Consider the following 108,383-nt stretch of genomic DNA (forward strand, 5'->3'; position numbering starts at 1 on the left):
GGCTAATAAAGTGTGGCAGAATAATACACGTAGCCTATATTTATGCTCCTTCCTGTTTAATTTAATATGCGTTTTAAGTCGTTGTGTCAATTTCAGTTATCGGTTCATGGGATTGTTCTTTATTTACTGCCGTTACATAGCCTATTATAATATGCCTATTTATTTACTCATTAGCCTAGTTAATTTGTCTCTGTATGTGTTTGAGAGGAACCTTTTTGGTTTTAGATACACTGTATTCATACGACTGTCCTTGGCGTTTAAGAGTTACGCATCTATTCAGGAAAATTATACAATTTTGACGTTACCGCCCAAACGTTCAACCTTGATTGACAGCACCGCGCCCAATTGAAACAGGCTTTAACAGGAAGCATCCCTCAACTCTTCCAGCAGTAGACTACGGATAACACCGCCCACTGTCACGAGAGGTTCCTGTTCATTCAAAGGTGAGAAACATGCTGGTGTGTCAGTTAGTCACAAACAGTGTAGTAACACTATTTTCTCGTCGATGCATATATTTCTATATAGATTTCAAAGGGATCAGTGGTTTTATGCTTCATGTTTATTTTTAACTACCTTTGGACGTAATACAATGCTAAAAATAGGGCTGCGGCCCGGTTTACGTAGGTGAGCGATAGCCTACGCAAACTGTGCTACCATTTATACACATGATCTAATTTCTGCGAGATTAACCCAGTGTATTGCATTTTATGTGAAGTGGACTGCAGCGGTCAGTCTGGGTGGCCTACACAGTGGTGCGAAGTCTTCAGCAGACGTCATGTAAAAGCTAAAATAGTTTTCTAGCCTAACATAAAACGAGTTTGCCGGCTTGTCCTGTCACCTCCAAGACTCCCCTGATAAGATCCTTAAATGATCTAAAATACGTGGTTGCTTTGATTATTCTTAACATCATTTGGCGCATATCGCTTAACAGCAGTGAAAAATGAGTGACGTTGAGAAGAAAAACCTATTCATCACTGACAGATCATATGCCTCGCTTTACAGAGATGAATAAACTTGTGTCAAGGACTCTGCGTCAAAGAAAGATTCATTCATCACTGCACCTTTGGAAACGGTTCAGTACGCATTTGAATTTACCCATCTTAACGCTATTCACCAAGGTAAAAAAAAAAAAATCAAACGCTTTTGTCGACATCTAACAATAGTAGTAGGATCCATGTGATTCCACATGCATCCCAAATTGTATGGTCAGATGCCCGGTAAACGTTATGGGTAAATGCTGCAAGGTGTGAAATGTCACAGTCTGGTTTTTGCTGTAATGGCATGACAGTGGTGATGACCTCTGCATGTTTGTAGGATCCATGTCCCTTGTGTGATGAAGCAAAGGAAGTACTTGAACCGTATAAACACAGGGTAAGCAACTGAATGTAGCTTCATTTAATAATTATTCCAGTTATTCAAATGTTTGAGCCTTTCAGTCCTCTAGTTTACAGAACATTTATTGCACACGTGTTTACTGATTCAATCCACTGATCAACATGTGATTTATATACTTGTCCTTGTTCTCTATGCCCTTGTAAAGTTTATTTTACAGGAGGTTGATATCACTCTGCCGGAGAACAGCGTTTGGTACAACAGATACAAATATGACATTCCCGTGTTTCATTTGAATGGACAGTTTTTGATGATGCATCGCGTGAACACAACCATACTTGAAAAACGACTGGCAACCATAGAGAAGACAACTGTCAAATAAAAACATCAAATTGCATTGTTTAAATTTATTTGTCGCTCTGTTCTTTCAATGTAAAAATGTTTCTTCCAAGTCAAATGTATTTCACAGCTTTGGACACGATGCCACGATGGTGTTAATTTCGCATTAAATAATGGAGTTTAGGAGGACCTAGGCTAAAGGTGGACAGCAGCCACTAGATTGCGCAGTCTGCTCGTCTTTGGTATGTCATTATGGTCTGAGTCGCTGTCACTTGTAGAGACCCTCCCATTGGTGGCAAGTTTTGTTATTTTCATCGTCTGATTGGTCAGGACGGACTGTTACACGAATTGTCTAACTGGCTAGCTGTGGTATGCACTCAACAGCTGACTAGAAGTTGGCGTATGTCTTGGGTAGTGTAGGCTACTATATCGTCCAAACTGCAAAGCATATTCGTGAAAGGCAGATCAAGACCTATAGTGTAATAGAAGGACGGCGCAACGTAAAGATCTGTTTCAGACGGTAAGCAATAATTGTTTTTAAGGTAATGACTACAAGGAGATGTTCGATATGTTATTAAAATAAATACTGATTCGATTGGGCGGTAAGAAGGGTGGAAATGCACTCGTTCACGGTGCTTAATGAACTGAGTAGACCAGTTGTAGGGTATTTTAAATGACAGCAACCCAGTGAGAGTCACCGTAACGTTTCGAGAGTTTGTGAGTCAGAATTGTTTTGAAAAGCGGTGCATTAAGGGGGTATTTTAATTGTAAGGGGTTAAACCTGCGAGATTATCATACTGGCAGATGGTTTAGTTTCTCATTTTATGGTCGTGCAGCTCTCAGTATTATTTAGTCATGTTAAATTTAGATATAAATTTAACATGATATAATAGAGGGAAAAAATGATTACACTGATGAACATTTATCAAATCATTTCTGGTTCTCATTTAAGTGGAGACATTTAGACGAATCGTGGCTGGATTTAACTCGCCTATCCAGTGATAATTTGAGAATATTAGGGAAGTGCTTGCTGGTCGCATGTGTTTCAAGAGCTTCATGAGTCAGTGCATTTCTCTTGCAGTTGCTCTTATTCTCAGCTGCCTCTTCTCTTTCCCAGCTCACACATTTGGTGCTCCTTTTAATTCTCTCTCTCCTTCTCATTGGTGTGCCACTATGTTCATAATAGGGCTAATAGTGTAATATGGTGTTGGATATCTATCTTCATTTCTCATGCACAGTGATAATATTCCACTTGTGATCATCAAGAGAAATGTTTCATACACAGTAAATGTCCAGATTAAAATGTGGCTTCATCAGAAGGGAAGTTGTGATGAAGCAATGCATGTATTTCAGGGAAATCACACCCATCCGTGTTTGCCAAAACACCAAAAAGAACAGTAGCTTTGTCTGTCACTGCCATGCTCTGTACCAGGACTATAGCTCTATTGATTTTTACATCCATTCTGACTTTCTGGCCCATATTTATCACCCTGGTATTTTTTTTTTATTTGAGACTGTTATTACTGAGGCAGTCTGGTGGCATTTCTTGGTTTAGGCTCCAAAGTCTATGGCTAATCTTCATACAAAAGCACTCAACCAGTCGGCCCCATACTAAGTTGCTTGTTGCTTTTGTGTTGTGTCTGCGTATGTCAAAATGATCTGAACCTTAACCGTAACTGTTTAGCCTCAAGGCATCGAATATGTAAATCACGCTATCATTCAAGTCCTCTCAGTGCTATGATCTGTATTATGTATTGTAAAGTCAGTAGTTTCGTAACAAAGAACAGAGAAAACATCATCTTTCTTTGTGGGCTTTGTTGGGTTCATCTGAGGGTCTCAGTCCAGAACTAGTTTGAGGAGTGAGAACTGGGCACTAACTTGTCTTAGCATTACAATACAACACAGGTTCACTTTTTCAATGATAAAAATTATCTCTTTTGAACAATGATTTGTCCCCCATTACTGAGAACAGAATGTTCTGTGAAGCACTATCTTCTTCAAGGTTAAATTACATAACTCGGGTGAAATATAGTTATTTGGAATTTGCGGTATCTGCAAAAAAAATCTTCATTGTACAATGTGAGGCTGATTCTCTCTTTCTCCAATGACTCAGTGTAATTATCTGAGTTCATGAATTCATATCAGTGAGAGGCAGTTCAAAATGGGAATAGCAGAGGTGTATAAAGTATTTACAATGTTTGTATTTATTTTTGACTTGGAAACTGAAATGCTTTGACAAAGACGTCTTTTTCTTCAGGGCAATATGCCACATCAGTAATATCTTTTTTATTTCTCTTTTGAGAAAAAAACTCCTGGGCCCTGTTTCAGAAAGTGGGTTTAGTGAAAACTCAAAGTAAGTACTAAATGTCCTAACAGAAGAGCCGTATGGCTTTGTTTTGCTAGGAGAATGAACCCATAAGGCTCTTCTATTAGGAGGTTTACAGCGTACTCTGAGTTAACTAAGTTTTCACTAAACCCGCTTTCTGAAACAGAGCCCTGAAGTATGGTTGGAGATTTACTATTAAGTTCAGTGTTTTACTGACTTGGACTTTTGAGCAGAAGGCCCTCAAGTGACTTCACTGATAATTGACAATGCTGATTTTTAACAATATGTAAGCCTTTATCTATTTTCACAAAGTTAAAAGGCTCAATAAGATAGACTGACATTCCCCAAAGACATGTTTGGTAAACAAATATGACGCATTGTTTGTGTGTGTGTGTGTGTGTGTGTGTGTGTGTTTTTGAGGGCAGGGGGCGGGGTTGGCAGGGGGGATTTATCCTCTGCCTATGAGCTTAGTTTAAAGGATACTAACATATTGTTGGGCTGTCGGTCAGCAGTCATGATAATCCATCTGTGGTTTTTCATAATAATGTAGGATGAGTTGATAAATTACTGGGATGAGCAACGTCGTGGTAATGATGTTACTGTCTACTTAGTATCTGACTTCTCACATGTCAGTTAAGAAATGAGTGACCACTGAGCCTAAAGCTTTCTTTTTTCTTTTTTTTTTTTTTTTGAGTGACGTGTTAGTCTTCTCAGACACCCAGTAAATGTTTACTGTAATTCCCTTCATATTCCTCCCATCTACTGTACAACATCATGTGTCCGGTGACTTAATGCGTAGGGATTATCTACCAAAAACCCCTCCATCTCAGCCGTGGGCTACATGTCACAGAAAATATGACACATTGTGATACATGGACAGGGCTCTTAAAAAACTCTGACCTCATTTGCTGCTCTACACACAGGCATTGTCACTAGTTCTAGTTCTTTGTCTGATCTATCCAAAAGGGGCCACCTAGGCTTATATATCATAATCGGAGAAAAAATAATAGAGATACTCAATTTTTGCTTGTTTATCTTTTGGGCTCAACCATCCACTCAGTGCGCTACAATCATTGAGTCTCCAGATTTAGATATGCATGATTGGTCAATCAGTTGCCATGACAGTCGTGCTGTTACACTGTATATTACAATATGCTGTACATTAATAATTTAGGGGATGACTGAGTGTTTGACACTGCTTGCATTTGCAGGCTACTAATTTGCACAAAACATTGTAATACAGTTACACAGATGCAAGTCTTCACCCAGACATATTGTTTCTGCTCTTTTTAGAGTACCCATAGGTTTATTGACAGAAATCCCTAAGGTATTATGATGGCAGACCTGTTTGTATGTGATTGGACCTTCGCACAGTTTTAGATTCAAATGATACGAGCACTGGTTACTCAAAACACAGACAACCTCTAATGATTAAAAACATGCAGATAGGATTATTACATCCATAGCCAGTGTCAAAGTAAAGAAAATGGAGGGTTTAGGAACAAAAGGCAGAAATGTACTGCTCTGATCTGATTAGTGCCCTCAGGGCAAGATGAAGCTTCCTCTGTGGCACACTGTAGCCCTGGCATTGTACCCAGCCTGGTGGTGGACACTCCCCTTGGCACATCAATTATTATTCCCCTTTGTACACTCTTCTATTCGTGGTTATTTATATCTGTGTAATTGCTGCAGATTAACAATACCAGAACAGATAGGGAGGCTTCCTTTCATCTTAGCAATGTCAGATCTGTCGTCTTGCTTGCCATAAAGTATGAATATTTGCAAAAATGCCTGATCTCTGGAAGACTGTGTGTCTTTATGTGCGTATATGTGTAGTACCAAGCGGAAGAGCCACGGGCTAACACAGCCACTTTTGGAAACAATAATAGAGCTAACTGGTGTGTGTGTGTGTTTGTGTTTGTGTGTGTGTGAGTGTGTGTGTGAGAGAGAGAGAGAGAGAGAGAGATCTTTTGTTTTTTATAATAATAACAGAGATGATGTGAAGATATTTCAGCTGGCCTACAGGGACTAAGTCAGTCTGACTGTTTGGGTTTTGATGTCAAACAGGCTAATGGTAGTGTGTACATTTAATTTTGGTGTATTTTGGACGTATTGTTTGGCTTCAGAGAAGGAATCACCTTTTTATGTAAATCATATGGCTTTAAATTCATCATTTCAGTCATGATAAGGCTTATCTTGTTGTCCAAAACTAGCAAGATGGCTTTATTTCACAGTCACATGTGAGACACTGACAAATGGGGAGAAATGTAATAAATAAAATTTTAATATAATTTTAAATGTGCAAAAATATTCTCTGCATTTATATTGTTTGCTTTCCCTTTAAACAATTTTAATTTACCATAGGACAAAAAGGCATTTTAAAGAATGCTACTTTTACTCCTGACTCAGCCTTGCAAATGAATTGGAAATGTGTGCATTTTAAATGGTAGTTGTTGGTGACACCATGGGATCATGGCCTGTTACCCCCCTGGCATTAATTTTGAAATTATCTTCCCAAAATAAAAATGTATTGTCTTTCTTTCTTCCTCTCTCTCTTTCTTCCTTCCTTCCCTCTTTCTCTCTTTCTTCCTTCCCTCTTTCTCTCTTTCTTCCTTCCTTCCTTCCTTCCTTCTTTCTCTCTTTCTTTCTCTCTTTCTTTCTTTCTTAAAAGTCAGAGAGTCTTTATGACAGATTTAGAGGGCCAAGTGCTAGTTTTCAGTGTGTTCAGTACAATCTGGATGAAGTTTATGTAAGTGAACATATGAACAGATTTGATGATGATACTGTAAAAAAAACCCCTCAAAATATTACACTTGTGAAGAAACACATTTCAGAATCAAACAAAAGAAAATATCTTCTCAGAAAATTGTCCCATTAACACTACATTCAAAAACTAGATTGTAGGACTAGCTGACACACAATTGTGTTTACCCTCAATTTTCAGCCTAGATTAATGTTTTCACGAAACTGAATACATATAGCTTTATTAATATAAAAAAAACTGCTGAATAAAAGAACTAGAGCACAGTTTTCATATGAAACATGGGGTCAGCATCACATGAGTTTCTCTACTGATGAGACTATGTGCATAAAATGACAAAAGAAAAAGATGAACTGAAACAGGAAGATGTGTATAGTGATTAAAAATGAGTGCATATCCTCAGAACCATTAAGTTGCATAATGATTGTCAGTTGGTGTAAATGAGACCATTGTGGTGTAACAGGTCATTGTAAGTATTCCATTTGAGGTTCACAGGGTACAGGGCCTGACTTTTCAATTTCAAATCAAATTTGTCAGTTGCTAACTTGGGTGTCTACATTAGTATTTGGCTTTGAGCTCAAGTTTGTACTTATTTCACAAAGAACCTAAAGTATCTTTGTTTGCTTTAGGTTTTTGTGAGGTCATATCTTAGGATTTACTCAAAGCCATATGATATAAAATGACTTATTTTATTGGTTACATCACCTATCATTTGGAGAAACTAATTCTTTTGAACAAATAAAAGAGGAGTTTTAAATAAGACTGGTATACTTCCAGATATTAGCTTTCCTATTAGGAGAATCTAAAGAAAACAGTGTTTCTCATAAAGAAGATATAGAACAGCACTTTATTTATTTATTTGTTTGTTTATTTATGTATGTATGTATGTTGGAAATAGTGGACTTGTACACACAGAAAGTGCTTGTCATGTCAGTATGACTCATGTATATTATACAAGACTCATATATTACTTCACAAGAGGAAAATGGCTTGCTAGAGCCACTGTCTGCCATAGTTAGTCAGTCAGTGACTCACCCAGTTAGTATCTGCCTGGCAATGAAGAAGTTCTCACGCCTAAGAGGTTGGTTTTTTTTTTGGAGTTGCTTTGGAGATACATTCTACAGGTCACATAGTACATTAGAAAAATCAAGCTCACTTCTTCGTGGGAAATGGAATAGTCTGCCTTTTTTGGGGGTGGGGGGTGTCTGCAGGAATGAGAGTTGGGTCAGAGAAATTGGATGTGGTCGGTGAGGTTGTGGACAAGGCCTGTGGCAGAGAGGGGGTGCTGCTATTTTTACGCCCCTCCAGTCTTTTTCCCACACTGCTGAAGAGCTGGGAATGCACAAGGGAAACCTCAGGCTCAACAAAACAGAAAATTTGGCATAAAAGGCCTTCCTTCTACCCTCTGATGTTCCTTGTCCACATTAATGAGGGACATGTGTCTTGATCTCTGGAATTCCAGTACATGGTGCCCAGTAATGTGCAAATATAAGACATACACATAACAAACACAAAAAGATGGACAGACATGGATGTGGGACTACACATTGCTGCTACCGCATTTCTACATGTGCATATTGCTATGAACATATATGTATGTTTTCTGGGGCCATAAACATTAGTGTTTTGGGTTCTGATGTGTAATATATGTGTATAATGCCTCTAGCAACTGATAAATAATGAGGAGTGATTATAGTTGAATTCGGTTGTTGGAGTCAAACTTCCCTACCGTCTTTATCTTATGAGTATCAGTGACAGAGAGACCAAAACTGATTTGAGACGTCATTATTGAAATCAAACAAACCAGCCACTTAGGAATGGGCAGAAAGACAAAGGATTATAGAACAGGACATTTCATGGCTCAGTGTATAAATGTTTGTGGGTTTGTGCGAAATGCACACAAATAGAGACATAAAGATAGAGTAATGGCCATTTCCTAATAGGTTCCAATATTACCAGTTCCAGTCAGTATGTATCTCTCTCTTCCTTTCTTAATCTGTAAACTGGCAGAAACTTAAAAATTTACAATTGATGCTGGACAAGAGCTATGCTCTAGTCTGTACCACGGCTGGCTTCACGTTAGCAACCTCAGTCACTTCATAGCCTCAGTATCTTACTTGTATACCTTTAAAGTTTTAGTCCTGGTCATCTCTGTACTTTGTACTTGCTTCGGTAATAAGAGAAAGGGTGGAGTTTTAGGAGTGTGATTCTGATTAAAGAAGAATGCTAGACTGATTAGGACAGTCTGGCCATTTTTCCCCACTGGAGTTCCCGGCTGTGACAGGCATGCAGCCCTTGCATCCCGACAACTTGTCATCCCCCTCCATGCAAAATGCATTCTGCACGTACACTGTTTCAACAGGGTCTGTATTGGATAACTGCAGCACCCACAGACTACACAGAGGTGGACCAGACCCAGGTCTTTACAAAATGCTTTACTAAAACTGAAGTAGTGGACATGGCAACTCCTGAAATGAGAATCCATTTATTTTCCAAACAAATAGTTCTCTTTTTGGCCCCCACATCTTTGATCCTTTTACATCAATCAAAGGATTGGCCAATGGCATCCACAGCAGTTTAGGCCCAGCGACACTTAATTTTTACACTTTTGTCACAATTGTGCTACACCTCTACCAAGTTTCACCCCGACTATTTCAGTCTTAACAAATACAACAGATACCTTCTTGATGCAATTTAACAGAGCATGACCACAGGAAAGCAGGAACAAATAAATAGATAAGTTTTTAGTAGTTCTACCCAACAACCACAAGCAGCAACATGGAAGAGCTCATAATTCAGTACTATATAACAGATGAGAGTATGCATCTTACACCATTTACAGTTTTTTTGACCAGAAAGTAATTGGAATTAACTGACCATCCTTTGACCAGTTGGCTGTACTAATTGCTCTTACAGTTAACAGTTTCATTGACAATACCTGGTAGCAATTGTGTCCATGAGGCCACTATTCCTTTCTCTGCTAAGCCGCTTAGCTGACAACTCATTCGATGATTTAACCTGGTTTTAAAATTCCATTTTGATGCTCGTCAATTTGATATTGATCCAGCATCCATCATGGCTTGAAAACACAAGTCATCTCCCAGAGGAACATGCCTATACAGACACATATTTGCCTAATTAAAGTAAATGGTTTGATAATACAGCTACTCTGATCTTTTCAAATGTTAACTGTCTGCATTCACACTGCCCCCCCATGAAGCACTTTTGACAGCCTAAGGTAGGACGCCTCCATGTTAGACAGGAGGAACAGCCAGGTACTACTGCACAGTTTTGTTTTCAGTGCATGAGGTGACACTTAGTTTAGACTCTCTTTTGGTGTATGGTCTAATAATTTTTACAAAGATAGCCAGGCAAGTTAGCAAAGATGCAATTATAGACATATCTTACATATCTTAGCTGTGTAGGGATGGGATGATCATGATGGAAGTTTTCAATAATGGAAATCTGTCAGAGTGACAGAGACGTGAACATAATGATACCTTAACTTATTTATTTATTTATTTTTTAAGAGACAGTCACTTTCAGATGAGGAATTATGGCTACACATCGCCAGAGTTGAAGTCGGTAAATTGGTGCATGGATTTGACACTAAGTACCCTTTGTGTGTGTGTGTGTGTCAGACGGAGATAGGCTCTGCAAGTGTGGGGCCTCCCTTCTACTCCCACCTTGTCTATCACATCCCATCTTATCTGAATACAGCAGTGTTTCTTTCCTGCGTCACTCTCTCTCTTCTTCTCTTGTCTCTTGTTTCCCTCAGATGGACTGAGTGACTCTCAGGAGCTAGCTCCGACCTGATTGGAATCAAAGAGAAAGGAAATTCTCATAAGAAATAAACACTGTTGACGTTACAATTTGATCCTCAGCACTGTAGTAGTATTCAAAATATAATCATTCAGTTATCATGTGAGATGCCGCAAAATATATGGATTTCAATAAAATGAAATCCCCCCCATAAACCTCTGGGTTAAATAGTCATATCCTTATAAATTGTGACTGTAAGGCAAGCAAAGACTGGGAATCCAAAGGCATAACTAAATTATCAGACCTCTTTGTTGAGGGCAGCATAATATCAGTTTCCTGGCTTAAGGATAAAATAATACTAATAGTCCAAAATATATATGCAATCATGAAACCACAGTATTCTGACTAGCGCTGGTTCGACATGGTTTTTTGACGTGGGAGAAAGACATAGGGAACATGTGAAATCAATTTGTTTTTAAGAATGTTTTGGGTTTATACATAAATTCATCAGTAAAGAATAAATTCATTTGTTCGATTTAAGTTTTTGTGTCAAATGCGTGTTCACCCCAGGAATCTGTTAGTGTTAGTCAAAGTTAATTTTCAACTGAAGTTACTGACTAAGCAGTCCCTCCACATGTCGAAGATAAATACATAACGGTTATTGATAGTGCTTCGAGGAATATTGTTGACATAAAAGGTGAAATATGGTTTAAATTCTGTTGTGCTATTATAATGCTGGAAAGGATGTCTTATAAGAGACTGTGATAAAGAAGCTCAAGACATACGCAAAATAACGCATGAGAACAATGACAGTTATTGTCTCTTTCTTTTCATTTTTTATCTTTTTTTTTATGAAATTAACATAAAATTAAATACATAGAGAGAAGTGTTGAAGTATGGTCTGATTTTTTTTTTCATGATAGCACCTATTTAGACTATCTGTAATGTGTATTTATTTCTAACACGATTTCCCCTTTCTTTTTCCACCTTTTTCCAAAATGACTATGACCAATGAGGTTGTATACCTGAATATTTTGAAAAATTGATCTTATTGTTTTATTTATCTAATTTACTTTTTTTTCCTTTTCTTTCCTTTTTTTTTTTTTTTTACTCCCCAGGCTATAACATTTAACTTTCTCAACGAACCATTTTTGTGCCTTTTTTTTTATCACTATAACATTTTCAAATCATGTGATGTAGCTGAGCTGGAAAATCTGTCTGTGTATGTGTGTGTGTGTGTGTGTGTGTGTGTGTGTGTGTGTGCATGCATTTGTGTGTATGAGTGGGTGTGTGTAACACACCATAAATAGCCTACTCTGTCTAGTCAGAAACTGACTCACACAGCATCGGTCATGAATTTAACAGATCATACGAGGGCTGAGTTAACAGAACATTCCTGTTGACTGGACCTTCAACTGTCAGTGCTAATGGCTGAAACAAACAGAATGACACTTTTTGTGGCTGAAATACAGATCTCATCTTCATATAGTTGCTGCGTTTCCTACAGACTAGGGAGCAATTGTTGCTCTCAGGTCTGTAGTGCTTATCATTGCTCTTCTTACCACTCCGCTATCTAATCAATTCTGGACTTGTTTACCAGTAGAAGTGCATGTATGTGTTTGGTCCATGTCTTAAGAGGCCCTTTGTATTTGTGCTATTAAAAATACTGGCCATGAGAAATAATAACATTGAAGACAGAACAGTCAGGAGAGCTTGCTGCTTTGATTTTCCTCAGAGATTGTCTATAATGTAAGTGCAGCTGTATAGTTCTCTTTGTGGCTTGAGTGATCTCTGTTCTTCTGACGAAGTTTCTCTTCTCTTCTCTTCTCTTCTCTTCTCTTCTCTTCTCTTCTCTTCTCTTCTCTCCTCTCCTCTTCTCTTCTCTCCACTGAGCAAATCTTCATATTTGGGTTTTCCCCACAGAAAGTGGCCAATACTGACCACTGGACAGGTATATTTGTGGATTATTGTGTCAGGATGGCTCCACTAGCCTTGGCTTGTCTCTCAATGACAGCTCTTTCCTGCCCATCCCACACTCCAGCTTCCCTTTTGTACCTCCGTTGTTATTTTTACCCACACATGAGCAACTCCATCCGTCTGGTACATTGTGTAAGCCTATAGGCACTGTAAATTATTGAAAAGCGTCTTAACACTGGCTCTCTTGTCTGAGATAGTGCTGTGGACTAACAAATAAGTGTTGTTAACCCACATCTGTACCAATGATGTAAAGAATAGTGAAGCTTAGGACAAGGCCACAGGCTTCCATAGCCCACTGTGGATACACAATAATGTGTCTCACTTACATTATGGTCTCATTGCCCTCACTGTGAAATATTAGTTAATGGAAATTCCATTCACAGTGAATGAAAGAATGAATGAATGAATTGCTTGTCTTTTGTCCAAAACAGAAAACAAACTTTGTGTTACATGATGAATTTGTTTGCTTTTCATGTAGTATTTTTGAATGGGTTTTAATGTTTAGTGCATGTTTACTGAGCAAATCAGTCATTGGCTGAGGACTATGGCTATTGCACAAGCTCATCCAGAATGGACAAAAGGCCAACCCTGATCTACTAAATTAACTGAAATTTTTGCTTACATGAGGAAAAGATATCACAGGAAACTTGTCCTCAGAATTGCTGTCACAGGGTTTTAAACTCCAGGGATTTGTGCCATGTTGCCAGTGTGAGATAGTTCTACTCCAGATTTTGCCTTATATATCAGACTATGCTGAACATTTATGTACTGTTGAGTAGTGGGTGCTGGTTGTCTGTAAAATAGAAACTAGAATATGTGAACAGGGATGTGGCCGTGCGTGTTGAAACGGGTTTTATGTCCTATGACCTGTTTCACTACAGGAAATGAGACACATTATGAAACACATTTGTCGAACCTTTATACAGCTGACATTATTAGATGTAGTGTAGTTGCAAAAAAGAGAAAACTACAAGAATGTGACCACAACCAAATTTCACCAATGCTTTTTTCAGTGTTTCTATACTTGCTTTGAGTTTTTATCTGCTTTCTCACAGTCTGCCCGTGTATCTGTTTTCTTCCAGATGGGAAACGCTCTGTAAGCACACCGGGCATCAACCGTCTGCTGCCATGACAACAAGCCACTGCAACCAGTTGCCCGAGGTGTTGTCGGACCATTCAGGATCCACCCCCTTGGGAAGCTCCAGTGGAAGTGAGTCTGTTCCAATGGGGAGCCTGGACTGCTCTGATCCCGCCCTACCAGGAAAAGCAATGGACTCTGATTTAAATCCAGCCAATGGAGAACCACGGTACTATGTGCAGGTGCCAGCCAAGGATGGACAGCTTCTGTCCAATGTAACATTCACCAAACAGAGGTATAAGATTGAAGGGGAGTAGGCATTAAAAAATACTGCATTTTTGGCTCAATATTTTTTTTACGTCTTAAACAAAGCTAGTTTTCTCTTGTTGTGAGAATTCCATCGCTGTTGTTATTATCATTGCCTCACAAGATTTCAATTTTATCAATTTAACAGAGGCTTATTGTGTTTTCTGAAAATGTCCAGAGTTTACTGGGGTCATCCCTTTGTTAATTGTGCTTTGACTGATAGTTGAAAGCCACTGGCTTATAGGGGAATTGTGTACAGCCCTTCCAGCGAAACACCACTTTTTTTAGATCTGTAAGGTTGGCTCCAGACAGCTCCATAACCCGTGGCCATGCAGTGCAAGTCTGTGGAATGACTCAAGAGGCACAACAAGCAGGCTGTTTGGGAGGGACAGAGTAAAGGCTAAATTTAGTGCTTTGATTAGCCTGCATGACAGCATGCTTTGTGATGTACAGCACCACTCTGTGTGTCCCAAGTCTAGGCCACGGAGGCCCAGCCCACCCCTTCTCTCTGCGCCCTACCACACAAAAGAGGGCTTTAGCACGGACAGCTGCCACAGCTGCACTTAAACGGAGAATGTCATGATCATTGCAGCGCCCAGGCCTGACCCATAATCCATCTGAACTGAGCTATTTTTTTGTGCTGTGCTACTGTGAAGTTGTTGGCCATCAGTTTCATTAGGAGCTGTTCTGTTTTTTGTTTTGTTTTGTTTTGTTTTTAGCTGTATAACAAAGAGTATAAAAGTAAATTGTTATATAGCAACTGAAAACTGGAAACTGAAATAGAAACTGAAAACTAAAAATAGCAGCTCAAAATATATATAGTAGCTATCTTTTCAATGTAAATTTTCAATGTAACGTACACTACAAATTTGGACCAAATCTTCAGAAGAGGATTTTATCAAAAGAGCCTGTTTTGTCATATGATAGCCAAAGATTGTCGTAGTTGAGTAGTGAAACTACTCAAACCATAGATATATTTGCAGGGTTTTTGTTTTTCCCTCCAAACCAGCAAATATCTGGTTCTTGGTGTCGGTTCATACCAAGCTTTTTTCAAGTGAAGGACATCCATAGGGAAGGCTTCAAGTGAATAGTCCGGTTTTTGAAGCTTTCCTCTGGAGGCACCCAGCTTCATAGAGTCCAGTGTTCTCTTGGTGCATTCAAATCTTTCTAGTTATGGTTCATTAGATTTGTGGACTTTGATTAGCATATGAACAGGAGCCAGTCATAACACGCTTTGTTCAGTTCAGAGCTGGAAAAGTCTTTTGAAAATGCTATATTGAACGTTGAATTATTGTGTATAGTGAATTCTTGTACATAGTGTAGAGTCAATATAGTGAATTTAATTTGATACTAGAAGAGTTAAGATGTTCTAGACGCCCCGACAGAATGCAGATACATTTTGAAAGTTACCATGTCACATAGGATGCTCTTACATTTATCTCTTATTTTTCTCGTGTCAATTGTCATTTGTTTTTCATGTCAACCAAACATGATGTAATATTCCAGAGTAGGTCTGTAATGCTTTGTTTTGTGATTCAGTTAAGGATGTAATATTCCAGAGTAGGTCTGTAATGCTTTGTTTTGTGATTCAGTTAAGGATTCAGTTTCAAGTTGTTATGAACCATCAGATCAGGTCCAGTGTTGTTTACCACTGTCATAATATTGTTTTCTCACTGTCTTAGTTATTGTTTGTCAGTGTTGCTGACATTTAGGGTAAATTCCTAAAGAGCTTGTTGTTTATCAAGGGAAGCAGGATTAACAACTGAACATCAGCTTTTTTAAGAGGATTAAGCACCATATAGAAAATGAATAAATCGGAGACATCTATCCATATAGTAAATGAAAACCCAGATCTTTTCTCCGTATGTTGCCGGATTATAATGCATTCAGAACAGTAAGAGACTTGATGACAGAGACCAAACCACATCAGCATTTCTGCCCTGATTACTCACATTATAATGTGTTCTTCCTCTGAAGCTGGTTCTTCGATTCAGAGAGCCTATATCGGGAGTCGATCTTTAAATAGGATCAGAAGGCACTCCTGGAGCAGTTAATGGGCAATGGAAAATAGTGATTTTGTCAGTTACAGTAATATCAGACCACATATGGAAATAGTAAGGTTGTATATTTCCATGCAAAATATGGTGGTTTGGAACCAGCCTAAACGTATGAATGTGCCACTGATATGTGGTTCCTCATAAAATTTTAACTTTTTTTTTTTTTCCCTCTGCGATGTGCCCATCCTGTTATCCATATTCACTTGTCTAACGTTTACCCGTGCATCTAAATTCACATAGCATGCAATTCATCACGCATCCTCTTTCAGTCAGTGACTCATTCAGAGATCTGCAACTGTCTCAGTTCAAGGTTTTACTGTATCGGTTCAGTTTGGAGGTTGGCTTAGGCTTTTCTCATAACCAAAGAACTGTTCAGAAGAACATGAGCCTTTCAGTGATAAAACCCAAACAATCTTGTTTTCTTCATCTCTATCCACTTCTCTGTCTCTCTAGCCCTCTGGTAGAACGGCCCATATGTAGAATCTGTCATGATGGAGGGGGTCAGGAGGAGCTGTTGTCCCCATGTGAGTGCACAGGGACACTGGGTACAATCCACCGCAGCTGCTTGGAGCACTGGCTCTCGGCCTCCAGCACCAGCTACTGTGAGCTCTGCCACTTCCAGTTCAGCGTTCAGCGCAAGGCACGGCCCCTCCTGGAGGTACAGTCACCACACATTGATTCTTAATGTGTGGAGCTCAGTTATATCTTCATACCCTTGTACTGTTCACACGTGCCCAGTGACTTCATTCCTGCCTCCAGAAAGTTATAGGCAGGGAATGCTGACTGTATTAGGATGTGTCACAGATTTATAAATCATGCTTTTTACAAGACATAGTGCTGCACTTTCTCTGTGTGTGTGTGTGTGTGTGTGTGTGTGTGCATGACAGAGAGAGAGAGAGAGAGAGAGAGAGAGAGAGAGAGATCAAGTATTTGAAAAGTCGTTTACGATCAGCAGTGACGGGAAAATTTGCTCTCATGCACAGATGGAATGTGAAGGCTATGTGTGTGGAGAGAGCACGTGATTGCCATGAAGCATAAGACTGTACGCAGGAGGGACACATGAAAAAATGACTGCTATCACCCATGTTTATGGGTCCAGCTACCTCATGTGCTTACAGTGTGTCAGATCGTCCAAACTAAATTTTATGGAGACAAATTCTGCTCTTTGATAAAACATTGCTTTGTTGCCTTGACAAGTAACTTTCTTGCATTAAAAGTAATTAGATTTTGAAATATATGAAATGAGCTGTGATGCCTTAAGTTTCTTATTTTCAGTAGCTGTTGGCTTGTATACTTACCGAAACTTACCGACTCACTTGAACCCACCCTCTGGTTTGCTAAAGCTGTTTACCTTGGTTTTTATGCCTCTGCCCCAGTTGAGCCATGTCATTTAAATTTACGATATGTACACCTGATGATTTAAACGGTGGAGTGAGAAATGCAGAAGAAAAGGGGTGTTGAGGAGTTAAATTCATCATGAACAGTACATAGTTATTTTCTGTGGCACTTCTATGTGTCACGTTACCTAGATGCAGATGCAATGAGTCAGAGTACAGTTTCTCTTGCACTTCTGTGCTGTCATCAGTGCCTGTCCGCATGGCAATTGCGTCCTTGTAGTAATGGGCGACAAACTTTAGCATTTAGGACAAGCGCGTTACTTGGTAATGACATTCAAGAGGAGCGCAGCTTCTTGTAGTTTTTGTATAGGAGAAGATGTGTTAATCAACTTAGTCAACGGCCTCAAATAGAGGAACAAGACATTTTTGTGCTACAGGTCGCATACAGGGCAACAGAGTTTAACAACCCTAGATGTTAGCTTTTAGTCAAAACTACACAGTCAAGATCTTACTGAGAGGTCTTGAAGCGGGCAACATCTCTGGTAGAATGCTAATTTGATTCAGGCCGAGACCAGGCGGGCTTCAACACTCCCAACCTGGAGTCACATAATGCACTTATGAACTGTATTCCAATACATCAGCAATCAATATTAAATGTGATTGCCAGCATTCGGCACTACTCTCCTTCTGTTCTCATCCTGTAAACCTATTTCCAACATAATAATGCAAGACACAGAAAAATCATGGAACACATTCCACAAAGAGTTTCACTCTAAGAGGCCTCTAATTGGCACTTGGTGTATTTCCACTACATCACCATTAATCTTGGTGAAGTTTCTCTCTCCATTAATGTTTTGCTTCTTTTTTTTTTTTTGCCCTTGTTCCAGAAAGACAGATATATATCTCTGCAATCCTTAATGTAAATAAATCCATCAAATTCCTTAGGGGACTACGATAATTTCCACTGCTGCTACATCAGTAAACATGTCCTCTCCCCCCTCCCTCTCTGTTCTCCCTGCGTAGTGGGTGCGCAATCCTGGTCTGCGTCGAGAGAAGAGAACTCTCTTCGGAGACATGGTGTGCTTTCTCCTCATCACGCCATTGGCCACCATCTCAGGTTGGCTGTGTTTGCGAGGAGCTGTCGACCACCTTCAGTTCTCCAGCCGACTAGAAGCAGTGGGCTTGATCGCCCTCACGGTGGCTTTATTCACTATTTACCTCTTCTGGACACTGGTGAGTAAAGGCATCCGCCTACCCGCTAATCCTGGAGTAAGAGCTGGAATGTTTACAATGACCCATACATTTTTCATAAGAGCCTTAAACGACACAAAGCATAATTTAAGCCTAAATTCAATAAGACAGAATGATGACATATACTGTAGATCCTAGTCTTGCCCTACATGGTTTAAGGAACTATCAGGAAAAACTTAAAACAACAAAAATGATGTAATGTAACACTTCGGCCAGTCTCCACTGGGCTTTGATGTAATATGATATAAAACCACTTATTAATGCTACAACAAACCAATTTCAAGTCCATTTGAGCATAGGAGTAAAATCTCTGTATGCCACACAGGTGTCTCTCAGGTATCACTGCCGGCTCTATAATGAATGGCGACAGACCAATCAGAGGGTGGTGCTCCTGCTTCCTAAGTCACACAGTGAATCATTGACCAACCCATCCCTGCCAGGGCTTCCACGCGTGAAACGACCCTCCAAAGAGACCATAGTCTGATCACGTGACCTCTCTTTGGTTTATGTAAACTCCAGAGGAATGAAGTTAAAGGGATGGCGCGGCATGGACGACTGCACTGAGGACAAAGAGTGTCTGGGTTACTGGACCATAGTGAGGGGTCCAGTTCTACTTGTGCAGAGCCTCACTAAAGCAGATGGGATGCGTGTTGACTCTAAAATGACTACTGAGAAACTGGAGCTACTGATTGTGTTTATAGAGCTTAAAGAGTTACCACATATGAACTGGGACCTTGACTCTGATGATGCTAGCTTCCAGCTAACGTTTGTTGTAGCGCATATACTTCGCAACAGACACTTCTGATTCTGTTGTGGGAAAGACTTTCTTTGTCTCGGACACTGCAGTTTACTAAGACAGGGATTCAAGGAATGTGTGAATTTTAACCTAGAATAGTGCTTTGGGTTCTTGCTTTTTATTTTTTTCCCAATTTATGATTGTCCCACAGTACATTGCCAAGTCTTTTAGAAGTAATTTATGCAATTCAGTGTGTGGCATCTGTGTAAAAAGTTCACCAGTCTGCTTAATGTACCTGGGAGCCGTCTTCAATGTTGAAGAGTAAACTTAAACATTGGATAGGTCTATTGTTCATGCACATCACAAGTGTGAGAAATCTCAGAGGATTCTCTTAGCTGAACGGGCCCAGCTAAGTAAAACATGATGTGATGTGTTTTACATTCGCCTTGTGAACATTTTACTTCTCAGTGACAGTTGGACATTTTTGAAGATTGTGGTGGACCATGTTTTATGTAAATATGTTTTCAGTGAGGACACCTCTGTTGTTATTGGTTTTTTGTTTTTTTTTTAGTTGTAAATGAATTAACTTGCATTCTTTTTTCGCTGACATTTCCTGTGTTTGTTTATTGTTTTTTTTAATAAGTTATTGTGTGCATCAGTGGAACACTTCTTGTGGATGACATTCAGCTGTGTTATGAGCATGTGTTCTGCTGTATTGAGGATGTTTAGCTGTAATGCTAATCCCACTTATTATTGCAAATGCTTTGGTTTTGGCACTTCTGCCCAATCTTTTAAAAAAAAATTATGTCAGAATAGAATTTTACTCAGTACAGCAGCGAACACGCTGGTTCTCCAGTTTTCTCCTCGTAGAAGTTTTTAGTAACCCTCTAATTTTTTCAGTAAAAAATGTAAAGTAGATCAGCAAAATGACAGAAGACCACTAAACATGATTAGCTCGGTTCCCTATGTTCCCTCCTCAAATGCACAGAGTGGATTCATAAAATGTAGTGGTGGCAGATCTGACAGAAACAAGAACTTAAATTTGGAGAATTTCCCAAAATATTTCATCATAGCCCGCTGCATTTTAAAAGGCAAAGCTAACACACAGTGCTATTTAGGTTTTACAAAGAAAGGTTTCAACACTACATTGTCATTCAGATATAAAAATACTCCTGGAAAATTAGCATTAAAAATGTGATTTAAAAGGGGGATGTCAGTAGCAATAGAATTTCCCTTCTAACCCAGACTTGAGCCCATTGACAGGTTCTCCACATCGTCAGAGCTGATGTATTAAACCTTATTAAAAAGGTCTTCAGGTGTCTGAGTATTTAAAGGTCACACTGCATATGCCACAAGTGTAGCTACAAATGCATCCAATAGCTTTGTGCACAACAGGGTGCTGCAAGAAGCCATAGTAAATGACTCCTGCTGATCTCCACTCAGTGAGAGGCCTTCTTCTGAAATAAATTGCCTTAAATTTAGTAAGTGCCTCTTGCAGCGGTGGTGTGGGGTAATCAGTAATGAGTTATGTGACAGGCCTTCATATGCAGCATGGCCTATTTCCAATTGTGCTTGTGATGGGAATGATCTGTGAAGCACTTATGTTAACACTGCCATATTTGTGGGGCTGGTGGGGTTTTTTTTTTGACAGTGTCATTAAACTTTCAGCAACTTCACTGTTCTTTTCCCCCAGTGTCCTCTTCATGATCCAGCCCTTATAAATTGAGTCAGTAATTAAGACAACATCTGAGCATAACTTTATCCTCCATGGCACATACGGTTACTAAGTTGCTGTAGTTTGCTCCAAAATTGTCATGTTTGTGCCAGACTGCTGCAGTCTGTTAGATATGCTAAGTCCATAAGTGAAACAATGACAAACATATTGGAGAGGGGGAAAAAAACACATTTCTCAAAGAGAGATTGAATAGAAAATACAACAAAACATTACTTTATTTTGTCCTTTTGTTAAAATGCAAGGATTACAGCGAATCAAAAATATGCATGCAAGTGACACCATGACAATTAACCCAAAGTCCTAATAAAGGTTATGATCAAATAAAATGTGTGTAGAACTATCAACTGTTAAAACTACAGACAAAAAGAATCACACACACACACACAAAAGAAAAAAACATCTTGAGAAAAATCAAATCATAGATCAGTCCCAGTTTAACACACTGTTTCCCTGTATTGTGGATCCAGAGCACTGTCCAACACTAATACTCAAAATTCAGCTTAGAGGTTTGATTATTGGTGGATGACTTCTGTCAGGTGTGTTCAAGCCTGGCCACCCTAAAAACTGCAATCTGCTAGCTGTCTAGGCACGAGAACAGGGAAAGAGTGGTCTAAAGAGACATGTGTCCACACCATCACTGAAATGAGTTGTATGGTTACATGTGTCCTGGGCTGAATTTAGTTATACAAAAAGAAATAAGAGAATACTTTAAGAAAATATGAATATGATAAAAACAAACAGAAGTATCAGTGACTGGCTGGTTGTATACAGTACTGCCGTTCACCAAGAGCTTACATTATCTCCGGAGTTGTACCAACTCACCCCTGTCAATCAATCATATTTGTAGGGAAATCAGTTTCTTTCCACAGCTACTGGTTTGCTCACTGGCTCCTGACTCATCTATAACTAGAGAGGCTTTCTTTTCAGCAGAAGACATGCTGAAAGTTACAATGAATGTGTTAAGACAGTGGCAAGGAGGAGGCAGAGTGTTTTTGATTCACATGGTAGTATTCATTCAGTATGGCATTTCATTTAGTTGTAAACAATCTTCTCCTGTTTCTCATATTGCCTGAGGAAGGACTCTTGTGCATGTGCCTGATAAAGTCTTGGGAAAAATAGTGTCATTTTCTAGCTTCAGCAGGTATGAGCTTTAAATATGCCACGCTGACACCTAGTGGTGCTTTCCAAACTACTGCACAAGCTACTACAAAAACAGGCAGTATTTGGATCACCACTTTGTGAAACAGGATGTGTCAAATTTGGAACTTTAACTGGTTTCTGTCTCACAATCTTTAAAAAGATAAACATTCCACTAAAAGAAACAACCGGTCCCACTGATGACTACTCTAAACAAGAAAACAAAAAAAACTGTATAATTTTCAAAAAAGATGTCTACTTTTCAAAATATGCTATCTTTCAAAAATGAAGATACACGTGTAATATAAAATAATAATAAACATTATTATAAAGTCAGAGCACCAAGAGGAGTGCACAGTTCTGCAAGCTGCCTCACTGTCACAGAAATTTTAATTACACTACCAAAAAAAACCCCCCCCTTTGTTAAAAACAATTTGGTTGGTACAAAACTAGCTGTGATGAGACATCTGCATTCACATAAAAATTCAAGAAGAAAAAAGAAAGAAAGAAAAGAAAAAGTACCAGGAACATTTAAAAACTGCCATAAAGTGAAATTAAGACAGAGAGAATGAAAGAGGTTGCAGTTTGTAGAACACTACAGATTAAAAAAAAAAAAAAAAGAGAGAGAGTCATGTGCTGACAGTAGGTGTGGCAGCTGAGACTGGCTGTTGTGAAGGGCGGGACTGAGAGAACTGCTGTAGTGTTACAGGTCACATGATGGAGCAGCCTCTCTTTGCGGCTCGTGGGTCACCCTGAAAACATAGCATGAAGATACATTATCAACAAATTATATGGCCGGATTCCATATCCTTACACTGATGTTATACTTGTGAGACAAACTACTGGTTTCGCAGTTTGACATTTCAACTTTGCTTCAAACGCTTAGAAAACGTTACATAATCAATACAGTATATTGTCAGGACTGACAGCTGACATTAGACAAACTGAGGCATCTTGTTTTCACATAGAGAAAGGTAACGTCATGGGTCAGAATTTTCAACATCAGGCAGGTATCACGAGCAAGCAAGGCTAGTGTGCTGTTTGAATAATAAGACATAAAAACTACTAACCTGCTGATGAAAGAGGTCCTCCTCAATGACTTCAACTCCCTCATCCTCCTCCTCCTCCTCCTCATCTTCTCCCTGCTCTTCCTCTGTGACTGTTTTAAAGACTGTGCTCCTAACAGCCACTTCCTGTGAGGGACGAAAATGATACCACTGAGAAGCCTGCAACAAGCTAAATCTGTCCCCTGGTGGTAGGTACCAGAACTACACTTCAGTCTGCACAACTACATAGCTGAGGCTTCTCTTTGAACCTTGTACAAAATATTCCACACTGCTCCAACAGAACAACAGGTTAGGTGAGCAAGAGGTGTGTGCGTGTGCGTGTGCGCGTCTAACCTCGCTCTGTGGGTTTGTGAGGACCACCTTCACATTCTCTCCAGTGCCCCAAGAGCTCTGGTTTTTCCAGATGAGGTCAGTGGGGGGGCTGGAGCTCACACCAGCGTTAGATGCCCACAGCTAAATAGAGCAACACAGACATAGGTTAAAGGAAGCACTTAAGACACAATACAGTTCACCAGAGCAATGTGAGTGGGAGAGTGCGTTTTTGTATGACTTACAGTGACTTTCTGTCCAGCCTTCAGGACATATTTGGGGGTAAACTTGTAAGTGGCAGAGGTGTCGCCAATGGTCCTGGTCAACTCAAAACCTCCCATTGGCTGATCCTAAGTATACAAAGAAAGACACACAAAGATTCAGCACTTTATAGACAGAATTCCAAAAATTACATTCATGTAACAAAATACATAAACCAGATTAATGACAAGTTGTTTTGAACATGATACACTGAATTCCTGCTCTTATGTTCTTACTGGATGATAACCCATGCATTTTTAACTTTTACTGGATTGGAAGGACATCCTAGTCACTTGACAACTTGGAAAACTGCAGTTCTACGTTCCAATACTCATAGCTGAGGATTAGAAAGTGCAACTGCTATGGCTAAGCTGTAGATGTTGACATGCTAGGTGCAAGTCACTGCTAAAATAGGAGTGACATCAAACACAGTCTCCTCATTGTGTGTAAATGATGACTAAAACCAAAAGCACCGGTGATGAAAGACCTGAAAAGCTGTCTCACTAACAAAAACAATGTTAATCGGTGCTTATATAACAAATAATCAAACCTTTCACCTTTATTAATTGCATCAGATGATTTTGCTACATTTTTAGTTGTTCTCCTGATAATAGCTTCCATTTGATGGTTATGACAGCAGCATGTGTTTCTAACCTGTTCAGAGGTGTTATGCAGGCGGATGAATTTGCCGTCGACGTCCACCTCGTCGATACACACGTTTCCAGTGGCGGAGGCAGAGTGGGAGATACTGACACTGCTGCTAGCCTCTGATTCCTCGACATCCACACGCTTCCTCTTCCCACGCGTGGTTCTAACGCTGCGACTGGATGATGCCCGCGACACGGTCACACGAGAGGAAGGACTAGGGGACAGTTTCAGTCTGAAACAGGCAGAGAACAAGCTGTCAAACCACAGGTTCCTGTTGGTTTCTGTGTAACTGATGGCACTTGTCAGGTTGGAGGTCATACTATGAAATGAATAATTTTCAACTAAATGTTGATCATAGCATGAAATAACAGTTCGGTATCAAAACACAGAGCGTCTGAATGCAGCACGTCACTCCAAGATGCTTATTATACATCTGGAAGTTGGCATGACTAGTCTATTCAAAATTGTAATTCCAGAGACCCACCACTTTAAACAATGGCTTGCTAAACAAAGTGCTCCATGAAGTCAGAGGGTGAGTGAGGGGGGGGTTATGCCATCGTTCTAATGAACAAACTTCCCTTTCCTAAAGGCTCAGTGAGGTGCTACAGTACTGAAGTGTCTGCACTGAGTGTGAATTCCTGTGTGAATGTGTCCGAAAACTACGCAACTATTCACGAGTCTCTGCTAGTTTGTGAGTAGGAATGTACAGCTGTGTGAGTGTACGTGTATAGAAGCCCCAGTTTGTCTGACCTCTCCTCTTCTCCCTCCAGTAGTTTTCGGTAGGCGTTGATCTCCATGTCCAGGGCCAGTTTGACGTCCAGGAGCTGCTCATACTCGTCCAGCTGCTGCTGCATTTTGGCTCTGACCTCAGAGATCTCCCTCTCCTTATCAGCCAGTATCCTGCGACTGGTGTCCCTCTCCTGAGCCAGGGTGGCCTCAAGTTCACTGATCCGGTCCTGCCAGCTACGAGCCTAAACACATGCACATGCATACACAGAGGGAGAGAGAGAAGTTGCCACAAGTTAGATGTTTTTTTTTCTCCTGCTACACAAGAACAGCAGTTTCTTTGTGGTTTCTTAATGTGAGCTGAATGACAGCTCTGTTGCTGTATTTTCCATGCTGCTTCCACAATGATGCTTAAATGTCTAAAATTGAACACTTGAAGAAAATAACAATTTCACCTTGGGGTGCCCTTCTCCACATAAATCATTTATGATGAATCTCTCAAATACCATGGTCAGAAACTGATATAAGGAACTCAAACAAGAACTTCCCTAAAAAGTTTCCTCAGCTCTGAAGATGTGTTTCAAATGCTTTGGGTCAAAGTTTTCTTTGACTCTCAAGTCTATCTGTTGAATTTTAAAAGTGAAAAAGAAATCTTGCGGAAAATACATTTCTTTTAGCACTTAAGCAGCAACTTGATGTATTACTATATCTGAATAGGACTACTTAACACAAGTTTAGGTAATACGACACACTGAAATGCAGGGCTGGTGAGAGACAAACTGACTGTCTACTATCCAACACTACATCAAGTCCACATTAGGGGCTGTCCCGAATAGTCAACAGTTAGGCCCAATCTGAGCTGACAGCTCTGACTGAGGTTGCTGGACATGAATAATCTCACCTCTTTCTGTAGGCTGGCCAGCTGAGCTGACAGACTCTCCACCCGCAGAGCTGACTCCCTCAGCTCCTCACGAGCCATGCTGGCTGAGGAACTGTTCATCTCTGATGACAGGCGCACGTTCTCCAGCTAAAACACACAAAACCTTACCCTGAGTGTCTGGTGTGTTATGTGGTAGAGTACAGTGATGTTTAAAGTGCAGTGTGTGTACCACTTGAGCAAAGAGGAAATGAAAGACTGAAAGAGGGGAGAGAGGGCTTCTGGTAAAGTCTTACAGGAAGTGCAACCCAGCCAATACATAAACACACAAAACACATACAGAATGACATGACAGATAATGATGCAGAGATATGAAGACTTAACATGGTTGTGCATGTTAAGATGCACAGACCGACACAACCAGTCTGATGGTAAAGTGTAATTGTCTGACCAACTAGGATGATTTCAATATACTATTCTCAACAGCGAGATGATGATTCTGAGGATTCAGGACTGGATGCTTTTGTGCTTTCAGGAGCTCTGACATAAAATTTTGAATGTTAGCCAGTGAAACATCAAATCACCCTAACATTAAAAATTTGAAAGATCGTCAAGATGTTCAAGAATTATTTGAAACATTTTAACATTTCTACACCCGTTATGATAAAAATCCATGCATGCTGGTTAATCAGCCAACTCCAGTAAATTCAGTTCCACTCAGTCTTCAGTTCTGTTCATCAAAATGACTTTCCAAACACTCTGGGTTTCTGAGTCACTGCTGATGACAGAGCTGTCAGCCATGGGTTCTGCCTCACCTTGGCCATGTACGTCTGCTCCATCTCCTCCTTATAGAGTTTGACTTGCTCTTCATGCTGCTGTCTCATCTCAGCCAGTGCCAGAGCCAGTTTGGACTCATATTCAACCTGTTTGCCCGAGTCGATCTCCACCAGCCTGGTCTCATGTCTGCGCCGCGTATCCTTGATCTCCTGTTGGCCAGAACAGGAGGCAAAAGTAAACACCTGGCACAAAGAAGCACACACTCTTATCGCGTAATTTATTAGATGGACTAACAAAAGTGCAGGTGCTTTGTTAAACCCATTGCGTTGATGTGAGACGGTGTGTAGGCGTCAACAATTGGTCAACAGAACTGTAGGCGGGGGTCAGAAACTGGATGGGACTGACTGCACTGAACATGTTTTTGCCATAAATATCAAAAAGAGGGAGAACGTGCTTGCTGAAAGCAAAGTAAAAAAAAAAGCAAAAAAAAAAAAGCATAAACTACCTTTAAATAGGTTCATGTATTTAGTTATTTAGTTGGTATTCACATCTCAGGTCATGCACACTGTGAAATGAACAATTTTTCACAGATTATAAAACAAAACAATAACACTACACATGTAGCTTGTATCGTACGCCTGTATAAGGTGTAAATAAATAGTATTACATTCTGCAATTTAATCAGAGCAACCTGCGTCTACTTGGTTCAAAAAATCCCAACAACACATTTCAAACATGTTGTTAGTACACTCTGTTTTGCCAAATACAAGCCAAAATAAACGTTATTCAGTTTGGATGGTATTTAAAAAGAGAGACCCATAAAATCAAGGCAAGAAAAGAATGCTCTAGAAAACCCTTATATCCCAAGGAACTCATCAACACTTTTTCAAATTGCTATGTCAGAATAGCGTCTGCTCTGGCCTAGGTCAAAATACATGTTGAATTGCTCCTCTCACTGTTGGAACTTCATTTAAATAAGTCAAGTGGCACTGAAGGGTCATTCAGACACAGCTCCTCAGAACAGCAAGAGTCAAGAGACTGAATGAGAATCAATGGACCTGTTAACTGTACAGTCTATGGCAAAGGCTTATGTATGTGGCCCAGTTTTGTTTATCTTGCTGACAGACACTGATAAATATGATTTAGGGAAAAAAAACAATGACTGACGTTCCCTAGGTGAATTGAGTGGGTGTTATTCTCCTTCAAGCTCTGGTTCATTTTTACCGGAAGATGCCAGAGATTCCAAAGATAACAAAGACTACAGTAGTTCATTCAGTTTAGTTAAACAATAACCTTACGTTTATAATGTATTTCCTCAAGCTCAGTGTTTAGTTGGTCTTAACAGACACGAAACATCCTTCTTCCAGAGGAAGATGAGACCTTTGGACTTACCTCCTCAAACATGTTCCTGCGGAACGCCAGCTCCTCCGTCAGGCTCTGGCAGCGGTTCTCCAGGTCCACCCTTAGGAGCGACTCATCTCCCAACTGTTTCTTGGCAGAAGCCAGACCAGCTTCCAGCTGAGGAACACAGAGACTCAGTTACAGTCTCACTTACAATGCCATTGATACCTGGGTCTTTGTTCAATTAGTTCTGACTGTGAACAGCATCAAAGACCACATTAAATATTATTCCAGTGTTTCTCTCATTCTGTATTAGAGAGTGTCCAGTGTCAGATGTTCCTGAGAGAACTGTGGCTATACCATGAGCTAAACTTTATTTTACCAAATATTCCTATTCACACTTGGTCAAGGTCACAACAGAGGTTAAAGAAGTCATCTCACACTCCCTCAATCCACATGATAACGGCAGATCTCGCACGTCAAAATGAAAATACAACATCAGGCCCCTCCAATTTTGTCTCAAAAAACAATTAATTACGCATGGTTTTGAGAATTCATCAATCTTAAAAAGTTATCACTGTTGCCATGGCAAAGATGTGCACAAGCATGTGCGTGTGTGTTGGGTGGGGGCGCGGCAGACGGCATAAATGCGTCAATTTCAAGGAGAATCCCGGCAAGTGTTTAGTAAAGTTAGTCTATTAATTACTCATACAGACCTAATAACTTCTCTCTATGGTAACAATCCCAACAGTGTTATGCTGTGCAGCAGACAAAGAACAAATAGAAATACAATACCAACAGGAATAGGCGATTAACATAGTGATTCAGCTCATAAATTCCTCCGGCTCATAATGTTCAAATTAGAAACGTTCAAAAAAAAAAAAAAAAGTAAGATAGGGCATATTGCTTCTGGAAAACGAAAACAGAAACAAAAGGAAACAGACAAGAGACTGGTCCATCCCCTGACTGCATCCCTGTGAAGAGACACCTCTGGGCTCACACACTGCATAATGGAGGGCATTCCCAGAGTCACCTCTGACTCCTCTCAACATAAGACTTAACACAAATTTTCAGCTCAACAAGAAGCTCTACGTTTTGTACAGACTTGCAAAACAAACTGCATAGACATCTAATCCCCACAAGTGTGCACCAGCACAGAGATCCATCACATACTGAAAAAAGATACATCATAACTTAAAGGCCATTTGACAGCAGCAGTACGCTAAACTTAACACACAACCATGTGTGTATGATCTAAAATTAAACAGATACAAATCTCCATCTAGACTATGAAAGCTTACCATTACTTGAATCCATTTAAACTCTATAATAGCATAGCCTTACTATAAGTGTTTTAAATCCTTCCATGTTATAGAAATTTCTTTTTTTTTTTAGTGTAAATTATGATTCCTTTTCGTCATACGTATCCTGTTATGCAAGTTAGCCTTCAAGAAAAGGTAATGCCAGCTTTTGGAAAGTTTAGATTGGTTAAGAGTTGTGATGTATCTGCCCTCGGAAGAGATTTTAAAAATTCAACTTAACCTGGTCTAGAGCAGGTAAGGCTTGGAGCAGAAACTGCAATAGCAGCTCACCCATTTAAAAGGGAAACCTTCATGACATGAGTAGGTCAGTGGAGGTCTAACATTTACTGACATCTAAGTTCATTATGCTCTTGTAAACTTAGAGTTTACATATTTTAACTGTAAGGTTGTGAAATAATGAACATATTGAACTAATACGCAGCCAAATATACAATATTTCCTTTGTTGATATGGCACACTGGTTTCATTAGTTGTGAGCAATACAACGTATACTGCCCCCTGCTGGTCGTACACAAAATGTTGAAGAAAAGAAAATCTCACAAAAGGATAAAACTACTACTGCATGTCTCTGCATCTCAAAACTATAATACAGAGTAATTGTGTGTGTGTGTGTGTGTGTGTGTGTCTTTGTGTTTTTGCCTCTACCTCCTGGATCTGTGCCTGTAGGTCAGCCAGTGTAGCCTCCAGTCCTTTCTTCTCTGACACGGCAGTGGCCAGCAGGGCTTCTTTAGTGTTCAGCAGAGCCTCCAAGTCCCTCACCCGGGCTTGAGCTCCAGCCAAGTCTGCATCCTTCTTAGCATAGCTAGACATACAAGAACAAGGTTCAGTATTAGACTCTGAAGACATCAGTGTGTCTAAGCACGTCCGAGGGTGAGGGTGTGTGTGTATGTGGACAAAGGGCAGTAAAAGAACACTGGGATGTGTTTTCATTTGAAGTCTGTGGACTGATAAGTCTGACATTTCAATTGACTACATGCTAAGTAGTATTTGACTGAGTCTCAAGCAACAGGAGAGGCCTTCAAGTCAAACGGGGGTGAACAGTTTGGCTGCAGAGCATCTGATCAATGAAAACAAGAAAAGGTGTTAACCACTTAAAAGATGATTGGATCAAGATAAACACATCAGCCCACTCACATTAAACAATGATATCAATCAAACTCTCCTTTTTGGACAGCTAAGGGTGAGGTAACCATCGTATGACACACAATCTTCTGATGAAACCTTGATTACATAAGTCACTGAGACTCACAGTCTGGCTAGCATGAAATGTGTGCATGCCAAGAGAGTTAAAACAAAAACAAAAACATGCTTTTCTTGTTCTTGTAGCTACTCATTTACTTTAGGAAAATTCTGGAAATTATTTTATCTCCATTAGGAACAAACTCTCTGACCTATTCAAATTCTTACTTTGGGATCTTGGACAGAGGGTGGCATGGTGCTTCTGCTAATCTTCATATTCACACGGTCTTTAAATAGTCTTGTGTATGATGCCTTACTTTCCCATGAAACAGAAGGAAATGCTTACTAACGACCAAGATAGAGTGTCAGAAACCTCAGTGTGTCTATTCTATAGTGTATATCAGACATTTTAGCTTTAAACCCATAATATGAGTAATGTTAAAAGTTCAAATCTCAATCCACAACCCTCTGCTGATTGGTGGGGAGACACTGATGAGAAATGTAGTTCCAGTCATGTACAAATCCATCTGCAGAATGCATAGCACATGTATGAAAGGAAAGGAGCCAGAGAGCACAGCCTCCAGTGGGGAAGGAGTCTCTCCTATACCTCATCAGTTCCTCAGAAAATCTCTCCAGTTATACATGCTCTAGCACTACTAACCAATTCACCAATCAATATCAAAGGAACCAAATTTTGAGCCCTGGCATGACAGTTAACATCCATGTCCAGTATCAAATGTTTTCCAACCTTAAAACCAGCTCACAACTTTTATTTCAAATCCTGCATGCACATCTACATCACTCCATCCTGTATGCTAGCATGAAATATAACCAATCACTGGACCTGGCTGACTAAATTAACTTTTACCCCTCCAGTGAGCCCCTAGGACCATAAAAATGAAACCACTACTGGGACCAATGTTTGCCTAAACAAACATTATCATTTACAATGTTTCCCAGTGACAATGAGTAAGCTACAATGGAACTTAGTGCAATGAGGTGTGTGTTTTTTCAGCCATGAATCCTTGTGTGTGCAGTATGTAGTGAGAACGATGTAGAAAATACCACAGCGCATGACTGAGCAGTCAGGGGGACAAGATTCTCAGACACGGGAACCTCCTCTGGCGCCCTAATGATTTTTAACTTACACAAACAGCTTATGATAGACTGACAAAGCCTTTGAAATACTTAACTCTGCATGATACTACACCTACACCATTAATGACCAACCAGGAAAATCTACTTAGTTCTCAAAAGACCAATAACAAGCTTATGATTGGTTTGATGTAGAAATACGCATTGATCTGCTTGTTGGTACTCAATTTACCTTTGAGCAGTTTAGTGCAATGCCTAGGTAGAGCACAGAATGTATGGAATGTGGGTGGAATGTCTGGTATTTTACACTAAGCTGTAAGGAACCACAGGCAGCACAGGAAAGGTGAGGGCTCTGGTGCTTTCAAGTTCTCTTTACAATCAGGCTTCTGTCCTGATCAGGGTTGTGTCCTTAACATCACTGTTTCATTTTCTTTTGCTCTTAGTTTAAACTGTACATCAGCGCTCAACTCAAGCCAACTGTTTTTGCTCATCCAATTCACAGACCAAATGAACTGTAAAATGAATACTTGAGGCATTGTATCCCCCCAAAGTCTGGGAAAGAGCAGCTGGCCAAGTTAAGGAAACCACACACACACACACGCGCACACAGCTGGCTTGCCACTCTATCCAGACAAACCCCATAATGTATAGTCAACTGACTGACCAACTTTTGAAAAAACAACAACAAAAAAAAACACTAAACCTCAGCACCTGCTCTGCAGACAGAGAGGAAAAAGCTCAACAAATCAGTAGCAGTTACTCTGAGGGGATGGAGCTAATCCTTTTTTTGTCTCTTTCAATGAGCATACAAGCAAGATCGCTAGACAGGGTAAATACACTAGTCAAACACTGAACATTAACAAATGTGTTTCACTGGGCCAAGAAAAAGTTCTCCATGTGGACTAGATTACAAAAACAACAAACAAACAAAAAAAAAAAACATGTTTAGCCAAATAACAAACCAAATGACTTCACTGAGGTTCAGTAAAAGCCATTCAGTTATATTAGTGCCAATGTCTCCAGTGACAGTTTTGCAGGTATTCAATCTACTGAACAGAGGAACTGTGTCTTATGTAGGATATGAAATCTGTTCAATCTACAACCCCTTTCTCAAGACGTGAATAATATTTTAACAGATCACCAGCACACATGCAGGAGTGCAACGTAGACCACTGCACACATGCTGAGGCGGTAGTTACAAATAAAGACCGTCTGTCTGACTTTATCTCCAAAAACAGGTGGGAGGCCCCTGGCCACACTGCTTCAGTCAATCAAATGACGTGGTACTCACCAGCTTACATTCACTCACTGTAGAGCAGGCCACCATGCTATGACATAATGTTTGAAGATGTTTACAAACTTTTGCAGGTTTACTTCATGAGGGCATAAAGAGATCTGTGGTTTTGGTCTAATGGTTGCACTTTGGTGAGGGGGTTGGGGCCACAAGGAGGTCTTTCTATCACAGCAATACTTCAGAGACAGGGAGCCTTCCAAAAATACTGGGTAATAAATAAATAAATAAATAAATAAATAAATCAATCTGTGTTTAATGGGAAAAAAAAACAAAAAAAAACTAAAAGTTTTTGAACTTCTAGATAAACTGTCCATACTGCTAAACCATAGTGTATTTTACTATAAACAGGCCTGAGTGTACATGGAAAAAATATTAACCAACTCTCAATTTTACCATAACCACCACAATACACCTACTATCTCTCAAAAACTAAAACGATCTTTCCACACGATGCTGGAACACAAAGCTTGTAAATGTGCACCACTAATGGCTGCCTACAGTTAACCAAATTAAAAGAGACCACAGCCTGGGCACTGACTGATTACAAGGCATTCCTCTCCAATAAAGCACTTATAAAACAGAACCCTGAGGAACCGTCTCACAACAACTTTAACTGTACTACTACACATCCTAAGCAACTCAGGCCAACTTTTACATCACTACTACAAACAGCCCTCATGTGCCTAGGGCAAATCCACTCATGAATGAAACATGACTTTAGCGATTGTAAGGTCTGGCTCTCAGTGTACTGACACTAGCAGGAGTTCCACCTCTGAGGTTTTTTTTTCCTACATGATACATCCCATTTCCTGAAAGAACAAGAATAGGCCTATTCATTTTCTTGTAGCCATCTTACAGTCAGTATTCAGCGACACGTGCTTCTAGGCTTGGCAGCGTCACCGATACTACAGGATTACTTATACCATTTGAGTAAAGAATCAGAATGGGGGGGAAAAAAATGCAAGAAAACATTTGAAAACAGACACAGGTGCCCAGCTGTGACAAGCACAATGAAAGTTTTCAAAACATTATTCAAATCCAGCCCAGACAGCAGAAGCTATAAAACGCACAGAAAAAAAGAGCTGTCCAATTTTACAGCTGACCAGCATGCAAATTTTCAGTATGTTCCAGTCACATGGAGATCATATACAACATATAACCAAACATGAAAAAAGGGCACTGACTAAACACTCCTGATGAGCGAGGCAGTAAATAATCACTTGTTTTTCTGTAGTTTAAAATACATCTGTATTACAGTCTGTCTACATCACCAAATTGAAGTACCAGAGCTCCCCAACCATCTAAGATCTCAACTCCTGCAGAAGAGTTCGAAGGAGGTCTATCTAGTACCGTTCAGTGACATTAGACAGAAATGGCATCAACCTCTCCTTGGCTTGTTACTGTGCACACAAGTGACAGTACTTAAAGACCAGAAAAACTCCAGGCTCTGGTGAGAAAGTAGCCATTCATGTTATCAGTTGAGGACACACTCCCTTTAAATTTGCCTCAGGGTCCAAAATAAAGCTTGTGCTGCAAGGAAAAACGGTCGCTTGCTTACGACTACACCCTCTTCAGTTAAAACTTCTAGTGAAATACTGGCTTTCTTTTCTAAGTTTAAATGTGTAAAATTCAAAGTTTATACGTTTAAAGTCAAAGCAGAAGTTCGCGACAGTTTTTGAACCGCCAGAGTCTGGGCAGGAAGCTAGAAAAGGAAAGGCAGAGCCCAAATCCAAACATGCACTGACTTACACAGTCTACATCACCAGTGAGGAATGAAAAATTCTAAACTGGGCGTACGATATGGCCGATTCATGAAATGCATTCAAGTAACCTTGAAAAAAATCAAGTACTCTTGGTGTAATTTGATTTATGTCCAGATAAAGAACTCGTTATCAATACAATTAACAAGAATACATATAAAGGTGTGCATGCCAACAAATTATAATTAACCTATCCCTCTCCATCTCTGCACAACAATCTAGAAAAGTTTACAATAATATGCGCCGTCCAAGTCGTGGCGCATTACAATGTATATAGGAGTGGTTGTGATATAGTTGGGTTTTTTTTTAATTGAAATCTACAACTGTAAATGTTCATATATTTTCAAAATACTGTCTTTGCAAACGCTTGGAATGATAAATCTTCGGTTTGGGTGTTTTGAAAGTAAACTACACTGAGACTGTTTCCATTCAAACGGCCAGGAACTAAGGTACTTGCCCCTCCCCCACACTATCAAAGGTGTGGCACTTGGAAAAAGTCAGAACTTCACCCATGCGCGTAATTTTATATTTAATAAACATAAAACTACAGACAAGCACTCAAACAATGTTACAGCAATATATTACAGGAACACAACAACTTGTTTCGATTAAAAATGTTTGTGAGCTACACTACGGTACAACAACTAAAGTTCATTATGGAAAAGCTATCCCGCATAGTAGAGTGAAACCATGGCAGTCACTTTCAGAGAGACGCTCCTTGATGTTGCCGACATTTGATACTATTCGCTAGCCATTAGTAACAAATTTACGAAGGCAGAAACACAAACATCGCGGTTTTTTAATGTCAGAGCAGCTGATATCTCCATTACTCCATATCTGGTGACGAAATCACATGCCAAGAGAAAAAAATAAGCTACTTACGTTTGGAGTAGCTGCTCATGCTCGGGTTTGATCTTGCCCAATTCGATCTGCAGCCTGGCGCGTTCTTTGGCAGTGTCATCTAGAGACCTTCTGGCGTCAGCGAGCTCCGTTTCATACAGTGATTTCAAACCTGTGAGCTCCCGGCTCCTGACTTCTTCCTTCTCGGAAATCTGGAGTTGAAGGACGCTGTTTTCGGACTCGAGACTCCGAACTTTGTCAATATAAACGGCTAAACGATCATTCAGGTTTTTCAACTCTTCCTTCTCTTGCAACCTGGATATCCTCGTGGGGCTCAATGGAGTGCTACCGGCCGTGGCGCGAGTGGTTATTCTTTGCCCGACCGGGGTTGAAGTTGCGGTCGCCATACTAGAAAAAGAATTCCGAATAAATCTGTATAATCTTGCCTCTAGAAAATAAAGAAACCTCCAGAATTCAAGGGCTTAATTTCTTAAAATGTATCTCTATATTATGAATAAATACGACAGTATGCAATTGATTGGCTGTAAGAAATGTGTTATATATAGCTCTCAAGCAATAGGCTATCACAGCGTGCAGTTTTTTTCCTTAACAAAATATTTAAAAATCGCACTTTCTTAAAAATTAGCCTACATCAAAGCGACTAATTGAGAGGTGGAAACTAGTGTAACAAAAAAAGACGGGAAACCGCAAACCTCATGAAACTGCCTCACTTTGTGTTCCAACCGAATGAAAGAATGGGTTTGACTAATATGGCCGCTCATGAGTATGCAACAGCAACGTCACTACAACAAACCAATGGCAAACTACAACGACACGAGACGTTTGCAACCAAGCGTTCGAGACAAAATTCAAAATAGATGGAATGCGTTTTGTGTAGCGCCAAAACAGCTGCATGTGTTATTTGACTTAATAGGAAATGTTACAATATTTTCTTGCATACAAAATAGGCTAATGCAACCACACACTACAGTTACTTCAGTTTTTTGGACAATGTATCTTCTATAATACACTTATTTGATTTATCAAATGCAATTTCCGACCATCTTTTTGGACGCAAAATCAACGGTTCCCAACAAGTGTTTGTTAACCCCACACAGGCTGTTTGAGGTCACAGCATAACACTGCGACGACGCTGGTAACGTAACTAGGATCACATGCCAGATGGTTAACCTGGCCAGGCGAGGGGCTTGGCCTCGGCAAGATGTGTGATATATTAACGATAAGAATCAGATTAAAATACCTCCTTGTGCTCTTGCTGTAAATCATTACATTTACTTATATAGCTTATAACACAATGACTAAACTAGTTCATTTTTTTCAGGTTATGATCTTGTGTATCGCTCAGACTGAAGAATAATGAGGTAAACTCTACAGCGCTATATGAGAACCCACCCCAAACCAAACGAAGTATATCAAACTACAGTGAAATTGGCAAAATCAGGTATTTAATTTTACGAGATGTCTTTCTTGGTACGGGAGGGAGAGATAACAGTGTGCTCTCCAACGAGCGTTTCAAACAGAGAAAGAAAAGTGTGTTTTCATAATAACTGGAAGGGGCGTATTCTTTTGAAAAGTAAAACCACAAGACGTTTGCCTTTTCCGAAAATACAGTCGGTCGGCCATCTGTGACTTACAAAAATGTTCAACACCAATAACATCGTAACTTGGGAGAGGAATATTTACACACTGCTGTCCTTTGGTATGTACCATTCAGGAATTATTGTGCCTGTTATGGCATAGACATAACTTGGTGCAACAGAACCCAGTACCTGCCTGTTAGCCCCGATGGCCTCATTCCTCTTAGGCCTGCTAATGATTAAAGCAGTCTTTAGTGTCCTGGCTTCATCCCTCATTTGGATCTTTCTCTGAATAGAACAACATCAGCTGCATTGAGGACTGTGTACAGAGGGAGTACATTAAATGATAAACAGCTTTTGCTAAATGTAGCTGCTGAATTTGCCCCAAGGCCACATAGCAATCACATACCTGTGTAATGAAAGGGTAGTGTGAAATGGTGGGGTGTACATGCAGTCCCAATCTGTTTAAAGGGAAGTTGTGCCTTCTCTTCTAAAACCAGTGTTCTCCCCCAAAATAAATCATTGCTCAGGCTCTAGTAATTCTCTCTCAGTCAAAAATGCTCAACAGAAGGAAAACTGCAGGCCATTTGGAATGCTGGGTGTTTGTGATTCATATTGCTGTGTTTCAATATGTTCTGTTGTATTGTGTTGAGGCATCACTCAACACAATACAACAGAACATATTGAAACACAGCACAAATTTCCATACTGTACAGTAAACTGTATGTGTATACTGACCACTGGCATTCCATGTTCTGAAAACTAGAGAAGTATGATTAATGTAATTTTGTAACAAGGTTTTACTGTGAAATTCAGGAAGCATATTGTAAAAAGCACTTAAACATGTACTTCAATTAATTCATTGTAATTTGTTACTTTATAATATTATACTCTTAACTAACTCAGTATGCCACCCAGCTCTTGGTACAGGCCATGGTTATCTCTCGGCTCGACTATAATGCCGTTCTAGTGGGTCTCCCAGTATGTACAATGAAATCCCTACAGATGGTCCAGAACACGGTCTGGTTTTCAATCAACCTAAAATGACCTCCACTGGCTACCCATGGCTGCCCAAATCAAATTAAAGTCACTAATGCTTGCTTACAGAGTGACTTCTGAGTCTGCACCCATGCACCTGAACTCACTAGTACGGGCTTATGCTCTTTCTCGCCCACTGTGTTCCTCCAAGGATCATCACCTGGCGTGGCCAACCCTACACACAAGGCAATCTCAGTCCAGACTGTTTTCGTCTATGGTTTCCCAATGGTGGAACAAGATACCAACTGCCATCAGAGCAGGGGTGTCCCTCTCTATTTTCAGGAACCTTGAGGACTCACCTCTTCCAAGAGCACCTTCTCTCCTAACACCCTAACGTGCCTTACTTGCTCCTACTGTGTTCTTCTTTACCTATTCTCCTGCTCTTTGTCTTGAAAGAAAACTCACACTTATTGCTTGCACTTTGCCCTACTGAACAGATGTAATACTTAGTGCTTACTCATAGGTCTCCTACTACACTGTAGCTTGAATTGTTTCCCCACTTGTAAGTCGCTTTGGATAAAAGCGTCGGCTAAATAAATGTAACATAAATAAATGTAATTTAACTCCAAATATTATTAAGACTTTGAAGACAAAGTATAATTATTCCCAGAATGTATTTTTAATCCATTATGGAGTGAAAAGTACAATACATCTTAAGGAAAAGACAATAATACCCACTTAATTCTGAACATATTTTAAAGGGAAATGGAGGTACATGCTTTGTTTCTGAAAAGTGTGGGTGGTTTGTTTATTACACCTCTGAAATGTATGTCAAAGATTCAAATAACCACTAATATGTAAAGTCATTGCACCTTGACACTGATTATAAGGTCACTGACTGGTTGGTCAACTCAGTAGTATTCTGTCTAGATATATCTTCCATTCACTAAGACTCTAAAGGTTGTCTAGTAAAATGCTCCGCCTGTTATGTAGTTATGTAATAATGCTCTTTAGGCTTTGTAGGCCATCTTTAATAATGCCTTTTTGACTGAGCTTGTCTTAAAGAAATGCAAACCACTGAGACTTCCCAGTGCATGTCCACAGAAATCGGTTTTGTTTGTTTGTTCCAGAAGAAGTCTACCACAATGATGAAAAAGCCATTTTGAAAGAAAAGAACATACAGCTGTAATTATGGTCAGTGTAAGAATGCCCAGCAATGAATCCTAGTAAGATGTTTGCTTGAAATGTTTTACACTCCATAATAATTAATGAATAAATAAACAAATACATAAATAGGGTATATTTAAAATAAATCCATTCCCAAGAGCTACTGTGCTACACGGACCTTTTATTGGATTCAATCATCCATTCTGTCTTCCACAGCCCTCCAATGAATGAGGCTTGAGAGGTGCTTGTGTTGCACAACTCCGCAGCTATTTGTTTTTTTCAGCCAGTCATTTATGAGGTAAACAAAACAACAATGTTAAATCATGCATTGCCCATCCCCTTAATGCAGATTGTAAAATCGAATGTGATTTACATAAATAATGCCCATTTGGATAGGGACCAACTACAAAACTTAAGGGTTTTTTTTTTTAACCGGTCTCTGTGTTTTTACTGTATTATGATTTTGCTATTTTGATTGTACAGCACTTTGGTCAACTGCTGTTGTTTTTAAATGTGCTTTATAAATAAACTTGACTTGACTAGTTAATGATCAGGGCGTAACTACATTTCCCACAATTCCTATAAAAGAACCTGCTATTGTCTGATGCTGTCAGATATAGAAGTATGATGATATGGATTAAAAGACCTGAAGATGGCTGTAGATACTAAAAAGAAATATATGAGTGTATGCATCCACCAAAACGAAACTGTGGTTGTTATGATAACGGCGTTTGTAATGTTAACCAGAATGACAAATATGACAAATGTAAATGAAAAAATGACAATGATCCAGCACGAAAATATATTTGTATGTAATGGAACAACCAGTGTGGTGTTAATTCTGGCGTTTCTCTGTTATGTCTTCTTCTGTAACACTAACCGCCTCGATGTTTGAAACGTCCGCTTTTTCTCCGCTAGACAGAGTGCAATAACTGTGCGCAGAATCTATTTTCATTCACAAATCTGGCTGCACTCCCATCCTCTTACTACAGAGAATTGTTTGAAATGTGAGTTCGCCACGAGGACATTTCAAACATTCCATTTGTTCCCTGAGCAGAAATACCGTCAAGCAGCAAATTTGCTGTGGCAAATTTATTCTGCAGTAAGGATGAAACCTTTCAAGGGATAGGTTACTAATTATCGTTAAGCAGTACAATAAACCATGAAAACAATAACAAAAATGCTTTCTGATTTTTCCCGTTTGTTACGCTCCGGGTTTCGGTTAAAGAAATGGTTTTTTTATTTGCCATTCTTTCAGACAAACATATAAATAGCACACATGAACAGACTCTTTTATGTGAGTGCACGTTCTGGAATGCACAGAACTCGGTGGAAGGAAACGAATGTTACCATACATTTTTTAATTCTCTTTGATTGTGACAATTGGAGCTGTAGTAGGTCCACATTCAAATGTATCTCTCACGTCTCAGTGTTGTGTTTTGTGCCTGTCTTTCATTGTCTTACCTTGTCAATTAAATAGCCCCTGCTTTTGAGCAGACATCGATTATTAGCTCAAATATCTGTACTTTCTGTATAAGTACTGTAGGGTCCCCATTCTATGTTATAATATCATACCTTACTACTAGTTCAGTGGGGTTCTACAGAAGTCTAAACATGGCCTCTTCGTCAGATCAAGCAACACTAAAACTGCAAACAAAATGAAGTAAATATTGATAGTTGAGCACACCTTTTAAGCCTGAGTGTTCCAGGATAATGCATTAAATCAGAGTCGAAACACAAGCGTCTGTGTACACATACTTACTCAATGGCACCCTTCTGTGTACTCTCAGGGGTATGATGTCCCCAAGACTTTAAGGATCAAGGATTATCTCGTAGACATTAAAAGACATAAACCATATGATTCAGAACCTCAGACGAACAGACCTAATGCGACCAGTGTGGCCATTCATCTGCAGTTAGCGTCTGCTTACCCTAATAAGTAATCCACCTTTGCTAACGAAACAGAGAAGCTCTACGTCGAATTCACCCACCCACACCCACACACACACACACACAAACACACACACACACCTCAAAGCGTTTTTAACACAAGGTACATGAAATGCGAAAAACATTTCTTGCCACATGTACAGTAAATTCAAATCCATACCGTCACTTTTTCCTCCCACTGTGCTCCACTTTTCACTATATTCGTACATCTACAAAAATACTGTACATCTCCCACTCGGATGTACTCTTGGACAGATTTGTGCTAAAGGTGCATTTTAAGGTATTGCCTAAAAACGTCTTATATGAGAACCGATGTGTCCCCCTGCTGGCTAATGCGGAATCCAACAGGCCTCCCAGTTCCATCACGAATTCCGTCTGGCAAGAAACAGCAGGCAACTGAGCACCATGGTAAAATCAGAAAAAGGCTCATTCTTTGTGCCCATGGGGTCTTAAAGTGGGTTTGAAGTGTGGAAAGTGAAGAAAATTACAGACATTATTATAAGGAAAGAATAGCCACTTCGTCTCTCGAATTTACATGTAGTCTATAAATAAAAAGGAGAGCAGCCCACTTGGTACTTGAATGTCTAAATAAGGAGAGTCGATAGTTCACTCAGTTTTATATATGACCAAGGCCCTGACTGACGTAAATTTGAACAATTCAAATGATTTTCGTGACAGAAATATGTTCAACTGTTTCTTTCGTTTTGATGACAAATATGTCCTTTTATGGTAATTCCCGTTTTCCTCTCAGAGGATGTCCATTGGACAGACTTTAACAGCAGCTCTCCGTGGGGTGTGACGCCTAGATCGTTAATAGCCGCCTACATACAGAAAGGTTTGGTTAGTGGCAGATAAAGCGGCCACAAATCAGAAATGTTAGTTTAAAGAAAGCAATCGAAGCGAGTAACGAGTAAGTCGCAGACAAGTCAGGTGCACCACGGGACAGGAGTAAAATGGATGGGGACACCTGTGATGACAAGTGAGTTTGATTTTCGTTCAAAAATCGTTGTCTTTTTTCTAAAAAGGCGAAAGAGAGTAATCAATTGCAGTTTATTAATTATTTGCAGTTTGGTGATTCGAATTTTATTAAACTTTTTATTTTTTCCTCTCCTCAGGTTCTCATGTTTGAATGAAAACGATGAGGATACTGAACTTGATGACTGGTTACCGAAAGATGCTGACCTTATAAAGAAAATGGTCTCTCAGATAGAATATTACCTCTCTGATGAGAACTTGGCCAAAGATGCATTCCTCTTAAAGCATGTTAGGAGGAATAAGATGGGCTATGTGAATATTAAATTGCTCACATCCTTTAAAAAGGTAATTCACCCTGTCTCTTGCTTTTTAATGTTCAGTGTTGATGTCCTTCAAGACTTAAAATTAATTTCTTTTTTGTTTTTCTATTCATTTCTTTATTTACTGTTTTCTGTGTTATTTAATGGAAATATTAGACAGGGACATTTAATAAACAGGGTTTATGATGCTTTACCAATTAACATACCATTTATATAGTACCAAAGGTCAATAATGTTCTCTGTTTAGATGAAACACTTGACGAAAGACTGGAGAGTCACAGCCTATGCTCTGCGTCATTCGACAAAACTTGAGGTTAATGAAGAGGGCAACAAAGTGCGTCGAATTGACCCTGTGCCAGAGTCTGTTCTCTCCCAGGTGCCGAGCAGACTCCTGCTGATCTGGAACATCTCAGGGCTCCCCCTCAAAGAAAACATTCCCACCCAGGGCAGGAGCAGTATGGAGATGGCCATTTGTCTTATGGAGCCGTACGGCTCCATCACCACGGTACGTGTCAATCGACCAGGGAGGGAACTGCCTCCAGAGATCCAGAAGTACACCTACAGGTACCCCGAGCTTTTCACCCAGGAGAGTGTTCTGGTGGAGTTTGAGGATCTTGAAGGGGCTGGACGTGCCTATCACCACTTATCTCAGTCTGAGGGCAATCTAAAGGTGGTGTTGGTGGGAAAAACGTCCAAGAAGAAGGTGAGTGTGGAGGGTGGTGTGGGGTGTGCTGAGGAGAGGAGCGGAGGGAAAGGGGTTGCTATCCTGAACAGGCGGATGGAACAGCTTCAGTCTCGGGGAGAGGACTCCTCAGCCTATAGCTCCTCTGAGTCTGAGTTTGCCTGCTCTTCTCCGCTGCACATCCCTCGCTTCTCCTCGGGTCAGATATGCAGTAGCCCCTGGGGCAGCCCACGCTCCAGCCCCAGGTCCAGTCCCAGAGTGCGCCACGTTTCCCTGCCGGCCCCTCGTGTGTCACCGCTCCTAGCCTCTGCAATGTGGGGGAGCCCAGACACCAGCCCTGAGCTGGGACGACGGAACCATGAAGCCTCACCGAACAACAGCACTGCTTCTGTGAGCCCCTGGGTACAGAGGGGCAAACTGTCTACCATCCAAGCTCCAGCCCAGGATGAGAACCCCAGACAGGGTCGGATGGGGACGAAGAGGGTCCTGAACGGAGACACCCTGCCAGCTGGAGTCCTTCGTCTTCCATACGGCCCTGATGGGAGCAGGGGTTTTCATGCCACAGTAATCGGAAGGAGACTTCACCATTCTCTCAAAATATGAGCAATAATATAGTTCTTGCCCTGGTGTAGGCTGACTGTTCAACAGCTTCATTTGCCAAACGCTGAATCATGCTGAAGAGAACATTGCGTGGTTGTCATCGCTTCTTGGCAATGTTTCAGAACAAATCATATTTTTGTGTATTTTTGGTGTCTGTATGTATTTACCACAGTTTTCATAACGTTTTTATCAAAATCAAATATGCTTTGTATTTGCAGCTATGCCAGCGTGAAAAGAAACGTTGTGGAAGTAGACTTCAAAGATAGTAAAGATTTAGATTTGCAGGCATCACCATCTGCAATATGACATGTAAACTTATCGGATAGTTTCATGTGATCTGCAGCACCAGGTGTTCATTTACATCCCCATTACTTGAAGCAAGGAGTATTCTGTGCTGATTACAAATGTTATGTAAACTAGCCTCACCAGTCTTCTCTCCTCACAATGATGGTTTCTATTGCCTCAAGTGTTAAGATGACCTACGCTTTCTAACACAGTATGAATGGTTGTCTCAGTGATGTCTCCCGATTTGGACAAGTTTTTTTGCGTGTTTATGCAGTCGTCTCCATGACAACATGTAAAAGCTACCGCAGAGCCCTTGAGCACGAAGAGTCCCTGAACTAGAAATGAAGAGGATGTGCCTCAGCCAAAACGCTGCGGAGAGCTGAATAGCAGTTATGATACTATACTCTACCTGGAGCCCATCCCAGGCTATACAGAAAAGAGCCATTCTTCATAAGGAAACAGTAGTCTTTATTTAGATGTTATACAATAGGCCTCTGAGTGCACTATTCATCATTTAATACAAAGATGTTCTTCTGAAAAAAAAAAAAAAAGTCGTGTCAGAATGAGGGAAGGCCTTCAGAGCTAAAATTGGATCTGGATTATGTGAATTATATGAAATACTGATGAATTATTAGACTACACAATGACATTTTGGTCTTTTCTAAGGCTTGAATGTGTCAGCCTTTTGTTACTTCACAAAATATAAAATCATGACTGTGCTGTGAGTGGCACAGTGGGTCTGAGATGAGCACATGCATTGTACTCACATGTCTGATTGATCTGTCTCTCTCTCTCTCTCTGGCACTAAGGTTCTGACTGTAAAAAAGGTGAACCACTGAATATGTTTCAGAACAATAAAGTTTTATCCTATAATGTCAGATTCTCAAAAAAGCAGCCACAAAGATATGGCATATGAGTCACTGGCATCAGAATGACACTTCGTAGTTCATGGGGTGTACAGTTGCTTAAATGCTTCCTTGCTTCTTTCATACAAGTCACACGTCACACTCTGAAGATGGGAACCTAATAATAATAATACAAGCCTATTTAGAGCCCAATATCACTATGTATAGTCTCATAGGGCTTTACATATCCATAACAAAGTCGAATCAAAATTAGATTATCCATAAATTAGAGAAAATAGATAAGTCTTTGAAGAGAGTTTGCCTCCGTGATTTCTGTAGGTAGAATATTCCAGAGGAAGGAAGAGCAGTAGGAGAAGGCTCAGTTGTTAGCGGACTTCTTTTTAACTCTCGGAACAACTAATAGTCCAGAATCTTGAGAGCGCAGGGTACAAGGGGGATTACAGGGTGTAATTAAGTAAGATAGGTAGGTCAGTTGCAAGCCCAAGTAGAATTTTATATGTCAATAAAAGGACCTTAAAATCTGCCCTTGCATGAATTGGGAGCCAATGAAGGGAAGCCAGGACAGGTGTAATGTGGTAAAACTTCCTTGTTCTGGTCAGGATTCTGGCAGCAGCATTCTAGACCAGCTGAAGACTTTTGGTAATAGAGGCAGGCGGACCAGAGTACAGAACATTGCAAGAATTGAGGCGAGATGTGATGAATGCGTGAACAATGATTCAAAATCCATAATTAGGAAGAAACCTATGATACTTCAGAATCGCATTTCATCATACATTGCTGTCATTTATAAATACTCGACTGTACTATACCTGACACCATTTTCCACAGTTCTGGGGACTACAAATATAAAACTTGTTTGAACCCAATACCAACACCCTACATAAATCTGGTCAACTAATCAAAGGGATTAGATTTCACATTTCTCCAAACTGTACAAACATACTGTAAGTGTTTTTTTTTTTCACAAATAAAGTCCAGACATGAATTACTGGTGCAGAATGAACAGAAAAATTGTAAGGTATCAAATTTTGTTTATTTCTCTTTGAAATGTACTCCATACTAATCAAAAACGCTTGGTGCACAAAGCTTCCAAAGAAAACACCAGATCAAACACTCTGGTGATGCCCTCACTCATTTATGCCACCTTAAGGATTGACCAAACACAAGACACTATTTTCACACAATTTGTACGTTTAGTGCATCTCAAATATTATTTGACACTTTTCTTTTGAGGAGTTACAAAGCATTCACACATTGACGTGACGTGTAGGGGAATAAAACGAAGTCAAACTCTATGCAAAAGAAAAGTGCAATGCCATTACACATTTTACATACTGTAAAGCAGGAATAGCAAATCCCTCTCCAGGAGGGCTGCCAGATATGAGTGTGTTTTTTCCCCCCAAAACCCGACACATACACACACTTAATTCAGTTCCTCCAAACAACAGAACCAGGGTGTGTTAAAATTGGCTAGGAACAAAGTCCTACTTCCATGCAGCCCTTGATGAGGGTTTCCAATCCAGTCTACAGAGCGCTGTTATTATTATTTCAGTGTTACAACAGGAAAAAATGGAGTCTTTGTCATCTAAGCTTCCTGAAAAATGCACAATGTTGATAAGAATGGTTAAATAAAAACATCGAACACTCACAGGCCTAAACAAATGCCCTGAGTTCACAAACAATACATGTCCTACTGCAGACAATCCAGAGAAGACATCCCGTCAAACTTTCTGAACATCTTACACCAGCCATGGGAAAAACCTTTGACTGAGAAGTGTTGGTACAAAAAAAAAAATGACAGATTTGGTGATTCAACAAAAGTAGAGAATATACATATTAACCCAAAATGTGGTTTGCAGTCTGATTCTTGCCAGTTTTTTTTATCTAAGCTCTGTGTCAATTTAAATAGAGAGGTATGTCACAAATAAGAGCAAATTTGTGTGTTAAGATGCTAGTGTTTTCTCCTCTTTGTCAAAGAACTCAAGCCAAAACACACAGACAGTGAAAAGAGCTATTTTCTGTGTTATAACCCTAAACGCACGTGACTTTGGGAAAAGTATGCTGATGTTCTCAAATGGACCTGATAGGATATACTAATTATCCAACAGACCCAAATGGAGCAGTATCTATCTTAAACTGGACAGTAAGCATCAGAAGACTTCCAGGTCATTGGAGTTGTAGACTACAGGTGTGTCCTCTGTACCCAAAGCAGCATCTGATTGGCCATCAGCAACCTCCTCCAGGGACTCCAGGGCCTCATTGGTGTCGCTGGCAAATGTTTCTCGGGAAACATCATCGTGTTCTTGCAGGTCCAGCGCGCCGATGGCCTGCTTCATCTTCTTAGCCACAAGGTGCCGTCGACGCTTCTTTGCTGCCTTCTTGTTGTTATATTCTTTCTGATTCTCATCATAGAAGATTTCCTACAAAACAAGATTGCCTCTTAGAGTAGGCAGGCAGGGTATGGCTCCAGACAATGAGAAATCTGTGCCACAGTGGGGAATTTTAATCTTCTATTTATATGAACAGCACATGTAAAAATAAAACTATTTCAACATTTAAAAATGTAGTTCCAACATGAAGTAACTGAGTGTTTGATTTTGAGATTTGGAAAATAACCAGGAGGCTAATCTACATTAAAAGGGAAATAAAATGCAGCAGTGAAAACATTTGTATAGTCAAATGCAAACTGCTTTCTGTAGTGTGGAGTTAAGCATGAGCGTGAGTAAGGCAACAGAATTATCAATTAATTATCAATTAAGTGTGTCACACATTACTAACAAAAATGTGAATTATACCACGATATGGTTCATGGTGATACCATCCAGCCCCAGCTCATTTTAATCAAAGCAGAATCTTTTGTGGCTCACAAAACGATAGACTGTCCCGACAAGTCCCTAAAATGAAGAATAAAGTTTGTAGTCTGCAATACCATACCTTCACTTGTTCTTGAGAGATGCTTGGGGTATTTTTCAGTAAATTCAGGTAAACCCCTCCAGGGGTCCGCCTCCGACTACCATCCTACATACACACACAAATTCGTATGCACACACAGTTCAGTGCAATGACATCAAGTTTAGCAGGATTTCTGAAGAATATTTACATAAACACACAGATATGCAACAGAATATACATTATGTCAAAATGGACAGGGTTACTACAGGCTATGTAGGAATAAACTAGTTGGACAAGAAATGATCCCATCCACAATCGTAAGGCATATACATACCACTGTATAAAGACCTCCATTTTGTTCGACAGTTGCAGTTTCATACAGCAGCTCGATTGCTTTCTTCTTTCCGATCACTCTCACTACACGCTCCATCAAATCCTTCTTTGGCTCCATTAGCCTACAAACAGAAAAAAGTCCAAACACAGCTCTGAAGTAAGACAAAATCTGCAGTGAACTAACTGTAAAAGACAGAAAAACTACTGAAACTACTGAAACTCTCCTGTGCAATACATCAGCATATGCGTCGTAATACTTGTTTTAGTTCATCTGAGAGAACTGCACCACAACAGTAAATCAAAAGCATTTTGTTCTTACTATGATTTTTATTGCTGACTCCGGTGCCTCTTACTAAATTTAAAAAAAAAAGAAAAAAAAGAGACCCTAAAACACAACTTCCTTAAAATTTCACCTGTGCGCTATCTCCTCAATCACTTTCTCATCGGGGTCGTCTTCTGTGATTTCATAACGGCCCTTGAAGTCCATCTCCGCCCTTGGGCCGAGCCTGTCTTTAGCAGGCCGCTTTCTCTTCAGATGCCCATCGCTCCCGTCCTCTGCCGTACGATGCTGCATGTATTCCTCCAACTGGCTGTCTAGCATCTCCATCCCCTGTTCCTGTTCCTTCTTCATCATCTTCTGCGCCAGGACGTAGTTATAGGTCTCACTTTGCCTGCTGCTCATGCTGATGTCGCCCTCCATGCCGAGGATGCCCAGCTCCGCTGCCACGGCCTCTTGGCTCTGCTCCTGCACTACTGCTCCCCAGATGTTGTTTACTTTTTTGCTCGGTTGGCTTGCCATGGTGTGAAAGCCACCCAATCTGGCAGTGACGGCAGTGGGTGCAACATTAGAACATTTTTGTCTCTTTCGCTTCCATATTGCAGCATCCTCATCTGAGTCGGAGTTGCTGTCGCTAGAGTCAGCCCTTACGCAGCTGCGGTAACTTGTAGCAGATGGAGTTGTTTGTGGAGGAGCCCTACTTTGGAAGGACTGGCTACTGAAAAGTGTGGTTGCTGATACCTACCAGAGAAGAACACAGGGTTAACACTGACATTATTCTTCACAGACGCGTTTTCTTCATAACCTCCATCCAGGATCTACACACAACCTGTGCGTCAGATTGCAACACAAGACTAGTCAATGCAGGATGTGTCGTTTATGGTGACTTACAAATATGAGAGTTTTTAAAGTTAGAAAGCCAATGTGTTGTTCTGTTGTACACAATCTGAGTGCATTTCAGGCAACGGGAGATCACCGCCGTCACATGCGATGGCTTATATTGTTAGATGCATTACTACAAGAATGAACGATTCTGAACGCTGAGCGATTCTTCCAGATATGTTCATTAGCTAACTATAAGACAAATACCTTATGCCACACGGCAACCGCAATGACAAACCACACCGAAAAGCAAGCATTACACTATTCGTTCCAAGCAAAGTTGCAGTTAAGTTAGCTAGGTACTTCGTAAGCTGGACACCCGGGTGATTTTAGTTAACCTACATAATGCAAGCTCTTACCAAGTCGAACGAGGACTTGAAAACTGCATCACTTACTTGTGCTTGGTTGCCTGTAGTTGCTCCCATTTCTAAATCAGAGTCAGAGCCAGATATTTCTCCATCCTCCAAGTCTTCCATTGCATCTCTGTTAACACCCGCCATTTTTCCCCATTTACGTATACATTGCGTAGAGAACTGCGTAACACGTCACTTGCGTATCAGCCCATTGTGGTCCTCCCAATCCAGTCAATTTCTGCAACCACGCCCACCGCGGAGCAACACAAACCGACACATTAATTGAAAACAATTCAAAGTTTGCAAATCGTCAGGTTTTTTCTTTAATGAAAAAACGTATTCACCTTATAATTTAGCCTTCGACTACCAAAGAATCACAACTGTCAGCTAGTAACAACATGTGTGGGACGCCTAGTAATATTTACCATAAAAATAAACACCCCTTGTTTTCACTCTTTTTTTTAAAATTTGTATTTTATTATTTAAGCAGCATACTGCATGATGACACAAAGTTGGTTCACAAGTACATAATAATGCAGCTTTACTGTTATATTTGATTAGTATGTATACTGATGCTCACAGCCACTCACTCACTCATTATCTAATGCTCACAACCATCATTAGTCAAACCCAGGAATAGGTCAGAACTTTCAGAGTGAGCGGTTTGGTTTCATGATTTCAGGTGAGCAGGCAGATGTGGATGTAAGGGTATGAGAGTGGTAATGCACATGTCGAATATGTAAACAGGTGTGAGAAACTATAGTAATAAATTGAATCGGTATCAGTGGAAGAGTTCATCACCTCGGACAATAAAGAACTCAAATTATGTATAAAGTTTATGTGAAAACTAATAAATTCAACGCTACAGGTTGTTAGTAAAGCGTATTATCAAAGACAGGGTGACATTTGAGGATTATCGAAGAGAACATCCATCTGCATTCAAAGTGTGAAACAGAAGAAAAGTCTTTTATTATTATGTAGTGGTTCACCGTGCGTAACAGGATATTAAAATCATTGAACGTGTTAATGAATGAAACTTCATATAAAGAGCATTTCAGAGTTTTTCTCAACCAAATAGCCAGTTTCCGGTAACGTACTCGGTAATTTTCCTTCTTAATAACTAAACCGAACAAACCTACACCTAAAATAACTCAGATGGTACTATTAATCTGTGTTAATCACGAAGACTGAAATTTAAAAACACTTGTGCATTACACAACGATTCGTAAAGATGCACGTGGTCACACAACGAAACGTATACACATGTGTACAGATTAAGGTGGTCTAACTGGATTTAAAACCGAGACTAGAAAACAGTTAGCAGAGGATGGTTTCGATCCATCGACCTCTGGGTTATGGGCCCAGCACGCTTCCGCTGCGCCACTCTGCTTTGCGTTTTCAGCTGAAATAACTAGGCCTAAAGAATTACTCAGTGCAATACCTACTGAGACAGCGTTGAAAAGTATTAAGTTAATTGTTTATTTAACCCACCATTAATATGTCTTTGTTTGCAACGTCATGTTTAGTAAGTGATGTTCAATTTGCACTAAAGTCTGCAATGACTGTAAAAACCGTGAGAGTATGTTGCTCGAGCAGTTTGGCTCTTAGAGGGAAGGGGAGAGTCTCCTTTCAGCCAATCATGAGTTTTAGTGTCACGCAGTCGGCGTTGACTTGCGTGGAGTGCATGCACACGCATAGTTGAATTGCCCCACCAGCCAACCATGCAGCGCACGCTGACCGTGACCGTCATACGGCACTTCGCCCTTAGGAAAAAGCTGTGTTCTCTGAATTTTCGACCAGCTGCCGCTATGTCTACACTCCTAATCAACCAGCCAAAATACTCCTGGCTGAAAGAACTTGGTCTAAATGAGGAAAATGATGGGGTTTACAACGGAACGTGGGGAGGCAAAGGAGAGGTAAGACAAGAAGATTAACTGACATGCCTCTAGACGTCTAAATATAAGTCGAAAGGTGGTTGCAAAACGCTTTTACAGAACAAAGGCATGCAAAAAAGTGCCTAAGTCTTAAGAGTAACTTAGCGAATGTCGGTTTCAAGATTACTTGCAGGCAAACGCGGAAACAAACTAGGATACTGGATAAATTCCTAATATTACCATTGATGGCACACTTGCATGATTATTTGCAAAAGCGATAGCTAAGGGTTAGCTGACGTAGCTAGCCGACTAGGCAAGTCTTCAAGTTCACCTAAGCTACAAGCTAGCAAGCTTTAGCTTACCGGATTGTTCCACTCTCAGCTTTCCACATCACACAAGCGTAACCTCTGATAACGTCTGCAAGAGCTCGAATCATCAGCTGTTACCACGCGTACATTTAGTAAAGTAAACAGAATTTGCTGAACAGCTATTAATTACCAGCCGTACGTAATTGCTTATTGCTACGTAATCCGTTTACTAAGATCGTTTGTTCATTTGTAATACCGTGTTAAGACTGCGTGGCATTTATAGGTAAAATAATGCTAGGTACGTAATGCTTCATGGTGCGAATCCTTGCAATCGGCCGCAGAATTTTACCACATGTACTTTTCCATGGACTTTGAAGACTCCATGCACTCTGCTGCGACTCCCACCGACTGAGCTTGAATTTGAACACAACCTGTTGCTGTCATGTCAAGTTCTGTGCTCTAGCCACAACTAGATGCAGGACGTGTTAATATGTGAGCCAATGTCCAGTTCAGTTCATGAGAAATGTACAGCACCTGCTGAGTGGTTCATAAAAAATGTTCTATTCAAAGTAAAATAATTATAATAACCATAATAATTGAAGTGCGCATCAGTGTTGACCTGAGTAGCAGAGCACCTGAGTGGAGCATTATTTCAATTGACAATTTTACACTCATTCACACATTACATTTTGTGGGATTTCACAGATCTGTGGCTTGCATCTTCTCTTTTCAGGTGATCACCTCATATTGCCCAGCAAACAATGAACCTATTGCCAGAGTGCGCCAGGTGAAGTTTTTAGTTTTGTACATGTGAAGTTTGAAAAGCTACATGTGTGTGTATGTATATATATATATATATATATATATATATATATATATATATATATATACCTCTACATGCTGTGTGATGAGTTTGGCTGCGCAGGTCTGATGTGGGTACCATGGAACATTTGTGAACTTAAAGTTACTATTGGTGTTACAGATTCTAAATATGGTCACATATTCTAGCCTGTAATGCTAATTGCTTTGATTGAAGAACTGTGACTGTAAATTTTTTTCTTTATATTTTGTCAGATAGATTTTATGATAAACAGAATCAGTCCAAGTACAAAGGGAAGATGTCACACCATTTTGAATGAGACTTAGACCTTTTGGCAAAGCAAAAACTTGTGTAAAACATTAACATTGTCTTGTACTTAATCCAGGCAAGCATGGCTGAATATGAAGAAACAGTACAGAAAGCCAGAGAGGCCTGGAAGGTGTGGGCAGATGTAAGTATATGTGGTATAAAAAGGGAAAGATGTTTGAACGAAAGCCCCTGTCTCCCGTGCATTGTAAAGCACCCACAAGCCAATGAATGCCCTCTACTCTCATCCAGATTCCTGCACCAAAGAGAGGGGAGATAGTGAGGCAGATTGGTGACGCCCTGCGGAGGAAGATCAAAGTTCTGGGTAGTCTGGTAAGAAATAACACAACGCTTGCAGTTAAGATATTCAGATACTGAATTTGTGTCTCACACCTAGGTCAAGAGCAGCTTTGTTCTGAAATTCTGTATGTAGTAGTCTGCCAGATGTGCCTCAAATACATATTATCAAAGATATTGAACCACTCTGGGTGAAATGTCTCCACATTTGGAGTATATATTGTGTGTGAGTGTTTTGGACAGGCACTCACCAACAGACATAAGTGGGTTGTAATGGTAAATTTAATAGACATTTTCTTGTGGAGTTCATAATGAAAAATATTCACTTTGAGCCTATGTCTCTGCAGGTGTCTCTGGAGATGGGGAAGATCTATGTGGAAGGTGTTGGGGAGGTGCAGGAGTATGTCGACGTGTGTGACTATGCTGTCGGGCTCTCCCGAATGATAGGTGGTCCCGTCCTGCCCTCTGAGAGTGAGTCAGAGCGGTTTCACCTACAGAACCTGCTTTTCTGATCAGCCATTCACGACTGAGGTTTCTCATTACTGTATTTAAACCGGAGATGAAAGATACTAACAAGTATCTTTCAGCCCCTGATCCTGTGGAATATTGTTGGATTTGTTTGCAAAAGTTGTAATAAATGCGAGTCATTGAGCAAACAAAAGGGGAAGAAACCTTGGTCACAGTAACATGCTAAATATGTCAAAACAAAAAATCTCATACTTTTGCAAACTCCTTCAAATCTCTAATATGTCACATAGTGGTAAAACATTAATGGACACAGACGGGGTGTTAAAAAAGCACACGTTTTTGACTCCTGGTGGACTGAATTAAAATGAATGTTTGTTTTGTGACTTGAGCGACTGGGCTGTTGTGATTTCAGGGCCGGGCCATGCTTTGATTGAACAATGGAACCCCGTGGGTCTAGTGGGAATCATCACCGCTTTTAACTTCCCTGTGGCTGTCTATGGCTGGAACAATGCCATTGCCCTTATCTGTGGCAATGTGTGCCTCTGGTGAGACCACAGGACTGTTCTTTTATGACAAGATGTTTGAGCAACTGAAGAGTTTTAATAAAACCTTTTGAGTTGTTGCTGCAAAACATGCCTATTGAGTTTATAATACTTATTTTGGACTTGTGAGCTAGTTCTTTGCTGGTAGACTGATGTAAAATACTAAGGAAAGAGTTAAAAAATCACATTTTGGTTAAGCAGTCAACTTATAAACGTTAGTGAATCCAGTTTTCTTTAAAATGAAAATTAAATTACATTTTTCCGATGTTTGTTCATTTAGGTGGATTTACTCTATGACAAGCCACCTTTTTTGACTATTTCCTCTCTCCGTTTTCCATGTAATGAAATTCTGTTTAGTAGCCATTCCCATAAAAAAAAAAAACACTTTGAGGTCTTTCCTTATCTTGAGTGCACTAAGATCAGTTTATCCCACAACTGTCGCCAGTTCTCTAACTCCTGTTGTGTTTAAATAGGTATAGAGGTGGAGTTTGTTTAACCCCCCTGCCTGCCCTGGCTGTAGGCCTGCAGATATAGAGCATTCTGTTTGATAGTGTTCATCAGTAGTTCTTGCTGAATGCTGTGAATCTCTGAAAATACTTCTGTGATTTTTCCTGTTGACAGGAAAGGAGCTCCTACCACTCCTCTTACCAGTGTAGCAGTAACAAAGTGAGTTACTAACATAACAAAATCTTTCTGTTATCTGTGTACACTGCTGTACCTGCTGAAGCATTGCTTGTGCTTTCAAAAGACACATAGAATCCTAGAGGGAATAGTATGACTACATGACTGTCCCCTCCAGTAGTTTGTATATAAGATGTCCTCGAAGCTGATGTTACTCATAAACAGCAGATTTATTTTGTTACCTTATTTATTAGCATTAGCATTGATTAGCGCATTTAAAGATTATACCTCTTCCTCACAGATGTGTATGTTTATGTGTGTTTACCTACAGAATTGTTGCTGAAGTTCTGGAGGCAAATAACTTGCCAGGTGCCATTTGCTCTATGACTTGCGGTGGAGCAGACATTGGGTAAATTTCCTATGACAGTTCAATTTCTGTGACCCTTAATCAAAGCTGTTGAAATGAAGTATATTATAAATATATAAGTATTTTCATATTTTGAGAAATACAAGTAGAGCAAAGACTTCAGGCCTGTTTAGCTTTCTTTACTGTATGTTAATTGGAGAAGTAGAGGATTTCCCCTTCTGTTTTGCTGGGCTTGTTTATTGTAGTTTTTTGTACAAACAGCCCCTAGGGGGCACTTTGAATTGGCAGTCTTGATGTGGTCAGTAATCTTGTATGTTTTTCTTTGGTCTTGTGACTCTTGTTTCTTCACAGTACAGCGATGGCTAAGGATGAGCGTGTGGACCTGGTGTCCTTCACCGGCAGCACTCACGTGGGTAAACTGGTCTCTCTGATGGTGCAAGAGAGATTCGGTGAGTAACGCTTTGCACGTTCACGAAATGCACTCGCACCGTGTGAACAATGCTGAACAAACCTGTGTGTCAGTTGTAAATACCTATATAAATGATTCTCACAACAGAGGCCTCTTTACACAGCAAGATCAGAGGTGTATTTAGCTTTCCCAACAGATGTTTCGTTCTGTTCCTTCACAGGTCGGCAGCTGTTGGAGCTAGGAGGGAATAATGCCATTGTGGGTAAGTAAGAGAAATACGTGTAAACATGAAAGTGATATTTTTGTGTATTTTTGAATATGTTAAATGGCTGTTTGTTTTTATTTTTCCTCCTCTGTCAGTGTTTGAGGATGCTGATCTGAACCTGGTGGTCCCCTCCGCTGTCTTTGCCGCCGTGGGAACTGCTGGACAGCGCTGCACAACCACCAGGAGACTGGTGAGTGGTATCACCGCAATGACACAACAGGACGAAGTCAGAGGCCCCATAGCGTGCAAATTTCAAATTCAGCACAGCAACCTAACGCGATCTCACTACAGAGTGAACTTCACCTGAACAACCCTAACGAGCGTTGTACCTCCAGCCTGATCTTTTTCTCTCTCTCTCTCTCTCTCTCTCTCTCTCTCTCTCTCTCTCTCTCTCTCTCTCTCTCTCTCTGCCTTTCTGAAGATGCTGCACGAGAGCATTCACGATGAAGTGGTGCAGAGGATAGCCAAAGCCTACAAGCAAGTCCGCATCGGCGACCCTTGGGATCGTAAGTGAGAATTCAGGTTTGTGCGGCTCGTTGGCGGAAATGCCAATGAAAAGAAAGCATGCTGAGTCACTGCCTTGTGATTTTGTAACAGCTAACACGCTGTATGGACCCCTTCACACCAAGCAAGCTGTGGAACAGTACCTGGCAGCCATAGAGCAGGCCAAGCAGCAGGGAGGCACTGTGGTGTGTGGTGGCAAGGTAAAGCACTGTCTCCTGTTCTGAAAAGTATTTGACAGAACGCATCAAGCATTTGTAAAGTTATATGTTTGTATTCAAGTGTAATTGTGCCCTGGCTTTTAATGACGGCATATGTATATCATGTGTTTATTCCCCTAATGCGTAACAAATATTTTCTCAAACCCATGATCACAAAAGCTGGTTGAGTACTTTGTAGTTATAGAAGTTACATGGTTGTCACACATGCACATTTATTTTTGGATAGATTGGATCCTCTTTAGTAGTCAGAAGTGAATGTGGCAAAAGTAATCCAGGTTGCGAATTCAGTTAGTTTATTGGTATCACTAAAGTAATAATGGTCCATTAAGGTTTAGCATGTAAATGTGTCATCAGGTCATGGATCGCCCTGGAAACTATGTGGAGCCCACCATCATCACTGGACTGGCCCATAATGCCCCAATTGTCCACACTGAGACCTTTGTGCCAATCCTGTACGTGCTGAAGTTTAAGGTAAGAGTTCCCTCTCCTGGACAGTGAGTGCTGGGGACTGACCCATGCTAACAGGGATAGTTGCCTTGGCAGTGTTTTAGCAGCGTATCAGCAGTGAAACCACGTTTGTGTCCCCAGACGGAGGAGGAGGCATTTGCTTGGAACAATGAGGTCAAACAGGGCCTTTCCAGCAGTATCTTCACCAAGGACATGGGCAGAGTGTTCCGCTGGCTGGGGTAAAGTATCTGTTTGTGCGTGTGTGTGTGTGTGTGTGTCACTGTGGCGCTGTAGCAATTTTTTGAGACCGTGACCCCCCTCTATTTGGAAAACAATATGTGCTGTCTCTTATTCATAAAGATTCTCAGGAATTAAAAGGAAACGGATGCTGATTTCTTCTCCAGTTCTAAATCCTGGTGTAGGTTTATATTTCTGGTGTTTAATTTCTAAAGAATGTGTTCTTCATTCAGACCCAAGGGCTCTGACTGTGGTATAGTCAACGTCAACATTCCAACCAGTGGAGCAGAGATCGGAGGAGCTTTTGGTGAGTAGACTGCTCCCCAGGCACAGTGTGACATAACACACGTTTTTATATGTAAAGTTATCATTCCCAACTCTGTGTGTGTGTGTGACATAACACACGTTTTTATATGTAAAGTTATCATTCCCAACTCTGTGTGTGTGTGTGTGTGTGTGTGTGTGTGTGTGTGTAGGAGGGGAGAAGCACACCGGAGGTGGTCGGGAGTCAGGTAGTGATTCATGGAAGCAGTACATGAGGAGGTCTACATGGTAAGCATGAGACAGCATTTCACAGTGCTCTTGCCTTAAGCATGTTACAGTTTGCCTTTCTGAAATGCTCCTTAAAAAACAGCTTTCAACCTGTTGCTAAATAAGCCATGCATTTGTGAACATGCTGAATATAAGACTTGTGTTCAGAATTTTTGCTGTAACCCTGGCTTCAGAGAAGTGACCGTGCAGTTAAGTGTCATTCTATTCCTCTTTTACAGCACCATCAACTACAGTAAAGACCTGCCTTTGGCACAAGGAATCAAATTTGAGTAAAGAACTCCTGTCTGGAAATCCAGTTCATCCAGCATCTTTCATAAACAATAGAAACACTAGATTTTCTTTTCCAGTTTGGCCTTGGTTTACTTTTGTCAAAGAATTCCTTACAAGCGCTTAAATCTTCTCATGCTGTCAGTCGGTTAGGAACTAACATTTCATGAACTTAATCTGCACTTTTTTATGTCTCATACCCCCAGGTGGGTAAAATTTTCTCTACAATTTTTATAGTGATAACCATGTCGAAGAAAAGGTCAAAAAGGACTAAGCAATCAAATAATGTTTATCCTACTTCTACTTCTTTTTGAGCTCTTTCTTGTGTATATGCTGCAGTGTGAATGCAGGTGCTTTGTACAAATAAATCCTCCCTTTCTTTTGGAAAGTATACTTGCTCACTACCTGTATGTTGTAGATTCTAGGGAGTTTACAAAGCTTACATTTTTAGTAAGGAAAGCTTGTCATGTACTTTCTGTATATTAACAGTTAAGCATTGATGGGGAAACTGGCTAATTATTTTGAATTATTACCATTTTGTCAACAATTATTCAATGCTCATTATTAATATTAATAGTTATTCAGAGTGACATAGTCAAAATGACAGTTACATAAAGTGACGTTTACAATAATTAAACAAGAAAGTTGCCAATAGACATCTACCAAAACATCTTCGACTTCTGCACAAAAGGTACAGCAGGTAAGATATCAAAAACATAATTGTAAATCTCACATCTCATGTGTGTTTACTATAAACAACAGGAAATAACTAAACCAAAGTATAAATATTTTATTGGCAATTCGTATCTGTAACAAAAGTGACTGAACAGCAGGGCTACATGATCTGAAATGTTAGGAACATGTGAAAATGATGGGTCCTTAGGACCAATTTATACCCAACATCCCATTATAGTACAGTACAAGGAATAAAGCTTATCTTTCCTTCTTTAACTACTAAGAATGAAATGGGGTTTTTTCTCAGGTACAAAAAAGTTATTTGGTCATGTGAAGACCAAAAGAGTGTTGCTATTGCACAATCATGAATTCTTTCATTCAAAATCTATGCCTTTCAGTGTGTTCCAAGCATTTTTTTTTTTACAAAGGCTGCAGCTCTCATCCTAGGAAATGGAGACAGTCAAGTTTCTTCCAGCAGCTTCCGCAGGTTCCTCTGAATCTGTGGACAGAAGGACAGAGCTAAGCATATTGAGGACTGAACTGACCTGAACTGTAGCTAAGACTGGCTGAGAATGAGAAGGCACCAGCCTAAGCTGGTGATCAGTCGCTGCACATTAACTCCAGTGTGTTCAGTCTTGGTTTCACTATAACATGCTCTATCAACACATAACTTCATCAGTGTTAAACTATAAGTGGAGTAATCCATGGGACACATTCACAGAGTAGGACCATTTCTCCATAACAGTGGTTATAATATTATATATTGACATGGTATGTAATACAATGGTTGTAGTCATGTTGTTACCTTTTTTATTTCACTGAACAGTGGTACATACAAGCACTTTTTAAAGTTGTACACATTTGTTCTTTCTCAAACTCAGTTCAACATGACAAAAATGTCAGAGAATCTATGTGAAATATCAGAGACAATTAGACTGAAAATATCAGACAACCTCCAGAGTTGCATTAAAAAACAGACAGTATGAGGAGAAAGTCATTTCCTCACTGCTGTTTGCAAAATCCTGAAAATTAATTTTTATGCCTTTGAATGATATTTTTGCTACTGACAATCTGACGCCTGCAGACTGGAATATAAAACTGAGTCAATGGCGCCCTCTTCCATGATACGTGGCATTAAAGCAGAGCTGCTTTGCATATGAAAACACTGTGGCTGTTATAGCTCACGTATTTTAGAGGACTCGTGTACTTCACACTCCTGCATGACTGTCCTGTTGTCTGGTAGGAATGAGCTGTACCAGTATGGGGAACTGACGGTTTAAAACCAGGAAGAAAAACTGAATTCTTTACAGAAAAATCTGCACACATACACAAATCAAAAGTCATATCATTTTACAAATAAGTACACATGAACTTTTACCCAAAAAACTTTATCCTGCTCATGACTGGAACTGAAGCATGACCCAATCACAACTCTTTGAAATCACTCCTGGGTGTTCTCCAAAGGCAGGGATGGAAAAAAAAAAACCCCAGTAGCCTCAGATACACACCACTGACAATGAGACAAATGACTTGTAGAGCTCTACCTGCTGTTGACTGAGAGATTAGAGGAGACGTCCTAACGACAAGTTCATTTTACAGACATTATTCAACAGGTAGACTGGCCTCTAAATTATTCAGTAGGAAAACTATCCACTCCTTATGGACTAGCTATCAAACTGTCACACAACCCCACTGGCTAGTGTGTCTTCAGAAGTCCAAGAGAGCTACTCACCTTTTCTAGTTTGAACAGGTTTATGGACAGCTCTCCGTAGATCTCTGAGCTGACCTCCGGCTGAGCTTTATGGTGCATAGCATTTCTGAAACAGCAAATATTTCACAAACTGTGCGTTAGTGTATGACTAAAGCAAACTGGAACCATCCAAGGAAGCCTGAAAATGAAACTTAAAATGAAAAGTATTCTGTTAGACATGGCAAAGCTCTGAACTGATATCTTTCATATTAAAAATAAGACTTTAAGAGATTTGCTATGCTGTCTTCCTCTGTTTCTAAAGGGAATCTCCGTAAAATTCCATGAGACTAAATCTCCGGAATCCGTGAATGGGTCTCTGCCCATTTCCATAACACTAGACAAGGACTGCATAACAACAGTGCATAACAACCGCGGGGCCATCATTCAACCGTCATATTGTTTCTGTGTTCTGTTCCTCTGTACTCTTTAAGATCATTGTTGGTACAGGAATTCATGATTAATATGGAGCTACAACAAGACAAACAAAACAAGACTTGTACACACACCATAAATTTCTTCCTCTCACAAACTGACATTAATATTCCCTTGAGAGTTTTAACTAACGCAGCATAACACCCTTTATGGGTAAAGTACTCGTAACAGGCATTACATCTTCCCAGCACAGTTCTCATCCTCTTTGATTCGTCTTAACATGATCCCATGCGTGAGGAGCTACAAGCACTAAGAAACCATTCCAGGGCTTACAATACTTTTTGATCTTGTCAGCTAGCTGGCTGATATGCTGGAAAATTACGTTAAGGAACGCTCTGCCTATTTCAAGGTATGGGGGCAGTCCACTGTCTTCTACTGGCTATCTTTACAGTATTTTTGCATGGAGAGATGAAGGCACTTACACACTGTGTGAGTATTCTCCCAGTGAACCAAGCGAGTTCAGTCTCTGCTCAAGAGCCAGAATCTTAAAGGCCATGTAACACGTAGACAAAACAAGCACACACACTCTGCAAAAACAAGCACCACGACAGTTATGCTGCCATTCATACATCAATCATAAGGTTAAAAGAATAATTCTTAACTTGCAGCAGCACACAACAGCTGTGAAATCCAATATCCTTTGCATGACATAGTGGTAACAGAACACCCAAGTGAACCGTGTACTCACAAGAACAAATAGATGAGTAGAAGTGTATTCAAAGACACAGGCTGCAACGATTTCTCTCGGTGCTCAACACTCAAGACAGGATTACTAGTGCCTAAAAAAAGAGAAAATCGGGCATTGACTGGACTTTTTTAAACAGAACTTTTATTTTTCGGCTAACTGATATTACAAACACTATTCTGAGAGTTGTTACCATTCCTGTTTTTTATGTTGGGGTTCTGAAGGTGAATATCTGCATGGACAGCCACCTCTCCATTCTTCACAACGTTTAAGAAATTCTCAGAAAGGTTTGGGATCTCTGTTAAAAACACACACACACACACACACACACAAAAAAGGAGAACAAGTTCAGTTACAGAAGACACAAAACTGGTACAAATTACAATGCTAACAATAATTTTTTAAGCTCTTGGTGTACTACACTCCAAGAGACACAAGGGACAGTAAGTGAGTTAACCAAACTTAAAAAATCTGTTAATAGCTATCAGTGAAATCAACTAAATATCAAGGACTGCAACCACTTAAATAGTCAAATATGTATTTTCAAGACATGCTTACAAATAATCCCGCTAATTCTGACGAACATTTACGAAAGGACAGTCTACCAATTAATCACCTCAACGGTTTTTGTAAAACTACCATCATAAATGGCAGCTCAAATAAAAATATTTGAGATAGCACATATCATTTCACAATTAAAAATAGCTGAAGGTTTGTTTTTAAAAATGGGCTGAGTACAGAGAGGTCCATAAAGTCCATAACAGCATCCCACATGTCCCATTCTATGGCTTACACAAGAGAAAATCTTTTGGGTGTTTAATAGTGTAATGCCTATTATATATTCAGAGCTTAAGACAAGACACACCAGCAATCTTCTCATAGTCTGGAGTCTGAGAGCCAGAGCTGCTGCTCTCCAGCATGTCGTGTCTCCTCTGGCGGACAACTCCATCTAAATCAGAGAGATCTGCAGAGAAGTCCTGGACACACACGAATTGACAAATTCAAAATCAGACACAAGGTACAATAGTAATGAAACCCTTCATGGAAGAAAATGCTCTAATGCTTTGACGTACGAACTGTTCCATTCAGAGACAAAGCAATCTGCAAAATGTATCACTCCTTCTAATCACACCTCTGTGTTCTCCAAAGGCCCTGGCTGAGACACACGTCACTGACAAAGACATCAATGACGTGTGGAGTCTATGACTGAGAGATCAGAAGAGACGGCCTAATGACACAGTCATTTTACAGACCTCATTCAACAGGTAGACCAGTCTCTAAACTGCTATCAGTATTGACTATCATGGATCCTAAGCACACAGAGCTAATCACTACACACAGAATAGATGTGGTGCTGCTCTCTGGAACATAAGACTTGTAAGGGAAGTTTTAGAGAACTGGGCAGGTGTCATGAATGACATGGAAAAGCTGAGGTACAGACGTCAGAGGGACAGTTACCAGAGGAAGAGATGTTGGACAGCCTGCTCTGAAGCTGTTCTCTGCTGATGAGGTGACTGGGCTACTGGCATTTTCTCCCTGCAATGCAACATAGAATAAATAATTTTATGTAGTTATCTGTCTTATATACTGGACCTAAAGCTTCAATGTCAGTTTAACATTCCAACAATTCATCATTAAGCAGAATTTTAGCAAATGGAATAAATAGACAACAACCAACCACAGAAATACAGTTTGATGTTTAAGACCTAGGATTTAAGTATATGAGAGGTACTTACATCTAAATGAACACAGATGGATTTTAGGAATTTATAGGTGGTGTCACGTGAAAGGAATGATACAAATACATGCTGGAAAGCACAACACAGAACACTGATATTAAACATTTCCTACTTAACTAAGTCTGGTTAAGGAAGGCAGAGAATTGACAGAGGACTACCATTACAACAGAAAAGTCTCTTTTAAACAAAAAGCACATTTACAGTCACAATCACATGAAATTACACAGGACCATTTCATGCTCTATGAAGTGAAAACCACCATACTGATATGTTACACTGATGACTAAAGCTGGGTCTTTTTGAATGAACCTTTCAAGTGAACAAATGATCTTGTTAACTTTCATTTACTGAGTTGTACCTTCAGTTCATTAAATTCCCTCTCGCTTGGTGACAGCTGATAACAGAAACACAACTGCTACGGCATATTATATAATAATACAAAACAGGAATGATTATTAACTAGTTTTACACGGCTCAGGACGTTTTCTGTGTGTTTTATGCAAGAGCCCATACATTTATTATCAAATATTATCAAAGTTATGGGTAGTTGGCAGCATGATCTGGTTGCACATTTGGGGTAAACTAGAAGTGTCACTGAACAGATTGGTTGACACATCTTGGTGAGCGAATCTTTTAATTGAATGGATTATAGAGATCTGAATCACTGAAAGAGTCAAGAGCAGCATCTATACTGACTCACTCACCCTGTCACTTGTTGTTGTGATGACAAGTGCATTTGGCACAAGGAGGGCAGTTTTTGTCTTCTTAATAAGCGTGACAGAGAGGACTGGTATAACAATCTAGAACAACAAAAACACAGTCTCTCATGCAGAAACAGCTTCCCACATGATTCAAATTCGACATATCAGTCTCTGTACTAAAATGCACATGTTCATTTAATTGTCATCAAGCTCTGTTCACCTTAATCTTAAAAACACTAGATTGAAAATTCATAACTTGAGAATAATTCCATTTGCTGTACCTTGGTGCCTCTGCCAAAGACTTTGGAATGAAAACAGATCCAGTTGTCAGAGACAAACAACCTTCCCTGATAAAGAATGTCCTTCTGCAAGGCGCAGGTATAAGCTACAAGACAGATGAGTAAAATGGTCAGAATCAAAGTATTAATTCACCAGAGAACATGCTGTTCTCCACAACAACAAACATTCATCATATCACTCTGTCATTCCTTATAACAATTCACAAATCATTGAGGTAACGTCACATATTGACAACAAGTCAAACAAAATGACACAGTAACGGAATGTTTCTGTGACTGGTTGAGAAACCGGTGACTTTCAGACTCTGGTTTCTATGTTGTGTTTCCCATCGTTTATAACTCTCAGACTGTGAATACAAGTTGTTAACAAAGGACAAATTATATGTTTACTTACTTTGTTTGAGTATCTCATCCTTGCTTATTTCTTTGAAGATTTTGTGATACTGTGCATTTGCTTTGGAGAGCTAGGAGAGATCAGATACTAATATAAACCCATGATTATTCATCACCATTTGGGACCAAATCAATGACCCCATTCTTTAAATACCTCCAAGTTCTAAACATATTTGTCTTATATTATAATAATACTGCTCAAAGCATTCTATGATGAGTACAGTGTGTCTTTCTGGCTTTGCTTTCGCATTCTAAAGTGACATTAAACCACTGTGTCACTGTCAAAATGATATTTGTGTATGTCTGTTCATACCTGGCTGGACTGTGACTTCTTCCTTTCTATCTTTGACTCACAGTCAGTTGGACTTTGCAATAGAGGGGGCTGATCAACAGGTCTGAATCTTCAAAACAAACAGATTGAACAAAGTTATGAAGACAAGGGATTCTGTATGAAACTTAAAAATGTGCATTTGAATAAACAGCTCATTTCAGACAAATCTGGTAAAATGCAGCTATGTTTGTGAAAGCTACGAGAAAGTTATTCAATAACGTATCCGAAGTTAAAAGCACTATTTCAACTGACTGGTTCTGTAAATGAGCAGTGTATGGCTAAAGATGGTTTCCATTACACTGACTTGTTTCCTGTAGACTGGCATATGAGCAAACATAGGCCACTGTGACAACCCATTGGTTGGTTATATAAATGTTTGTTTGCACAGCAGCAGAGAGGTTTGTAAACACAAAGCTGAGGGCTAACACATGCAGGTATACATAAGCCTAAGGTCTGGTTTTGTCCAGTTAGAAGAGGCCATTCAGGAAAACCACATCACCTGTGGGCCCTAGCCTATGTCCCTTTGCTGGATTCAGGGTTGATCAAAGATGTGTATGTGACTCTGTGTCAGCTGAAGAAGAGATAGGACACTTCACCTTGTTAGTGGTGGCTTCTTTCTGCTCTCAGAGAGGTCAGGCTCAGTTTCAACAGACAGCTGAGGGTCGACACCTGTCTTCCCAACTCTTCTCTGTCTGTCCTCTCCATTTTCAGCCTCTGGACTGAAAAATATACATTTGCAATATACATTTAATTGGAAGTACTTTCTTAAAGTAACGTCCAGTTTAAAATATGTTGCAAGATCTTGATTAAAAATTTTGTTACGTATTTTAATTTTTAACTTTGACACTAAATTAAGAGATTACTGTGGAAATAAACACCTTAAACAAGCTCGTCTGTGAGAAACAGTCCACTGAATCTTCCCACTCTCAATACTAAATTAGGAAAACAAACACCAGGATAAGCTCTGACGTCAAACAGCACTTTGTCACTGTGAATCTATGCCTTTTGTCTAGTCTGCGAAATAAATGAAAGAGACCAGAGACAATTTTGACTCAAACAAATTGTTGCAAATTTGCCGTGCTTAGGAGCCACACAAATCGTGTGTTATACGTTTGCAATTTAAAACATGACAATGCCACGCATCATGTTCGTTGAGGACTTGTTTTAAAAAAAAAATGCGGAAACCCCTATTGCTGGATCAATTGGTAAAAATGTTATTTAGAAGTTACTCTCCTCTCATAATAGCCAGATATAACGTCACTTGCCGACGGCAAACATATTCTTTCCCATAGAAAATTAAACGCGCAAACTATGTACTGTGATCATGTTAACGGGACACAAGCACTGTATTTAGGTTACTACCATCTATCTCTACAGATAAGTTAGTAAAACCTCTCATGCAAAAAACAATAAAGGAACTTAGCTTAGCAGGCCCGGCCTTCGGATGAAACGGCTTTGTACTAGAGTTTTTTGATGACGACAACCCGCTACGAACACACTTACTTCAACTGTGTTGTCCTAGTGTCTTTTCTGTCTGTCCGCACGGATTTTACAACTTCTGGCGTCGATAGCGGAGTCAAGGCTCTGTCAGGTTGTTCGATCATAAGTACCATTTCGGTAGGGACTGCAAAATATTGCCTCCCTCGCCGAGCCTTTCCGATCCCTACCAAGTTGCAGCTGGCTACTAAACTTCAGAAATTCCTTTCGACCAAAGGGTTAAATTTAGGAAGGAGGTCCTAGCTACTGGAATCCTGTTGAAAGGAAAGTGGGAGGAGGAGAGAAGGAAACGTCGAGCTCTGATAATAACAGTTCAGTCTCATACAGAATTTCGTGGGAACAATAGATTACCTCGATTACTGTACCCCTTAGTCAAAGGGTGCTTTCCTTTTTTTCCGCTCCGTTTGTTTGCTTTAAGTGTCCAGCTATGACGAGATTAAAGCCAAGGCAAACACTCCAAACCACTAGTGCTTTGGGCCACATCAGACAACTTGCTTTTCAACTTTACAGTTCTCACTACTAATCAGAGATCTAAACGCGTTTTCGTAATAGGCTTCTCCCGTGTGAAACCGTTGTATTCTTCTTCTTGCATGATCTTCTTAAACGCTCTGCGTCACAGCCCTAAAGATGTGCACTCATTCTCCGTGAGAGAGATGCAGGCGATTTATAACGGTTGGCCTTCCGATATGGTATTTTAATTTCGACGTCTTCTATACGAAATCTCCATTTGAACGCATCCGTTCTTTCAAAAGGTGTATGAGGAAGCTGAGAGGACTTTGGCTTCATTCCAAAAAGCGTAATATACACTCACTAGCAACAACCTGATGGACTGACTGACACTCTCTTTGAGTTCATGTCTTGAGTTTATTGAGTTTTTAATATACCTCCTGAAAATCTGACGTTTTCTTCGTCGTCTTAATTCCAATTATTTTTGAGACCATTATGTGTTAAAGGCACAATCCAGACACTTATTTAAACAGCTATGCAGGGGGACATTCTCAGTTACATGTTTGAAGCCAGAGTTTCAGCTTTAAGTTCTTAGCAGCGGTATTCAACCTGCGGCCCGCCACAAAAGAATGTACGTAACCAAATGTAATTTATTTTAATATATCACATTTGGTTAGTTCTGTAGGTTTGTCCGACTAGAAAAAGTTAGAACTTACTGCCGCACTAAGAGTGTCTTCTAATCACGTAAATCCATTTCTCAGTATATTCGCTGGTGTTTCAATTAATTTTCAGAAACGCGAAGCACTCCGGCTACAGCGTGCGTCACTAGAACACACTTTCATGTTGCCTTCACCTTCATCATATGACTCAGTGGAAAGAAAGTCGCTCTCAGTGCAGGCTTGCCTAGCCGAGTGACCTCCTAATTCGTTAAAAAAAAAAAAAAGAAATAAAAGCGGATACGTTTGTAAGCGGTGAATAACTACATGGACTAAAGCAAAATATTAACGAAAGAAATGCAGATAGTAAAACATGTGTCTTTTTAAGTAAAGAGCTAAGAATTGAATGTATTTCTGTGGTAGGCCTGCTGATAAAAGTAACCATTTCATGCATTTGGCAAATGTAAGTTTGCAAAGTTGAATTTATATTTTCTTTCTGTTTGTACAAACGAGCAGAGGGACACTGAAGGAGAGCAGAAGACCAGTGCAGGGAGGGAGGTGTCCAGACAAGCACCAAGGCACTTGGCTACAGAAATTAGGCAAAGCACCTGGGCAAGAACCAGAGTAAACCAGTTGCCTGCATGCATAATAGCTTTATTTCAGCCCACGTGCTGTTTGCACTGTACACTAAGACTGGGCTCTTTTGCATAGAAACAGGCTGTGGTAGAAGTTAGAAATGTCTGAATAAGTACTGGGTGAGACAAAAGGTCATGATAGCTTGTCTTTTGATAATTCTTGTTGTCATACTGACATTACCTTATCTAATGGATTATGGTTGTGTAGGTGTGAACTGCTCATTAAAATATAAATGCCAACACATTTCCCAGTTCTTTATCACCTCTGTTAGAATTGTATTCGGTTATGTTACTGATGAGCTTATTTTGAAGGATTTACATTGTTGTTTCTTTAAATGAACATTTCACTCACAGGCCATTTCTGAAACACATGAACTTAGTTTGTCAAACACCTAACTGTTCTTTACTTTCAATGAACAGTGGTGGAACGTATTTCCTTTACAGGTGGTTTACGTAGTAAATACATTTTTAAGAGTTTGGTGGCAATTTAAATAAATAGAAATTTTAGCATTTCCAGTCGGAAGTTATTTTTTGGTATTTAGCAATGAAACTATCGACTGGAACTATGCTCTCTTTTAGGCAAATTAAGATTTCAGAGAAAGTCGTATTTATGTTGGTGTTTTCTATTCATTTGTATTGATCAAAGTTAGTGTTTTGTTCTCATTTCTGAAAGTCTTACTGATCTGATCTTGTTTTGTTTTGTTTTTTTTCTTGTTTGTGTTTGCCGCAGCGTTTTGTTCATTAGCTGTACTGGATATCTCTCATACAGTCTGAGTGCATCTGGAATAAGCGGCATAACCTAACCTACTGTATATATCCTGATTTAAGGTCCTAACAACACCATATCTCTTTTGCCATGTCATCTGAAACAATTTCACAATGTCACACGACACCAATCCTGATCTTTTATGTTTAACATTTCTTTAGTTTAGACAGCCTTATCGGTGGGAAATGTTTATTTTAATGTAATGTAGTGTAACATCAGTGCTACAGTTCTACTACGACATTTTTTGTATTGTTTGATAATGACACTTTATTTGTTGAATAAATTACACATCATAATACCTCATGACTCCAAATGATCTGTTCCTGTTGTCATGGTTATTAATGTTTTGTCGTGAGATGTTCCAGAGAGATATGATCATTTTTTGCTACATAGTTTTAATATGATGAGCATATTTTTAAGGGTAATGCTGGGTAATCAGGGGTTCACTTAGGGGTTGCTTTTCTTCTTTCAGTGTGAAAACATACATAGTATGTTTCAGTAAATCATATTTACGGAGTAAAAATTCAAACACTGCCAACAAGAAGCACCATACTGATGCATATTGATCTGCATACAGTGTACTGTTCCTTTAGAAGTGAATTAGTTCTTTAGGAATGAACCCAGTTATTGCAGTCATTCAGTACCAATAACATTAGCTAGTTTGGAGAGCATTACCAGGGTTGCACCTATAACCAGCAGAGTGCGCCAAAGGCTAAGTAAGAATAGTATCAACGTGAGGAACCCACTATTAATGAAGGAATGAATACAAAGATCTGAGAAATTTAATTAACAAGTAACACATTCAGGTAGATGCAGTATAGACCAAGTGAGTTCAGTATTCACCAGAACATGCTGTGACTTAAATTCAGTTTAGGAGAATTTTGCAAGATTCTTATTGTTTGGGATTGTTGTGACAGTGGCAATGATGGAGACAGCTTCTCATTCTTTGTGTAAAACAGCAACATTTAACGTGTTAACCTTTAACATTTTAACATTAAAAATCCAAAAAACAACTCACAGCCAATCAATTGCATTTAAACTCAGTATAAAGTTATAGACATATGACTTTCTTTCTTTCTTTCTTTCTTTCTTTCTTTCTTTCTCTCTTTCTCTCTTTCTTTCTTTCAAGAATAGTATGAATTTTAAGATGCTGACAGATATGCTGTTGGCAGAATATTATCTATATTGCCTGTGCAGCTCTGCTTAAATGAATCTTTAAATCCTAATTACTGTTTTGTCCCATAGTTCCTGTGGCGGAGGTGTTGCTGTTGCCAGCCTCCACCATGAAATTGGCCTGTGAAAGCACTGAAAGGAAAGAAAGTAAGAGGAGAAGAAAAGTCCTGTCAGAGTTCATTATGCATCCAGGGAACAATGCTGAAAGCGGCAACGCAAGCTGCACCGCAGCGGTCTGCCATTAATCATGGTTGACAAGGAACCAGGGTTAAAGGTGGGAGAGCTGCCAGTGCCTCTGATAGTGATTATAGTGTGGCAGGGGAGAGAGAGAGAGAAAGCGAGAGAGAGAGAGAGAGAGAGAGAGAGAGAGAGAGAGAGTAGACAAGGAGGGTAAGAAACATTGTTCCTGAGCAGTCCAGAGCTCCTTGTATGACTGTATGTTGATATGTTACCATAATAGGTTTATGCTGTGACTTGTCTTGAGATCACACAGTGAAGTTGGAGCACTTCACATGCCCTGCATGAATGGCAAATTAACATTTAGCACCTATGGTTGAAGGGAGGGTAAGGTCTATACTCATTATTAGTATTAATTGAGATTGTAGTAGCAATAGTTTTAGTGTGGTTTTGTGTAAGGCAGGTGTAGAGAGAGTAGGACAGCAACAGAAGCTGTAGTGTAGTGAACAGTGCTGAGAAAATATGGTGAGGTACCAAACATATAATTTGATAATTAGATCAGACAGTGAGTCGTATTCAAGTCTCTATCCATTATTGCAGTAGATTGTACACTCTGATTGCCTCGCATAAATTCAAAGTCACTGTGAAAATCATGTGGGCTCTTCAGTGCTATTGGGATGCATTGTGCTAGTCAGGGCCTTCTCCACCCATTGGAGTGTAATGAGCTGCTTGACTTGTGTCTGACACTCTCAGTGCTTCTGCTGTCTGTATTCAGCCTCCACAGAGTCTACTTCAACTGCTCCTCTGATCTCTCTGTCTCCCATTCTTTCTCTTTCTGTCTGCCTCCACTGAATCTAGTCCAACTAGACTCTCTTTCTGCTCCTACCGTGTTTGTCTGCTTTGCCTCCTGTGAGGAAAAAAGAGAAAAGGAAGTGTGTGTGTGTGTGTGTGTGTGGTGTGTCTGTATGTGTGTGTGTGTGTGTGTGTGTGTGTGGTGTGTCTGTATATGTGTGTGTGTGTGTGTGTGTGTGTAGGAGCGCAATGGTTGCCCAGGACTGAGGGGACATTGAAGCGCTGTTAAGTACTCAGCTTGAAAGCATGTCTGGCCTCATTAGCTGTCAGCTGTAACGATACTGAACTGGCAGTGAGGACAGGTTGGAGTCTTGTGGCCATAAATCACATGCAGACAGCCCCTCTGACAGGCTGGGAACCAGCACACATGCAGGCGCCTTCTCGCACTCCCTCTCAACTTAGCACAGTTCAACTAAACACACACACACACACACACACACACACACACACACACAAACCCAGGCCCGTGTGCACGCGCACACACACTTAAAACAAGCCATCAAAGAGCAGGCAGCTTCTTTCAGTTAGATTGTTTGGTTTGCCACCTTGAAAGATATTGTTGGTGTGAGTGTATATTTAACTATGAGCATGTGAAAAGGTATGAATGTGTGTGTGTGTGTGTGTCTATGAGTATAAATGTGTGTGTACATAAGAGTGTGCAGAGTTTAATCTACATGTATGGACTGCACAGAATCCTTATGGCAAAAATTTTCAACCTTTTTTTCATGGTGGCTTTGGTCTGTGTCACAAATGGGTGCTTTTGGGAGTCCTCTTCTGTTTGTTCATGCTGGGGGCATATGTTTCTCTGTGTCATGACTGTGTGTATGTGCATTTGCAAGGCTTTAAATATGCATGTGTGAGTTTGTCTCTGCACATTCCCCCCTAACAGGGGTGAGGCTAGATGGAAATTGGGGGGCTTTTATTTCATGTCAGTCTATGTCCATTAATTTGACAGGCAGTGCTGTGGTCTGACTAGTAAGTAGAGGGGGTTGGGAGGAGGTGTTTGACTGTGTGTATATGTGTGTGTGTGTGTGTGTGTGTTGGTGGGGGGGGGGGCAGGGCCTGTGGGTCATTAATCATGCCCTCTGACATGTTGAGGCTGGGGCCATGTCTCCCCTTGTGAATACAGCTGGCCCTTTGCTACTGGCACTGGAGATGGATGCCCCTCTGACTTCCAAAGCAGAACACTCTTTCTGTCAGCCTTTTGGCCATTCTCTTAAATGGCCATTCACTCTTTCATTCATCCGTCCATCTTTCCGTCCATCAATCTGGGCTACAAGAACTTTGCACCACCTCTCTGTCCATCTGTTGTTGATCACCTTGCATCTCTTATTGTCACTGCCACAGACCTTACCCTCTCTTATTTCTGCTTATGGAGTGAGATCTGTTTAAGTCCATAACTTTAATATTTCTAAGGACACATCACTGAAATTCTGTACATGCTTCCATTCTGGCAAAGATCCTTGTAATTTCTTTTTTGATTTTCATAACAGAGATGAGATCACTTCATTTATGCGTCTGAGGATTTTCTGAAGGCCTGGCTTTTGGGCTAGAAACATTTTTAGAACATATTTGTCTTGAAACTAATAGAACAAGTGACACTGAAAGGAAGAGTTCCAGTTTCACCAATAAATCCAATTTCGCAAGAGAGGCTGGTTTGGCTATAGCTAAATAAAGACTCTGACTCAAGCTAAATAAAGAATGTCCATTTTGAAAAGAAAAAATGTCTGACTTCTTCCAGCTGAGAGCCTCTCCACAAAGACATGCTGCAGCTATGAGGACTCAGCGAAGCAAAACCATGAACCACAGGTGAACCTTCAGAGGTATGACAAGCTTTAAAAGCGTGTTTCTCTCTGTATACTGCTGTTATTCAGGCTCACAGTGGAGTTTTTCCTCAAAGGACTGATTCAGCTCAACACCTCAATTTTTATTGGCTATGAGATTAAAAGTCTTGCCATGGCAATTACCGTGGTTACCTGTTTCAAAATACACTTAACTAATCAAAGTATCTCAGCAGGATATTACACAATGTAGCCAGACACTTACTTAAACCCAGTTTGATGTTTTTTTTTTACTCTCAAGGGGTAGTCTTAGGGTCATATTAAAAGCGTGCACTTTACTGAAAATAGAATCAGGTCTCGTTCACTTGAAAATTATGCAGAACACATTTTATACCCCTCATCCCCCCACACTCCATGCTCTGTGTTGTTATTTTACCACAGACCCCACCTTCCTGCTGTTCTAACCACAGCACTGCCACACACAGCCCCTGCCATAAATCAATGGACAGGATCGTGTCTGCCAGTCAGACTAAACAAGAGCATTTGTGCTGATTTGCACTAGCCCATTAATCATTTTGACAGTTTGAAAAACACATTTCCCCTGTAATGACTGTATTTGGAGAATCATGTCTGCCTCCCTTTTATGCATGACTCTCTCTCTTTCTCTCTTTCCCTCTCTGACAGCAGTGCTTTCTTTACCACAGAGAGAGAGAGAGAGAGAGAGAGAGAGAGAGAGAGAAGGGGGGGGGGGGGGTGTTTGAGGATTATTAATTGCTGACTGCTCTGTAAATGTTAGTGCATGCAAACGTCTGGTTTATTCAAATGTTTTCAAATGGAAAGAAATGAAGAATACTCACAAATTAAACCAGCATGCTAAAATAACTTTCAAAACGGTTGAGTGTATGGGCTACTTTTGTATATGGTTAAAGTGGGCCAAAATAAATATAGCTTCTGTCATTTGATTAATAAAATGCTTGTTACATTCTTTGCCACTACAAACTTGAAGTGTGTTTGAGTTTTCAACGCTACATGACGTTTTATTTCCGAATCTTTGACAAGAGCATTAATTTGTCACAGTGGCACCAGGATATTATGTTTTTGCCTCCCTCAAATGGAAATACTGTGAGGTCATTTCGCTATATTTCTACACAAGAACATATACACACGTAAACTAACCAAGATGAGGTACGTACACTCAGTTTGACCTCTAAGCGCTGACAGGAACAGGATGGTTTGGGTCAACATGTGAATTCAGACTCGGTTTCATATAATAAACATATATGGACTGCAGGAATGTAACAACGCGGGGCGAGTCTGGTCAGGTCATCCACGCGTATGGCTAAATACGCAACCTCTGCTTGGTTGTCCACTGCCAAGGCACGTTTTCCCGTTGCTGCTTAGCCTCGTGATGCATGAGAACTGACAAGCTAGCAAAATTCCCGGGGAACGAAGGCAGATCAAACCCAGCTGGGGCCGCGTGTATTGGTGGTACGCCGTAATTTCAGATGTCCTTTAATCGCCTGCCGAGCCCTGAACCCCAGCTTTAGTCTGCATCTTGGTAAATTCACTACACACTACAGCAATAAACTGATCCCATGCACACCGCTTTAGTTTTGTTGTGAGGGAGAACATCATTAGCATCATTAAAAAACATGCATGGCATCTGCTAAGGGATCACCGTGTAAACATCTTTACGAGGCCAGAGAGACGTACATTCTGCACTGGAGTGTAATTATCGATCTTGCCTGAACGTCAAAATATGCACTGTGAGAATGTTAAAATATGGCCCTGTCTTGTGCTGTTTTTGTAAGTATTCTGTGGTATAGATGGTTACAGGCTTAAGTATTACCAATAATTCAGTGTTACTTTGTAGTGGCTTCTTTATACTTCAACTTTGCGTTGCATTTAGTGCTTGAGAACCCAATGCAACGCCGCTCATGTCGCTACAAAAACAGCAGGAGTCAGACATGAAATGTGTTGTTACTTTGCCTCAAGTGAAATAACAATGTGGAAGATATTTCAATGTTCAGATGGCTCAAGGAGTTCCATGATGGGAAAAGCTAAGCAGATATCACTAACACGTGACACCGACCCAAGACATCAACTTGACATGAAAGGGATGTCCGTCACAAAATAGCAAATTAACAGTTAATTGCACAAATATCCTTTGTTGTTATTTAGGTATGTTCATAAGAGGAAAGATTTCCTTTGACTTATGAACTCGAGGCATCGTCCCCATTTTGAAAGGGGAACCAGAACCACTGGCCCACCTCAGCCTCGGACGGCCTGCGCCGCTGCTTTGTTCTTAAGACTTTAATCATGACTCTACAATTAAGACACACGTAACTGTCACAGTGGTCTGACGTTTTGCAGAACTGTTTGTATTATTCCTCTCCTCCCCACCCATACTCTCTCTGTGTGACGGAGATCTTAGCTCCTGACAGGAGAAAAGTTTAGACTTGCTGGAACTGAGAAACAGCTCCACACTGTTATAATTAATCACAAGCTCATGTCAGTTGCCCGTCCCGGACAGGCACATCAGACATACTGACTTCATTTAAGTCTGTCGTGCTGGTAGTTAGTTTAGTGAGAATTTATGTTTAGTGTATAATATAGCTCTTTTCTCTCTCCATTTATGTGGCATTCCACGTCTCTGTGGAGGGTAGTGGTTGGGACCTGAATGATGTATCTGTCTTCACAGTGAGCAGGAGGAACGACAGAAATAGAGTGTGGGTGTTGATTCCTGCCATCACCGCATGCAAGGGAAAAAAGAGAGAGAGTGTTATATACGGACAGTGATAGATGAGGGGAGAAGTGGGAAGACAGAGAAGATGGATTGGATGACAGCATGATGGACGAGCCCAGGCAAAATTGAAAAAGGCACTACTCTTCATCTCTCCTGTGAGAGTGGACGTCTGCTAATGAAATTTCATCTATTGCACCTTCTACTCACTTTTGAGGCCCCATTTACACCCACCTTCATTTTTCATCTCTCTTCATGCTTTTATTCTTTTGGCTTTGAATTATTTTACCCAGGGGACTTGTAGGTGATGACACAAACCAAAAGATTTAATCTCATTCAGGATTTTAGAGCACGGACCACATACACTTTGCTGAAAAATGTCCAGTATCACAAACACTGAAAAATCATTGATGATTGCTCAGCCCTGAACCAGAGACCTCAAATGCAAGACTGAGAAAAGACTCAAAGACAAGCGATATAGCAAATGTCTTTTCACCTTCAGCTGCCCGTGTCACTCTCACGTGTTGCACCCTTGCACCTTTGACAGGCCGATCGCTCAGAAGGAAACGTAGTCACATGACCTGTGAATAGCGGCTACTGGACACCCCGGCAACTTGACCTGTCTGCTCACGCTCAGCCACGCAGATCCACTGCATGGTTCAATGTCACAGGCACCATGAACACAACGTCTCAGAAAAATGAGATAGCTGCCACCACTCAGGTTACCTATCCAGATCCGTGATGGTCTGAGAAACACGGCTATTGCTACACTTAAGGTTTTGATGTTTTGTTCTCGTGAGTCTGTAGAATATAGGATAAAAGTAGAATAACACTGATTTCAGATCAGCTGTTAAGAGTTGGAATGAACTAAAAGCAGTGTTGGAGCTCAGTAAAGCTGTAAGGCCAAACTTCTGTTTACTGACACACAGATACTGAGCTGACAGGCCCTGCTGTTGTACATGAGTAGATGTGGTATAGTACTGATGGAAATTTAGCCGGATGGGTAAACAGTTCCCTCTTTGCTGGTCTCAATGGTTGTTCTAGAATCAGCTTTTTCAATTTCAGAGGCTCCCCTTTGAAACTGAAACCACCGGGGCAATAACACTAAACATGAAATAGCTTAGCCAGTCACATTGGATGAGCCAGATGAGCTACACTGGTCTCTTTCTGAGCACAACAGTAGATGAAGTATAAAATCTCCAAAACAACCAGATTTATTAATACATACACTCTGGTAGTAGATGGTTAGGACTGCGAGTATGACGCGATGTGTTCTTTTCAAGATTCAGTGAAATTTGCCATTTTTGATTTGTCATATGGGTTTACAGCATCACAATATGCACTTGGGCATAAAGTGCTGTAGTCTCTTTAGCGCTGTGTAAAATAATTTTACTGCAAATGCATAACGTACATTTGATGGGAGCTCCCAGTTCCCACCTGAACCATTATTGCCTAATTTACAAATTGGACCTGATCCCACAGAAAATATGTAATGTTCCAATGTGAGTTTAAGAGGCTAGCTGATAGAGGCTGAAACATTCCCTGAACTGTGATGTCACTGTGTCTATTAGAAACTTCAGAGGTCTTTCTCTGACTAATGCATGTATGTATCTTACATTGTAGTCTTAATCTTGGAATTATAAAAACATAATTTAAAAAAAAAAGCAATATAACCCCGTGTACCTAAGTTTAATTGAACATTCACTCTTTGAGGATTGCTATAAAATTAAATTAAATTAGTTACTTTAACTATCCCAGGAAAATCAGCCATAAAAGAGAATGATAACATCATAAATTGACTAGTAATCTGTAACTCTTAAAATGATTATCTGATAGCCTTCTGGGATTTAATTTGTCCTCTGAGAGAAAAGGCACAGGATGACTAGCGTATGCAATAAAGAGACAAAATGAGAGAGATGGGGAAAAGACAGAGCATCCCTGGGGTCATCATTACAAGCTCACAGATGCAGGTTTCATAACAGCAGCACACCCCTGAATGTGCTGAGGTGGCGTTTCTGAGGCACAAACATGCAGTGGCCTTCGAGATTGCGACGCCTGCAGAAAAGGTGCTAGCCTCCAGCTAGTTCCGCTCTTCCTTGACGGCAGTGCAGTTCGCTAGAGATGACAAGAGGGTGGAGCTCTCTGCAACACATTAATCACCCAGACCTGTCCTTGGAAACAATAGGTGCTTTCCCACAAGCTGGGAACCTGTCCCCTCAACATCAAAAAGACTGACAGGCATGTTGACAATGGCCAGAGTTTTTACTACAGACTTGGTTTTAGAATTAAAAACACTCCTGTCATGTAAAAAGACACACCTAAAGTATAAGGAGGCACAAGAGAGCACCTAAAGTATTTTCAAAATTCCAATCAAATCCAAGCCTCTGACATGTGAACTGTATGACCAAGTGCTAATGATATGTATACAGGTCATTGGAAGCACTAAAAATATGTAAACATGTTGGAAGTGTCAGCAGATTTCAGTCTATGTGTTACATTTCACTCCAGTTATTTTCCAACTATCGAGGTCCTTCTAACCATCATTCAGGGCCACACAAATCTTCAGTCTTGACTGAGGACAGAGAGCCCAGGTCATAGAAAATAAGACTATTCAGCCCACTGGATCAATACACCATTCTCTGACCTATTCTCCAGAGACTGCCATTAAAGTGAAACTTGAAGACCAGCTGTGAGTTAGCACTCCCTCCCTAACACTGGCTGGTGTTCTTCTCTCTTCATTATATCAGTAAGACGTAACATACAGAAACATTATAATTCATTGGCTGTTTCTCTGAGACATTGATTGGACAGGAACGTGACTTGTGATTGCTCTTTACAGCTATCAGTTGCTCATGCCTGTTACTTGAAGAATTTATTACTACATGATGAGATTTTCCTGATGACCTTGAATGTTGTACATGTCTTGGATTTTGCCACATATTTCTGTGTGACTTAAGAGATCATAAAAAACAACAAAAGCAAAAAGCAGCATTTTAAATAGAAGCATTTCATTTTATTTAACAAAATAATACCTCCCAGTGTAGCTGGATAGCACTGCCATCAGTGTTTTCTTTACTTGTCTGTGTCCGGTGGCTTCTCTGACTCATCATCCAAGTACATCACAAAAAATCGTACAGCTCATTTTCCATTTATTCATTGGCTGTACAAATAAAATACAAGAACGGTCATAAAAGACCAGAAGAAATTTGACATGCACATCCATACTTCAAGGACAGAGAAAAACAGGGTGAAAGAGAAGAACATTGTACCAAGTAAAAAGAAAAATAAGATTATATTTGTGAAGCTTGTAGGTGTTATGCAATACGTTATAACAACTGTACGGCGCAGTGTGTAAAACGACTTCTGTTAATATGTGATTTCAAAAGTAAAAAGGAATTAAGAATGTTGTATTTCGGTGGTATAAAACACAAAGCCAAGCGCTCGTTGAAAAATAAATATGCTTTTTGTCCATAAGTTGGAATGGTAAACTGAAAGCTTTACAACTGGGTCCAAGCTCCAATCTCAAGCTTGGGTCAAGCTCACATGCACTCTGTTTCCTCAGGCTCATCCTTTGAAAACAAGAAAACCCTGGTGTCAACTTATCAACACTGGACCCTTTGCCATGTGTGGCCTACCAATCCTGTACCAATTTCACAAAGTCTTGACCATTAGGAGTCTTCATCTGGAGACTGACCGTCTGTCCAGCTACTATTCATGTTGGCTATCCAGTCATGCAAGCATTGCTCTATTGCTTCATCCGTTCCGCCCCTATTGAAGAGAAACAGGCTAATATGTCTCACTGGTAGCCAAGCGCAGATGCTGATCCCAATCTCTGACTGTAGAGGGCGTAGTGGGAGTAGTATGGAGCTGACGTGGGGAGGGAGTGCATGGGAAGGGATGGGGTGGTAGGTAGGTGCACTTTGCTGTAAGGATGGTAGCGTGCCAGCCCCAGACTAGGTGCTGCCCTCAGGGAGAAGGAACTGGGCAGTGACGCTGGGCTGCTCTGGGGGGGTATGTGAAGATGGCAGGAGGCAGCGGTGGCAGATGAAGAAGATGAGGGGTATGCTGACAGGAGCTTGCTGTCCACGCCTGGGAGTGACGTGTGTGTGCGAAGGTGGGTTAGGAGCTCCTCAGATGTTGCGAAGCGTTTATCACAAGGGCCGCCGGCTGACACCCAGTTGCATGCGTGTGGCAGGGGCTCATTGGGTAACATGAAGCCATAGGTATATAGGGGGTGGGACAGGGAAGATGTAACACTGGATGACAGGGAGTTAGGATGGAGTGAGTGAAGAGGATGGGTAGGGTACACCAGTGGGAAGCTTGATTTAAGTGTGGCGGAGGGGTCATGCACACAGGTGCTACAGTTGCTGCCTCCCAAGTGGGGTGCACTGGGGTAGCTTAAACAATAAGGATCGCGGCACAACCCTTGCATGAAAGAAGGGGGAGATGCTCCTGTGAGTGGACTAGAGCTGGGGTGTTTCCCTGTGACACCAATGCCTGCTCCTCCCAGGCTGGACTTAGTAGGGTCCAACCCTGGAACAAACTGACTTGGATAACCTGCATAGGTGCCCACTATGGAACCATGGTAGCCCATACTGGAGGAAGAGAGGGGGAAGACAGGGTGGCTAGATTTGAAAGGAGAAATGGGTGCAATGTGTCCAGGTGCCAGACTAGTCTGAGAGGGTTGAGATTCTGCTTTGGTCTCATGACCGGGGCTACAGTCCGAGCTGCCATTGCTAGAATTGGCATTTGCTCTGGCATGACTTGAGTTGGCGATCTGTGGACTGTCCAAAGCAGCCTTATTTGACTCTACCTCCTTCTTCAGAGAGCTGTTACAGCCTGAGTTGGCCTGATCTGTAGGTTTGTTATCCCCGTTTACAGTTTGTGAGAGTCCTGTCTGCTGTCCACCAGGTGATAATGGTTGCCTGTGAGCCTGTGACTGTGATTGTGTTTGTGGTGGAGAGGCTGCTCTGGAGGTTGGGGAGATGGTGTGGGGAGGGAAAGGCTGACAGCCTGATGTGCCACTATTTCCACTTCCTGCACCAATAGGAACCCGAAACTCTGTCTTGCTGCTGCTGTTGTTAACACCCTCCCTCCGGCTGTCAGTGCCCAGTTTGGAGTAGGGTTTGAAACTGGACTTATCCTCCAGGGTATGCCGGTGCTCTCCAAGTTTCAGGCCAGAAGAGGAGGTTCGGGACATGGGCTCTTTGTCACTGATGCCACTGTTGGGGATGGAGGCAAGTTTGGAAGAGGGAGGTGGGTCTGGCTTGCCAATTTGAGAACAGGTCTGTGCTAGAAGAGCTAAGGGACTCTTCTTGGCATCCAGCTACAAAAAGAAAAAGGAGTAGAGACATTTTCAGTACACCCTAAAATATTAAGCAAAGGATTTACACAAATGTATTACATTCAAACCTTAAAAAAAGCTGTTAGTTTCAGCTAGGAACAATTTGTATTTTCAAAAACAGTTTGCTCACGAGCTCTACGTGCAATGACTATATTATATATCTGACTTATTTTGCTCTTCTGTTATAGAGAATTACATATGACAGACGACAGAATGCAAAAAACAACACGAGACTGAACCGTAAAAATCAATAATGTTTGCGCGTAAGGCAACGAGAAAATCTAATTTTGTTATTGTTAAGACGGCAACTCAGGGACGCTAAATTCTTAACAGGAATGATTTAAAGTCCAGCGTACTGAAATCAAGTCAGCGGCGAATGGCCTTCATATTAAATACGTATGCGTTTTATTGTGTATTCACAAATGTATGTACATTTCTGTGAAAAAACATATAGTCTACAACAAATGTGCACTGAACTCAAACGATTACATTTATTTCTGTATCAGTAGCCAAAGAAATGCCATTCTGGAAAAATAGAAAATGGAGAGTAACCGTAAGGTAAGGATAGTGCTGACAAATTCTCATCCGTAAGAGAGTTTCTTTCACAGACTCCATGAAACTTTTTCCTTGAGAAGCTGTTTAGTCGGCAGGAGGAGCTCCGAAGTATTTCAGTATGACAAACGTTTTTCAGCTCTTGCAGTAGTGTATATACAACAACTGACATAATTAGCGCTAAATGTTATGTAATATGAGCGACAGAACAGAACAGAACTAATGATAAATTCACAGTTAAAATAGCAGTCTTTCTAGCTTCCCGGTTATTGCGCATAAACATTCGAGTGCGTAATATTGCAATGTTGGAATAGGTTAGTCATTACCTCAATGCTTACTGAGGCTGAGGCGAGGGGCTGGAGATACTCCGAGTGTAGCAAGTGTCCAGAATGAGCGGTCAACATCTTGAGAATTCGGATAGGGAGCCGTTTAGCCTGACGAATAGGATCCGACGGAGTTAGTAAAGAGGCTGAGAAACTCTTAATTCCAATACCAGTGATTTTAGTGAAATTATAGTTTACGTCGATATCGCAGTTAGTAGGTTCGGGTGTCCGGCTCTTTAGGTTGTGCGCTTTAGGTCCACTGAGGGAGTCTTTCATTTGCAGAGACACGCAGCCGGAGTCAGACCGGGGTAGTGGTAGGGCAATCAAAGCGCATTCATGTTTTCCCAAAAGGAAAGACTAAATTTGATGCTAAGTACTCTTCATAATCCAATTAAAAATTCCTTTCTCGCCCAGCAGCTCCAGCCAAATAAAATGTTTCACCTTATGAGAGAAGAAAAGGAAATTCCAGTGTTGCCCATAGTTCCTTTCCGCTCCACGGTTTGCGCAAGTACTAGACACAAAAAATTGAGACTATGAACAGAAAACTAAACTGGTTCAGAGGTACACATCTTACGGTGACGCCGTGAAGTGGCGCAGAACAATTAAAAAGAAGAGACGAACAACAGTATCCAAGACCTTGATGAGAACACAGGTTGCAAAACGCCACGGTCACACCTTTCACTTGATCACCCCTCTTCAGACGCGCACTCCGTTCTTCCTTAAACACCTCAAGTAACTAAAACGACAAAAAGATCTTCAAAGTAGGCAAGTAGCCGTCCAATGATCTTTGCCTGCATTCGTAATGAGAGGGTAGGTGCTATTCTCTTAAAGGCGGGGCCGTCTTGTCCCATCCGCCCTGCCTGTTCTTTGTCACATCCCTATTCATTATAACATGAGAATGACAACAACAGCCCTTCAAATGTCATCATATTAGAATTTCAGTCCATTTATCTTTGATGAAAGAAGAACAATCTGCACCAGATTCAACCTCTTTTCTCGCATTGCTGTATCCCACTACAAAACCTAGAGTAACGATGTATTTTAACGACAGGGGGCGCCTAAACTAGTGCATTACCTCACAAACTACAGCGACCCAGTGGTTTACACACCCGTCCTTCAACCCAGAACTCGGACAGCGTCATAAACCTGTCGTTGACACTAAATACCTATCACATGTTAGGTGTGCTGTTTAAAGGAAGCAATGAGTAAATCCTATAAATCAGTGTAAATAGAAATAAAGAGTTCCTTTTAAGATTTAACTAAAGCTCATATCCTGATATGAACCCTGTCACTAAATACCTCAAGGGCACCTCTCCAGGACATTTTTGCATGTGCTTAGATATTCTTACTAACAAGTTTTATTTAACATTGTTTGCAATGCCAGTGGCTTTCTATACCCCCTTGTTATGGACCATCTTTTTAAATCAATCAAATGAAATCTACTGGCCATGACTGGGGTAAATTTCTCCTCTACTGTGAAGAAATGCAATAAAACAAGGGGTACTCTATATTCTTGCCTGCCCATAAATCTGGAATGTTAATAAGTTTATCGCATTGCTGCCGCTGACTGAGTCAGCATTGAGCTAATTGTGTAAAGTACTTAAAAAATTATGTCTGACAAGAGCCATTAGGAGGGGCCCGAAATAACTGGCGTCTGAGAGACTTTGAAGTTGGAAGTCCTGCTGCTTTAGTCCATTCACTGTGATTTGTATCCTGACTATGATATAGGCACACGCCTGCAAATTAGAGGAATGACCAAAAACCTAACCCAGCTTTGGCACAGCACTTAGTTTAATATGGCTATCATTGTCATTATTTTCCTAATAATGATAATATGCATTAAACATGACAAAACAAATATTCATACTGAACAAGACTTATTATCTCATGATATTACTGTCAGTCCTGAAGTGTCAGAAGGCAGGCTTCAGAAAACACTCTAAAGGTTAACTCAGGTCATTGCTTAAATAAGCAGAGAATTGAGGCAATGCAGGTCACAGAGTGCAGGTCACAGGTCAAATGACCAAGAGAGCATGTAGTCTGGAGCGTCAGTACTTGTTTCAAAATGAGACACAGATATAACATGCTTTAGGCACTACCAGTGGCTTTCTCTCTCCCTCTCTCTCTCTCTCTCTCTTTCTGTGTGTGTGTGTGTGTGTCTATGTCTGTTTCTGTGTCTGTGTCTGCACATGAGAGAGGATGTGGGAGAGATGGGGAGAGAGAGAGAGACAGAGAGTGCTCAGCTGAGGTTAGCTCAGTTGCAGAAACATCTGGCAGAACAAGTAAGAGAAATATTACAGAGGTTTTTAAGGGAGGAAACAGGCACTGTCAATCAAACATGACACCCAGTGTTAGAGATACCTTTCAATTAGACAGTCAGGTCTTGACCTCCTCAGAGAGCTGATCTTTTATCAGCTGCACTAAGCCCAAAATGTCAGAGACAGCTGGGAAATGCTAGAAACAAACTTTCACACACACCTCAGCCAAGCAGTGCTGGACCAACAGATGCAGTGCACGATGGAAAACAGAATCAGAAATAGGATTCCATTTCTCTCTCTCTCTCTCTCTCTCTCTCTCTAAGACACAATGTGAAATGTTAATCTTAGGATTCAGACATTAACTGAGATGGAGGAGCAAACATCAGATGATATGGATTATACAGGGTTTAATTACATTAACAGTTTTTCTGAACTGGAGTCACAGGCAGAAGTGGAAGAAGAAAATGAGTTTGTTTTTTTCAGTTTTCAAAAAGTATAATGAGGTGTTTCTCAACCAGCGATACAGTGGTCATGTTATCTATTCAATAACAGAAGGGCAATTCTTTTTTATATTAAATTCTGAACAGATCTGCGAAAGATTTATGAAAATTTCAAACTCTTTTTCCGAGAATTGAATCAGTCTATAACAATACAAATGATTTCCAAACAAGTAAAGCCATCACAGTCCACTTGAAAGGGTTTGGAAAAAAGCAGAGAGGAGGAGAGCAGAGAGAAAAAGAAAGAGAGGGAGAAGAAAAAGACAGCAGGAGGGAAACGTGGTGAAAAGGCTTTGAAAAAGAGGGACTCAGGGGATGGACTGAACAATAAGGGATGACTCCTAAACTTTTGATGACTTGCCTTGAAATTCCTCGTTAACAGATGTGTCAGCGTGTTCATGACTGATTGGTGTTTCCTGTTGCTGATGGTTGTAGGACAGCCTTCCTGTTGTGAGGTCGATAAATCCTGAGGCAATAGCCCTTGTTGCATAACTTTATCAAAGCATTAGAGCAACAAGGGAGACAGATCTGAAGATCCGATAGCAAAATATCCACACAGACTGTGCAGGATATATATCAAACAGATTGTGTGGAATATGTTTGTACTTTAATGTGTAGGGAACTAATGTTTATGAGATCGGAACTAAATTTTGGAACACAAATTCACACACACCTTTGAGTATAACCACTACAAGACTAGTGTTGTAAAGTGAACGTAAAAAGAGCCTGGCGTCCTTGTGTATTGCAATTAGCTTAGAATATGCAGAATCATCTTGCTTACTCTCCAATACTGCAACATACAAACACAATATTAGCCTGTTTTTCATGACGACTAATCGGGGGCTTCAGAGTATATTCCTTAATGTGCTCTTTTATAAAATCAAGTTGTTTACACACAATGCTGACAGGATGGTGCTAAAGTCTCAAACGCATCCTCCTTGTGATTGCTCATCCACAAACTAGACCTGTGCACTGCCTAGGTTTTCTCTTCCACACACAGCAAATATCATTACTCAGGTATATAAAGGGTTTGATGTGTCTTTGCAGTACTCTCTCTCTCACACACACACACACATGCACACACATACACACACACACACACACACACCCTTTATCAGATGCTCATTGACATGTAGACACACACAGAGTAAGAGTGAAGAAGAGCATGGCACACATGCCCAGTCAACAAAGGCAGTCATTGTGTTCTTGGCGGAGAGGTTAACAGAGAGATAGTGGGTGGGTGCAGCATCCAGCCAGCAGATGCAGGGCTAGGATCTGATTGTTGAACAGCATTGTGTGAAATTTCATCTGACATCAAAGGTGCATATCTGCTCACTCCCTGCTGATTCCAGGATGGAGCCACAACTGTCTCCTGCAGAACACCCACAACTTGCTTCTCCTCAAACTACATTCTCTCTGCCTCTGAGTTTTCAACCCTTAAAAGTCAAGGCAGAGCTAAAACATATCATATGCTTCCTACTTCCACCCTTTCCAAAAGTCTATCCACTTTTTTTTGAAGAGTCTACATCAAATTAAGTGCAATGCCACTCATCCATGGACTGCTAGGGTGATGGCAGGTGACAGGGATACGATACCATTGTTCTGGCCATTGTTCTGATTGAGCCTGTTATGATTACAGGCTGCTGTCTCCTGTCGGCAAATAAACACAGGCATTAGAGATTCTAACAAAGATCAGGGCAGGAGTTTGAAAAGCTATTATTTAGCTTGAATGATCATACATCCACCCCGGACGAATGGGCAGAGGCCTCCTCAATCTTACTCTAATGTAGAATTCCCTTTATCATTACGGCATCTGAGGGAGTCATAGTGCCTCTTTTTTAGTTGTAACCACAGAATTTCAGAGGTATAAATAAATCTTTCCCTCTCTCTTTTTATTTCTGCATGTGTATATGTGGCATGGACCACCACTCTTCTTGCAGCATCCAAGTAATCTATCACTACTGATCTCTGTGTTATTGTAAGAACCTCAGCAGTGTTTTGGAGCACTGAGAGATTCCATGCGCAGACATATTCTTGGTTGGAATCTTGATCTATGATAGAATCATTGTCTGATCAAGGAACTCTATTTCAGACTTGCTCCGGAGACCCTTTATCGTCTAAAAACGTAAATGAAGATTGTAAGTTGCTGTAGAGTGTCAGCTGAATGCATAAGAGTACATGCAGCACAGGATGTTATTCACTTCCTTGAGTAAAGGATCACGTCACTTAATGGAAACTGTTACAAAGAAGTCATTTCCTTGTACCACTCCCTAAAATAAATAGATGTGTCAGTTTGTTCACACTTAAGTAATATGGATGCATTATGGATACTGTTCACTACTCTACCGACTCTACACAGAAGATCAACACACGACATAACCTCCATTTCTGACCCATTAAACCTCAGACAAAGAAATACATTCTCAGAAATACAGAACTGACTCTGGGACATATATTAACAAATCATCGACACTAAATCACTGATGAGCAATGTGTACAATATCTGGAGAAGCTGATGCATTCTGAGGTATTTGAAATTGTTTTTCTGTGTGCTGCAGCAAAACACATAAAAAACACACGGCAAAAAAACACGTCTTTAGATATGTATTTTTGTTAACTGATGTGGGTGTTAAAGATGGTTTGGCTGCCAACACTTTCGAGGTTTCCAGTTATAATTTCTTGGAACAATACGGATGCCTTTGACGTCAACAATTGTTGTCCTGTTTCCAAAAGATCCTGAGTAATCCCCGGAAAGCCGTCCTAAACATCATCCTCACAAAAACAAACAAAAATATTCACACTTTGCTTATGGACCAGTTGAAGGCGGTATTATCACTGATATTAGACTATGTATGCGAACACGGAATTTTCTGGAATCCAGCAAAAACAAAAACATATCACTTAAAACGCACCATTCAATAGGTGTGGCTGGTGCAGAGTTCTACATCTTTCACAATAGTCATCAAGTTTTCCACAGGCCAGATTTCATATGTTAACACTAACTCATCTGTTGAATTTTGGCACACCCCGGAGCGATGAGTGACAAAGGACGGAAATTGAAAGGTAAGGATTGCAACACATACGACCTGTCAGTTCTCACGCGAGTGAAAGGGCGGTTGTCAGTTGACATGCTTTGATATTGTGACAGCTAGAGGCTTTCAATTAAAAGCCCATCAATGCGTAAGTAAATCAACGCCTATCGGCCATGCCACATCAAACAAATAATAATTACGCGGTTCCGCCAACATAATCCATCTCATGCCTGACATTTGACAGCTCCAGATTAAGTTACAGTGAGTTACAGCCACATGTTCAGTTTTCTCAGGTAGTCTTGAGACTTTTCCCTTGAGATCTCTCCATACTAATGTCAATAGCATTTAAACTATAAAAACAAACAAACAAACAAACAAGGGAAAATGAAAATTCTATGATATGAGCATAGACTTAATTAAGACTATTGTCAGTTTTCTTTAAGGCACCATGCATGTAATTTGGGCTTTGTGAAAACATATATCTAAGGACTATAATTACTCTTGTGAAATAACAGTGGCTTCGCAATAATGTGATGATTGAGGCTTGTTCATTACTTCTATCTGAAATACCTGTTTTAATTCTTGTGCGTCTGTCGTTTTCTTGTGGTGTGAATGAAAACGTTCTCAGCTCATGTGTCATTGTGAGGACACTGTCCTTGGCTTACCTCTGTTTTACTTGACCAGAGCTTAATGAAAACAAATGTTTAGGAGCGCAACATTATATAATCCTCCTGACATTAAGTTTTTAACACTACTATTGAAACAGATACAGCCTTCCTAGGCTTTCTATAAACATTGTGAACAACTACAGAGGAATATCTGATGTAATAGGCTACGTCATTAGTGTTTTAATCAGTAACAGTGTACACCAATATTTTTAACTGTGGCCTATGTGTTAAGGGCTACTATTGCTTGTTTAAATGAGTATGGCTCTTCTGCAGAGCAAAGACTAAAATGTGGAGGACACTTGGCCGGTGGACACAAACAAAAATCTACGCTCAGACACGCGGTGGTTTTATGCCCCATCGCAATGAATATAGGATTGTAATACAGCTACGTTTAAAAAAAAACGCACAAAAAAAAGTCCAACGTTGCCTCTCGGAATGTGATTACCAGTAGTTCGGGTGAAAAACTGGTAGAGACAGTTTTTCACCTGAACAAGCACAACTGTGTCATGCTGAGCATTATTCAGTGTCGGGCAGTGTGTTCTGACACTAATAAAATATTTCCCCTACTGACCTCAAAATCTGCTGAAGTAGGACAGCAATTCCCCTCACTGAATGCAACGACGCAAGGCCTACGACACTGAATTCCTGTTTAGCTGCTGTAAAGTCCCACAGAAACTGTGAATTTTGAAAGATGCAAGCTACTGTTGTTTAATCCTCTTCTAAATTCACAGTGGAGCAGATAAGCGTTCATAGACTAGGGAGGTAATTTTGGATTGAACTCACTATTACATAAGTGAAGTGATTCACCTTTTATTTGAACTCATCACTGTTGTATCTTATTCTTCACACCTAACCTGCCACACATCACATTAAAGGGGTCATTTCTGTGCATAGTCCCTTATTGTGTGCATTTGAAATTCAGCAGTTAGGCTGACTGAATGAAAACAGTTTTACACCTCGTCGCAAAGAAGATCTGCTACTTTGCTTTGTACTGTGTCTATACAAATGAACAATGTCAACAAGATTATGGAGAACACGGGTGCTGGCAAGAAATGTTTTTTTTTTCTCTCATAAGCAATATGTGAAATTCAAAAACAACTAAAAATACATTAAGCACATTTGATGGCACAGTAAATCAATGTAGTTCTGAATTAGGTATTCGTCACTGCAAAAAAAAAAATAAAGCGTCAAATCACACAACCGTCTGAGATAGGCTAATAACAAATGCTAAATATAAATAAATTGAACCCATGCACCCAAACTCACATAAACTGTTAGAAAGAAGTTTTATCTTAAAATCTGATAGGACTTAGCACTACCAAAACAAGGTATGTTAAGTGATTTTATTTAACATTTACTGGAAAAAATTACACAGGCCTACATAAATGTGAGCGGTCAACAGGTCAACATGGGTGGTGGTGGGGGCTCAAGGATTTTAAGGGGACAGGCCTAAACAAATTCCATATGCTTTGTCCTGTGAATCTCTGTATGAAACATACCGTCATTTGATGGAATACTTGAATATTTTTGCCAGAGTCTTACGCTGAAGCGCTGGGGTCAGGAGAGGTGGCACATGGAATGTCGACCAAATTGAATATCCTGCCCAGCCCCTCATAGGGCTGCAGTGAGAGAGGGAAAAGGGTTCAGACGTCTTCCTCTTCTCTTGTGCTGCCTGCTTTAAGCAATGCCCTCTCAGCTACCAAAAGGTCTAGGATGAAGTAGGCTACGTTCCTTATTAAATAACTGTTAATTGCTTGGGAATACTCTGAACAATCACTGACCCCTTTTTGCTGGTTTTGCACCAGATGTTTGAAACCCGGTCCTAGCATTACAGCAGTTCTGTCCATTTGCTTTCCGTCTGTTTTCCTCTGCCTTTTTGTTTACTGAGATTTTGCTAATAGTTTCCGAAACGTGATTGCCATGACCTCAGCCTATTGTCAAATGTGTCGAAAATGCATCTGGAGTAAACGTAGCCATGTCTACGTCCCTCTGTCCGTCTCTGTCGGCACTCATAAATAATGTTGACACATGGCGTTATGGGGGAGAAAGAGTGGAGCAAAAAGCAAGAGGACTAGAAAGTAAGGGCAGTTTTTTTTTTCTTTCTTTTTTTTTTTTTATTGTATCACTTGACGAATGAGCCTCTGAACAAGGCAGAGCATCCATCATATCACCTTTAATGGCTCTCTGTTCCAAAGGCCATAACTCACCGGGCTTAAATAGAAAAAAGGTGAAATATGGCGCTGTATATTCCGCCGCGAGACACATTTACGAGTCCTCCCCGCTGTATAAACGCCGTGATTGCTGTTTCAAAGTAGCATGTCAAGTTTCGAAGCTGAGTACAACCAGCTGCCTCAGCACGGAGATGGAGGGAGCGACTGAGAGAGACAAATTATAGCCCAGGCTGCGTCCAACGTCTATTCAAAAACTCTCTCTTGTGGCCGTAAATTTATAGTGTTTGTGCTTACTGCTATTAAAACCAAAACCATGGCCGGGTGACGACCATCCATTTCAGTCGAGCAGCTGGAGAGAATTCCTCCCTGACAGACCGTCCCAGCAGCAAAAAGTTGGAGAAAAAACAGTCGTCCCATCAGCCCACGCTCGCTCACGCACACACACACACACACGCACAGAGAGAGAGAGAGAGAGAGAGAGAGAGGGAGAGAGATAGTTTGGAAGAAGCATAGTGCATTTCTGAAAAAAGAAATTTGTAATGCCAGACGTTGGTCTGTAAGTGCTGTCACAATGATCATGCACAGACTTAAGGCTTCAGCACTGCTGAACTGCTGTTCTGTCCTCTCTCTGTGTCTTACCATGACTAACAAAGTTACACTGTAGGGTTAAAGCTGTGTTTGCCTTAGAGGAATTGAGAGTGTTTTCTGATGAAGATCTTGTGCTTTCTCTTCATTTTTGCTAGGGCACATGATGATTTACACAACTGAAATGAACAGGGGAAAAGTGCAAATATGACAACACACACACACACACACACACACACACACACACCTATGCCTCTCATCCCAAAGACCTAGGGTTGTTATGGTTACTCTTTTATCATTGTCTGTTTAGTATCATGATATGACCACACTCATTTTCCCCCCTTTCTCCACTCCTCTTCAGTTCTCTGGTCTTCATCTTTGCATATTTGTATAACTTCCACTGTCAGAAAGCATATGGCTGTTCCTCTTGTATCTGTCTTCCCAGTTCTTCCTATCCTGCCTGTTATTCCCCCCTCTCTCTCTTTTCTCACTCACTCCCTCTCTCTCTCTCTCTCTCTCTCTTTCTCTCTCTCTCTTCTCTCTGAGTCACAGTGGATAAGTCTATTAAAATCTATTCTGGAATCTTGCCACTAACACATCATTCATTTTAGCTGGGGCCAAGCAGAATTACTGTTGTGTAAATCTTAAAGCCTTTTAGAAGATCAAAGTTGCAAGACATAAATCACAGTTCTTTGCAAATCCACACAGACACATGTGCGTGCTCTCTCTCTCTCTCTCCCTCTCTCTCTCATTCACTCACTCACTCTTAGAATGTAGCGCAGAGTTATGGGAATAGTATGCTCCTTTCATTCCTCTCCTTACAGGCCCAGGAACATTCTCTCTCTCTCTCTCTCTCTCTCTCTCTCTCTATCCTATCCCTATGTCTGTCCTGCTTTCCAGTTTCTTGGCCTTTTTCTAACCTATTTCATCTGTGTGTAATGTCATGTAAGAGAAAGAGAGTACAGTGGAACATCTCTAAGCTTGGAAAGTAATGGCACAGCTGAAAAGAGAGTACAGAGCTAAATGTCTATGGGTATGGAAAAATATTATGTAGATATTTGATTAATGTCACCACTGTATTAGAGGCCAGCACTTATGATTCACTCTGCCAAAAACAACCTCTTTGTTGAAAGACATTGTCTTTGTCATTGTTCTAGCTGTGAATTGGTGTATGAAAGGTTAAGTTACCTTACATAGTCTTAAATTTAAATCAGCAACACTAATACTAAATATGCGTATACAAGGGATTGATGCATACACATATTCCTTTAATTTGGTTGTATACATCAGTCTAAAAATGTTGTCCTTGTGTTCAGTATCACAGGACAAATATAAAATGTACAGATGTTTTGCTATAAAATGTGAGCCTGTGTTGTTGCGAGCCTCATTTTAATTTTGTCAGGGAGAGAGAGAGAGAGAGAGAGAGAGAGAGAGAGAGAGAGAGAGTTTGGATTAATATTTTGTGAGAACAAAGAGACCATCCCCAAAAAAAAAATGAACACCAAGATGGCAACTACGAAAGAACCACTACAAACTACCAAGGCCAACACACTTTACCACGTGCTTAAATCCATACCAAACAACCATCTATAGCATGCTATAAGCTTAAATCCATACCAAACTACAGGCATCGGTGCAGCATAAACATGAAACACTGCTGATATTTCCTGTGAGGAACTGCCATACAATGTGATCTTATTAGTCTCTAGCAATCTTTTTAAATTTGTCAGACAGAGAGAGTGTCTTAAGGCAGAATGTGTCATATGAAACAGTAGTCCTTCCAAAATGTAACATTGTTAAAAAAAAAAAAAATAGATGAAGTTTTTAAATACAGCTGTCACCCGAAGCTCGCGGAGGGACATCATTTTGACACCTCAGTGGCCTGGAGCGAGCACCAGGCTTTTTGATGTGCCATCCTCCTAAGTTTGCGTTGGCTGGCAGATTTTATCGGCAAACACGACGGGCGAAAGGCATGCAGACTAAATAAAAGAGGAGGTTTGTGATAAAAATGTCAAGGATTATCTTCACTTTGCGAGCCCTGTGATGTCGTATCAAACCGGATTTGTTGGAAATGATTTGGCAGCAAGGGAGATGATGCTGTAGTGGGAGGGGTGGAGGGGGGGTATTAGAGGAGCGCAGCAGATGAGAGGATTTCTCTTTCATTATTTAATTCCTTTTTACCCTTTTTTTTTTCAACCACCCTTTTCCTTTTTCTCACCAGACGCCTTTCAAGTCTGTTTTGTTTTACTCTGATTCCAACCTGCTGAGGAGATGTTTCAGAGCCAATGCTGTTGTCAGTCATTGTGATGTTCTGGATGTGAAGATGTGTGTGTGTGTGTGTGTGTTTGAGAGGAGGATTTGTGACTGACTCTCTCACTCTGCATATGAATCTCTGTCACCCTCATATCACATTGCTAGAAGTGACAATATCACGTCAACAAATATTGTTGGGTTTTAAAGGTATGACACCCACAATGTTTCTCATTAGCGTTGAGTTGAAAGGATTATTTCTCATTGGTGCTGTCTTTTTTCTGACACAACCTCTTTCCCCTCATGCAATATTCAGATGCTGTGTCTCATTTCTAGAAGTTTCTACCTGAGCACTTATATTATTTAAGTAGGGCAGGGAGGAACACAGCAAATGGCTCTCCCTTTGACATAATCACCTTTGTATTTTCTAGGTAATCAGACATGCTGATGTAAGGTGGATCACATCAGAGAATGTTGCAACTTGAACTTGTTAAATATTACATACGTGGCTGAAAAAGAAAAGAAAAGAGCATTTGAGAAAGTGCATTTAGTCCACTCAAAACAAAAATAAACTGCACAAACGAGTCAGACTGGGTGGCAAAATAATCATCTGTACATCACTCAGCCGCATTATACAGCTGTGTGGGCAGTCTGTGGTTAGGGTTAAGGTTAGGGTTAAAGGTCAAGGGAAATGATACTTGAATGATAATAAGTGTGTATTGTAAGATGTACTTATTAAGTTCTATATTTTGACAGGTACTTAAGCCAATAAATAGAACCTTTCCTATGGATAATAGCACAAGTGCCCAAATAGGAGGAGAGTGCATTCGGGGACATCGTCAGGCTAAGCGAACGTCTACTCATGTACAATCTGTCTGTCATTAGAGAACTTCATTTTTAGGCAAATAGACAATACACCCACAGGTCATTTCAGGACCAGACGGGCTGACAAGGGCGTAATTATGACTGTCTCTGCTCTGCCCTGAGGACAGAGCTTTAGTCTTCTCTCCATCATCTCCTTCTCTTCCTTTGAAGAACAATCTCTCTCTCTCTCCTTCTGTTTCCCTGCAAGTGTGTCACATCTCCCCTTTGTCTAGGGCCGAGGATTAGTGACGGTGATGTGCTGATGACTGACGGTCAGATTCTGATGCTAAGAGGATACAAGAGGCGATAATGCTGCCTTTTTTTTTTCCCTCATGTCCCAGGTTTCTCAGAGTTCACTGCCAATATCATGGGGCTTTGTACTGTCAGTGACAGCGGTGCAACAGTGATTGATTTTGAACTGGGGCTAACAGAGTTTTTCATATGTTCTGTGTATCTCTAGAGGAGGGTATGTAAGAGAAGTGTGAGGATGGTCTGTGGGTGATGTTCTTCAGTAACATTTTGTCATGCTTGGGTTTTATTTCAAAAATCGATTCCTTTTCGACTTCCTTTGTTCCTGATATTCGGTTACGTGTTTTCAGTTCCCACAAAACTGCGAAAAAATGAGTACAGTTTACAGAACATATTTCAGGGCACTGTTGAAAATATCATACCTATTAGTCAATGAACTGTCATTATTTTTGTGCAATGATTTATGACTGCTGTTTTACACATAGTCGTATCACTCCACATGAAATATAGCTGGCATCCATGAACTGGAAAACATGTTTTTTGTCTTTATGGTTGCTAAGTGGGTGATAATGTAATCATCTAAGTTATTGCAACCAGAACTATATGTTTTGTGGCAGAAGTTGGCAGATTTTACTGGCTCAATAAAATCCATTTTATACTGTTTTGCATGGAAAAATGTCTATATTTGGACGAAAACTGTAGATTAAGCAGGACACTGTAAGCTTAGTGAGCCCATGTAGCAAAATAAACCCATAATATAGCCCCAAGCCTGGCAAAACCTATTTTTAAAATCACTCACTTGCCGTCCATTTTCCTTCACATAGAGACTTGGACATACAGATGTCTGAATTATTTGTGTCTGAAGCATCACATGCGGTCAGTGAACTTCTAACAGATATCTTCTGGAATGTGTAAACCATGTTGTGGGGATGGCTTGTATGTGGTCTCTCACACACTCCCACCCCCACAGACAGAGGAATGCCAGAATGTGACATAGGAAGGGAGAAGCAGGGGACAGGATGAGAAGTTTAATGAAAACAAAAGCGGAGCTGACAACACCTTGAATGGAGGTATTGTGTGTGTGTGAGGAAACACAGGGGTGTGAAATGTCTTTGAAGTGGAGAGAATGAGAGGTGGAAGTACTTATAAACTCTCAATGTCAGTTTCACTGAAGAACAGAGAGTGTGCACTGACTCACTCCAACTCTGGGTTCTTTGTAGCCTGACTGGCTGATCTGGAGTCAGATTCTGAATATTTTTTAAAACATGAACCTTGAAGAGGGAAACATCAACATTTAACCAATGCCAGCCGTTAAGGGCATGAGGTGTTTCCTGAACATTGAACTGCTGCTTTGAAACGGCTCAGTAATTATTCTGTTCTCCAGAGGTCACCAAACTCAAGGTCAGCATTTTGGTCTGGAAGGTTCCTCTTTGCCTATGTAATTTTAAGGAGTGATTGTCTCTTTCAAGAGAACACCCTTCCTCCAAATAAGCAACATGTTCAGAAAAGCACTTCCCATAACAACAAAGCAAGGGAGAGGAAACGGAGAAATAAAAAATTTCAAACAGTCTTCTTTTGATAATCCACACAAAGACAGACTCAAAAGAGGCCCTTGACTAGGGGAAAGACAGAGGAAAAAAGAATGACAAAAGTGGAGTGGGTGAGCTCAACACAGAAGGGGAAGCTATTTGCAAGACACCCCCCCCCCCCCATCCCCATCCCAAAACCTCCACCCACCCACCCCCCTTTCCCCTCCCTCCTTCTCTCCTGTGAAGCAGACAAACATGGCTCCATGAAGCTCAGGCTCAGGCAATGCTCTGATAAACAAAGCGGCAGCACAATGGCTCTGAATGGGAGACTCATGCTGGCAGGATCTGAGGAGGCTGTTTACAGAGGGGGCTTGTCAGATGGAGGCGCAGGGGTTGTTCCAGCGTGTGTGGAAACAGTAGGGGAAACTTGGGGAGCTTTGATGTCTCTCCTCTCGTCTTTGATGGAACCCTGTGAAGTGCTGCACAACTACAGGGGCTCGAGCTGTCAACACCCACATTAGAGCTGGAGGAGCTGGATAACACACATACACACACACACATGCGCACACACACACACGCACACACACACACACACACACACACACACACACACACACACACACACACACACACCCCACGCCACCAACAACTACAACACTAACAACACGGACAGGCGTGGAAGCATAGCTACAGCTAAGCTTCCATGTGAAAGCACAGATACTATGACGCATATCTTTACAAGTGTACAATCTCATGAGATACACACATATAGGCACATTTTAGGTATGTACATGTACACAGACTTTGAATGCTCATTTGCAGTTCTGTCATAAAAACTAATTTTTCAAGAGTTGATCAATTCAATTGTTTCAGGTTTATATCAAAGACAAGGCCTTTTGCAAACTGAGTAAAAAGTCTGAGAACCTAATGCTTTGTTCATGAAGCCATTCTTTTCGTCTCACCGTCATTTGTTTGATGCGTGTCTTTATTTTGGGTCTATTTGTTAAAAATGAAGTCTTATTAATGAAGGCTAATCTTTCCCAGTCACACTGAACCGCGTTATGATCCCTGTTCTCACGGCCAGACACATCAGGTCAGTCTCCTCCAATCAAGGGTCTCTCACATTCTGCAAACAAACATTTAGATAAAGAGAGGATCATGTGACAAATTGCGTGTGATATTGTGGAGAATGGTTAGGATCACAATGACAAGAAATGAATTTTGTAAAAGAAAAGCTCAGTTGCCACTTATCACCCTTTGCAACAAGATCGTCTTTCAATCCACCAGCTTCCCATGAGATGAGCCTCTGAGCACCAGTCACACAGGGGACTGGACAAGACTAAAGTGTACAGAATGAAACTCTGCCTTGCTTTTTACACAAATGAAAAAGCTTTCCTGAAATCAGCAAAAGCCTCAGCCCCAGCTATCATAGTATAAGAGTTTATTTATGATGTTTTCATATGGGATGTTCACTGAACAAACATACATTTTACTTGGTATAAGCAAGGCCTTGATTATGTGGAATGTATGGTTGAAACATATTTGAGATGTGGCTGAAACATGGCTGAGGTACGAACAAATACTGGTCAGAGACGTGAAGGAGAAAACGTGTATGTTAATGCAAAGGTGGTTGGAGTTTCCATGTTCCTCAGTGGAAAACCTGCCATCTGGCATTAGTGTCTAAAGCCCGCCTCTGTCCACACAACCACCTAGACTTACTTCCATTGCATAGTCATTCTCGGACACAACAAGAGTTATTGGAGGGAAGAGAAAGTGTATTTGTTTACGGGACTGTGTCTGTGTGTGTCAGTTTGGGCAGGGACATGGAGGTGGGTGCTTAGAGGGAGACTGTTTTGTGTGGAAATTGATGTTTTTGCCCAAAAAGAGAGCAGTGGAACCAAAGGCTACCATCACATGTCCTAAGGTGTATGGTGTGTGTGTGTGTGTGTGTGTGTGTGTGTGTGTGTGCGTGTGAGAGAGAGAGAGAGAGAGAGAGAGAGGATGTGTAATGAGGAGAGGAGCAGGGGTGTGTGCATAAACTCTCGACAGAGGTCAAATTGAGCCTGTCAACAACATGGCTGCTATAATTTGACATATTAATGTGGGCTGTCAGTGCCAATAACTCAAAGCATGCAGAAACCGCTCTGCATGTGCATATACTTATGAGAGTCTATAACTCCAGCCCTTGCCCATAAAAAATGTAATCTGGCCCTGTACAGGGAACTGCTGAGTATGTTAATAAAGCAGCCGACCAGCATTTCACTCCCCTCCACTCCACCATCAAATTTATGAGACGTGCTAGCAGATGAGGCATCCGCTTGTGAGCTATCAGAATGTCTTATGTCATTATGGTGACACGCGTTTGCTAAATATCATCAATGAACCAAAGAAAAGCCTAGATTTATGTTTCTGTCACAAGCACGCTTTGGTTTGCACTCCTTACCATACAACCATTAGCACAATGAAAAAGACAAATATGGACTCAGGGACATATCTAGTGTATTGTATCACATTTTCTTTCTGGGGATTTTTTTTTTTTTCCTGGGAAGAGGATGGGTTTATGTAATAAACTGAGAATCGTCTGAACTTTGCAATCCATCACTGTGTTCATGTTATTATTATTATCCATATGTTATCCTTTTCTCTACATGTTTAGCCAAATATATCTAAACAAGTTGAAGTCTGGATTCAGTTCTCTGAAACCTCCATATGCAGATTCTCCACTCCAGATGAAAGTGAATTTATCAAGACGAATACCCACAGTGTCTTTGAGAATTGGCAGCAAATATACTTCCCCTTGTGCTCTTGTATTAGTCTGTCTGTTGGTGTAACTGATCTTCCAAACTCAGTTCAAGCTCACTCTGGCCAATATGAGTAAGTCACGGTGAGCTGGCCAACGTGTCGTAAAGCTTTCATAATGCACTCATAAGTCTTTACTAAACACAACACTACACCTGCAGAAAACAGTATCCCAGAATGTGATTTATTTTGTAAAATTAAAACACATCTGTGAAACCCTCACAGAAAACTTAGAGGACTGCCCACATACATATTCATGAGCCACACCTCAGTTTACACCTCTGTCACCCATAAGTGTCTGAATCAGGTAAATGGCAGTCAAATTCTGAGCTGTTTTAATGTCTTTTCCTTGTTTGAAATAAAAAATGAATGTGAGAAAGGGCTTTTGAACTAAACCCTAGACTACACATTCAAAACTGGCTGTGGAACCCGGGCCAGGCATGGAGAAAAATACACAGTCAGGGGAGAAGCTGGAAACTGGGAGAGGAAAAATTAATTCCAAAGGCTCAGAGGTCCTGTTTGATATCCATAGCCCGTGTGGAATTGGGAAGAAATATAAAGTGAATAAAAACTCATTCTCTTCACTGTGAGGAGACCTCATGATCGCCTCGTAATCTCCTGAACTCAGTGGAAAGTAAGTGAATAAATTCTCTGTTCCTCAAACACCATTGCCAGACCTGCCATATGATTTTACGATGTAAAACAGATTCAAATGCATAAAACACTGCTGCAGATGAAACTCCAATACATGTGCGTACTGACAGAAATGGGCTTTGGGTTCGTTGTCTCCTGTGCCGTGTATTTCTCAGATGGAGCTGTTTTGTGTGATCAGAAAGAGTGAAGACATTACAAATGATGTGACATCCAAGAGCTTTTTTTTTCTCCTTGAGAAAGAAAGGATGAGTTATTTATTCTTCATCAGCATTATCTTGAATACAGAAATCAAAATCGTAACTCAGAGGTCCTTTGACTCTGATTGACCACTGTAGCTATGAATGATCATTTGTGTATTACACAGATTTAAAGAGGTCTCACAAATACAGTGATGTAAAGGGTTGCCTACACCTGTGGACAGCTCCTCTTACAAAGCATTGCAGAATCAGCAAACAGACCATCAGTTTTAGGTTCCTCTGCACAATTCCCTCTCTCTCTTTCTTTCTGTCTCTCTCTTTCTCTCTCTTCCTTTCTCACGAATACACACATACTTACAACAGCACCTGACATAGAAGGAGACTGATGATATGTTTCAGATTAGAGAACAACAGTGCCATTGTTCTCTTATCTCTCTTTCACCCAGTTCATCCTCTCTGTTCAGGGCTTTAAACACTGCATGGCTGTGATTCCCCCCCTCCTTTTGTCACCCCCCCTCCCCTTCATGGAGCAGTCAAGGCTTTTTCTTTCAGCGTTTTCTCTCCGGCCCGATTAAGTGTGACAGATTGGCAAAGGAACACATGACGGGAGTTCAGATGGCAGACAGCAATGAGATCAGACATGTGATGTGATATTAAGAGGTCACAAGGTCTCTCTCACTCTCCCTCACTCACATACATTGAACGCTAGCAGACACAAATTTCAAACATATGACACACATGGCCATTAATGAAAGACAACACTCCCCTCTGCTTCGCTCCCAAAATTGCTATCACTTCTCTGTCTTCACTAAGTTAAGAAGTGAGGAGGAGAGATATACACCCTTTAATTATCATGGGGCCACGGGGTATCAACAGGCCAATAATCTCACAGCACACTCCTGTACAAGTCCCTCCCCTGTGATTCAAACAGATCTGTACATGTGTGAAAATAATAAAATCAACAATAAAATATAGAACATCACATCAAATCAAGACAATTTTATTTGTGCAGCACTTTTTACAACTGGCACAATCACAAACCACAGAGCGCTGTGTCTGTTACCCCGAGTAGGCAAGTCTAATGTGGCAGGGACTAGAAAAAAACTCCTTCTGGGCATAAAGGGGAGAAAGTTTGAGAGGAAGCAAAACACAAAATTGGGAACCCATTTTCCTCTGGCTGGCACTGAGCTGAGAGTGTATAAGGTTAGGATAGTCCAAATAGAGGTCTGTTTCAGAGAACAGAAAACATCCAGGAGACAGATCTTAAAGCATTCATTGTGTGAGTTCAGAGACAGAGAGAGATAGGGTTTATCAGGAACATTGCTCTCTAAGTTCAGTGAGAGATGGAGTTTGGAATAGGGGGCAGATAGTCATCAGACAAGGGAGGGGGGGAAACCTGACAAACTTTGAGGAATTTGGTCAATGATCACTGTTAGTGGATGTGCTGAGTCTGAAAGGTTCATCCATCCTTCATGTGTATCTGGGGCCCAGGGTTGGGAATGGGGAGAAAGATTGGAATATTTTGTAAGTATTATTTCTCTGTCTCCATGTGATTCTCTCATCCGTTTTGTATAATCTTTCCAATTATTATCAATTTAGCAAGTGTTTTATAATCTTTTTTATTGAACAAATGATGGGGTCTTCACTCCCAAAACCCTTGTTTGGCTTTAAAATTGTTCTGATGAGAAACTGAGGATTTTTCTTGTTATTTTCTATCAAACTGAAGAGTTATGATAAACTGGCAAGAGCTAGAACTTGATGTCATTTAAAAGGTTTTCTTCCCCAGCAATCTGAAATATCTCCAGTTTAGTCAAGTAACATCTGTGTTCCAGTTTTCCAGTTTTATCCAGTACAGTGTAATATAATACGTTTGAACACGACGAACACATTTGAGTACATTTATAATCATAAAATCAGTCAATCCGCCCATTAGATTAAAGTAAGCTCGGCACGTAGCCATCAGTTGTATGGATAAAAATCATTTGTCCAACACACCAAATTCTTCGAGAAAAGTCCACATCATTTATCATCTGATCTGAAATGTAAACTCCACCCAAATCCAGGCTGAAATATTCCCCTTAAAAAACTTGGACAGGATCCACTGAGCCTCTACCCAGTATTTTTGTTGCACCCACTAATTCAAACAGCTAGCTTAGCCTGATTAAGAGCAAAATTAATCAAACAGGAATTTGTAATCAAACGGTGATTTGTACCTGTGAGCATGTGTACAAGCAGGGTCCAAAACAAACAAACAAATACTTGTTTGAAAGCGTGAACATCAAATTCAATTTTATGAACAGTTCATTCAGTAGTGCCAATAACTGATTTAGCCTTGGACAACTGACGACCACATGTACAGGAGTCTAAAAAAGTGGAACAGAAAGGACATTCCTCAGAAACCATTGTTCAAAATGTGACAAGTGTCTGCTGGTTGCCAAAGCACCGTGCATCAATCACCATTGGAGATCCCTAGATCCTATTGTTGCAGAATGTTTTTAAAACACCCTCCACTACACTGTGAGAAAGTAACAAGTACCCCTAGAACTTTCAGTGCATCATGATGGTAAACTAGCCCTCTGTGCAGCCCAGAGATGAAAAGCTGCATTCCTGCACTCCAACTCAACCAATCCCTGACATCCCTCATGAAACGACAAAAACAACACCAATCCGTGTGCGTGTGTCTGTGTGTACATTTCTTCTGTGTGTGTAAGAGAGAGAGAGAGAGAGAGAGAGAAACCTTTGAGCGGAATGACTCAATTGGAAGTGAAGGCTTGACACACGACCTAATTTGATTAGCTCTAATTTGATTAGTGACTGACTGATGCTATTCTTCACACAAAGCACTGGGAGCAGAGGAACAGCTGCTGCTGGTCAGGGTTTTGACTGGTGTGACTACTGAGGCAGTAGCACACTTTCATTGTCACTATTATTGCATTTATCCTTACATGAGACATTCTCATACTTACAATAGGCTTATGTGGTCACCTTAGATACGCACGGTGTTGCATGTAGTGTCTTGGGGTTATGAAGATTTGAGGATTATTGGATATCCGTAGTGAAACCCAATAGAAATAACAAAATGAACTTGGTCTGTTAAACAATTTTCCAGAATACAACCAGTTTGTATATAAATTAATATCTTGTGAAAATGGAATGGACATTTTGTAGATATTCAGTAAAAGATGTAGTAAAAACCATTGCAGCTTTAAAATTCCTAAGTGAAAAAATATATTAACTTGTACTGACTTGCATTGTATTGACTGTCAATTGCCTGTTTAACAGACTCAGAAATGAGTCATAAATCTGTCATCTTCAAAGCCAAACTTTAAGTCCAAGTTTTAATGTATCATCACCAAAACAATGAAGGGAGAAAAAAAAAACAATGGAGAGAAAAAACCAAGAGAATAAGGCCATAGAACAAATACAAGCAACCAAAAGATGAGTAGAAGGAAAAGGGAGAGAGAGAGAGAGAGAGAGAGAGAGAGAGAGAGATACAGACATACAGAGCAGAGGAATGATGGAGAGGCCTGGAGCGAATAGCCCTTGCAGTGCAGTCCAGCAGGAAATTCAATAAAAATTCTTCAAAAATGCCGGTCCTGACATTGAAAAATAGGGAAATTATAAAATGGGCCAGGCTAAGGAAGGAGCAGAGTTATTGTATTTGGCAGAGGGAGAACGAGAGAGAGCCCAGGGCCCTGTCGGCAAATGAGCCGTCACTGGGAGAGAGAGTTAAGCCTCATGTTGATTAAATATGAGCCCCAAACCTACAGGCCATAAGGCACCAAGAAAAACAGAGAGAGAGAGAGAGAGAGAGAAAGAGGGAGAGAGAGAGAGAGAGAGAGAGAGAACAATTTGGTGGACATTTCAGAAACATGTTTGGGAGCACCGTTGTTCTTGACCTGAAGAGGAAAGAGTAACAGCTAAGAGACACATGCTCACCTGATAATTAGACCCGTGTTCCTCAGCTTGAAAAGTGTTGTAAGGTCTGCAGATACTGTGTGTGTTTGTGTGTGTGTCTGTGTGTGTATGTTAGGGGGGGGTGTAGAATGAGAGAGAGATGAGTGGGAGGGGTTTAAAGCGTCAGCAGATGCAGTAGATTGATTGATGTGCCACAGTGAGGTGCAGTGAGAAGCCTTTGGTTTCCAGCTCGAGTAATGAGGGTCATTCTTCAGCCATGTCACAGAGAGGCGAGAGAGATAGTATGTTTATTTTACAACTCTATATAGGTCTTTCTCTCACTCTCTCTCTCCATTATTTTTAATAACACTTCATGAAAAGTTTGCTTTGTAGAAGGTGAGTATAATTTAGCACAGGGGAGTCTCTTTAACTGTGCCTGATAATTCGCCTGTGGATGGTGTGCTTATGAAGCTCTCACATTAAGGACATCCATTATTATTATATTGCTTTCATATTCAGTGTGTCAGTATCTCTCATAATCCTAGAAGACCAAACATTCACACTGTTCAGACGATGTCATTCTGTGATTTGTTTGAGTTTGGATGCTTCCGGTCCAAGAAACTTTTTTACCTCACAGAAAATGACTCATATGTATAGCTGACAGAGTAGATTCACTTTGCCCCACTAGTCTCTTAAACAGTCAGATTCAGCCAATGACATACAAGATATGGTAGAAACACACAATACATTATTTGTCTGCTATTTAACTAGTATTAGACTGTCTTACCAAAAAGAAGAGAAGGTGGGGGTAGGGGACTGAGGTTTGGTTAACAGGAATCCCCCAGGGTTTGTGGTCCAGTGAATGGGATGATATTAATTTCTGTACCTAACAATGATCTTCACACCAGTGAAGAGGAGTGTGTGTTATCCTGCAGGTCTGATAACAGGATGAATAGAGAAACTGTCAAAGTCTGAGCCTCCATCCAGACAAGTTGTGCTGGAGAAATGTGTAAGGACAATAGATTTGACACAAAAGAAAATTGGGTCTGTGCAGATGATCCTAGTTAGACCAAATGAATGCTGAGGAACAATGAGTATACACACAAGTGTGTTATGATTCATATTATTCATAGAATGGTACCTTTGGCTACAGAATGATCTGGAAACTAGAACTGAAATGAATAGCATTTGTTTAAATACAGCCACCATGGGGGATATTCATTCTCACATCTCTGATAATTTGTTACAAACTCATTAAAACACTAATACCCAACTGACAACTGACCGAATCTGTTGCATTTCTGCCATTAGCAGGATTGAGAGTGAGGTTTGGGGGTTGAATTTGGCACAGAAGAGCCAGTTAGGTGCACTCTTAAAGATAAACCTCTATTACTAAACCTCAAAAGACAAACTGCTATATGAGTTGTCACTTTAACCACATAGATCACTTGACAGGATGTCCTTGCCATGAGGTCACTGGTTCAATTCTGCATCACAGTGAATTCTGTAAACAGGCATTTAGGGTGAAGTATCATAGCCTTTTCATTTCCTCTCACATGTTACACAATTACAATTTACAAACCTTCACCTTTTTTGCTCCAGTAAAATTGTTGGACTATGCCCAGAGAAGAGCTTGCTGGAAGGCACACATGGCCGGACAGCGAGTAAATGATAGTTTGTTGGTGAAGTTTGTGTGTAGACTCAATAAAGAAAACCACAGGGGATTGTTCGAGGGTAAAGGCATTTTACTTTGGCCAGAGGACAGAATGACACTGCAGCCATGAACAATGTGCTGTGTTGAAAGGAGACAGCTAATGAGATGGTTAGAATAGTGAGTACAGGGACACAGTATGTCAAGACTAATCCTTGCCTGACTGGAGTCTTTGATAAAAGAAAGTGCTGTCTGTCTTGCTCTCTCTCTCTCTCTCTCTCTCTCTCTCTCTCTCTCTCTGTCTCTAGCTTGGCCAGAGGGACTCTTCCTCACTGTCAACCATGCCAATACCAAATGACATGCTGTTGCCGGAGGCAACTGGGCTAATGTTACAGTACCAGTAAGAGAGGGGGGAAAGAGTGAGAGTGAGAGAGTGATGGAGAAAGGGTAAAAACTAAGACTCTGTAGATGACATTAAAGATGACATCTTACTTATTGGCTTTCTCCTCTCGTTCTCCCCTTTCCCTGTCCTTGTCTTTGAAGCCTCCTGTGTACAACCCATAGCTAGAGGCAGCAACAGATTGACAAAGCATTTACGACGCACCTTGCAGATGCAAAGGCAAGTGTGTTTAAAATCTGCCACCGCATCAGTTTGAGATTTAGAGAAATTCAGTGTGTGTGTGTGTGTGTGTGTGTGTGTGTGTGTTTGATAAATCTCTCTGACATGATGAAAGGAGAGGGGAGCCCAGAACTGGAGGAGCCATTGTGCTTTGAAAGCCTCTTTCATCGCATGTTTGACTCATCAAAGCTTGTCAAATCTATTTCATTCTCCTCTCTTCTTCTCCCCTGTCTTGGAATGTGCTTCCTGATAACCTTTGAAGCACAGAGCTACATGCGTAAGGAAAACAACAAGAGAGACAGAAAAAAAGAGAGACACATCTCTGTCAGCACTTTCAGTCAAAAGGGAAGCCATCAGTACAATGTTTATTAGAGAGATGCCTGCAGAGTAATTAATTCAAACCTATTAGCATCTCTAGGTTGTGGGTGCACTGGTAGAAGTCATGATGTTAACAAAGGTGGTTGTGTTGGTATAAATCAGGTGTCAACAGCTCTCCTGTTTGGTTTCTCCACTCCACATTAACTCTTATCATTAGAAGCGAGGATCACAGAGTCGAGCCTAACCGGTTTGAACGTTAACAGCTGTAACTGTATCCTCAGATGAAAACCCAGAGCCTCGAGGGGATACGCGGTGGTTTTGAAAAGTTGCACTCCGGCTGTCAGTAGAAATGATGATTCACACGCCAAAGACTCTCACCTGCTGGAAGGGTGGGGGGGGGGGGGGGGGGGGGGGGGGTCACATGCTTTGAGAGGTGAGATACAGAGAAGTCAACACAAAGGCAAGGGCCTGAAGTTCACCCCATTCCACACACCTCATCTCTCCCTTCATTTTGTTTACCAATGTGCAACACTGTCCTCTCATCTCATTTCTGATTCTCAAGAACATTGCTAGTTTTTAGTTCCCAGATTAGGATTTCTTGAACATAGACAAGCACTGAACACTTTAAAACTATGTTCAGTTTCACATATGCAGTGACAAGAAACACGCTTCATTTAACTGAGAGAAGCTGTATTGAACTTTAAACCAGCTTTCAAGCACCTCTCAGTCAACACTGTCCAGGGACATTAAGGCCAAGGGTCCTTTTGAAGTGCAAGTCAAAGCTGCAGGTGATGATGGGGAGCCCCGCAGATCAGTCACATGCTGTTTGTTGTTGTTGTGTTGGTGCAAATGAAGCGCCTTGGTGACCTTTTGGGATGTTAAAGACACCGAGCAGGGTGTGTTAGCAGTGGGAGGAGACAAAACATGGCTAGCAGCAGTCGCCTCTCAGTAGGGGTGAACCAGGTTCACTCCCCCTCCCCCCCTTCTGATCAGACCAGCTGTCAATCACAGGATAAGGCAGGCATTCTGAACAGGACGTCCCTCAGCCCCATGGCTTTTCAGTGGCAGCCAGGGTCAAGAGTTCAACAGAGACAAGGAGAGAGGAGAAGGAAGGGAAGGAGGGAGGGGTGAAGACAAAGAATGCCAGGTTAGAGAGGAAAAGTTTGAAGCACTTTGGCTTAGTGACAACATTAGGTCAGATGTGATGTTTGTGAGTGTTTTGTCAACTCTTTCCAAATGAATTCAACTTGGCTATGAACTGTACGTTTCACAGTGCATGCAAGACTTAAGTTGCTATATCAACACCATATACCACCATGGTCTTAACTCACAGCATTCTGTATGTGTGTGTAAGTGTGTCTGTTTAAATAGCGGTGTACGTCTTCCTATAAAAGGTGTTTAAACAGTGTGGAACAAGCAGGGCCTGCAGGCATAGGGGGAAGGGGCCTTTCATGCGTTTGTGTGCATGTGTGAAACTGGATTGCCACATTAGAGCCATCAGAGCCCAATGTAGTAATGGATGATGGCATAACTTTGGCACAGGAGCAGTTAAATCGGCTTTGGGCTGCCAATGCGGAGTGGGCTCCTGGTCTCTAGCTGGATTCCCCCAGCTGTGTCTCAGTGCTCAGTGCACAAGGCCCTGCGGCAGATCTCAGGCACTTGAGTCATTCCAAAGTCTTTTGAGGAGTTTGGATATTTTTATGTGAATGCTAAGATGTCTTCAGTATACAAAGCTTGAGCAAATAACACTCTGACTCACTTAACACTATCTCATTTTTAAAATTCCATCGATATGTATGATTACAAATTCGTCAATCTGCAAATTTGTTTTACCTCACAGTATATCATAGGAAAGGCAAGGAATAACATCTCAGTAACTCCTTCTATAAAGGGTTTATATTCTG

General features: G+C 40.6%; 8 protein-coding genes and 1 non-coding gene across 11 annotated transcripts; 4 read left to right on the forward strand and 5 right to left on the reverse strand.

Moving 5' to 3' along the window:
* The first annotated feature begins 425 nt into the window (after window positions 1-425).
* On the forward strand, window positions 426-1,714 carry c3h5orf63 (chromosome 3 C5orf63 homolog). The gene is made up of 4 exons (XM_030767831.1): window positions 426-443; window positions 1,003-1,118; window positions 1,315-1,371; window positions 1,541-1,714. The coding sequence occupies exons 2-4, from the start codon at window positions 1,005-1,007 to the stop codon at window positions 1,712-1,714; spliced, it is 345 nt and encodes a 114-aa protein (XP_030623691.1). The 5' UTR covers window positions 426-443; window positions 1,003-1,004.
* Window positions 1,715-2,166: 452 nt separating this feature from the next.
* On the forward strand, window positions 2,167-19,212 carry LOC115808365 (E3 ubiquitin-protein ligase MARCH3-like). Its single transcript, XM_030769715.1, has 5 exons — window positions 2,167-2,191; window positions 13,580-13,870; window positions 16,392-16,596; window positions 18,299-18,508; window positions 18,852-19,212. Exons 2-5 carry the CDS (start codon window positions 13,626-13,628, stop codon window positions 19,008-19,010), a joined length of 819 nt encoding a protein of 272 aa, XP_030625575.1. The 5' UTR covers window positions 2,167-2,191; window positions 13,580-13,625; the 3' UTR covers window positions 19,011-19,212.
* Window positions 19,213-22,815: 3,603 nt separating this feature from the next.
* Window positions 22,816-36,037, reverse strand: lmnb1 (lamin B1). Its single transcript, XM_030768784.1, has 11 exons — window positions 35,673-36,037; window positions 30,108-30,264; window positions 28,192-28,317; window positions 26,838-27,008; window positions 26,047-26,172; window positions 25,170-25,390; window positions 24,426-24,651; window positions 23,756-23,860; window positions 23,535-23,654; window positions 23,205-23,327; window positions 22,816-22,886 (listed from the first exon to the last, which is right to left on the reverse strand). Exons 1-11 carry the CDS (start codon window positions 36,035-36,037, stop codon window positions 22,845-22,847), a joined length of 1,782 nt encoding a protein of 593 aa, XP_030624644.1. The 3' UTR covers window positions 22,816-22,844.
* Window positions 36,038-42,276: 6,239 nt separating this feature from the next.
* Window positions 42,277-43,903, forward strand: LOC115806974 (la-related protein 6-like). The gene is made up of 3 exons (XM_030767832.1): window positions 42,277-42,302; window positions 42,439-42,643; window positions 42,866-43,903. Exons 1-3 carry the CDS (start codon window positions 42,277-42,279, stop codon window positions 43,901-43,903), a joined length of 1,269 nt encoding a protein of 422 aa, XP_030623692.1.
* A 2,257-nt stretch (window positions 43,904-46,160) lies between these two features.
* Window positions 46,161-49,935, reverse strand: phax (phosphorylated adaptor for RNA export). Of its 2 annotated transcripts, none has more exons than XM_030769331.1 (5): window positions 49,831-49,935; window positions 48,690-49,294; window positions 48,278-48,398; window positions 47,986-48,069; window positions 46,161-47,471 (listed from the first exon to the last, which is right to left on the reverse strand). In XM_030769331.1, the coding sequence occupies exons 1-5, from the start codon at window positions 49,933-49,935 to the stop codon at window positions 47,202-47,204; spliced, it is 1,185 nt and encodes a 394-aa protein (XP_030625191.1). In that variant the 3' UTR covers window positions 46,161-47,201. The 2 variants fall into 2 exon arrangements, with proteins under 2 accessions (XP_030625191.1, XP_030625192.1); XM_030769332.1 differs by having other exon boundaries at window positions 48,690-49,268; window positions 49,811-49,935.
* Window positions 49,936-51,106: 1,171 nt separating this feature from the next.
* On the reverse strand, window positions 51,107-51,178 carry trnam-cau (transfer RNA methionine (anticodon CAU)). Its single transcript has one exon. It is a non-coding gene; the product is annotated as a tRNA-Met (tRNA).
* Window positions 51,179-51,505: 327 nt separating this feature from the next.
* aldh7a1 (aldehyde dehydrogenase 7 family, member A1) lies at window positions 51,506-58,681 on the forward strand. Of its 2 annotated transcripts, XM_030768515.1 has the most exons (18): window positions 51,506-51,704; window positions 52,704-52,757; window positions 53,176-53,241; window positions 53,349-53,429; window positions 53,741-53,864; window positions 54,274-54,406; window positions 55,025-55,069; window positions 55,356-55,433; window positions 55,743-55,840; window positions 56,021-56,062; window positions 56,161-56,255; window positions 56,487-56,571; window positions 56,663-56,769; window positions 57,142-57,258; window positions 57,376-57,473; window positions 57,705-57,778; window positions 57,948-58,023; window positions 58,242-58,681. In XM_030768515.1, exons 1-18 carry the CDS (start codon window positions 51,510-51,512, stop codon window positions 58,294-58,296), a joined length of 1,623 nt encoding a protein of 540 aa, XP_030624375.1. In that variant the 5' UTR covers window positions 51,506-51,509; the 3' UTR covers window positions 58,297-58,681. The 2 variants fall into 2 exon arrangements, with proteins under 2 accessions (XP_030624375.1, XP_030624376.1); XM_030768516.1 differs by lacking the exons at window positions 56,487-56,571; window positions 56,663-56,769.
* A 287-nt stretch (window positions 58,682-58,968) lies between these two features.
* Window positions 58,969-66,971, reverse strand: LOC115807506 (GRAM domain-containing protein 2B). The gene is made up of 14 exons (XM_030768517.1): window positions 66,799-66,971; window positions 65,892-66,014; window positions 65,278-65,365; window positions 64,966-65,035; window positions 64,554-64,657; window positions 64,276-64,371; window positions 63,565-63,640; window positions 63,291-63,364; window positions 62,698-62,809; window positions 62,026-62,130; window positions 61,836-61,926; window positions 61,570-61,674; window positions 60,698-60,782; window positions 58,969-59,464 (listed from the first exon to the last, which is right to left on the reverse strand). Exons 1-14 carry the CDS (start codon window positions 66,906-66,908, stop codon window positions 59,426-59,428), a joined length of 1,278 nt encoding a protein of 425 aa, XP_030624377.1. The 5' UTR covers window positions 66,909-66,971; the 3' UTR covers window positions 58,969-59,425.
* Window positions 66,972-79,818: 12,847 nt separating this feature from the next.
* On the reverse strand, window positions 79,819-82,517 carry LOC115806975 (zinc finger protein 703-like). The gene is made up of 2 exons (XM_030767834.1): window positions 82,245-82,517; window positions 79,819-81,348 (listed from the first exon to the last, which is right to left on the reverse strand). Exons 1-2 carry the CDS (start codon window positions 82,515-82,517, stop codon window positions 79,819-79,821), a joined length of 1,803 nt encoding a protein of 600 aa, XP_030623694.1.
* Between the last annotated feature and the right edge of the window lie 25,866 nt (window positions 82,518-108,383).

The sequence above is a fragment of the Chanos chanos genome, chromosome 3 (genome assembly GCF_902362185.1).
Source record: "Chanos chanos chromosome 3, fChaCha1.1, whole genome shotgun sequence".
Taxonomy (NCBI): Eukaryota; Metazoa; Chordata; class Actinopteri; order Gonorynchiformes; family Chanidae; genus Chanos; species Chanos chanos.

What these genes read in the sequence shown, in the direction of transcription:
- LOC115806974 (XM_030767832.1), top strand. Translation starts at nt 42,277, where the DNA reads ATGGATGGGGACACCTGTGATGACAA. An exon ending in GGGGACACCTGTGATGACAA is followed by an intron (nt 42,303 to 42,438) that starts GTGAGTTTGATT and finishes TCCTCTCCTCAG; the next exon opens with GTTCTCATGTTTGAATGAAA. An exon ending in TGCTCACATCCTTTAAAAAG is followed by an intron (nt 42,644 to 42,865) that starts GTAATTCACCCT and finishes TTCTCTGTTTAG; the next exon opens with ATGAAACACTTGACGAAAGA.
- lmnb1 (XM_030768784.1), bottom strand. Translation starts at nt 36,037, where the DNA reads ATGGCGACCGCAACTTCAACCCCGGTCGGGCAAAGAATAACCACTCGC. An exon ending in CATGAGCAGCTACTCCAAAC is followed by an intron (nt 30,265 to 35,672) that starts GTAAGTAGCTTA and finishes TTGTATGTCTAG; the next exon opens with CTATGCTAAGAAGGATGCAG. An exon ending in TGCATAACACCTCTGAACAG is followed by an intron (nt 23,861 to 24,425) that starts GTTAGAAACACA and finishes TTGTATACTTAG; the next exon opens with GATCAGCCAATGGGAGGTTT.
- LOC115806975 (XM_030767834.1), bottom strand. Translation starts at nt 82,517, where the DNA reads ATGAAAGACTCCCTCAGTGGACCTAAAGCGCACAACCTAAAGAGCCGG. An exon ending in CAGCCTCAGTAAGCATTGAG is followed by an intron (nt 81,349 to 82,244) that starts GTAATGACTAAC and finishes TTCTTTTTGTAG; the next exon opens with CTGGATGCCAAGAAGAGTCC.
- aldh7a1 (XM_030768515.1), top strand. Translation starts at nt 51,510, where the DNA reads ATGCAGCGCACGCTGACCGTGACCGTCATACGGCACTTCGCCCTTAGG. An exon ending in TGCGGTGGAGCAGACATTGG is followed by an intron (nt 55,434 to 55,742) that starts GTAAATTTCCTA and finishes GTTTCTTCACAG; the next exon opens with TACAGCGATGGCTAAGGATG. An exon ending in GCACAACCACCAGGAGACTG is followed by an intron (nt 56,256 to 56,486) that starts GTGAGTGGTATC and finishes GCCTTTCTGAAG; the next exon opens with ATGCTGCACGAGAGCATTCA.
- LOC115808365 (XM_030769715.1), top strand. Translation starts at nt 13,626, where the DNA reads ATGACAACAAGCCACTGCAACCAGTTGCCCGAGGTGTTGTCGGACCAT. An exon ending in GTAACATTCACCAAACAGAG is followed by an intron (nt 13,871 to 16,391) that starts GTATAAGATTGA and finishes CTGTCTCTCTAG; the next exon opens with CCCTCTGGTAGAACGGCCCA. An exon ending in TTTACCTCTTCTGGACACTG is followed by an intron (nt 18,509 to 18,851) that starts GTGAGTAAAGGC and finishes TATGCCACACAG; the next exon opens with GTGTCTCTCAGGTATCACTG.
- LOC115807506 (XM_030768517.1), bottom strand. Translation starts at nt 66,908, where the DNA reads ATGGTACTTATGATCGAACAACCTGACAGAGCCTTGACTCCGCTATCG. An exon ending in AAGAAGCCACCACTAACAAG is followed by an intron (nt 65,366 to 65,891) that starts GTGAAGTGTCCT and finishes TTTGTTTTGAAG; the next exon opens with ATTCAGACCTGTTGATCAGC. An exon ending in GGAGAATACTCACACAGTGT is followed by an intron (nt 60,783 to 61,569) that starts GTAAGTGCCTTC and finishes TTGCTGTTTCAG; the next exon opens with AAATGCTATGCACCATAAAG.
- c3h5orf63 (XM_030767831.1), top strand. Translation starts at nt 1,005, where the DNA reads ATGAATAAACTTGTGTCAAGGACTCTGCGTCAAAGAAAGATTCATTCA. An exon ending in TCTTAACGCTATTCACCAAG is followed by an intron (nt 1,119 to 1,314) that starts GTAAAAAAAAAA and finishes GCATGTTTGTAG; the next exon opens with GATCCATGTCCCTTGTGTGA. An exon ending in TTGAACCGTATAAACACAGG is followed by an intron (nt 1,372 to 1,540) that starts GTAAGCAACTGA and finishes GCCCTTGTAAAG; the next exon opens with TTTATTTTACAGGAGGTTGA.
- phax (XM_030769331.1), bottom strand. Translation starts at nt 49,935, where the DNA reads ATGGCGGGTGTTAACAGAGATGCAATGGAAGACTTGGAGGATGGAGAA. An exon ending in CTACAGGCAACCAAGCACAA is followed by an intron (nt 49,295 to 49,830) that starts GTAAGTGATGCA and finishes CTTCTCTGGTAG; the next exon opens with GTATCAGCAACCACACTTTT. An exon ending in ATTGAGGAGATAGCGCACAG is followed by an intron (nt 48,399 to 48,689) that starts GTGAAATTTTAA and finishes TTCTGTTTGTAG; the next exon opens with GCTAATGGAGCCAAAGAAGG.